Consider the following 143,732-nt stretch of genomic DNA (forward strand, 5'->3'; position numbering starts at 1 on the left):
TTTATTAACGATTTACTTATGCCATTTAAAATCTAATATTATTTTAAAATCTTTTAACAATGCAAGCAATTAAAGTAGTTTTCATTTTAAATAACCTTCGAGAATTGAGAACCAATTACAAAAGAATATTTTTTCAAGCCGTTCATATTTCTAAACAATTTTTTATAGTTATTAAAGAAACACTTTTCATTTAAAGCCTAAAAAAACAACTAAAATTCAAGAGTTTTGAAAGTAACCTATAATGTATTCCTGGATAGGTAAATGTAATTGTCGAAGATGATTTTGTAAACTTCCATCTCTAAAGCGCTACTGTGCTAAAAGTTTAGCATGCGGAAAATTAACATGCGGCGGGGCTCTCAACTCTTTTTCGTTCTGCTCCCTCTCTTTTCACTTCTCCAGTCGGGCTTATCTCTGCGTGTTTCCCGCTGGCCCGAGAGAAATGGAGAAAGGGAGAGAGGAGGCGGTGCGGAGATTTCCCTGGTGAGAAAAGCCAATGGGCAGCGACTTCCGAGGGGCAAATTGAGCGTGTGACCAAAGTCAAGTGCAGTGAAAAGTAATTAACTGGGATTGGTGGTGCGGTGGCTCGGTGGTTCGGTGGTTCGGTGTTTTTGGTGGTTCGGCACTCAGTGGGTGAGCGGCCACCGAGCGAAGCAGACACAGACTTTCGAATTATTGAAATCAAATGGTTTCGATTATTAATTTTAATTCTGGGAAAGCCATCAGCCAGCGACTGATCCACTCTGATCCGACACAATCCAAATCGATTCGATTGGCGACGCAGGCCTATTAAAATATTTGATTGGACCACCGACGGAGTAAGAGACTGGGAGAAGCTGCTCCATTCTGTTGTTCCCCGATTGAAACATAAAATTCGTCACAGCCAGCCTCTAAATGATTTCTCCAACGGCTATTTTTAGTGAGAAAAGGGGGGAAACGTTTCCCAGAACTGTTCCAATCTAATGCAATTTGACATGCAACAAGGCAAAGTCAGTCACCGACTCCGGATTTTCTATATTCCCCAGCAGACTCCCCCACATGGGTGCACTGGAAAGAAATCAGCATGGCATCCTAATAATAATATTATTTATTTTATTTCCCATTTCGCAAATCGTTTATAAAGCCACCTGAAATTAATTGCAAGCATGGTCAATTCACTACTTTATTTCGAAATTAAAGCTTTTGCGTATTCATTTAGTTCAAGGTTTTGCAGTTATCCTGCCCCAACATTTTGTTTGCCTTAATTAAATCATAAATTTAAATTGATCACCAATGAGGATGACATTCTTTCCCAGTGCAAACACTTTTTTCTTAGCTGGACTAGGGACCAACGGATGGGAGGATGACACTTGTCTCCGACTACAGATCCTCCCTCTTCTTCAACGCCCCTCACATATGTTTAGGGCGATATTTTTTTGGAGAATGCATATCAAGCTCATTACATTGCAAATTGCAGACGCAGATTCAGTTTCTTCGAATAGTTTTCCCTGCGAAATTCGCTTCTGAAGTTCAACAGTCTGAGGCTCTTCTGGGATGCCACTTTTCACACATGCCCCTGGGAGTGGATCTCGTCTTTGCGATTTTCCCTGCTTGTGGTTGGTGCGGGTGCATGTCTCATGTAAATATATACATATATATATATATATATATATATATATATATATGTATCGTGTATATATAAAGATCTGCAGACAATCTGTGGAACAATGTGATAAATCTTCTGCTCTGCCAAGTGCAAGCAACTCTGGGTGGGAGTGTTTCCCTGACTCTCGTCTCGTTTGGATTTAAGAGGTAATAATAGGGAAAATGGGTATATTAATTAGGACATGAATTTGCTATGTTTACATTGCTTCCCATTATATAAAATATATGTATTTTCAAAAGCCCAAATAATCAAGTATAAAATTAAGCAATTCTTCAAATTTTATTATGTAGCTAGAAACAGAAACTGATGATCAAGGCTGGCTGTTATTAAATTACCACTATACTCATGAAATGTTTTTCATATACCAAAAAAATATAAATTATTGATTACTAAAAGTGTAGGGTAACTTGGGGCTTAAAAACCTCCTTATTCAGCGATCGTGGTTTTTTCGCTCCATTGCTCCACTGAAAGTGCAATGTTCAGACGGGGCAGACAACTGCTCCTCTGTCCTGTGGCCACTCCTCAACCCCCTACTCCCTTAGCCCATGTCTCCATTGACTTTTTCAGGCCTCTTTTGCCACACCAACGCAGCCAACAACTTGTACATCATTTTCAATGCTAAGGCAACATGAAGAGCAGCAACAACATCGGGCAACTTTGTTCATGTGGCCTGCAGATTTTGTCTGCGTTCGTTTTCGTTCACCAAATAGTTGAGCGCAAATTACAAATTCAAATTTAATTAATTAAAAAATTAAACAAACATGCAGACGCGTCTGCGTTGTAGTTTGTCAATCTTCGGGGCGGAGGTAGACCAGAGGTGGAGTGTCTGTCAATGTGACAAGCGACAAGCGGAGGAACATGGAGAATTCTCTCGGATTTACCAGATAACTCCCCGCACTTCCCTTTCGATGCAAATCAATGGCATCGACATCGGCACTTCAATCGATTGTCTCTCCTTGTCGCACTTGGCCTCGTCTCTGTCCCACCTCTAAATACCCGCGGAGCTATAAATGTTTCAATTAAAATAAAATAATATGCCCACTCGACTCGGGTCTCGCCTTTTATGGCGGCACTGTCGAAGGTGTTTGCTCCGCTCTCTCCTTCATTTCGATATATATTTTTACCTCTTTTATTTTCCTCTATAATTGCATGGAGCGTTAGCCACCCAACCACCCAACTCTGCAAGCCACCCAACCACATATGAATTATGAACCGCCATTTCTCGGCCCGCGTAGAGTGTCCATTAACGTCCGGCAGGTATCAATTTGCAATGGTCATTGAAAATAGGGCTACCGCGCAGCAAAGGCAAGCATTCAATTAGTGAAATCACAGTGATGGGGAAATTATGGAATCAAAAGAAGCCTTTTATTCTTGAAGTTGTGGCGGAAAATTAATTGAAATTCTTAGAAAAGGGGTAGAAAATGCCTCTCAAAAATGTTTGTTTGAAGTTTAATCACATGTGTCCTATAAAATTAAATACCAATTTAGTAGCAAAACATTTTTTTTACTCTTAAAAGTACTACTGCTGGAAATTTATAAAAAAAAAAAATTATAGCAAAGTAAAGATATCAGTTTAATAAAAATAGTCTTAAGTCATATTGAATTAAAGCATTTAGGAATTAAGCCTTTTCATAAAATCTTTAAATGTATAATAATATTCAATAAAATAACTTAAGATATTGAAAGTTATATAAAAGTCATTTATACTCATACGTAGTTAGTCTTAAATTGAAGTCCAGAATAATTGGACAATAGGACAATAATTAAACAATTCAACCAATCAATAAAAGGAAATCTAATTTTGTATTTAGCTTAACTAAATAAAAGAATTACTTTTTTTTGGTAATTTGGAAACATTTTAACATTGGAAAAAGTAAAACTTATGATGAGCAAAATTGATTTGAAAATATAAATTAAGAGAATGTAACCACGAGTTTAAGAAGTTACTATGAAATTTAAGAACTGATCTCAGACAATCCAAAGGCATTACCATATTGTAGACTGTCATAACCGATCGCAGTTTGGTCACAGAATTTGCTAGCTTTGCGAACAGGCAAATCGGCATGACTAATCGCAGTTCAGTGACTCGGAGGCCCAGCCCAATGCAGTTCCCCAGACTTCCCACCGCCATATAGCACATATAGCACCTCCCCCTTGCCACACAGACCCCTTCCAAAGCCCCCGACTAACCCATCCAAATTCAAACTTCAGATGCGTTGCCGTCCATTTGCCATCCATCAGATGTGAGAGGAAAAGTACGGAGACTCGGTGCCGAAATGCATTTGCATTTTGCATAAAGTTGGCAACGTTTTGGCCTGCAGGGCGCATTCGGAATCGCGCTTTGTCAACGGTACTTTGTGCCATAAAGCGTTTAGCCAATCGTCCGAGTTAATAAATGACTAACTGGCCAACAGACCAACAGACCAACAAACCAACAAACCAACCGTGTGGCCAACGGACTATGGTGGATGGGGATGTAGATGTGTCAACCTGCCCGAACAACCTGTTGCCGCGCCGCCAACTAATTATGGAATCGAATGAGCGGGGCGACGACATTTAAAATGGAATATTTAGCATTGAGTTTATTGGCGGCACCTACATGAAATCATCATTAAATGTTGCAAACTCGTTTGCCACAATTTGCGGCACAGACTGGATGAGGATGTGGCTGCCTAAGGCGGAACGTGACTGTTCCTCCGCCGGCAAAAAAAAAAAAAAACAAATAGAATGAGAATCCCGAAGCCGGCAATTGATTTGACTTCCGCTCTGTGTGTTCGACCTCAGGAAGTGGCCCGACAAAGTCTGAACCCTTTTCAATATAAATCAATTTCGATATTTGCCCACTGACTGCTGTCTTAGACGAAAACTAAAGCATACTCTTAATGCTCTTTAGACAGGATTAATACAAATATGCAATTAGTAAAGTCATACTTGATTTACTAAATTTAATAAAGAAGCCCAATAGTAAGCAAATAAAAAAAAATACATTTAAAATATTTAACTACAATACTCAAAACAATTAAACATATTCGTATTACAATATTTAATAGAGTAGAGTAATTAAAGTAAAACAGGAAAAAATAATACAAATAAATGAAAAAGTTATATTTAAGAATAAACCTTCTTAGTTAAATTATCTCTACAAACTATACAATACTATTTTCTAAATTAAAATATATTCTTTTATTGTTTTTGGGAATCAAGAAATCAAAATTTAAAGGTTTATAAAACTTTAATTTTGAAATATTTTCAGAGGACTTTATGAGTAACACTACATTTTTATTAATTGAGTAAACAATATTTTCAATGTTCTGTTAATCCTCCCTTGGTAAGAGTAAAACCCGTATAAAAACGGAACTGAACTCGCAACATACGTCAATATGGCAAAAAGGACAAGCCAACTTGGCAACAAGGGCAGCGAGAAAAAACTAGAGAAAGAGAAAAGCCAAGTAAGAAAAGAAATCTCAAGACATTTCAAATTTAAAATGCGATTTTCCAAGGGGATAGAAGGAGAAGACTGAGCCACCACACACATATGCCAAGTCAAATTGAAAGGATAATTCGCCCGCAAACACCCTCCTGGGTTTTCGCATGTGTGTGTGTGTGGGAATCCTTGGGCGAGTTTATCCAAGATCCCAGCCCCCCCTTTTTTTTCTCACCAGAATTCGCTGGCAACTGAAGTCTACTGCTGATGGCATGCTAACACGCCTTTGAATTTGCCAATTGCTGTTGGCGCACGTACAAAACACTTAAATTCTCACAGCCCGAGAACTGGAATATCCTTATTCCCATCCGAACATATATATGTGTATATACATGGACGGCGGCTGCTGACTGTCTGCCTGCCCCAAAGGAAGCACCCGAGGAGCCTTGGCCTGACGAAGGATTGCGGGGCACGTTTAAGAAATAGAATTTTTAAGCAAGTGCCGAGCTCGAAAAGGTTTCTCAGTGGATTACGATTTCGGTACCACGTAGTGTGGGAATAATGGGGATATTACGTATGTATAAGGCTTGAAAAAAAGATGAATAGTTATATTTTTACATATGTTTTTTATGAATTTCTCAAAAGTTTTGTAAGTGAGTCTTATTTTACACAGAAAAAATGCAACATTTTATAAATGCTTTATAGTGATGGCACAATTATTCCCTGTGGATTGGAAAATTATTCCTTTGTCACAAATTTTTATTTATAATGATTTTATTGATATTTGTTGTTAGACAAAAAGGAATTACAATTTGATATAACCTTTTTAAACTGAGTGTGTATTTTTAAAAGTTAATAAATATTATACAATTTTAAAGAAATATTACAAAGCGTAATTATAAAAAATAGAAAACAGAAGATTAAAAAGCAATTTATTAATTTGAAGAATAATTATTAATTTTAATTTGTATCTTAAAAGAACAAAAAAGTTATAATTAATATTAATCTCCTATAAAAATGCTTAAATTACAATGGTATTTGATAGTCCACACATACTCTCCCGTCTTCTTAGTTTCACTTACTATCTGCAAGACTTTTTCTTCACATTGTCTAGATTATGGAACTTCCATCCTGCATCGAGTTCATCTGTTAGCACCCTCTCTAATGAATGGCCCGTGGTTCAATATGATTTCATGCACGATTTGTTTGTTAAAAGGCAATTAGTTGATAAAGCCTGTCCTGCCACACTATGCTCCCGCTGTTCCTGAAACTTTTCGAGAAGCACAAGAACACACGAGGCGGTGGCGACTGCTGCATAATAAATTCGCTAACCACGTAATGCTGCAGCTGCAGTGCAGGGATTTCGCATACATTTTTTATGCGAAACACCCGCCCGGAGACAGCGAAGGAGAAAGACGGAGAATGGCGGAGAAAGGCAGACAGGAGACAAGGAAAGGACTCGAAACTTGGGTCAGAAAGTTTAAGGCAAGTCAAGAGTTAACAATGCGGCTTCAACGTGTCGCAGGACCTGAAACTTGCTGTTTAGTCCTTCTCCTTCTGGTAAACCCCCAAAAAACCCGAAAGATACTTTAAGTTCGCCTGCTAATTGGATTTGCGGAACTAAATAAAAACGGAATTAAATCCACTTGCTTGGTGGTGTGACCACCGCCAACCCATTTGCCTTGACCATTGGGAACAAAGTTTTTGGCAGCCATTATGCATAGACAACAACGGATTTTCGGAGGAGTTCGCCTCTCACAGGAGTTGAGTTTTAGTGACTCGCCGAAAACTTTTGCATATTAAAATGGCATAAAAAGCAATGGCCACAATTTCCGTTGCCAATTGCATAAAAAAGAAATCTCTGGCAGGTTTTATGTTGCATAACCAACGCTGCGTATGCGCGATTTCTTGTCCCCTTTTTTTTGTAATTTTTTTTTGGCAACAGCAGCCGTAGCACCAGATAAAATGTCATTAAGCTAAAGTGCAACAAGAGGAAGGAAGGGGCACGAAATTGGGAAGGAGGAGCAGCTGCCCACACAGTGGTCAAGAAAAGTACTCGCACATTGCGTGACGACGCCTTCGCATGCCGAAAAACAGCAAAGGCAAAGGGGAAGGCAACAGCAACAGCAGGACATGGATATGGGATATGGGATATGGATATGGATATGGGGTATGGATATAGAGTCCATCGCAGGTAGAAAAGGAGTCGGAGACGGTGCCTCCTGTTGGCCAGATTACGCGCACGATATGCTAATTTACATGAGGCCACGCTCGCAGCGAAGGAATTGCAGATGGAGATGGCGATGGCGCTGCCTTGTTGTGGGCGATGACACGATGGCCACGCAACGGTCTTGGGCAGCACTGCGCGTAAAGTTTATATATTAACAAAGCTCTCAAAAAAAAAATCCTTTGTTTAGAGATATTTATTGTACACTGTAAAATAGAAAAAGGCAATTACTTAATGATTCTTTCTGTTTAAAACTTCTCCTGACCTAGACCAAATTAAAGATATAAGAAAATATAAGATAATCAAGCTTTTTATCTAACATTTTAAACAAATATATTTATAATAAATTTTTAAATTGAAACATGTCATGACCTATAGATATTTTAAAAAAAACTTTACTTTTTAATTAAAGATAATGGAGTTGATGGAAAAACAAGGAATACGTATTTGTGAATATGTTAGATTACTTAGCTTGTCTTGATTTTAAGTTAAGTAAAATTATTTGAGTCCTTATAGTCAAATCGCTTTTGGTTCCCCTTAAAAATATTTAAGCTTAGATTGGTAGTTTTTAACCCTTTAACCCTTTTTTTTATTCGATAAGTACCCTACTTATTTATAAGTTAATCTTCAATCTATTTTTAGCATTTTGAAGGAACCTTCCTTTATTACAGCACATTTTTGTAAGTGCACCGGGCTGATCAATATCGGACGCAGAAAAATGTGGTAAATACAAGCAATCGAGCTGTAATAAATTTCAAGTGTAGCGCACCCGCGCCCCAAAAACCCGGGAGGAGTACGGAGCAGCCGAGGGAGGAGTTTCAGTGGACAGTGGAAGAGTGGGAACTTGTTGCACGCATGTTGACACACGCATGTGGAATGTGGGGATAGGTAAAAGGTGTTAGAAAGGCCGCAGCCGAAAGCCGTTGATATCTGGCAAACATTTCACCTGCTTTTGTGGCGCCCGAACAGGCCCTCCTTTCCCAATTTTCTCTCCCCTTTCACCCATTACGCCCCCCCTTCTCTTGACCAACTAACTTTGCGGCTTAAAGCACTTAAATATCGACTGCCTGATGTTAGTGGCTTTGCTGCTGCAACCGTTGCATGCAACAAGCGTCAATCACCCGCACAAAACTGAATATAAAAACCGTTGCCTGTTTTGCTATGGAAAATTGTTGATTTGCCGCTTGATTGCGTGCGTGTTGGAGTACAAAAAAAAAAAAACACTGAGGGCGACTTGGTTAAGAGGAGTTGCGGGAAAGGGGGGTATGAGTTGCAACCTGAGGCACCTGCACCTGACCATCGGGTGATTATAGAATCGCACTTAGAGCAACGGGAAAGGAAATGCGAAAGAAAGTTTTATGCCTTGCGTTTGGATGGACTATTAAATGCTCTAAAGCGCCACCTATTGTCAGCGGGTGAGCACCTTAAGCGCAGCGCAAAGCAAAATAAATATAAATATAAATAAATATAAATATATCGCCATTGCGTATGTCAGGCATCGAGGGTTAGACAGGCGTACTTAAGTGTTAGGAAAGAGCTTATGTCGAACCCATAACGATCTGGCGTTATTAAAAGTCTCGAGAATGTTACGATGCTGGATCCGAACTCAAATATTACCCATTAGTTATTAATGTTCATAATATCATAGACGCTTATTGCTTACCCACTTTTTTAAATAGCAAATTCTACAGAACCTTAAATATATTGAATGAATGTGACATATTTATAACAGACCGTTAAATCAATTAATTTCATGATGCAAATTCTGGGTAAGTCAAATGTACGAATGACAAAAAAAATAATATCAATGATGTACAGCGTGTACAAGCCATGCTTAAAATTAATTTACTCGTGTAATGGGTAACAAGAAACCCACTTTATCCTGTGCTAGCTACGTTCTCTAGGTGCCGACACCCCGCAAATATCCCTGAAGACCCGTCTCAACTCGTCAGCCCCTGAACTTTTATGACACACATTTTTATGCCGGAAGTCTGCCCCGCGGCGTTGGATAAAACAGTAGAGTACATCCGCGGGGACAGGAGACCTGGGTATCCAGGGCCCCCAACTGGGTGAGCAGAGCCTGGGAACGGAAGCTGCTCCACACTAGACAACGAAGACTGGCCAAACGGCAGGCCAAGCTCAAGACAGGCCAGCGGCAGTCATTAACAGCTCCCAAGCCAGGTAATTAAGCGTCCTTCGCCAAACGAAGGTGAGACTGTCAGCCAGAAGCCCACCTGAATCCCCTGAAAAACCGCCACCATCCCATCGTCCGGCAGTCAGGTGTTAATGGAAAATTTGCATTTTCGTTTCAATTTCGCTGGGCTGCTTTGTTAATGCCTTGCGACGCATCGATTCGTCATGAGCTGGTTAATTGAATGTTTAAATGTTAGACAGGCGCAGAGTGAACAGTGCCACAAAAGCCAAAAACTCGTTGAGGGGCGAGCTCAATTGCTTTGGCAACGGTTGTAAAAGCAGACGGAAACCGGCCAGAAAAGCACAGAACTCGGCAGAAAGATGGCTCAAATGGTTACCAAGATCGCTTAATGTCATAAATTCTATGGGATTCAAAATCCATTACCATACCGATAGTAAGCAGACCAAAATTATAATAGAATTATTTATATAACAAAAAATTAAGTTTCTTTAATAGAACAAACCTTTTTATAAGCCAACAAATATAAATTAAAGGGAATTTATTTTTTATTTCATAATAGATTTAAAATACATTTACTTTATTAACTAAATTAAAGAGGGAAAGCTGAAGATCAAATGGTGACTAATGAAGATATTGGCAGCAAGATATTCCAATTACAATCTAATTAAAAAATATTTTACAGAAAGAAAAGGAACATTAAAAGTTAAGTTTTTATGGCCAATTCGCTGGAAAAGTCAGTTTAAGCTTGCATGAAGAGAATTAAACGGCTGTCTATTATGCATCGTTCATCATAAACATGGTGAACTTTTTATAGGTTCCATGCTAAGATTTTCCCTGGAAATCTTGACGCACAATTATGAGAAGACTTAGGCGGATGAGGCAGGAATGTCATCGCAGACCATTTTTCAAAACATTGTCCTCCCAGCTCCTGGTCCTGCTCCTTGGGCAATGGAACAGGGAACTGGGAACTGGGAGCTGAGAAGTGGGCACTGTGGGCAGTGATTATGCCGCCACGATAAGCATATTGGTCGAACGATCCATCCAACGATTGGCGCACCAAAGTGGCAAGAGCAATTTGTAGCCGGGTGAACGTGCAGCGACCAAAACGGCAGCAAAACCAAGCCAGGCCAAGCATTTCATTTTTTGTGGCTGCTGCGGCCGCTTAATTAATAGACAGCCTCAGTCGCAGATTGTACTGACCACTTACCACTTGCATATGATCAGTATGTGTTGATTGCTATGGAACATGCACAGCGAAAAAAAAAACTTTAGGCTTCATTTATGCCTTATTTAAGAAGGAAAAAACAATTTAATTACGTTTAATGTTTTACGAAATTATCTTATTTCTTGTATACTAATAAACAAGCGTCAGCAGTTTCCACAAACTCTTTGTAACTTATTAGTAACTTATCTTTTTCTAATTTTGAAATAGTCAAAAATAATTTAATAAGAATATAATTTTATTAAACACTAGAATGCGTGAATAAATTGGTAGTTCCCTTAATCAAACATTTGTTCTAAATAAAACACATTTTCTTCTTATTTAAAAATATCAAAAAAAAAAAAGGGAATTACAGTTTTATATTTTTTGAACTTTTTAAAGCTTCAAAAGATTACGAAATAATATATTTTAAATAGCCTATTTTTTACCAAAGTAACTTTTGCTCTTGGAATAACAAATGTACCAATGTCTTTTAAATATCTTGCAGTAGAACTGGAACTATGATTAGGATCAAAAAAAAGCCCTGATTTGAAGCATCATCTGTTATTTTGCCCCACATTTTCCAAAAGCATATTTTAGCCTGTGGCTAGCCATTAGCCATTTTCCCCAGTGCCCTCCCAGTTGCGAATCCGTATCTGTCCGGTGGCCGCGTATCGTGTTCGTATCTCTCGTCGCCGCTGCTTTTATGGGCCGCTGTGTGTTGACAATTTTTGCCATATGTGCAACGGCCTTCGCGGCCGTTCTTGTCGCATAAATCAAGCTGCAGTCGCAGTCGCAGTTGCAGTTGCAGCTGCAAGTCATCGGCGCGGGAGAAAAACAAAGCCCGGCTTTGCAGTAAAAAATAAAAAATCGCAATCGAAATGAATCGGAATTGCGGGTGTTGTTCGTTTCCCAGCCTGCCACAACGGGTTTTCCGCTCAGGCGACCTTAGGAAATATGCAACAGCAACGGCGACGGCGACAGCAATTTATTGGCCAGCCATCAATGGAAGTCAATGAGCTGCCACTCCCCCAAAACCCCCCTCTGGTTTTCCTAAGGTCGTATGTGGGTGTACCTGGTCGGTAGGGGAGGGGTGATAAAGCAACTCCAAGACTCCAGGCAACTGCACCTGCTGTTGTTGCTGCTGCAGCTGCAACATGCAAATTTGTGATTAAGGTCAGCCGGCAGCATCATCAGTCGCTCAACTCCACAAGTCTGGGGGTTAAATCTCGCGAATGTTTGTCTACCTCAAATCGTGGGTGTCGCGGATAAAGATGAGTTGTCCGGGGGCCAAAAGGCAGCGGAGCCAGGGGCCAATAGTTTGTCAGCCACAACTCATGGCCACAAACAAATAGGAAGAGTTACTTTAGTTGATTATTCATAGTAATGGTTGACGACTGGATGCGTGGGGGAAAAAATCTTGTTCTTGATGGCTGCTTACTTATATTAAATATTAGTTTGTGTATTGTAAATAAAACATGAAAATAAGTAAATAAAAACATGGTTCATAAAGCGTAAATGATAAGCATTAAAATAAGTAAAGGGAAATCTTTCAGAATAATTATAACAAATTATAATTTCCACTTTCGTACTGCGTCCCTTTGGTTTTAGGACTCAATATATGTAGTGTAAAAGCTTGTAAACACCTTTAAAAGTGGTTTTAAATGGCACCTCCATTAAGTTTAAGGCACAAATTTCTTGGTACATGCTATGTAAATATAATACACTACATATAATAAGAAATCACAGTGGTGGCAACATTTTATTTTAGTGTCATATTTTCTGTATTAGTTCGTCAGCGTATTTTTATTTTTGCTCCTAAGTATTATTTACCAAATTGTATATACTTACTTATACTAGTCATATTAATAAGCACTGTTCTTCTGCCTGCGTATGGCGGACAGGTAAGAAAGTTCGTTATTTAATACCAAAAGACTGAATTTCTTTTTCACAGTGCTTACGATCCGTACCAGAATCGCAATGTGGAGAAACCAATCTCGTAAGACCCCATTTGATCCAAAGCTTGTCTTAATTTTAATTTAATTTCAGAAACTTTGGAGCCTTCATATCCCTGATAAAATGTGTCATCGGAACTGGTGTTCTGGCACTGCCCCTGGCATTTAGGTATTCGGGAACGATCCTTGGCATTGTTCTTCTGACACTTACGGCCTTTCTGCTTATCCATGGAATACAGCTGATAGTAATAACTGGTCGTCCTTTGTGTAGATCTCTAACCAGAGTTGCGTTGTAGGTGCGTTGCATGGTAGAGTGCTCCCGTCGAATGCAGATCGGATATGCCACCTACCCGGAGGCGATGGTCTACTCCTTTGCCAACGGCCCCAAATGCTTTAGGTATATTTCCAAGGCCGCGGGCTACCTGGCGGACATAGTGCTGTGTTCCTCGCACTACGGCATCTGTGTGGTCTACCTTGTCTTTGTCTCCAGCAACATAAAGTCCGTGGTCGATCAGACTGTGGACTTGGAGGCTGTGGTGGACATACGGATCTATATTGCCGTTATTGGACTACTGAGCATACCCTTTTTTTGCATCATTTACCTGAAGTATCTGGTACCCCTCAACTTTGTGGCCAATCTTTTGCTCTACATTGGATTCGCAATGATTTTCCACTACATCTTTCAGGACTTGCCTCCGTTTTCGGATCGCTCATTCGTGGGCGACCCCTTGAAGCTTTCCATTTTTTTCGGAATTGTGCTCTTCTCCATTTCGTCGGTGGGCGTGGTAAGTTCCCAAGTGCATTTACACAATGGATTGATTCTTAATCATCCTCCAAGATGCTGGCCGTCGAGTCCAAAATGGCAAGGCCGCAAAAGTTCATCGGTTGGTTTGGCGTACTCAATTTAGCCTCCTTTGTGGTCGTCATCTCTTACATCACGTTTGGAATATTTGGTTACTGGCACTACGGAGAGGAAGTGCAAGCATCCTTAACCCTCGACCTGCCGACAGAACCGTGAGTTTCAATGAGTGTAAACGGTGAAGCGGCACAACATAAATGCTTTCACTAACAAATGTGCCGCTGCACCGTTTACAACCAGCTTTAGCGTACTGCATAAGTTGTACCAGAAGGATATTTAATTTTGTGAAATCAAAGAAACATAAATAAACTATTATTATTTTTCAGCATTTTAATAAGTTAACTTTTACTTATGCAATAATCTTGTAACACTTGGCAATCATAAAAATGGAAATACTAATGCAGGACTCTTTGAATTTAATCCCCGAACTTTAGGATGGCCCATGCAGTCCGAATACTAATATCAATTGATGTGTTCTTGACGATTCCGCTGTCCGGATACGTTGTGATCGATATCATCATGACCCACTTCTGGAACAAAAGCGGTAACCTGAAGCGGGCCCTGCTGAAAGAGATCATACTGAGGATTAGTTTTGTGTTAGTCGCTACGCTCAATGCCATTGCCTTCCCGGATTTGGGTCCACTACTGGCGATGGTTGGGGCCATCACAATTTCACTGCTGAATCTCGTCTTTCCGGCTATTCTCGAGATCTGTTTGTACTATCCGGAGGAATTTAACTACGGAAGGTTTAAGTGGAAGCTCGTCAAGGACATAATTATGATTATTATAGGATTCCTCATTTTAATCCAAGGCACCGTCTTTTCTATCATAGACATGGTAGAGTTCTATGGTTCATGAAATAAATCCTCCGAGAGCAACAATGTACTCAAAACCTGAAATGGAATCACTACCTTAAAATGCTTTAACCCATAAATTCTTTGTTGAATTAAAGTACATTTTACTTATTTCATAGCGGTTACCATTTCACAGTAAATTCAAAAGACCTTTGACTTAAAATTTTAAATGCGTCAAAAAATGGTTGAAACATGTAGCCACAACTAAATACAGGTAAAACATGATACAAAAAAGTAACTAAAAATATTAAAACATATAACTAATTTAATTTAAATCTTTTGATTGTCCCTAAAAGCAGAATCTGTAAGCATTACTACACGTAAACTATTGCAGTATCCGGCTCGAAATTCGTTTAGTCCAATCTGCAGTTCCATCAGAGAAAATGCACAATCGCTTAGCAATTTTGTGGCTGCAATTCTTTTGATTTGTTCCTCGGGTTGGACCCTCAACATCCCCACCATTTGCAGACAATTTTGCGGCTGTTAACGACAAATGACATTCGGAAAGCTATGAATTTTATGGGCAGAACAGCGCAGCTTGAGTGGATTGAAGTGGATTTGCTGCGGTGGTGCAGTGGTGAAGTGGGGCTGTGGTGAGCGGGTTATGCGGGTGCTGCGACCAACAAACCCAAGAACGAACGAACCCCCTCCGAAAGGCCTTCCACATCTAGCAGGTTTCACCTGCCCGTCCAACCACCACCACCCTCCCCCGCCCCTTCCACCAATTCCTTCCTCTCTACGAGGCTGCAACGTGGTGTAATTAATGCAGCAGCAGCTGCGCTTTGCCTTCTGCACCACCGCCCCTTAACCCTCCACTGCCCCTGACCGACGGCCGCTTATCTCGGACTGGCATATCGAACAAGAAAAGAAATCTTTTATAGTCTTTTGCGGTTTGTCTTTGAGTCATTTTGGCATGCATTTGGCATCGATTTAGAAACGCTCGCCTGCCCCGCGATCCGAGTGCGTGAGTGTGGGAAACGTGGCCCCAGTGCCCCACCGGGTGCACCACCAATGCCCCCACCAGGGTCCCAATGATCCACACAGAAAAGAAAACTAATAAAAATATTAAATGCCAAGCAAAAAACAATTTTCAAGTACTTAAATAGTGTATATTTTAAAAAACATTTATATATTTTAGCCATAGATTTTTTTTGACTGCAAAAGGTCTACAAACAGTCAAACAATTACCTTAAAAATTGCTTTAAAAATATTCTTAAGTAAATAAAAACATTTTTAAATACAAGACAATCTAAATCTAATTTTTAAACATTTTCTAAATGGCAATGTAATCTGCAAAGCAAATAAAAAATATACAAAATTGTTAAGCTATCTTTAAAATTTGTTTAACAGATAGTTATGATGATGGAACATAAATACATTTTTTAAGTTAATCTCTCTTTTGAAGTAAATATTAAAATAAAATAAATAAATGTAAATTAGTTGAAAATTTTTTGCCAGTGCAGGCGGGTGAAATGAGCGATTCCAATCGCGTTTCTTGGCTCTTTTGGCGCTGCCAAACGGAGCGCGGCACCCGCCGCAGACCGATTGGAATCGGCAGTCAAAGCAACCACAGCAGCAGGAAAAGCATCAGCGGTGCAATTGCAGCACCACCGCCTCCTACAAGTTTTCAATTTCTCGTCTGGCGCTTTGACAAGCGAATTTTTGCGTTATTTAATTTCTGCCGCCGCAGCCGCCAAACAGATGAAACACGAGCGATAAGCGCTTCCCAAAAATTGCATTTCAGTTGCACTTGCAGTCGGGAGAGTCGAGCAAAAAGCACATCAAATTGATGTGGGGCCCCCAATCCGCCCAGAAGACATATCATCTAGAAGGAGGCGATTCACGCAAATGCCGGGTCAAGAATGCCATGTTCCCTGAACTGCTCAGCTCAGCTCAGTTCAGCTCAGCTCCGTTCTATTCCGTTCCGGCCTTTGTCATCAACATCAACATGATGCGGGTCATAAAACGGAGAAGGGCAGGGTCACCGAAGTACCAGATACCCTTGAAATATGCACGACATTTTTCCTAAATGAAATAATAAACAAAGGTGTACAAAGAGTTAAAAAATATGTTTTAAGCAACGATGGAAGTAAAAGATTTCACAAAAATATAAATTAATTGTTATATAAAATTTTTTTTATCGCTTTTTTAATGTTTTTAAAATAAACAATATATACATCACAAAAACAGAAAGGCATACCTTAAAAACTAATATTATAGACAGGACAAATTAAAATGGGATTAAAAGTTTGTTTAATTTTTAAAGTGGTTGGCGTTTTGATTAGGGGGGTTTAAATTGTTTAAAAAAATTAAAGGCGTTCTACCAACCAATACATTATACAAAGTTATCCATGCTAATAATTTATGTCTAAATAAAAAACATATGAATGTTATATATACCATGTTTCGAAATTTTTTTAAAATTTTTTTAGTATGCCTCACCAGTTTTCAATCTAAAATTTCTACTTACTATAAAATAACCCGAATAAGCCGCCTCACCTAGCTGTCACACCCTCTCCGCCAGAGTAGCAAAAAGCCAAGAGTCCTGGTCCAAAAAAGAGCTTCCAATTTGTGCGGCTTGTCGTAAAGTGTTTGTGTTGTTTCTGTTTCGCATTTTTTCGCCACTTGCCTCGGCTTCTGGCAGAGCAGCCATTCATTTGGTTTTTATGAGCCGAGGCGGCAAGCGGCGATGAATGTGCCAGGAGCTCCAGGTCGTCCTGTTTCCGAGTTGATTAGAAGGCCAGGTGCCTTTTGGAGCCTGCTTAACCATGTCTTGCTGCGGCATGTCCTGGTCCTCTTGTCCTAGTCCTGTTTTAGTTTCCCATTCCTGTTCCCTCTTCCCTCTTTCCTATTCCCTTCCTGTTGATTTACGCCTTGGCTTATTGCTTTTTGGCCTGGCCCAGACACCTACAGCGAAAACAAAAAGTGAGACAAGAGTTTGGGTAGCGAATGGATAGACAAATGGCTTGGCATTTTTTAGAATTGTCCAAATGTTTGGAACTATATTAATTGTGCGATAAATTCGGTATTAGATACTGCCAGCTAAAATCGCTAAATCAGCAATTTGATATGCTACATCGATCTAAAAGCCACTGCACTGTTATAAATTTGAACTCGAAATCAAATCAACATTTTGATTAATAAAATATGATGATTAATAAGGTGATTAAAATGTTTTTTTTTAAAAGTATAAGTTTTTTTATTTATTTCTTAATATTAATTTCCTATCCCCATTATTTAAACTTTATAAAGTTTTTCATACCAAACAAAATGTACAAACCTTTTCGGAATTTAAAAAAAAAAACAGTTTAGAAATAAACAAGTTATAACATAACATAATTTAGATAAACATTATTATAAAAGTGGTATTGACCTTATTTTGTAAAACTTTTAAAAACATAGATTCCACTTTAAAAAATTTAACTTTTAGCCAAACAATATTTTTTTTGCATATACCCTCCCCTTCTGTTTAATGTGTAATGACAAGGCTGAGCCACAAATTCACCTTGGATTGTGCCGCCTCTTCTTTCTCCATGATTGAGTGATGAGAGATCGCAATCGGGAGCTGCTGATTGCAGATGGTCAGATGGTCGGATCGTGAGTACACAACTTGTATATAGCGTATATATCAGTATCAAACTGTGCCGGTCAGGCTACTCGAATTGCGTTGGCACCTGCAGCTAGCAGCCTCCAACTGGGACGCAGCCTTTATTTTACGGCTCAATAAAGTGAGTGAAAGGGGAAAAGCAGCCCGAAATTGGAGCAGTCTAATGGGAGGAAATAACCGAAATGGCTGTCCGTTGCAGGTTTCATATGCATGCCTCATTCCCGAGGAAGGGAATTCGCCAGCTGCTGATTTTGTTTTCGGATAATTGATTACCTGCGAACAGGGATTGGACCCCATTTCAGGCAAGATTCGCAACCAAAAGCGAGGATGAAGTGATGGAATGAATGGCCGCAGCCTTGACAGCCTCGCAACTGAGGTTACGCACTGATTGCGCATACGCAGCGTGTAACGCGCCAATTTTCTCACACTGCTTAATGTGCACTAAAACAAAAATAAGCAAATGTCAGTAAATATTTTTAAATTAAAAATTGTTAAGAAAGTCCTTTTACGAATATTACAAACAAAAATTCGTTGTTTATAAGTTTTATGTTTGTAAATAAAACATTAATCAAATCAAAATGTTCCTAAGGTTTATTTAAGTAACTCTTAGTCAAAGCAATTAATTGTTTTTTCGATTTATTGTTCTTGAATAAATTAAAGTAAATGAATGCCATGGACAAACTTTATGGGACGATCTTGAATTTGAATTTTAAATATAAACTTGTAGTTAGTCATTTTCTATTGTTTGTTGTGCATTGAAAAATTTAAAATAAGGAGGAGGTATAAACAAAAAATAAAAAATTATTAATATAATGAGTTAATAAGTAGGAAAAAAAGAGTTAGGACTTTGCTTCTCTTTTTTTTAATTAAGGAGATTAGCGTGGATCGATTATAATTTCCATAAGCCAAATTTGTAAGATTTTATAAAACGCAATTTTCAAGCTGTTAAACTTAGAGTAAAGAAAAGTTACTCTAAGTTCTTAAGCTTTCTAAAACATAACAACCTGACCAGAGGCCTTACTTTCTCTCAGTGTTTTAGCGTTTTTAATAATTGACAATTAAACTAGCAATAATTGACAATAAATATTAAAGGCTTTGCCGTAGCGCCATGGGCCGCATATGCGGCTACCGCTTGGCTCGGCAATTAATGGCGCGTTTTAGCCATATAAAGTCAGGCCAGAGCCTAAGTTCCAGCCCCTGTTTAAGCCCCAATCTCGACGTCAAACGTCAAACGGAGGCCGACGACGTCGACGATGATGAGGATGACGACAGTGTGAGAGCTTTTGCCGGTCCAATCGACCGGGGTTAATATAACTCAATTAGCTGGGAGTTGAGGCCGATAAATCAATCGGGCCAATAACCAGAGTGGGTCATCCGGGGAGCGAGGGGTCTGAAATTGCAGAGCGGATTCCCTGCGGCTTGGCACCTGGCTGCGACTCGTCCGCTGATGATTTGCGTGCCGCGCTGCCATTTCTCAGGATCGCATTTAACATCCGGTCCTGCCAAAACTCCCACTCCCGATCCCCACTTAATTGAAACATTTTTGCGTAAGCGGTCAGACAACTTAAAACGGAGGGTGCAATGGGGTGGTGGGGGGGAAGGGGGCTGAAAGGGGGACATGGCACCTCGCCCACGCACCATTTTGTAGAGGAGACTCCTGTCCTGCAACTCTGCCACGGCTTGTCACAAATTGAAAGCTACAAGCGGCAAGTACACGATTTATGTGGGCCGATTGGGTTGAGGGCAAGTGGGGTGGGGCCGGAAGGGGGTGGATAGCTGGTACAAGTACACTGAGGAAAAACCCCTAAGCTAAAGAAATCGTACATTTTAGTTGGCAAGAGAATCATGGTGAAATATATATATAAGATATAATAAGAATGGCATTTTAGAAAATATATTATAACCCGATGTCCATTACACATTATTTGCATCCTATTTCGTTAATTAGGAATATTTTTTCCCTATGCAGAGGATCCAATCTGTGGCTGAGAGTTTTGGAGTTTGGAGCTTGCAGTTCGGCGCTCGTAGCTCCGAACTGAAGTTAATCCAGCGACATGGCCATGAACGCCGCCAGTTTATGGCATTTTAATGGTCACTTAATTTTGTTTATGTTTAATGGGCGCGCCTCTGGCAGCTGTCCCCCCTGCGGTCCTGCTCCCCCCTTGGCCTTCCCCACCCCTGAGATATATTGATTGCCGATTAACCGAAACGATCCAATGGAGACGCCATTGTTTGCCAAATTGCGCATAATTTCAGCTATAGCTGCGAAAGCGGCTGCAGGAGCACTTCTCTTCTCACTGAAATATTTGGCCAAAGCTCTGTGCAATTTTAATCAGCTTCGCATGGCATCGCATCCCAGGGAAGAGGAGGAGTCTCTTTCCCACAGCCTCCAATCCCCATGGTCGCCGATCTAAGGCTGAATGGCTGAATTAACAAAATCATAAAGCAAATAGTCGGACCATATCGAGGCAATGGATAGGACGAGGGCGAGGGTGAGGGTTAGGGTGAGGGTGAGTATGAGGATGAGGACAAACGGCGGTCGGAACACTCTAATGATGATGAGCGCATCGCTTTTTCAAGCAAATTGCAGCCACATTTCCTTTGTCGGCTCTCGCACCTCGAGATCTAAGTTCCTGGTCTTGCATCGGGCTCTTAACCCTCTGCATACCCAAGTGACACATGTGTAACATACCAGAGGATTATAGGTAATAGTTTGATATCACTTGCAGATTCCACTCAATGCAATTGACTCGGTTTAGGCCTCTTAATGAGTGTGAATGAACTTGACACCGATTAATGTCATTCTTATCTTGGATTGTCTTAAGAAAATATAAAAATTATGCCTAAGAAGTGCGTGAATACTAAAATTTGTACCTTTATTGCAATTTGTGTATCATGACTAGGGTTTAATAATCATTAAATATACCTAGACTAAACAAGATTCTTAAACATACATTTTATCTCTGTGACTTGAGAAGTTTAAATCAAAGCTATTAAAAAACATTCATGTAGCAAAATTTTTGTATTTATTAATCTGTTATTGGTCTTTTACTTTTAAAAGTTTAAATTAAAACTTCCAAACATAATTATCTGTCTTTGATTCAAGTAGTTTATTTCAATCTCTTTGAACAAAAATGCATTTTGCTATATATATAATTAAAATTAATTTTTTTTGCTAAGACCGAAAAATAAATCACTTTCAAAATTAAAATTTATTAGAGGGTTAACCTGGCCATTGTCCGTGGCAACTACTGCCCGCTACCCCCTTGCCCCCTCGCCCACCCACCGGATCATAATGATTTATTGGCCGCAATTTCAGCGACATTTTATTGCATTTTAATTAGTGTAATTTCAATTTTTGCCGCCGCCGCCTTTGCCAAGCCAAACTTTTGATAGAACTTTACGAAGAGGGGGCAAAAATTAGTGAGGAGATTAAGGGGCAATTCAGATTAAGGGGCAAAGGGAAAGGGAGTTCCCTGGCCACACTCAAGTGCTCATTAAATTTGATTTAACCGCCTGTCACTCGCCGCACCCACGCCCTAAAGTTTCCCAGCTCGCGTGTCGTCGCTCACCGCCCACAAACAGTTCATAAATCCGCAAGATTTAATAACTCATAAATGCATGTAAATGCAACAAACAACAGGCCACAACAAAGCTCGTATAATGTGCCACATATTTTGAATGTCGCATAAAGAGCTCTACGCCAACAAAAATCAGGAGGAGTCAGCATCTGCACACATGAGGGAGGTCCGAAAGTCAATTTACGAAGATATATATACCCTTTTTGAAAGAATACAAAAAAATATATAAAAAATATTTATATAAGACCTTGTTTACTACAACGATACGTAGCACATTATATTTATTAAATTTTTCATAGCAACAAATATTTTTTATTAAATACAGACAGTAAATTAAATTAAATTTTTTATCAAACTTATCTTCAAAATATTTATGCTCTTTTCCTTTATTTAAAATATTTTCATATTTTCATAGTTTAGATAAAAAAGTTAAAACCTCTAATTTAAAGGTGCTTTCTCAACTTTCTCATCAAGATGTATTCACTTCCCATAAAGGGTATAAGATATTAAGTGGAAAATTGGTAAAGAAAATAGTCCAAATTGAAGCTTGAGCAAGACACCAGCAAGGAAATCATTTACCACTGCAAAATGACTTCCCACCAGAAGTAAGACATGACCAACCTGAAAGATAATTCATAACTTGGCAACTAAATAAATAAAACGCCCGTGGTCCATCCAACCAAGTGAATGATTCGGCCAGCGGAGTCATCTCTCTTCGCAACGCTGGCAAAACGATGACAAATTGCTTGAAATAATATAAATTTTGCAGCCAAGACAGTAAAAACTGTCTGCACGGCTGTCTGTCTGTCTGGGCTTTTGGGTCCCAAAGAGCAGCTCAGACTGTAGTGGAAATAGTGGAGCTGGGGTTAGACTTTGGAGCTGGTGTTTGGAATGGGAGTCTGGCAGGCGAGTAAACTGTTGTTTTTCACGACGACGCGTGTCACATTGTCCACCCACAAGAGCAGACGACAGACCAGACTGGAAATCCGGATCTGGTAGGAGCGGGAGGCGGGGGGCGGGCAGCCGGAAAATTTGCATAATTCGTTCGGAATTGCGTCTGGGGAATAGCACACCCACGCCTCCTCCGCGGGCAGACTCCAAAATAACGCCCCCATTTTCTCCAATTTCCTATAAAGCTAAACTTTTATATCTCGACTTTGGCTTAATCGATTTTTGTGTAACTTGATCCCGTTTTAAACCGTTGTTGACTAGTCAAATTAAAAGAGATTTACTATTATTTATTTTTTATTGAATGCAAACAACTTAATTGCATTAGAATATATGTTATAAACGATAACTAATTTTCTGATTTGATTTTAAAAATATTTGCTGGTTTATTTTGAAAACTTTGAAATAGCCAATTAGAAAGTTTTGTTTTAAATAGTTTAAGAAAAAAATAAAACAAATTTAATCAGAAAAAGTCAGATTTTTAGCATTTGGTGTACAATGAACAAATTTAATTATTTGTAGAAATCTATAAGTAAAAAAGTCAAGTTCTCACGAATTACCAATCATTTTGAATACCCACTCAATATAAAATCTTAATAAAAAAATAAATTTTTCCTTATAGCTTGTAAATCAAAATAAAACACATTTATTTCAATAAAACTCATATTACATGTTATACTGCCAAAAAAAAAAGGGTAGGAAAATTAGAAAATGAAAACACATTTTCTAAAGGTTTCTGATGTTTAACCCCTTGCTGCACCCGCATGTCTTTTTGTTGCACCAACAATGACAACAAATTGTTATCAATTCGATCTGAACTCATTAAGTGGAACAAGCTCATTACTCGCACAGCCAGCCGAAGTGATCAATAATTGTTGGGATTTTCATTTAATTTGTTTGAATTAGCAAGACGGAGGCGGCAATTCCCAGGCTGCACTTCATAAATCTTGGTTAATTTATCGTTATCTCCCAATAAAATGTCACCGGCGATATATGTAGCACCTCCGAACCTCCCGTATGAGTGATAAATCGAGTGCGTCCAGCATTTGAAAATCGCAGGCAATTAAGGAGCAGGAACAGCACACGCAGCTGTCCGGGCAACGCAAACACCTTCAACTGGACTTGGATGTGGATGTGGATATGGATGTGGCCACTGTGCACTGTGGGCCATATCAGCTGGCATCTCTCACTTCGGCGGCGGCGTTCTCTGATTGCAGCGACATGCTCGAAATTACTTTTCTGTGTACAAACTGGCACACTCAGCCGAACCAACCTGCGAACCAACAATTCCACATCTCAGCTTTGAATGTGGGAGATTTTCGACCAATGTTGAAGACTAAATGCCCTGAAAAATGAAATCTTTAAGACTGGAAATATTGACCAAAGTCAACGTAAGTAATGTCATTCTAAGGGCCCTTAAAACTTAATTAAAAACTTTTTTCTTGTTTTCAAACCATTATTTTACAAAATATACATATTATTAGTGATCTTAAATAGTATTGAATTACTTATAATGAGACTCAATTATATTTTCAAATTAAGAAATGATACTTTTAAATTTTCATTGAACAAATATTTGCATTTTTTTCAATGAAAATTTAAAAATACCATTTTAAACCCCAAATTCTGGAAACGACATCTCAACAAAATGGAATTAAACGTTGAATATGTTTTTAGAATATGGAGTATTTTTATTAAGAATTAATATCGATAAATCTGTTATTTTAGTGAGGTAACACGGTATCGGGCGTGTAGTAGTGTAGTATTAATAAGACAATTTAAAATATACATGGTAAATAACATTTTTATTAAGTTTGAGAAAAAGGTAAACACTTTTTTACAGCATTCATCTGTATTTGCCTTAACTCCACCGAAATACCCTATCCAGATGCAGCACTCATCCCAAACCGCTGGCAAATATCAAAGCTATGCCCATGCCAAATGCCAGTTCAGATATCATTGTCTTACCAACTGCTACACATTTTCACACACTCCCCGAGAAAGTGAGGAGGAGGAGGGGTTGGCGGCGGGGCGGAGCAGAGCGTCGTCGGCAGCTGCGATAAGCGGGAATTAAATAATTTTACACTCCTCGCGATTATCGGCAGCGATTGGGATTGCCGATTGCCATACGGATACGATTTGGTATATGCTAACGAGCTGGCTGCCTATAATTGGCCCAAAGGAGCGGACTTTTTGCCAAGAAGAAGGGGCGGAAAACGTGGCCACGCGCTTTCGATTCGACTCCTTTGGGCTTTTGGCTTTTGGTTGTTGGCTGCGTCTCGGGAGTCGAGTAATTGACAAACAATTACCTTTAACGCAGCATTGTTCCCCGGGACTCTTTGATCCATCGGCATTCGTTCGGCATTCTGGCTTTCAAGTTGCGAAAGGAGGCAAACACCTCAATTTTGGTAGCACATAGCCCCCTTGCGAAACTGCTTTGCCTATGTGTGGGGGGGTTTTGGAGCTCAAGGAATCGGTATTGGGCATTGGGCATTGGGCATTGGGCCTTGGGCATCGGAAATCGGTAACCAGGCACCCGCACCCACCAACACCTGCCTTTGAAAAGGGGACTGTAACTGGGCACTGAAACGATCTCAGCCAGAGCGCGGGACCATAATAATAAATATTTCATGAAGCTGTCAGCAACAAATAATCTAAAAACTGCACCGCACTGACCAAAAGCCACAAAAGAAGCCGCCAGCGATGGACCACGGCCCAAAGTCAAGCTCAAAGCCAAAACCCAACCCAAACATAGTACAAACAGCACTCGAAAAAAATATTTATTTTAGATTTTAATCATTTGATTAGCCATCATATAAATCTGATTTATTAAACTACTTCAAAAGTCATTAACTAAGTAAGGTAGTAATAGCAAATTGTTATAAAAAGAATGTGGTTTTTTTTTATATTTATAAACTTTTGTTATTGTAAAGTGTGTCTATAAGGAAAAATTTTGTTGTTAAAATTTGTTCAAAAAAGGGTTTTTAAGTGGCAAGTTTACATTTTAATATATTCTTTTTACTTACAAAAAATTGTTCTTACCTTAATGGAAGATTTAATAGTTAAACAGTAATAATTCTCCAGTTTTAGCAGTTGCATACCATTTTTCTCTCAGTGAACCCATCAAAATCAAACTTGAGTTGAGAAGACCAGGCGGCCATTTGCGGCCCCACAATGAACACTCGTCGGCTCTTGTGGGTGTTATATTCCCCTTCCCAAAGAAGTTTTGTGGGGGGAGGTAGGTGATGAAGGCTACCGATTGGAATGCGGAATACACACAAACATAAACATAAGCATTAACTTAAAGATTGCGAGCGGAGTGCATTTATTAAACATAAATTCATGACTGTATTGACATGGTTTCTGCTCTCATCTTTTGCGCATTAGCAATCGAGTCAAATTTAAAAAATTCCCAAGAGTTGGCAGAGGACATCACAAGTACGGAATTGCTTTGATTTTGTATATTGTAACGAGTCAGGGGACATGGAGTTGAAAATTTAAAATGTAAGTTTTAAATACATTATAGTTAATGAGCTAAGTAAATAAATGTCATTTCCACTGCTAGAAGGGTACTCAATATAAATAAACATCAAAGAAATATTATAGATGGCATGTTTTCCACGAATTGAAAAAGTGTTCTAAAATGAATTTTAAGGATGTCCTCTTATCAAATAATTTAAAATTAATTACTTTAATTATAAATCATTATTAAAAAGTCAAAAAGACAAACAGGTAAATGGTTAAATAGGCAACAAATAACAATTTTTAGCTGTGAATGCCGATTTTACGAAAATTTTATGACGATTTCAACGAGGTACGAAATGATACTAAAACATTTTATTATTATTATAGTTTTCTAAGTTTTTAAAACTTGACAAAATTATCTTTTTAAAGGTTTTTTCTTTAAATCAGTTTTTTATAAAATTTAATATTTAAAAAAATTGTAACGAAAAAATATGTACATTTTGGGACACGAAATAAAAATAATTGCTTTGTTTATGAAATAAAATAAGAATGACTTAATATGAACTAAAAATGTGGCCATTTCAAAATTGAAAAAAACAACATTTCATAAGGATCCCTTCAACCCAAAAATTCCCAAGCCTCCGACCACAGTGAGGCCTCGCCGACAGTGATGGATGCACTGACTGCCGCCAGCCAGTGCCCCCGCATCGGCTTGCAGTCACCTTGATTCCATCACAGATCTAAACCGAACCGATTTGAGCCTGTTCCAGTGATCTGGAGCAGCCGTCGCCCGGCTCCATGCACCTGTCAATACATTTGACATAAACCGGTCGCCTCTGAGCTTACGCACTGTTGGGAGTTTTGAGTTGGGAGTTGGGATATGGGAGTTGGGAGTTGGGGGCTTAACTGGGCAGCTGGAATGGGATTCGATCAGGAATGGGAATGGGGAATGCCTGGCGGACCTGTTGCCATCGTCATCTTCATCATCATCATCATCATCATCGCAGTAGTTGTGGTCGTCATCATTTGATGCGTCAAACATGCGCTCAAACGCCTCGATAGCGACAGCGACAGCGACTGCAACTGCAGCAGCTACTGCAGCAGCCACTGCATCAGAAACTGCAACTGCAACTGCGACGCGTTGGCGACTGCAGAAAATTTTTATTATTATTATGACCATTTTAGCTACCAAGCAATGCGTGAAGGAGCCGGCCAAGTGGGCCGATTCGTCCACTGAAAAAAATGTATATAAAATTCTCTGTGACTAGCTCACTAATTTTTAAGTTATAAGCGTAAGGATGAAAAATTTTTTAATTAATAAATAAATACTGTTAATGTTAATGTTACTTACATTATGACAACATACAAGTATTTAAAAATGTATATATTTTATTTACTTAAATTAAATTATAACAACATTTTGTTTTGAAATATATATAGCAAATACACTTTCACTGAATTCCTGTTTATAAACCCAAAATTATTATAAAGTTTGTAAAACATAAATTTATAAAATGTTATTTTTCAAGTATTTATTTTTAATTAGATAAATTTGGTTTCGATAACCTTTATTTTGTAATTTTACATTACTCTTTGTTTTACATTGGCATTTGAAAAAGCACTACATTGGCACGTTATATACGTTATTATAGTTATAGTTATAGAAATATTATTATTTAATTATTTTTCCTGTCCTTTTTTTCGCTCAGTGCAGCAGCAATGTCTGAGATGCGTCTGCGCCGGCGCAGCAGTCGGCCAATAAATTGTGACGCTAATGTAAAGTGTGGCAAGCCATTAGTAGAGCGAACGGCAGCTCAGTCAGGATCGGGTTGTTGAACCCCCGGGACAGCTGACGGGTTGGGATTCTGGAAGCTGTCTGTGTGGGAAGAGGAGAGATCTGGCAACTGGCAGCCACGCCACTGCCACGCCCTGCTCTGCCCTGTCTCTACCTGCCCACTAAGCTGGCATTTTTATGGCATCCGCCGCGAATAGATTTCACTTCCAGCGGAAAACGGAAGCGGCCAGTTGGGCTGCACTGGACGGATCGCGTTGGGGCCAATTCAAATCAACTCCCCAGCGGAGACAACTTCCTCAATGTTGGATATATAGTTATCATACCCTCGCAGGGTGAGGTCCATCTAAATCCATTCGCCATTCATAAAACTCGAAAAGATTTAACGGATTTTTGTTATATTTTTTGAAATACTGCAGCTTTATTTATGAAATTACAATTAAGCAACAAAATTTCGTTTTTATTATATGACTTGTTTTACATATATTTAAATTACGTTTAGAATTTTGTATTTTTTGGAAAATATTTAATTTAATAATATAATTTTATAAACTTGTATAATAAACGAATTCATACCTTTCAATGGTTTAAAAACCCCTAATAATTTCCAAAAAATATTTGTTATCTACTGTATAAATAAATCAAACTAAAAAAAAAAATTAATGCAATTTTTTGAACAATAAATTCAAAAGAGTATTTAAAAATACGTGGAACCAGGAGAGCCTTCCTTTCTGGTTTTTTTCTTTGTAGGCGCGTTGGACTCTCGTTTGTGGTTTCGATTTAATAGATTAATTAGAGGCCACACCGGACCAGCGGCCGCCCAGTGATCAAGCAAAAGTAGTTGTCGCCGTCGGACTTCCGTCAAAAAAAAAAAAGAAAAACCAAGCAATTGTCACAGCAACAACAGCAATTTCAGCACGTTAAAGTTTATAAAGTGCAGAAATCGCAGAGGTCTTCGCCTTCTGCGGTGGCTGTCCAAATTTTTTTGCTCCCGACCTCAACTTTAACCTCATCCTCAGATGCAGAAAACCACAAGGCACTTGATGCCAAGCGATGGCGGCGCTGGTGGCGATGCCGCATTTCACTTGGAGGAGGAAAAGCTGCAGGAAAAGCGGGTGGGAAAACCGGAGGGGCAAGTGGGGGAGGGAGGACACAACGAGGACAGAACGTGGTTAGCAAATTTATTATGTAAACGGAAATACGGCATATCCTTGCCCAGGCGATGTCGGCGCCGCAGCAATAGAAATAGTTTCCAGCCCGCTGGCAAAAAAGCAGGACAAAGGACTCCCAACTCGCAAGTGATGCCATTGGGTTTAAAAAAAAAAACAGGTCTACAAAAATTTGATCACAAAGTATAAAAGAAAAAGAACTGGCACCTGTATATTTCGAGTGTTTATCAATATATAAAATTAAAATTTATAAAGATTTTATTTTAGTTCACCAAATTGAAATAAACCGAAAGTAGTATTTTATTACGTTTTTGAAATAATATATATATTAAAATGTCTTTAGTTTGTTTTAAAAACCGAATAGTGTTTTTTCTATAATTTTTGTAGTTTTCTTATAATAAAGTTTAAAGAAGTACAAACTGACTTTTTTTAATACACATTTTTGTTTTAATATATATTTTTTAAAAGAAAAAATTAATATAATGGCTTGCACGTGATAAATAAATAACTTTTTGTACCCTATTTAATTTTTCTTCACTAATTTATTGCAAAAATATATAGCCTTTTGATTTTCAAGCAAGATTTTAATTCTCTTTAAATATTTATGAAGAAGTGAATTGTTTATAAGGCTAATGCAGCATCACTGAATGCAAGAAGCCAAAGGAGCCTGCTCGTAAATCGCATAAATTGTATAATTCTGGGCACTCCATTGCTGTTGTTCTTGTTGCAGGTTTGTTGCCTTGTTTTGTTGTCTGTTTGGTGCATTTTGTTGCCAAATTGCGTTTGTAGGTGACTCCATGTCCTTTATCTCCGCCCATCTCCTGCGGAGTTCAAATGAAACAATATGCTGCCAAGGAAAAGGGGGCGGCCAAAGTTGTACTGCTCGATGACAGGGGCGTGGCATTAGTGGGATTAGTGAATTAACGACAGATTGCGACACCTGCGCCAGGAGTCAGCAAGTTTGGAAAGTCCCTTCGGATTGAATCCCATTTGCCGGCTCAATTAACAGTAACTTAAGGGAATCGGGTTCATTTAAATTCATGAAGTTTCCTTGCCACGTGTTCAGGAGTTTTCCCTGGAAAACGGGGTAAAAAGGGGAGAAGAAATAAGGGCGAAACGACAATGACAGTAGACAGGACGAACGAGCGTTGACCACAACAGCCGCAGGACAACGTACAGCTAAAAAAAATGGAGAATCAGGAAAAGGAAAACAATTTTATGGAGGAGAAGCACGAAAAAATAGTGAAATTGCAAAATGGCAAAACAAAAAATAAATGAAGGCAGGATGAAAATAAGTGCAATTTGATTTGGTCTATGGATTTTGGAGCTAGTTTTAGAAGAAGCTTTATTTGGACAGTAAGTGCCGGTTTGTTTCAAGGTTCCCTTATAATCAAAATGTAAATTAACTTCTTGTTTGGAAATATATTTCGAAAAAGAGAATGTCTTTTTAGTCTATAACAGCTTAACATTAATTAGTTTCTTGTTTACTTCAAAATATAAAACATAACTCTTTAAACATTATTTAATGCCTATGCTTTTTTAAGGTAGCTATCTTTTTGCAAGTCCCTTAAAAATCAATCAGTATTGCCAGTACCTACTTTTATAAAACGATTTTTATACTTTAAGACTATACATTTGAAATACTAACATTATTGTTTAAACTTGCAAACGTTAAAAATAACTCATATATTAAAAACTGTAATTATTTTTCGATGCTTTTAAATGTGAATAAGGATTCATACAACTAAGGATTTTGAAAATGTAATGATATTGTTTTTAAAGTATAATAGAAATCCCTTGATTGTATTCAGCATTATTTTTGGTGTGAAATTCTCTGAGGAAACTTGTTTATTTTTATAGGAACAGAAATGTTACCATATTGTGCCAGCTGGATCATTAAATTAATGAATTCTTTGACTAAGCTTAACTTTATTCCTTAATACCTCAGTGCAAACCCAAATATAAAACGTATACGTAATGTCTCCTCGTGGAATTTCTCTTTTTAAAACATTAAGTTTTAGTCCCAGCTCAATTTGGGGTTCCCTGCTTCATTACCATCTCCTCCTGACCACATTTGATTTCATTGCTCTCTATCTGGTTGAGGTCACACGAACGCATCAAATAGGCAAAGTTTTTTGCTAGCCAAAGCGTCGCCTCTGGCCAAATTTATGACATTGAATTTATGTGCAGCAAGGCGTGCCGCCACTCCATGGGAAAAGTGGGCGGGTAAGGACAGGACGAAGAAAAGCACGCCGATCGATTTGGCAGAATTAACATCTAAACAAGTGTCGCACTGTTCAGAGAGGGAAAAAGTGCAAGAAGCCCATGAAAAAAGCGCGTTAAACTGCTTAACACTTCTGCATGGTCACCCAAAAGAAAATGGAAATGAAAATGGAAACGTTGGCCATAACTCATACGTCGAGCGGCCGGGGAAAATTGTCTAAGAAAAGCCAAAAAAGGAAATGGCAAATGCATTAAGAAATAAGCAATTTGCTTCTGCAGAAGGCAGCAAAAAGAGCCAGGAGATCGCCAAAGAAGCCAATCGGGGGAGGAGTTTTCCCCGAAAATGGTTAAGGCGAGCCAAGGACACCAAGGACTGCCCTCCCCCCAAATCCTGCACACTAAGTAGTTGCATTAAAAGCTTACAACAAAACCTGCGACAGCAACAGACAACAGGACAAGAAACAAATTTTGGGTAACTCGCTGTGCATGGGTCATAAAGTCAGCCCTCCTCGTACTCCTTCTCCGTTTCGGAGTATCCTGCGATGCCTTTTGCTGGCAGCGACTCAAAAATGTGCGACTTTTGGGGCGGCGTTGGGGTTTCCAGCTTGTAAATCATACGGATTTGTATTCAGCATTAAAGGGCTTAAAGAGTCCCTGAGGTAAACTTAGCTTTAAAGTTAAGCTGCCTCTTTTAAATATAAAGTTACTATACTCACAAAATATAGTTTTTATTGCGATAGGGGTAAAAAAAAATCATCACAATAATTATACAAACAATTGAAAAACAATACCAAGCATAGAAAATTAATTAAAAATATTATAATTGGATCCTAATTTCATATTATATGGGCTTTATAATTAAAAATGAAGCTAAACATCGGACTTAGGAGTACCCAAATTTTGTGAAAAAATACATGTGGTTCGTGGAAATTTAAAAAACTTAAATTTAAGAATTACATATCCAATTGAACTAATTTAAAAAACTTGGAAGACTTTGAAGTGTAACGTATTTTAAGGCGCCACCCTGCGTCTCTTATAAGAACTCAACATAAAGGTTTAAAAAGCTTTTGTAGAGGTCTAAAAGCTTTAGGTGCGTAATTACGGTCACACAGACAGTCGGACAGAGGTGGAAAATACCAAAATCGGCGGTATTTTCTTAATTTAATGTTAGTTGTCAGCTAATTTTCAAAAAAAGCAGCCAGAACAACCAGAACGAAAATCGAAAAAATTATGAAAATTTAATAAACTTATCAAATGAACAAAAGTCAAACTTGATCGAAGAAGCTGCCAAGGGAATAAAAAAGATATATTTATGGTATGTTTTTTAAATGAAAGTGATTTGAACACTGAAAAGCGTGAAAATAAATACTTACTTTCTGCTTAAAAAAAATAGGGTGTATTTTAACTTTGGCTATTTCCCAATCCAAGTTCTCAACCAGTCGCGTCGCGAAGGGTCGAGTCTCGACTCCGGAGATTTTTCAGCGATTCGCGTACGGTTAGCGTGAAATTAAAGCAAATTTAATTCGACGGGTAAATAATTATAAAAGCGGTCCACCAACCACCCACCAAAAAGGCGGCGCGGCTTCGTTCGCAACGTATCGGTGAAAAGCACGCGTTTTCCGCTTTTCCAACAGCCGTGCGCCACTTCGTACATTTCTAGCAGCCGGAAAAACAGACGCGCATATTGTGGGAGGCAATGGAAAGCGAAAACAAAACCGCATGTGTGTCGCTGGGATAACGGCGAAAAAGGCGAAAGAGGAGCTGTGAAACAGCGAAAAACTTGAGCTCAGGTCTAAAATCGGATCTGCAGTTTGAGGACAAAGAGAGCGACGAGGAAAAAGCTACTCTCACACACACACACCCATACGCGCCACACACTCTCCCGTGTAAAACCAATACAACAACAACATGCAATCTTTGCAAAGTAGTTAAATAATTCTGCCCTGTCTGCGCTTTATTTCCTTCTTCATTTCGGTTCTGCTCGTTTTTTTTAATTTCAACAAGTTTCTTTTTCTCGATTTTCCCTTACACACACTTACCTCCACCCACACAATCGCACAGTTCTTTTTTCGTTACTACTTCAAAACAACAAAAACACACGGCACACGAACATTAAACACCTATACCAACACAACGTCTCGTGTGACGTGCGAGCGCAGAAATTGTCGTCTTTAGATTTTGTTTGTGCACTTTTCGCCATTTCCCTTTGTGTTCCGTTGTGTGCCGAAAAGAGGGGGCAGGAAGAAAGGAGAGAAAGAGCGGCCGAGAAGCACCTGCGAAAAAGCGGCACGAGATCAGAAAAGCAGAAAATCGTAAGAGGCAAAAGCGACCGGCTCCCCAATTACACACACACACACAATCAACACTTGTTGCAGCGGAAGAGGAGAAGGGGCGGGAGAGAGAGCGATAAGAAGGGGAGGCAAAGGAGAAATTGGAGGAGAACAAGTGCCTAAGAAGACAACAACACAACGCGCATCTGCTATCAGCGAATACCACTGCAAACGTAAGCATACAGATAAAGAAAGGGGTGTAATATACCTAGATAGTATTCTATAACAATTAGAATTCCTTAGAGCAGACAACAGGTAAAATATAAGATCGATATGAAAGACTTATTATTAAGTAGCAAAAAACCCAACAGAGTAATAAAAAAAATAAACAAAGCCTCTTCATTTGAGAAATAGGAACAAGATAACCTTTTTACTTGTCAGTCTGCATAAACTTTAATATCAATAACCAGAAGCTAAAAGAAATATTGGTTACTTTTAATTTTGTTAGATTGATTAATTGATGCTGGGTCCCATGTAAAATCTTGTCAGTAATTGAAACTAGCATTAGAAACCTCTTCCTATAAGATGTGTTTTTAGGCTAAGAGACTTAATTATTTGTTGGTAATTGTGGCAATGTATAATTGGCTTTATCACCCAGAATATATTTCACTATTTTCTGTAGAAAGAAAAATAACATTATTTTCTGTAGGACAATACCTTTCTTACAATTATCTTTAGATATTGCAATTAAACCATCTTCAGGTTTTAAGGTTTTTAATGGGAGTAAATGGCTTGCACTTATTGGTTTTGTAGCAAAGTATACTTTTCTCTGTATCTTTCGTATTATATTATTATCTATTTTCTTTCTTCTTTCCTTTGAAACAGAAACTTTGAAAGATTATTTTTTAAATACAATTTATTTAATTTAATCGAATTTTACTTCAATATAACTATCAGTTGCAAACAATTAAGGTAGATTTTTAGACAATTGACAATGCTTACCTACAAAAACAAGCGTACGAATTCTTTATGGACATTCTGTAAACACCTGCCCTTATACTAATTCAAAATAGGTTTTTTAATCTGTCTGACTTTATTTTTTATTGATCGTCTATTATGCCAATCGACGGCTGATACCCTTGCTCCTCACCCACATCAATTGTAAATGCCATAAAATAGTCCATATACCATTCATGAGGAACACTATCGGCAAACGAGTACGGCACGCTATCCGCTGATAAGTGATATGCCGGACGGACAGGCGGTGCAATTTGCCGATGGCCCGACAATCTCGCATCTGATAAGGCCGGAATCACGATTTTCATGTGCCGCAAATTCAAATTAAAGGCGTCAAGCTATAAAATGATATATTGAGAGCTTTAGCATTTATCAGCGATTGTTATTTTTAAACGTGACCATGAAGGTGTAAAATATAGAGAGGATCAGGCAGCTTTAACTTAGACCAGATAGTACAATGTTTTTGATTTGGTTTCTCCCCCTGCTTTGCAGATGGTCAAGGAAAAGCCCAACTCGACTCGAATCTACGACAAGGATGGATTCAGGCGACGAGCTGCCTGCATTTGCGTGAAGTCGGAAAATGAGGCGGAGGTGAGTGCAAAGCTATAATCATACCTAGTTAATCATTAAAGAAATTTAAAAAAAAAAAAAACCTTTTATAGTTTTTATGATTTCGCAATTTTATGAAACTAAAATTAATGTTAAACTAATAAACAATTGTTAAATTTCTTAAGGTACTCTTGGTGACCTCCTCTCGTCGTCCGGAGCTGTGGATCGTTCCAGGAGGTGGTGTAGAGCCCGAAGAGGAGCCCTCGGTGACGGCTGTACGCGAAGTACTTGAGGAAGCCGGCGTTGTGGGAGATCTGGGTCGTTGCCTTGGTGTTTTCGAGGTTGGTTTAAGAAGAAAACTTAACTTAATTACCTAAAATGAACAGTATGATAAGATCACACCTATATTCCAGAACAACGACCATATGCATCGCACCGAGGTGTTCGTGATGAACGTGACCCAGGAGCTGGACGAGTGGGAGGATTCGCGGAGCATCGGCCGCAAGCGTCAGTGGTTCACCATAGACGATGCTCTATCGCAGCTGGCGCTGCACAAGCCAACACAGCAGCACTATCTGATGCAGCTGCAGCACTCGAAGACGCTGGACAACACGAATCGCGTGGTGAACGCCACGCATCCACCCAAGTTGACCAATGCCGCCACCCCAGCCGCATCGCCCACCACAGCATAAGGACAGGAGGATGCTGGATCTGGACTGCAGGAAGCAGAAGCCACACATGCACACCACACTTAACCCCGAGACTAATCCAACACTAACTATAACCCCATACACAAAGCCAAACACATTTTGACATTTTGGAAATTTACAAATAGACAGGCAGTCTTCTAGATTATGTTGATTAAGCGATACTTATGTTACCCCGCATACTTATGTTACCCCCCATCCCCCACATAGCCCCATTTGCGTTTAAGTTTAAGTCAAAGCGTTCATTTATGTCTTTAGTAAGTGTATGAGAACTAAATTTATGTGTCTACTCCAAAGCGAGCGAAGAGGAGGTGAAGAAAACAAAAAACGCTACACGATCAATGCTAAGCGATAACCTTAATAATTCGAGATCTATAACACCACACAAGAAAACGTAAAAAAAAACATGTAATAATTTTTGAGCGAATAGCACTTTTTGCAAACACGAAACAGAAATTTAAACTAAATCTAAATCTAGATGAACTAAACAACAAAATCCAGAAGTAACGATATCTATTAGATTTTTCTACTCTTTTTTTATAATTTACTCAAAAGGCATCTTAATTGATTATAGTAACAAGCAAACCAATTGAATTCGGCTTTAACAAGCGCAAAAGGAGATCTTGATTAACTATGCTAAGCGGCCTAAACAATAAAAAGAAACCTATTTAAGCGATGACTAACGAAACGATTTCGTTTTGAATCTGTCACAGTCGAGGATCATTTTTCAAAAGAACTCCGGACTTTTGACGGACGGACAACAACAGACGGATAAGGAATTATTAGAAATCCTTAAAATAATTAACAACAGTTGCCTATGCAAAAAGATAGATCCCACTGCAGTGGGAATATAAAGATAAACGTTAACTTATTGTAAAAACAAAATGCGAGAAATTAGAGAAGCCAGCAAACAACATATTATGAACTAATTCAACTACTAAGATATGTGCACGTTGTACTTTTCAGAAACAAAACAAAACAAAAAAAAATAACAACTACGATTATAATATTAACACAGCTAGGGGAGAAAGCATGTTTTCAATGTGATTTAAGAGATACAAGATACACACGATTTAATGAACAATTTTATGTGACATTTTTTCGATGATTTTTTGGCACTTCAAAAGCGCGCAACAAACGAAATTTTAATTAAAGCTCAATGGAAGCAAAGTCTGGTAGTTGAATCTATGATTTTCCAACCTATCAAATGTACTTTAGTTGCAAACTAAAGCCGACAAACGAACTTTTATCGGAACGCTAAATTATATCACAAATTGTTGCAATTAAACGATGATTTACAACCAATAAAGAAGAAAACAAACACAAAGCAAGTGTTTTACTGGGTGTTTTTTTGTTCAAAGAATTCTGTCTTTTTTTAACTTTTGTATAACTATTAAAAATGGAAATCCCTCATTCTAAGGTGTCTCAGAAAGCCTTACAGTAAAATCCAACCGAAAAATCTGTGGTGTCAGAGAATCTTTTGACTTTTTGGTTTGCTTTGCAGTAAGCTTTTGTCAAAATTAAATTACACAGAAATTTGGAGTGATGTAAGGTTGGAACTTAGTTTTTTTTGTTTTGTGCTAGCCGCACATCTCTCTAATTCCTTTTTTCACTAGCTACCTAAAGTTAAACACCCGAAATTAAATTGTTTACTTAATGGTAGTTTATTTTGTATAAAAAATTTTGCTATACTAAATCTAAATCTTATGAATATACATAGGCTACTTCTTCAGCTGGATTCGCTTGAAGGGATGGGCCTCGATGTAGGCCAGAGCCTTGAGGATGTAATCCGGAATGGGTGGTGGCGTGGGCAGATGGGCGCCGGTGGGCCGATATCCGTTCTCGTCGGCGGTATACTCCAGCTGGATGGGTGTTCCGTCGGGAGCACTGTATTTCACCGATCCAGTCGCCTGAACTCCACCCACTCCACTCTCCCTGGCGTCGATTCCATTGGAGGTCCCGAACTCCCAGTTGTAGGTGCCATCCGGCTTGATCTCATTCCGATACTGGGTGATCTCGGCCTGTGATTCATCTGCAGCTCGGGCGGCGGCGATGGCAACCAGGAACAGGGAAATGATTAGCGCCTTGGGTGCGGAAGAAAAACCCTGATTAGCCGTTCTATTATCGCTATTATCGCATCGGTACTTACGCTCTTGAACATTTTGGTGCTGTTTTTGCTGCAGTTGCTGGTGATTACTGATCTCTAAGTTCGGCGACAGATCGTTTTATACTCGCACCGATCACTGACCTACACCTACAACTTCGCAGAGCAGGTGACGCTTCGCCGGTCCGAATTATTAATTTAATTCGCATATCTGAAAATATGAATTTGACCGCGTTTTTACGAGCGTTCCTCGCTTAATAGCTCCTTTTGTCATCGTCTGTTGTTTGTTTTTAATACTAGCTAACGACACGGGTGCTCTATAACCCCTCTACTTATCTGCGCCTTAGAAATCACAGATCAATGATCGCGATTTACAGATGCTGCCACACAATGCCCCTTTTCTTATCTAATCTTGACTTCAATTCATAATAAATATATAAATTGTAAGCCAAACTTGGAGATGAGACAAATTTTTCATCGAATATTGCACACACTTATATTGTAACGTTATTTAATAAATCACAATAATTTAGTTAGCTCTTTTATAATTAAAGAAATGGTTTAATTACATTTTTTTGTGTTCCAAAAAAATAAAATATGTATCTATCCAATTTGTTCATAAACTTATACACATTTAAACCAATTATTTATGAACAATAAATGGTACTTAAAAATATATGAAATTATTAAAAAAATAATATAAGGCAAATTTCCATATAAAAGAACCAGTAAAAATTCTTTAAAGTCATAAAATATATTTATTAAAATTCAAAGTACCAGCTAATTTCATATAGCACGAAAGTATCCTAGGGACTAACAAACCTAGTCCCCGATCTAACCTATCCCATCTTTCACTAAATATAGGGTATGTGGAGGCGCCAATACGCGATTCGGACTGTCACTCGATTAGCGGCTTTTGTTGTTAATGATATGCAAATGCGAATATGAATGCGGGCAAATGCCGGCAGCGCAGTCAGCGCTTGAATCTAAGTCGAACTTGAAAATTCAACAAAACGTCTAGTGTCATCGTAAATTTATAACAGCTTCTGCTGTTTTTAAATTATTTGCATTGTTTTTTAAATTTCATGTTGTGTTTATTTTAAAGCCATCCGAAAAGTATACTTTTAAATAGTGCTTTAACTAAATTCTTTTGCACATTTTTCGTTGTCTATAAAAGGCAATTTTTTTTTTCTAAGGTTAAATTAAGTATATTCGAAGATATGGTTTTAAATTTTATTGTTAAAAATATACACTTCTAAGACTGTAATTTTATTATGCTTCGACCTCTTCTTTAATATTCTTATATACAGTTTTATTTTGGTTTTTAGGGAGGTTACAAACAATCGGAAGGCATATTTCAATGCAGATAAATAATGAGTTAAGCCTAAACTCTTTAGGGAAGCTATACTGTATTAAACTCGAAGCTTAAAAGGCAGATTTGAATCGTACCTGCAATGCTTAAAATATAAAATATAAATACAGCTTAGCACATTAAAAAACGTTAAAAACGTTTTTTTTTAATTTTTTTAAAAAAGTTCAAACAATTGGTAAGCGATACCGGAAATCGTCGAAATAGTAGATATGTAAACCATATATATTTGTGCAATTGTGGGTCACCTTTTTTAACGGCATAGACAAATAAATAAATAACATAACGAAAAAATATAAAAGTAAAAACAAAGATGTAGCATGTGGAATTTTTTTAAGAAGCCTCACAGGCGCAGGTTTGCAAAGACATTTTTTGAAAAAGGACCAAAAAGTTAAAAAAAAAAATCAAACCGGCCAGATAAAGTTCTTGTGAGCCTGACTTTAGAATATATAATATTTATATACAATTTTCTTTAAATCATCATCGTTTATTTCAACTCAACATTTTTACACATCGTAATAAAGCTTTTAAAGGGTTATCACATCAGACTCCTAATCGGCTTAACCGTGGATGGACTTCCGGCTGAAAGGCGATGACCTGCGCTGCTGGGTCTCCTCGTACTGGGGATGGGTGCGGATGTACTCCAGGCTCTTCAGGATGGCAGCTGGGATCGGGGGAGGAGTGGGCAGGAGGGCTCCCTGGGGCTGGTAGCCGTTCTCGTCGGCCACGTACTGGATCTGGACCAGCTCTCCCTCGGGCGAGTACCACGAGAAGCCTCCGTTGGCCTGGTGTCCTCCCAGTCCGGACTCCTGGGCGGCGATTCCGTTGCTGGTCTCGTAGGCGTAGCTGTAGTGGCCCTCGGGTGCGATGTCGGCACCACTCTTGGTGATGTAGGCACCAGCATCCTGGTTGTAGTTGGCAGCGGCGTAGGCGCAGGCCAGGAAGGCGGAGGCGACAAGCATCTATTCAAATGTATAAGAATACTAAATTAGTTCAATGTCATATACTATTTTCTAAAAACTTAAAAACTTTTAAAAAATTGTTTATAATTGATAAGAAAAAAAAACATTACAGAAATATTTTCAAAAGTATGAAATGTTTTTAAGTATTTTGTATTTTTAAGTGACTTGAGGTCTTAGCAGTCTTCTTTTAAAGGGAAGTTGGTAGCTAATGTTTTCCACTTGGTTTCACTTAATATCCTTTTGACTTACGTAGCGGAACATCTTCGATGGGTTGGGAAGCGTGTGTCTAAAACTGAGAGACGACTTGGAATGGTGACTCTGTTGCAGATTGCCAATGATTTTATACGAATTCTCGATGCGAAACCAGATCCACCCAAACAACTTTTACGCCCCGCTGCAGGAAACTCATCTGTATAACAATAAAACTAGCCGAAATTGGCCAAACTAGAGCACTAAGAGCGGCCAAAGAGATAAACAGCCACGCACCAGATCAAAATTCAGCTCTTTGAATTTCCAATTATCTCAAGCTGTGAGGCACACGCAAGGAAAATTATATATATAAGCTAAAAATAATATAATAATTTAAAAATATTAGATAGCTAAATTGTTTTCTTGTAGTTAAGTTTAATTTAAAGTATGTTGTTTTAACACAATAAGTTTAATTTAAAGTATGTTGTTTTAACACAATATTTTAAAAAGCTAAACTTTTTGGAAAAATAAACAACAAATTGTGTCTAGAATAATATAAATTAAAAAAATATATGCCTGAAATTAAATATGATAACAAATAAATCAATATGAAAGCTTGCTATCCCCTGATCTTAAAAAAAATGTTTGGTCCTTTTAAAAGTTAAAATTTAGATTAATCCTTGTTAGGTCAGAGAACTTACTTAAAACGATCTTTTATTTTCAAATATTATAGTTTGGTAAACAATTGAAAATTGAACAAATATTGAATTAAAAAGGTAAATATTTGTATAGTTCTTAAATGATTTGATACTTTTAATTTTTTTTCAATCTTCGAATATAAACCTTTTGAATTCCTGCCCTGTTTACTTGACCGCAGCTGTGAATTTGTTCACTGCAAAGAGCAAAAGTTAATACCAATCGCATGCGCCCCATGCGGCAATGTCAATGTCGTAGTTTAGCCTAGGTCTGGTCCTAAGTCTGCTTCCAAATTCAGTTTCACGCGGCACACCCAAAAAGGTGGTCTTAATTAAATGCATTTGAGACAGACACAGACGAGTCTCAATACGATTTTAGCATAATTTATGGTTCCACTCCGGTCTACTCAATGGTTAGTGTTAGTCCAATGGTTTTCCAGTTCGATCCGTCCATCCCTCCCCTTACTTTATCCATTTGTAATCTCCGCCTGCGAGGCGCTGAAATGTGTGCGTTTAACAAATTGGGCCATAAAAGTGAGTTAAAGCCTAATTGATACGCAGAGTGAGATATCAAACTGGATTAACCCGTTGTCCGCCGCGCCCAATCCGTCTAATCCGCCTCATCCAAACACTACAAAACGTCTCGTGTCACCAGCGGCACCTTTAATGCGATTTTTCAAATTTCATATTCTAGCACGGTGGTATGCAACTGGTTCTCAAGCTTCCTATTAGCTCTCAAAAATAATAGTATCAAATATCATTTATTAATTGCCGACTTTATGGCCATTTTTTAAGATCTGATTAGAATAATCTGTTTGCCATTTGATAAAACGTTATATACTCTATGTTAAAATAGATATTATTGATGGGGTATTATAAACTTTATTGCGGACCAGTTTAGTTGTTTTGTTTTTTTTTTCTGTTTGCTAAAAAAATAATAAGTTATATTTTAAAGCTGTCTTATAAACTAATATTTCTAAGATAAACGATTTTACTTGATAATTACTTTTATCATCAAATGCCTTTAATGGGACATTTATTTATTTAATCAAGATTGATTGCATAGCATTGCTTTTGACTGCTCTTCAATAAGTTAAAAAATAATAATAAAGTTTACAAGTCCTTCAGCGTCCTTTTATGTCCGATATAAGCCCACTGTGTTGATAGTTTAAGCGATGTGCCAATTAAATAAATCAACTTGGGGGGCAAGACCTTGAAAATTCGATGAGAACACGGCGATCGTAAAACTAAATTTTATGACAACCACAGAAAGTGAAATCATCAGTCTGCATGATAGGAAATGCTGATGGTGCGTTAAATTCGGAGTCAGAGTTGTGGGTTTCAATAACATGGCAATATGTGTAAGACGTTTAAAAGATTTATTGGTTAGTCGCCTTTACGCAAAAAATCGTGTTAATTTCTGAGAACAGACAGCAAACACATATTTAGCACCCTTGAATTTGCTGTCGTCACTAACACGAGGATCCCCTAAACATATTCCCATAATTATGCATAATGGTTATTAATTTAATACCACCAAATTATGCCATTTTGTTAGAGGGCTACCTTATAAAGTGTGGCTTAAAAGTGATTGGGTTTTATGAAACAAAGTCCCAAATGGCACTCAAATACAACCTTCAATCTTTGACGAAACTGTGAATAAATTTAAATACTTAAATCGTTTACATTAACTAAAAGTAACAAATCGTAATACGTCATTCAGCCAAACTTAGACTAGATTCCAAAAACAGAAATAAGTCCACTAAAACATTACCAAATTTTCAAAAAGGGTAAAGCCCAATTCGAGGTTCTCAAATTATGACATTTGATATATTTGAGTGACTACTTAATAGAGATTATCTTTTGTATGCGCATCAGTATTCAAAAAGATGCGTCTTTCGATCGCCCAGCAACATTTTAAACACAATATAGTTCCAAGTTTGATATTATTTTTAGCCGATTTATTCGGTTTTCTTGTTTCCTCTTTTCATTAATAAACAAATTGGTTTTGCTTGCGATGCGCGTCAATGGCTTTGGCGGCTTCAATAATTCACTCCGATTCTGGGGTTTAGTTATGCATATAATCGTATATAATCTCTTTGGCTTCGATTTACTTTTATGCAGATGAGGCGTCAATATTGGTTCAAGTTTTGTCAACCAAATCGAGACGAATTTATAATTTATTTTTCCCATGCCAATCTTCACATAAAGTGTATCGTATTGCTAATGAGAATTGGATACACATTAAGTCAAACATGAATTAAATATACTCTCTTAAAATAAATAATCTTAATTTTCTTAGATATGTGCACTTAAAAACAAAAATATTTATTTATATATGTATATTTATTAAAGTTAAGTTTGATTAAGAAATTTATGCAATGCTATGTTTGTACATTTTTTATTTCAAGACTGGGTCAAAGTATTTGCAATACACTAAATTCGAAAAATAAGCAAACAACTTTTTAATCGAAGTGCTTTAAAAGGTAGACATGAAAACTTCGGCTAGTAGTGTATTAAATTAAATGCAAATTAATTGGAGCGAGCTCGTGTGCATATTAATTTTACTGAAACTGATACATATATTGCCAAATATGTCATATTGACTTTTAGCATTTTCCCGTGCAAAGCCATAACCTGTTGGCCTTCCGGGATGTGTGTTATAAAATACAATAGGTAAATATTTGTATGGCTTCAACAGCAAATTGCCGGATTATTAATAAAGTTTTCCAAAAATTAACTGGCGTTTAATTTATAGGATACCTTATATATAAACGACTTTTAACACTTTCTAGAATGGCATATAAAAGTGTTATTGATAAGTTCATATAAGATGTTTAATAAAGCGTAATTGACTCAACATAGTTTTTGTTTGCCTATAACAATATAAACTCGTTAAGAAATATAAAGAAGCATTGTTCAATTGCTTGCATTATTTATTACATAAAATTAGCTTTTAATATAAGTAGATATTGGTAGAAGTTTGCCAAGATAAACTACTTTTTATATTTTTAATGAACTGGTATCAATGGACGTTACACATTTAATTTTGTAATGTAACTCCTTTGTCCCCTTTGAAATTTGGTATTATTTTAGTAGAATTGGGTTTCCTTGCAAACATTTTTAGTATGTTTTGGATTTTGGTATCTGGCAACACTAAAAGAACAATTACACGCTGCGCACATTTTATTTGGCTTATTCGAACTTTTCGATTTTTTATAACGTAAATAATAATTATATTGTGAAAGATGAATCCATCTGACGCCAAGCTGCTGTCCAATTTAAATAATCTTGAGCTGAAACGCAAAAGAATAATAGTATATCAGAAAATCCTGCTAGATCGCATAACTAGAACGAAGAATGAGATATATCAAAGGAATAATATGATATCTCCGAAAAATAATGTGGAAAAGGAGAACAGGAAGCCACTATTGGTTTTGGGTCAGAAACCAAATTCCAGAGATGTAACCAAAACTCGCGCAGCAGCAAAAGGCAAGAAGACGATTCCAGCAAACTTGCCTCTTAATAGATTTCAGCAAGCTCAACTGATTGCTCAAAGGATAAAGGATAACGATTGGATGATGCCGCCGATCCGAACAGATCAGTGCCAGATATGCCGAGCCACTTTAAGGGATCCTCATGTCTGCAACATTGAGAACTGTTTCTTTGGCTGCGCATGTGGATTTTTAGCCAAAAGTATGAACGCTATTAACGGGCACAGCATTGCATGCAGAAAAAGAAATAAAGATTTGGCCAAATACGAGGCTCAGTTGAACAATCCTGGTTGTTTGGGACACCTAGTCAAAAGTGAAGAAAAAAACGTCTCTTAAAATGGAGTATGATTTAATGTTGGTATCGTGTACAACCATTTCTAGCTTTATTCTCATCTAATATTTTTTCTTTACTTAGATTTCAACAATGAAGTGCTGAAAGTCCTCTAAGTATAAAATAATATTCTCTGCTAAATTGAAATTGTGCTAATTTCTGAGTTCTTGTTGAAAATAATTTAATATGAAGTAATTTGTTAATTTTACTCACAATTACATGTGGCAAGTAAGTACTGCTTGAAAATATTTTCGAATGCAAGTAAACAAAAAAATATTTTCCTTTTCTAGATTTCAACAATGAAGGCCTTCCGTAATGTCCTTGATCGGCTATGGAGTTGTGTTTGGATTATGATCAAATGAAGTATATTTTTAAAATGTTTTTTTTTTAATTGGTTTATATAAGCATTATATTCCTGTGCCAGAATTAATTTTAACAATTTTTTTATTTTGTATACCTTTAACATAATTTTTAGACATAACGAAGTAGTCTTTTTATTTGTTGTCTTTCATTGCATATAATAAATTTCAAGTCGACACGCAATTTAAGCAAAAGCTAAATTAAGTAAAACCCTTTTATGTGCACATATCGTAAACGAAATAGATTCACCTGCCAAGTGGACTAGTAAGCGACTTAATTAATAAATACAATACTTATTATCAATACATTTCGTTATCAATAACTTTGGTTTTTAACATTTTTCATTTAGTTATAATATTAGCACCATTTAATTATTATGAACGAGATCAAAAGTATATAACATTGGGAGGGTTTGGTCAATTTCCAGCATTTAAATCAAAAAGAAAGAGATGTTTAAAATTATATTTGTTTAGTGTTTAAAAATAAATGGATGTATGCTTTTGAAATTTGAGAACTTGATACGTAAAATTGTAAATTCAAATTTAAGCGGCTATCGACAGTCCCACGAAATTCCGACAGAGGGCGCTGTGCCCAAACAGCTGTTATTCATCTTCTTCCTTGCTATTCACCCGCCCGCGTGACTGTAGCCTTCCCGTTCGCACTCGCACAGACCAATAGCACAGCCAAAACGAGGCGAAATAAAATTAACGATTTAAATTTGACCAAATAGCGCAGGATGCTGGCCCACAGGATGCAGCTTTGGAGGACGACGAATGCGGCGGTGGCCCTGAGTTCCGCAGCCAGCCGTTTCCCGCCACAGGTAAGTGAATCTCGCTGAAAAACAGCCGGCGACCTGTGACATAACCTGCAAGCTGCCAGTGTTTGTGGTCTCAAATTGAGCTAAAATTCAATGAAAACTTTGTGTTTCAGGGTGCCATGGAAGGCAAAAGAGATCTCCACCTGCAGATGATGTCCAGGGGAGGCAGTCTGCCTCTAGTAAGCACCGGAAAGTGGTCAAATCCCCGCCAACTGCGATTCGCCAGCACTGGAGCAACTGCAGCAGGAGTTTCGGCGGCCAATAGTACGTCTTCCGGCGGAGATTTCATGCAGGCGGTGTCCACAACGGAACTGGTGGATCTGCCCGACCTGCCAGCTGCACCAACGCCCCCACCCGCCGATGGCTTGGACATAGTGGATGTGGTCAATCTGGCGGGAGAACCCTCCTTCGCATCCATTGGATTAGGCGGCTGGTCGCCGGTGGGCATGGTCCAGAACTGCATGGAGTTCCTGCACTGCACCTGGGACATCCCGTGGTGGGGAGCCATCGCCATGGGCACCCTCGCAGTGCGCACCATCATCTTTCCCCTGGTGATCTTGGCCCAAAGGAACTCCGCCAAGATGAACAACAACATGCCGCAGATGCAGATGCTCCAGTTGAAGATGACCGAGGCCAGGCAGTCGGGCAATGCCATCGAATCCGCCCGCTATGCCCAGGAAATGATGCTGTTCATGCGCGAGAAGGGCGTCAATCCGCTGAAGAACATGCTGGTTCCGTTGGCTCAAGCCCCGCTCTTCATTAGCTTCTTCATGGGACTGCGGCAGATGGCCAACACTCCGGTGGAATCGATGCGGGATGGCGGGCTCTTCTGGTTCACAGATCTCACGATGGCGGATCCATTTTACCTGCTGCCCATGATCACCAGCGCCACATTGTACCTAACCATTGAAATCGGCACGGACTCGGCCCGTTTGTCGGCCGCCAACATGAACACCATGAAGTATGTGCTGCGTGCCCTGCCCATTGTGATCTTCCCCTTCACCATGAACTTCCCCGCCGCTATTCTAACCTACTGGGCCTGCAGCAACTTCATTTCACTGGGACAGGTTGCCGTGCTGCGTATTCCCTCCGTGAGGGACTACTTCAAGATCGACAAGATGCTGACCCATGCGCCAAGTTCACTGCCACCCAAGAAGGGATTCGTTGGAGGAATGAAGGAGTGTAAGTATCAGGGGATATCCCTCTATATATATTTATGTTTACATCCCTTCCAATCCCCTTTTCAGCCTGGGACAACATGAAGATCACGAAAGAAATCGAGGAGCGACAGCGCCTGGACGAGATCCGATTCGCCAAGGCCGGCAAGGGGCCGCTGGTCAAGACGTTCAAGTTCGACCCAACGAAAGCGGCGAAGCCCGTTGCCGTGGAGCCGCACATGCGGTTAAAGGAGCCGCCCAACAAGCAGCGATAGTCCTGCCATCCTGTGGCCGCCGCCGAGCGCCGTGTCTTGTTACGTTAACTTAACCCCTTTAGTCGATAGTTTATCATCCACAAACTCCGAACGTTTTGCTGCTTAAATATAATTTGTAAATGTACAGAAGTTTTTAATGATAACACCTTTTTGTTTGGTTTTGTGAGTGGCGTAGAAAACAATCAAGTGAAAGTTTATCTTTTTGGAGATAACAAATTGATTACCAATGAAGCTATTAGTGTTTTCATTTGAGATCAGAACATTACCACTAAAAAAATGAACTTTTGTTCATTTAATAGACTGTCAAAGTTTGTTAATCATCTTAGTTGTCATTAAAAATAAAAAATAGATAAGCTAATGTGCTTTGCAACTCTGTAGCCAGTAAACAAGTCCATAAAATTAAATACCAATTAATCAATCGCAACCTGGCTGAAGATTCTCTAGTAGCTGACCTCGATTACAAGCTACGTGTTAGCATAGGCTTAAATAATGATTAAGAGGGCTCGTAAAAGCTTCGTTACTAACTATTATAATGATAGGTACTAAGAGGAACCGGCTTTGAACCCCTTTCCTGTCAACCAAGATACAATGCGAGGAGTTTTTAAATGGCAAAATCATTAATCATTTCTGATAACCATATAAAATTTATACTATTAAAAAATTAAACAGAACTAACAACCAAAATGAGGGAAAAGAATGATATTAATCAAGTAAAGATGACGGAGATGAGGTGGTCACCTAGTTTATTATTTTAGATCCAAAAGTGTCATGTCATGTTCCTGTTGTCACTATTCAACACAATAGATAGTAACCGTATTTAAATTAAGGTAACTGTTGAACCACATTAAGAAAATTCAACCATCATTGATAAGCGAATAGATCACATAAACCATAGAAATATCTTGTTTCAGAGAAAGGGGATTCTTGTTAGCAGAAAAATGTATTAAATCAGTTTTTCTATATCTAAATCAACAGCAGGTGTACGTATCCAAGTTAAGGGACACAAAATATCAACAAAAGTATAACCTAACCCCTGGCGGAGATGCACTGGTTAATCACCTCGGCGAGATGTTTGTTCTCCAAAGCGGCTGCCACTCGTTCCTTGTCCGCCAGTTGCTTGTTTACGGCCTGTTCGGAGGCGTGTGTTCCGGGCGTAATCTCCACGGTGACCTTGAAACGTGGCGGCAGCGAGCGGAGCAACTTCACCCGGATGGAAAGACCAATTAAGGTGGCCATCGAACAATGAGGAATCGTCGGGGTGAAACTGATGTGCACAGAGTTCTGGCCATCGCTGATGCGGATTAGGTCCTCCTGCACCACGTGCAACTCCTCCAGGGTCAAAGGATGCTCCGGGTCATTGATATTCCTAATGAGATCTGGAGAAAATTATTATTTTCGATATTTTCCTTACTATATTCTTTGATCTTACCAAAAATCTCTCGCTTGTCAAAGGGATCGGGCACATTTTCGTCTTCTTCATTGGCCGTAAGCACTCTTTCCTTGATCTTGTCGTAAACATTGGGGTTTATATTCTCGATTTCAGTTGGCATTTTGTTTGGTTTACTTTTTTATTTCGTTTATTTACACGTTTTTTTTTTGGAAATTAAGCAGGAAGAAAACCAAAACACAGTGTCAGTGTATACCTACTGTTACTCATGAAAAAGTACCAAATTATACCACTTTTCTTTTTAAGATGGGTATACACTTTTTAAGCGCGTAATTTATTTGAATTTGAAATTAATTCGGTATTGTTATTTATGTGACTATTAAGCAAATCGCCGGGAATTAGTCGTAGGTTTATACAAAATTTTCATTTTAATTGACTCACATGAATTAGTCAACCCTTTTTTTAATCAATTGAAGTTCATCCAGCCAATATAAATGCCATAAAAACTAACTGATTGATTTATTTGAATTTAAATTCCATATTAATTCCGATCAATTACCAGATCAATCAAATCAACGCGATTCTCGTACAGTACAGTTTCAGGAAAGCACCGACCAATTGATATGTTTACCTGTCGTCTTACGTAAAGGGCGTAATTACAGACGCCTCGCGATCCATATTTATGTGCTCTTCAAATTAGCTGCGGAAATACTTAACTTTAGTCAACCAAGCTTAGCTTTTTTGCAAGCCAGTGCTAAATGGCCGACAGTTGTGGATCCGTGACTAAGCCTTGATCCCATTTCGCCGACTAAACTCGCTTTTATTTTCCTTTTCTACATTTTATATTCCATTTGAGCGTTTTTTTGAGAAGCCGGCGCACTTGACGTCGATTTCCTCGGGTTATAATTAGCCAGACTTATCAATATCAACGTGGAAAAGCAGTCTGAGTCGCCGTCGTAAAGATTTACATAGCGAACGGGTTCCGTGCACTTGGCGTGCATCTATTGGCAATTAGCACCGAATTACAAACTGGTTAACAGCCAGAGCCAACAAAGTGGAGAAGTCTCCGATCCGTGGGGCTCATAAAATGGGTTCGGCGCGATGATGGGAACAGCAGTTTGGGAGAAGTTTTCGAGCGGTCAACATGAAGTCGGTTGTAAGTCGAGAACCCATCTTTCTAGGTGCTTTCCTGCACCTAAATAAATCGGGAATTAAAAGCAATGATTAAGGAAATTAGTTAACTTCATATCCTGCTCAAAACATTACAGTGTTTGATTACATTAAATTTGTTTAGGGTGTTTTTTTTTTAATTAATTGAATTTACTTTTTTCAATCATTTTGTAAAACATATTCAGTATCTCCACATAAAAATCTTATGTATATTGCTGTGTTAACTGAAAAGTAATATAAAGTGTCCAAAAACAAAGTTCTTTTTGTAACAATTGCGTTTTAACGAATGCATTTAATTGTTCCTCATTTCCTCATTTATTTTTAGATTATTCTTTTGGCGTTAGTGGCCTTTTGCCAAGCGGCACCTTTGGATGTCAAGGAGTCATCCTCTGAAGCTCTCTCCAGACCCAGTCCCATTAGTCCCGATGTGATCAGTGATCCCAAGCCCCCGGCAAAGGTCGTCCTGCTGAAGGATGCACCCGTCCTCAACCGTGAGAAGCGCAATGAGCCCAAAAAACCCGACAATGCGAAGGCCCATGAAGCCCCTCAGCACAACAATGATGATGAGAAGCCCATTCCACTAATCTCTAAGCCCCAGGAGAGCCACCACGAGGATCACCACAGCAAGCACAGGCGGGAGGCTCATCACGAGGAGGGTCACAAGGAGGATAAGGAGGAGGACCTGCCCGCGTCTCTTGTTCTTCCCACGGATGCCCACACCGCCGAGCTGCCCAAAAAGCAGGAGAAACGCGAGACTGTGGAGAAACCCGCCAGCGTGAAGGCCCGTGAGTCCATCCAGCACAATCCCCAGCACTCCGAGGATCTACAAAAGGCCATTGAGTCTCTGACCGCAGGAAAGGCCACCGAGCAGCGTCATCAGCGCGATATTCCCGTGCCCACCCAAACCAAGGCCACCGCCGAACCTGCCGCCGCACCAGCAAAATCTGAAGCCGAAAGCACCACGCCCTCATCGGTCCACCATCTGAATATCCCACATCCCATTCCGGTGGCCGAACTCTTCGAGAAGAATAGGCACTCGGAGAAGACATCCTCCAGTTCCGAGGAAAGCAAGGAGAGCAAGGAGAAAGTCAAGGCCTAAACTTAAGATCCCGAACTTGCTAATTGAACCATCACGATATTTGTAGTCAACGAAAATGAACTAAAATAAACAAAAATATTTACATGCTTATATAAAAAGACTGTATGCTATTCAAACAAAAAATATATAGGGAAAAGGAAAACTTTTAAACTTATAATTAGACCAAGAAGTTTAAAAGATTAATATATTTATTAATGATTAACAAAGAACAAAATATTGCAGCAGGGTATAAAGTGACTATTTCGGATAAACTCTCAGAATCTTTAAAACATTTATTAATAATAATAACAAAAAAGAGAAATTTCTATTTAAATACATGCAGCTATTTGTTGTATTTTTGCACCTAATACGAGGTTTAGTTTTTATTTGTTTACATAGTTAAACAATCGCATCTCTGAAAATCATATCACCATAATATTGACTTTTTAATTGCAGGCATAAAAAAGTAACATTTACTTGTGTAAAGTCAACGAAAAACATTACGACTTAATAACAAATCCAAGTTTTAGTTTTTTTAAAAAGTGTGTTGTTTTTGAATGCTTACATAAGAGCTGTTGCGTTAATTACTCTTTGAATATTTATGTGATACACTAACTACTATTATATAATTATAACATTATAATTTTTTCCTCCTAAGTTTTGGTTTTGACTAAAAAGAAAATAATTTGGTTTACTGAATTTGTGTAAAGGGCTTCCCCGTATAAATTAGAGTCTCGTTACTGCGTACTACTTGTTAAAAAATAAATTGAACGTTTGCGTAAGCATCTTAACTCAATTGTTCACTTGAGGCTTTCATATTGCTAATGAGTATGGTATAAATTATTAGAAAAATTACAAAAATTAGTCAAGCCCTTATTAAGCATTAATTTTATAAGTAAAATCTTACAGTTTTAAAAAATATATATTTTAAATACAGATTTTTAAATATTCCTCCAATTTAAATATCTTATTTAGGGCTTAAAATTGTAAAAGGGATAAATAACAATAGTAAGAAATAAATTGCAATTATTTAATATTATGTAGATGAAATTAAAATTATAAGAAATCTACTTGATAAATCTTTTGACAAATGATGTTTTTATTGCATTTATAAATGTTTTAAAACCAGACAATATTAAACGTTTGAAAAATAAGATTTTCCTGCCTCAGCTATGTACAGTAACAAAAATTAAATTGTTTTTAAATAAGTTTCTACAAAATATTTTAAAATAAAACCCGAGAGATTTGGAACGATTTCCAGATTGTATTCTACATGGCAAATTTATGAGTTTAAAAGCTTACACAAACAACTTTTTGCTAATTACTGACTAAACATTTATGAGTTCCCATTATCTAACTAGTTAGTTTTCCCTTTTTTATATCACTTCCTCGGCAGCTTTTTCCTGTGATTTCCCGAAGTAATCGTCTGAATTGTATATCTCCACAGGTTGATATTCCTCCTCGATGAGATTGGATCGTGGCAGAGAGTTGGATGTTGTGGGTTCGCTGGCACTCAGCTTGGCCTTTAGGGGTTTCAGGAGAAGTCCTTTGATGCTGTAGTCCGTAACATGGAGCTCCTCCTCGGCAATATCCACTGATCGCTCAACTTCCGACAAATTCGCCGTAACAGCAGCCACAAATTGTTCCAGACTGTCGATCCTAGTTCGTAACTCCTCGAAACTCTCTCCGAATCCCAGGATACTGCACACATTGTTGGCCATCATGCCAGTGGACTCGGCACGCACCTAAAAGTTAATAAACAATCTATTTATCAAATTTAATTTAAACAAAAACAACAAACCGAAGCCAGCAAAGTTTCGAACTCATCCAATCGGGCCAGCATATCGTCTATATTCGTGCAGAGTGGGTTTATCTCCTTTTCCAGATCGGCACTCTGTAGGATTTTGGCATAATCACGGGAAACATTGTTAATATCCGCCTGCATTTTGTCAGTTTTTATTCAAATATTTGTAAATAAAAGCAACAATGTTTTCTTCTTTAGCCCAAAACAGTGTGTGCATATAAATGGCGGGAAAAAATAGTTAAGGCGTTAGGTGATTATGGAAATACTTAGGTGAAAGCGATTATTGACTTGGCGCGAAAAATATATTTATTTTTAAAAAAGTCCACAAGAGCGCTTAAAATTAAATTAAAATTTAAATTATAAATCAATTTAAGAGCTGTTGTTTTTCAGCAAAGCTAATTAGAAAAATTTGATGCCTTACGCCTAAAAACAAAATAAATATATTTAAATGGTTGTAGCTAGTTTTGCGTTTAAATAATTTACATTTCAGACGAATAGAAAACAAATAAATAACTATTTAATTGCTTTCAGCTAGAAAAAGTGTTACCCCTTTGAATTTCCTAATAAAAACTGGTCTGCGATTGTAGTGATGGACAAATCTTATACCCTGAGCACTATCGTGAACACCGCTCAAGCCTAAATGTTCGATATATCGATACTATCGTCAGTGGTCAAACCTGCTTTATTTTATTGATTTTGTGTGGGAAATTGTTAGATTGCACCGGAATCGGAGGATTATGAGCGGCTACCGAGGCATCGGGGGCGGGGGATTCCCCTACCGCAAGTCAGCGAGTTCCGGCAACAACATGAACGCCGTGCCCCCACCGCCGGTGCTGAATGCCCGTGGTTATGTGGGTTCCCGAGGCGGAGGAGCATCGCTTTCCAGTGGAGCCAGCCGTGGCGGGATTACCGGAACCACTTCATCGATTTCCAAGCACGGCTATTCCACTCTGGACTCGATTAGTCAGTATACGAATGCCACAAATCTGGTGGGCAAAAGGAAACAGCACACGGATGACGAATACTTCGACGACGATGATGAGCCCAAGGAAAGGGAGCTGGAACAGGCCTACATACCGGCACCGGGATCCCCGGGGGCACCGGGTCCGCCAGCGAAAAAGCAAGAGGATTCGGACTCGGATGAGGATCCCCTGGAGCAGTTCATGGCCGGGATCAATCAGCAGGTGGAGAAGGAGAAGCGCCAGCAGACGCCCAAGCCGCCAACTCAAGCTGTGCGGGGCGACATCGATGACGAGGACGACGAGGAGAGCTACTATCGTTACATGAAGGAGAACCCCAATGCCGGGCTCCGCGACGAGGGATCCGACCAAGAAATCGAGTACGACGAGGATGGCAATCCCATTGCCCCGCCCAAAAAGAAGGACATCGATCCCCTGCCGCCCATTTATCACTCGGAGATCGAGTACGAACCCTTCGAGAAGAACTTCTACACGCAGCACGACGACATAGCCGCCCTGGACGAGGATCAGGTGCGGGAACTGAGGCGCACGTTGGGCGTCAAGGTCACCGGACCGTCGCCACCCAAGCCGGTCACCTCTTTCGGTCACTTCGGCTTCGACGATCAGCTCATCAAGGCGGTGAGGAAGGCGGAGTACACCCAACCCACGCCCATCCAAGCCCAAGCTGTGCCCACCGCCCTGTCCGGCAGAGATATCATCGGCATAGCCAAAACGGGATCGGGCAAAACAGCAGCCTTCATCTGGCCCATGCTAATGCACCTGATGGATCAGCGGCAGCTAAAACCCGGCGATGGACCCATAGGTTTAATTCTAGCACCCACACGCGAGCTGTCGCTACAAATCTACAACGAGGCCAAAAAGTTTGGCAAGGTGTACAACCTGAATGTGGTGTGCTGCTATGGCGGCGGCTCCAAGTGGGAGCAGAGTAAGGCTCTGGAGCAGGGAGCTGAGATTATAGTGGCCACGCCCGGCCGAATGATAGACATGGTCAAGATGAAGGCCACCAATCTGCGGAGGGTCACCTTCTTGGTGCTCGACGAGGCCGATCGCATGTTTCACATGGGCTTCGAGCCGCAAGTGCGCTCCATTTGCAACCACGTGCGTCCGGATCGCCAAACCCTTATGTTTTCGGCCACCTTCAAGAAGAGAATCGAACGTCTGGCCCGGGATGTGCTCAGCGATCCGGTGAGAATAGTGCAGGGAGATCTGAACGAGGCCAACCAGGACATCACACAGTCCGTGTACGTCTTCCCCAATCCCCTGCAGAAATGGAACTGGCTGCTGTGCCACCTGGTGAAGTTCCTATCCGAAGGCAGCGTCCTGATCTTCGTGACCAAGAAAGCGGATGCCGAAACAGTTTCCAACAACCTGTTGGTGAAGGAATACAACTGCCTATTACTGCACGGCGATATGGACCAAGCGGACAGGAATAAAGTCATCACACAGTTTAAGAGAAAGGAATGCGATATCTTGGTGGCCACCGATGTGGCCGCCCGCGGATTGGACATACCCCATATCAGGAACGTGGTTAACTATGACATTGCCAGGGACATTGATACGCACACCCACAGAATCGGAAGAACGGGCAGGGCAGGCGAAAAGGGTAACGCTTTCACGCTGGTCACCGATAAGGACAAGGAGTTCGCGGGACATCTGGTGCGGAACTTGGAGGGCGCCGACCAGCAGGTGCCCGACGATCTTATGGAGCTGGCCATGAAGAGCTCCTGGTTCCGCAGTTCGCGTTTCAAGCAGGGCAAGGGCAAAAGGCCGACAAATACACACACTGGTCTGGGCTATCGGGAGAAGGGAAATGGAGCAGGATTTGGCTCGGGTGGTGGAGCGGATTCTGGAAACAGTGCGTCTGCCCATAGTCCAACCGAAGGACCCTCAAGCAAATCCTCTGCCAGTGCAGGACCCGCCACCGATCGCTATGCAGCCATGAGGGAGGCTTTTCGATCGCAGTATAACAACCAATTTCGAGCCTCCAGCGATCGCACTTGGGAGAAAACGCTGCCCGATTCGGGAGTTTTTGCTGCGCCAATGGCACCTCCTCCGCCAACATCGTCATCATCCCAGGGAGCTTCCTCCTCGTCCAGCAGCAGCAACCAGGACTCCAAAAGGGCCAAGAAGAGCCGCTGGAATTGAAACTCAGGCTGCTACTTGGTTTATTTCTCTTCATATTATTTAATGTGTATTTGCTTTTGTTCCATCGTTTAAAATTACAGCTTATGGACTAAATTTAAACATATATTTAATCAGATATATACCATGTTCATTCATAAAGATTACGTTAGTTAAATACTCGTATGTACAACTCTCTTCCTTCGCAGCCAGATCCAGCGAACGATCCCAACAGATCCAAATAAAAATCTTCATTAATTGTAATCATGGTTATGTGTATTTTATTTTGAATAAAATCACATTTGCGCATCCCAACTGCCTATCGATATTGTTAATCGTTAATCGTGTCGTTTTTCATTAAGCGAGAGAAGAAATCGAACTGGAATATCGAGATCTTGAAGCTAAATTGTTCGTTAATCATTATGAAATATTGTTTTACAATGAAACCACTACGAATTTTGTTTTGTTTTTCTTTTTGTTTTCGCTTTTGGATATACGTGTTTATATAATAATTTAATTACGTGTGTTCTTGATAACATTGAGAAGAGATTGAGATTCATTTAACTACCACATCGAGGCGATTTTGCGTAAATTGTCGAGTTTTTCATTCGTTTTGTTAAGCGCTGAACTTGGGAATTAGCCTGGGCAAAGCTTAAAAATTTCGCTATATTTGAATATCATATCAGATACGTACATGAATATATATATTTTCCGTTATATATAGTTCGCATATACTCTATTCAAAGACTCGTCGGTGTGTGGGTGTTATACATATATATTAGTATATAAAAATTGGTCCATGTTAACCACATCGTACGAAACATATAGAGGAACTCAGGAGAAAACCAAAGTAAAGTCCAAAGAAAAAGGGAAATTGTGTGGGGGGAAATTAAACGCAAACAAAATCATAACACTGTAGTTTTAGTTTTGAAATACTTTTTGTTTTTTTCATTTATTATTATCATTATTTAAATGTATTAATTAGCTTTGTGTGTGTGTGTGTGTTTTGGGGGGAGGGGTGTGTTCTTGTTGTTGCCGCATATATAACATACATATCCATATATACAATATATTTAAGATCTATCATTAAATTTGATTTACACTTTTAATAGTTTGTTTCTCTCTTCCGCTAATTATGCAGTTTTGTTTTGTCACTTAATTATACACATCTATTTTCTGTTCGTTATAGTTAATAATTCTTAATATTTTTTCCGCTGGTCTGTTAAATTTCGTTTATCATTTACCGAGCTAAATCAATTAATTTTTATATGTAGATAGGCTTTAAAAAATAATTAAAATTATGCAACAATTAAAATGTAAATGTTTTCATTTTATAAATGTAATAAAATTGTTGGGATTTTACTTGTATGTATTTTGTATTTCTCATTTTTTCTCTTTTGTTTTTCTTTGCTCATGCTTAATTTGTTTTTACTGAATTAACTCTTTCTCTCTCTCTCTCTCTTTATCGTTTTTTTTAATAGTTTTAATACTTTGTAAATGAACAAGAAACATTTTGCAACAAAAGTCTGGGATAAGGCAAACGAAAAATGTAATTTTCAAATAAACGAACAAAGGACTTTCTGCTGCATTTTAAATTCGTAAATTTCATTGAAGGAATTTTCATGCTCTCAACTGAATTGATTGTTTTTTTCTTTTGTTTTATATGGTATAATGACTGTTTGTTATTTTTTTTACGCTTTTGTGTGTATGTGTGTACTTTTTTTTGTTTTTTTATGTTGTTTTTTCTTGTCAGTTAGCTTTAAATTAAATGCCAATTAATTTAATTAATTAATTTTTAAATCACATTTCATTGTTTTTCAACACGGGCAAATTTAAATTTCCGCTTCGATTTCTCATCCAGTGTGTTGTTTGTAATAGTTTATCCATTTTTGTGGTTTTACTTGTTGCTGCTGTTGGTTTGTGTGAGGAAACGAAAATGTTTGTTGAAGTACGAGACTGGCTTCTAGTGCACATTTCTTTAAAATTAATAATACTATATACAATTTATGGTATTTCTGCCATTTCAATTCTCCAACTCTCTCTCAGCTATTAGGCCTTGATTTTAGCTTGTTTTGTTTGTTTGTTTGTTTGTTTGTTGCTTTAAAGGTCTAGTCAAACAACGTGGCCAGCAAATCGTCGCTGGCGTTGTTGTTGCTGCTGCCACTCGAGGGCGGAGTGTTAAGATCGGGCTGTGGATCCAAATAGGACAGGATTTCCATGGGATCCACGTCCTGCAGCAGCTAAAAATGGGTACAACAAAATATTTAAATTAATATTTTATACTCCACAAAGGGCTTTTTAATCCTTAGTACTTACATTCAGATCGTGGGCTGTATCGTTTATGGCCGCTGCCGCCGCATCGAAACTTTGCAGCTCGGCACTCAGATCGCTTTCGCTGAACTTCAGCTGCGTTTGGCTGCTCATCAGCGAGTTGAGCAGCTGCTCCTGTTGCTGCTGCTGGCTGTCCGCTCCACCGCCTCCCATACCGCCGCCGCCGCCCATCCGACTGGGCGTGCCCGGCGTCTGGGGCGAATTGTGGCCCGTGCTGCTGTTGTTGTTACCGCTGCCGTTGGCGTTGGGCGTACCGCCGCTGATGGGCTCGTTGTGGGAACTGCTCACGCTGGGCGGACCGCCGGGGGTCATCGGATGACTGGCCGCTCCAGGAGTGTGCGGGGTGTGGGGCATCTGAAATATAGATAGGGAAATCATAAGGTTGAGTACGGGTATTTTTAATAATGTTATACAGTATAAAAATAAGTTTTATTAAATAAATTTAATATTTCTTTAATGTTTGCATAACATTTAGTGAAATTGACTTTTGTTAACTTTATATTATATCATCAAATTAATTGAAAAATGTTTTTTTTTTTGTGTTGATAAAAAAAACTTAAGTTGATACGTTTAAAAAATTTGAAAAAAATTATTATTAACAACTCTAAATATTTTCAATATTTTGAAGCAGAATTTTGGTTTACCAACTAATATTTAAATAAACGTTGTATTTATTTTAGATGCCTACCTGATCGCTGAGCGACTTTTCCATGGCATTGAGCTGGTCGAGGGAGTTGACACCACCATCGCTGCCGGCCAATCCTCCACTGCCGTCGCTGTGGTTGCCACTGAAGCCGTCGTAGCTGCTGCGATTGCCACTAAAAATGATGAGAATAAGGTAAATTAATCAAAGGTTTAATTAAATATTAGAAATCGAGGAGAGAACACTTACTGCTGGTTGGTGTTGCCGCCGTTGCCCATCATGTTGCCGCTGGCAATGGAGTTCATGTCGTGCATGTTGTAGGGACTCATCGCCTGCGCACTGTCCCAGGTGGGCAGTTGGGTGGAGCCCGGCGACATGACCTTGGCGATGTCGTCGCACAGTTCCTGTTTGATGGCCGGCAGCGTGGGGTTGCCACTGCTGCCACTTCCGGTTACGTTTCCATTGCCGTTGACATTACCATTTCCGTTTCCGGTGTTGCCGCTGGCATTGGTAGGAACATTCGAGGGCGGCGGTGCATTCGGCATGCCACCATTGTGCTGCAATGCCCGCCAATTGGCCGACGAATCGATGATCACCTCGTCCACATCCGAGTTGCCCAGCGTGTTGAGTATGGCCCAGATGTACTGATCGATCTCCAGCGTATCGGTGATGGCCGACTTGCTGCACTCCGGGCAGCGCCACGAGCCCCGCTCGCTGTTGATCATCAGATACGCCTCCAAATCGAAGCACTGCACGTGCTTGCACTCGTGCCCCCTGGCCGGCAGTCGTATCCGCGACTTGGTGATGGGGCACTTCAATGAGATCTTGGCGCACTGCTGGCCACCGCCCTGCTGGGGCGTGGCCTCCGATCCGGCATTCGCCTCCGGTTGGCTCAAGTTGCGCTTGATCTTCTGCACACTGTGCTCCAGCGGCAGCAGGTTGCGCTTGTGCAGCGTCTGCAGCACCTGACGCACCGACGGTCGATGGACTAGCTGCAGCACAAACAGATGCGACTGCAACAAATAGAGGCAAGGGATTTATATTAATAAAAACTATAGATATTGCAAGAAATATATGATTTTCATGTTTTTTTTTTTTTTGATAAAGCTACCTATTTTATATTAATAAAATCTATAGGTATATAGGAACTGCTTAAAAAGGAAACAAAAAATTAAGTTTCTTTTTTATAAAACTACAGAACCTTTTTGTACATTTAATCTTGTCTAAGATACCATTATGTTTCGAAAAATCTGAACCTGAATTTTTATAGCTTATGATATAATAAATTTGGTGAAAATATAATGTTAAGGACATAGTTTATAATTACAAAATAAGCTCAACTAATTGTAAATCAATATATATGAATACTTTTATAGCTTATAGTTTAGTCAATATTGTGAAATTAAAATTTTAAGAAAATAGTCTGAAACTTTCTCTAAAAATCTTATTTATAAAGATTAAATAATGGTATAAGATTCATATTTATACTTACACAACAGCAGGAACTGGCGGTCAGCTGGAGCGTATTCCGTCCTGGCTGGCAAACGGCCTTTAAATACAACGGACGCAGGGCGGTGCTGTTCTTCTCGGACCGCTCGATATTCAGGGGCGTGGCATTGGCGGAGACGGTGACGGTGTGCGGCCAATTGGTGTTCATCTGCCGATCATCCTGGTGGAAGCACTTCAGCTGCAGCTCCAAGTCGGTTCTGCAAGTTATTGAAAATGATTAGTACAAAAATTATTATTCCAGGTTTATTATTAAGACCTACCTGCACATCAGCGTGTTGTAGACATTCTGCTTGAGATGGAACACGTGGTTGCTGACCGACAGATTGTGCAGCAGGCGGAAAGGAGCCAGGATGATGCCGTCGCGCACCGGGAATGTCAGTCTCATTTCTTCGCCTAAAAAATATGGTAAAGGTAAAAGGTAAGTAAATATATTAAAAACAAGGCCAAGTTAGTCGTAACTTACTGTTGTCCATGGGTGGCTTGATGTCCGGATTGGGGCTGACATAGGGCACACTGCAGGCGGGCGTCAGCGGTGGCGTGGGATTGCCAGGAACTGGACTGTGCTGATAGTTTTGCTGGAAACTAACAATGGAAACATATGTTATTTACTGATTTTTAGGGAGAGCACTCCACAACTCACCCTTGATTCTGGTAGGGATTGCCGGTGGTGGCCACGCCGCCCGGACCCGCCGGGCACATGCCACCTGCCTGCTGCATTCCGGCACTGGGACCGCTGCCCGGATAGAACTGACCCTGATGGGAGCCGGCTCCTCCGCCGACTCCGGCATAGGGCATTCCGCCGCCGGCTCCCTGGGGCATGAAGCGTTGCTGGCTCATGCAGCCGGGTCCGGGACCCATTCCTCCGGCGGTCATGGCTCCCGGACCCATGGGTCCCATCACGGGTCCGCCCGCGGGACCCATTCCATTCGCGGCCGACATGCGGCCATAGCCCCCACTGCCGGCGCCCATGGGTCCACTGCGTCCGTAACCGTTTCCCACCCCACCTGCCTGCATGGGCAGGGGAACTCCGCCGCCGGATCCGGGATGCATCTGCTGGCCGCCGTACATCTGAGCCTGTTGCTGCTGCTGCATGGGATTGCCCGGATACATTCCGCCCACTCCGCCGGCCCCGCCCACGCCGGCCGCCGCCCGCTTTTGGGCCATGTGCATCTGGGGGTGGGGATACGGAGCCATGCGGCGCTGCTGCTGCTGCTGTTGTTGTTGCTGCTGCTGCTGTTGCTGCTGCTGGGAGAGGGAGGGGGGTGCCTGCTGGGGGTAGCCCCCGTTGGCCATGCCCTGCATCTTGGCCATCGGATTCATGCCGCCCATCTGCTGCTGCGCCGCCTGTTGCTGCAGCGGATTCATGCCGCCGCCCATGCCGCCACCACTTCCTCCGACTCCCGGGCCCATCGTCATATTCTGCATCTGGTTCATGGGCGTCATCTGAAAAGGGGATGCAAATCATTATGAAAAAGGGATTCCCAGATAAACAATTAGTATCGCTACCCTATGCTTAAACTATTAAATACTGCACTTTTCATAGTTAAACGAAATTATATACATAAAATGTCTATATCGTTTAAAAATATTAATTTTTTTAATTTTATTATTAAATAAAACCATTTAAAGTTAAGGCAAAAGGTTTGAAAAAAATATAAATTGATCAGCCTAGGTTTTATGAATTAGAAAACATTATAAACACATTTTTAAACAGATTATTTTAAATATGATATGTTTTAAATCAAAGGAAGACATATTCCCTCTAGAAGGTAAGTTAAGTTGCTATGGCTTAATTGAGGCTCTCTGCCTCTCAATCCTAATTAAGCGAAAAACTTTTGAACATTTATAGCCTCGGGAATTGGGGGACTGGGGCAGATAATGCCACTGAGCTTGAGCGGATTACTGACGCTCTGGCAGTCACAAATTTGTCATTTCCCAAGCCGCACACTTCTGTTTTGGGTGCGATTCGAAATGATTCGCTAATGGGCGAACGTTTTAAAAGCGAAATCTGTTTACTGCCGCAAATGAATTGTCAACAGCTGGTCATATAAAAGTTGTGTTGATGGGGGAAACAGTGAAGTCATTCCAGCAAACTCCCAAAATATATGTATACCCGAACTGGTACCCACCTGATGATGCCTCTGGGGTCCGATGTTGCCCCCTCCGCCGTAGCCCATTCCCATGCCTTGGGTGCCATTATAGCCGCCCTGGCTGGAACCTCCGTTCATGTACTGGGCATTCATGTTGCCCATCATGCCGCTATTGGGTCCAGGGTGCATGCCGCCACCCATCTGCAAGGAGACAAATAAATAGTATTTATTGGTTTAACACAAAATTATTTTGATTTCTTTTAAGTTTTTTTTTAAAGCATTTGCAAAATGATTTTAATCGGATAAATTTCTTTTATAACTCTGAGTTTGTATAAAGTTTAGCTCTTGATTTTTTCATAAAAATCCTGATGCTTTCAAATTAATTGATTTTATATTCTTACTATGAAATTTGTATAATATTTAGATATTATTTCTTTTTTTGTTTGATGCCTATGCTTTTAATTTGTTTTGTTCAATTTAAAAAATTTAGCAAACAAAGTTACAAGTTTATTTAGGCTTTTATCCATATTATTTTAATTTTTTAACAATTTTTTAATGAGTATTAAATGTTTTTTTACTAAATATTTACTAAATACTGCAATCCTCACCTGACTGTAACCGCCCATGGCGTCCATGCTGCTCATGTGTTGCTGTTGCTGTTGGTGGTGCTGTTGCTGGTGGTGTTGCTGCTGCTGTTGGTGTTGCTGGCTGGCAGCAACCATGCCCGTGTATCCCTGACCGCTGGAGCTGTTCAGACCGCTCAGCGTCGAGGTCGAGGAGCTGGTGGCGCCTCCGAGGGCCGTGAACTCGGAGTTGGGACCGAAGGTGTTGTTCAGACTGCGCAGGCTGTCGCCGCCGACAAGGTCATTGCCCAGCATAAAGTTGCCACCGCCGCCCACTCCGCCGCCAGCCGATCGCTGTTGTTGCTGCTGCTGCTGCTGCTGCTGTTGCTGGTAGGCCAGGAAATTGTCGCGTTGATGTTGCTGCTGATACTGTTGCTGTTGCTGCTGCTGGTTGTAGTACTGCTGCTGCTGCTGCTGCTGCAACTGTTGCTGCTGGTCCACGCCGACGGTTGTGGCACCTGGCGGTGAGATTTGGCCCCCGGTGGCTGGCGCCCTTGAGGAGCCCGCCTGCTGGTTCATTTCATCATTTTTCCTGAAAGGTACGTAATAAAGACAAAGCCACGAATTAGTTGGGATCCATAAGGTTAAACTACAGCTGTGCGTCATTATATAACAAATGGGCCAAGTCCATTCTGATGCGCTATAAGACATATTTCTCGTTTAACACCCGAATTGAGCAGAAAAAGTTCAAAATCAGTTAACTAGACAATTTTGGCTTAATTTGAATGCCCCAAGAAATCAAAAAGGGCATTAAATTCCATACCTACTTTTCTGATTTCATTTTATTTTAGGAAAATAAGCTTTAAAGAAGAGTTAAATTAATTGGTGTTAAAATATGTTTTTATTTAAATTTGTTTTACATTTTCACGCAATTAAATTCTAATTTATTGCAATATTTTGTGTTCTTTGGATTGCTTAAAACATTGTATTTCATCTTTCTTTGTAATACAAAACACATTCCTTAAAAATTCTCTTATCGCTTTGCATTACTTAGTCACATTTATGAAATGTCTTAAAATTGTTCTTTATTGTTTTCGGGTACTAAAAGAATTTTTACCAAGAATCAAGATGAATTAAAATTCGTTTTCGATTTTCTTATCTCCCAAAATGGTTAGTCACATCGATGAACTAAGAAGGGTTTCTGATTTAAGTTGTTCTCTGCTGCTGGAATCATTATTCGACCTCCATGGATGATGTCAGCCTAAGGCAGCTTATGTTCGTGATTTTACCCCAGTATCCGCAGCGCCCATCCATCCGTCCACCCAATGCCTGCTGTTCTAACACCCCGTTGAACCCCCTTTTCCCACCCGCCAGCCATATCTCCATAATCGTCATTGTCAACGTCATTCATTGTACTGCACTGTAGTGTAGTGTAGCGTACTGTACGTACTGTTGCTGTGTGACAATTGCAATTGCATTTTCCATCTTCTCTGTTGCTTATATTTCCCATTGCACTTGTTTCCCCTCGATTTGCTGTGACATTTAAGCCCGAAAATGTCAAATGGGCTCAGGGCTTAGGTTTGTTTTGCCCTCGACATCGCTCCCTTCAATTGTTTCATTTCATTCCATTCATTGAAATTGTTTTCGCATTCGCTTTGATGGCTCGACTTTTAAGGTAAAAATAATTAAGCATATTTGCCAGGCAGACAATAACAATATGAAGCATATGAACGCAGTGCGAATGCGAAGCAGAAAACACATAAAATGGAAAACAAGTGGATAGTCGAAGACGGTAATACTCTAGATAACAAAAAACCACTCTTTGTATTTGGTGAAATACTTAGGTTCATAAAAATATTATTTTCTTTATAATATTTAAATATATATATATATATTTTTTAAAGTTATTTATCAGTTTAGAGGTAGAGCGAATGAAATATTTGTGTTGGCCATTCCCCAATTGGCGTATGGGTAATTTACAAATTTTCAAGGTTTTTAGAACATGAAGAGACATTAGGAACTTTAAGTTATTTAAAATATTTATAATAAAAGATTATATAGATTTTTTTTAATATTCTGTATATTTTCCATTGCGCGTGTGGGTTTTTCATGTAGGAGATTATTTTATTAGAACGTAATCATAAACAATTTTATAAGCTACCTAAGACCCCAAATTTAATGTCTTATTTTTTAAAAAAAAGTCTGTTTTGAAGAGTAGAATCCTAAGCGTAACCATACAAAAGTCGCACATTTAAAATATAAAGTAACACGCTCAGAATAATTGCGCATCTACAAAAGCAGCTTAACGTAAACACCGCCAGCAACAACAATACAGCACAAAAGCAAATAAAGTTGGAAATAAAATAAAAATAAATAAAAGTCCAACAAAAAAACGTAACAAAACGTAACATAAAGGCAACAACAAATGCAGCAGCAGCGAGCGAAATGCAAATAAATGGCACACTAAGCGATTGGCTGATAATCGCATGACGAAAAGCCCGAGCCGGCAAAGTCTACAAAGATCGCTGGAGAATGGGACGGGGGAAGAACCGAGGGGGCGGTAGAATTGAGTGGGGGTGTGGGGAGGATTTGGTGGTGGAACTGAACCTGTGATTGCCGCGAGACTGTGACGATAAATTAGCATCGAGCAGCTAGCAATTTCCAAGTGCAAAAACAGAGTGGAGAGGTAAACAGAGCAAAGCGGGTCATTAGGTCGAATGGAATACACAGAGAGAAAAATAAAGTAAGAACAGTGTTTCAAGGCAGTAACACTAAATATAATTAAATATAATAAGAAATATGAAATTTAAAAACTTGCTGTTAAAAAGTGTGCTTTTAAATATAATTTTTTAAAATTGCTTATATCTGCCAAACTAAGACGAATATATAAAGAAAAAATCACAAATAACAATATTAGTCATGGTGTCGTATCAAAAATATGCACATAGAAACCAAGTGATCTTTGCTGAGTGCCGAGATAAAGTACCAAAAACTCTGGAAAAAAGAAGCGGAGATAAATAAACGAAAGACAGAACTCAAAGTTCTAGTAAAATGTCACAGATATTGGGGAATGGAGTATTCAAATGAGCAAACAAGTAAGTTGTGCACTTGCGATCATATAATCGTCTCATTATGTGACTTGCACTGGAAAAAAACTGGGCGTTTTGGGGGCCTTGAGAGGTGAGGAGTGGGCGATCTCTAATGACGCTTTGCTTTGTTTCAGTTTTCAGTTCTAGTCGCGTCCACGTTGTTGCTGCCTTTTGTACTTTGATTAGATATAAATTTCTTCATTGATTAGATAAAAATAAAGCAAAACAGGTAACTCACAGCCGACAGAGATAGATAGATAGGCAGAAAAGAGAGACAGGGAGATATGATCAAAGTTTAGAACCACTAAAATTCAGTTCAGTGGCCATCAAAAACACGTGCTCAAAGATATAGCTTCATATCGAAATCGGTGCACGATCTCTGGCCTTCTCCCTCCGATCTTCTCTCCGATTCTCTTGCCTTTAGTTTGCTTGTGTAATTGTAAATTGTGCGCACTTTGATTTGCTGTGGTAATAAAAATTATTTCTCATTTGGCACACGAAATGATTTCCGTATGTCAACAGACAGGGGCGTCGTTAAGGGTTTTTACCCGGGGCAGCATGTTTTTCCATTTTTTATATATCTATATATTGTTGTGCAATTTATTTGACTATATTTTCCAAATTTATAGTCATTGTTCCTGGCGATATGAATTATGTCCCAGACGGCAATGCGACATTCGGGATGGGTTGGACATCCTTTTGGAGGACATGTCTGGTAAACTTTATTACGCTGCTGAAGCAGAACAATTCCTCAAAAAAAAATCAAACTTTTTCTTCTATTTTTATTGTTATTGTTGTTTGCGTGTTTTTTTGTTCGATTTGCCTTTGCGTTTTATTTTTCATTTTTTTTTATTTCATAGACGACAGTTGGCGTCATGTAACAAAACAAGTAATATATACAAACTGTATGTGTGCGCTTTAGAGGCCATGAAAAATTGTGAGACACGTGCGTGGAGCCAATGACAGAACGAAATGTTTGGAATAAGTTTTCTCACCGAAGTGGGAGGTTTCTATCATATATTGTTGGCAGAAATGCTTTATTATGACACAGAAAAAAATGAAAAGGCTAGGTTTTTCAAACTGATTTATACTTGACAAAAGTAAAGCGATCTTACAAAATTATTACAACATACAAGATCAGTCTCTTAAAATAATTGGAGATATTTTTAAACCAATTTTAAAATATTTGTCTTTCAAAATAAATATTGTTTTGATATTTCTTCAAAATCAGCACAAAAATCATTAAATGGATTTTGAATTTTTTTTAAAAATGATCCTGTTTGTTTCGCAAAACCAATAAAACGTCAAAAATGTTTGATTTGCTCTCTTTGCCGTTTCTGCCCCTTCGGACTCATCAGTCACTCAAACTTCTCCATTTTCGCCTTATTGTTTCGCTGCAGTTGCCCACCTCCCACCGCTGAAATGCGTTTGACAGTTGTTTTTCAAGGGTGTTTGAAACTGAACCGCCGCACCGCCAAAACCACCCGCCACTGGCTGCACTTTTCGCATACGAAACGCAAAAAAAAATAAGTGAAAACAAAGAATATTTTTTTTCGATATTTTCTTCCACTCTTCCCAGTCCAATTTTGAGTTGGCAGTTGTCGTCTGTCGTTTTTTGCCCCTGACTCTGTTGTGGATTCATTTTTTCCATATTGCCCTGTCAAGGGAGGTTGTGTATGGGTTTTTCGTCCTGCTTTTTTTTCAAGTGGCAAAGAATGGTAATAATTTTTTGTACGCCGCTTAGTTTCAGGACTTTGTATGCCATTCGAATTTGGATGGCGCCGGTTGGTATGCAACACTTTTTGTCGCCTCAAGCTCACTGGGAAAATTCTTTGAGCCACCCATCGCCCCCCTCCCCTTCTCGATTGAATTTCCCGCAGAGTTTTCCTTGCTCGCTTCGATCGCTTTCATAATTCATCTGCCTCGCATAAATTGCAATCAGAATGGAAATAAAAATAAATCAGCATAATAGACTCGAGCCCAAAAAACAAAGCAAGGAGAAAAAGCAACCACCAGGAACAGGCAGGAGCAACCCTCCGCTCGAGTGGCTTTTTGGACCTGGGGGTGGTGGAGTGAACATAATAAAAATCGAACTGTAAACAGAAAAAAAAAAAAATAAAGGCGAAGAAAAAGCTGCGGCAAAAAAGCGAAGAGAAATCGCACAATTTTTGATTAAAAATCCAATGCAAATAATACAGATGGTCAGCAGGCGATGGTGGTGTTTCCGAGGGATGAGCACTGGTGGTTGGCAGATTTTTGAATATGTGCAAAAACATATTCAGCACTCACTCAGCCCCCTTTTTTCGCCGACAAAATGTTTGCCTCCAACTTTGTGCTCGGTTTGCATTTTGCGGATTTGCAAATTCATTTTTATAAATGTTTTGCCGCTTGCGGTGGACAAAAGGGAATATCGGTAGATGGGTGGATGGGTTGATGTTTGTCCCACATGTGGTATGAGTAATATTTAAAATATTCTACCCCCTCCTTCTGTTGCTGTGTGCATGTTTTCAGCACCTGTAACTGGCTTTTATTTATTGGGTTGCCTGGATTGTTATCTGCTGCCTTTTCGAAATTGCGTATACGCAGTGTGCGCCGGCCCTAAAACATTCGTTATACTTTTTTGGCGTGTGTCTATGGCTGTTTGTAATACAACTTTGTATTTGCTAATTTGCATACTACAATTGCCTAGGATTACAGTTCAGGGTACATTCACTACTGCTGCAATCATGATTTATGGAACACTAAAAAAACTAAGTATGAGCTGTTGGTAAATAAATAGGGGTTAGGGTTTAAAAATAATTGGCAAATTAATTTAAGCTAAACTATTTTTTTTCAAAACGCTTAACGACTTGTTAATATCACAGTTACTATCAATTTTTATGACCACAAATACAAGAGATAAGACAAAAGGTCAAAACACCATGATATGGTTGTTTGTATCATGTTTTGGCTTTGTCGTCATATTTTTAGCAGTGTCACTAGGCACTGTGTAATAGTATTAAACGTTATGGAAAAGTTGTAACCACTGTGATTGGCACTTGGAATACATATTTACAGGTGTCTATGCATTATTCAATTCGGAAATTGCATTTCACTGTTTGGTTGTTCTGCGTTGTTACCCATCGTATTTGTTGTCGTCTGCTAGTTTGTCCTTGTGGTGTTGTAACCAAAATCGTTTTGATGGCTGATGGTGTCGCCATTGAAGTCTGCTCGTGTTGGCGATAAAAAAAAAAACTAAAAACGAAAACCTAAACCTAAACAAAAAGCACTGTGGTTGTTGTAACACACGCGCTAATCAGGTCGCTAATGGACGAACCACCAGAAAACCCCTTGCACCACCAACCACCCACAACCACTGCGACTATCAATCAGCGATGTGGTTTTTGCACACCTTACCCAGCCACTTTTTCGGTTTGGGCAACTGATGTTTTGGGTTCGATTTGCTGGCGGGTCTGGTTTTGCTTTGCTTATCTTATCTATTGCGTTTTGCTCAAACTAAATTTATGCCAGTCAACGGAGGCAAAAAAAAAAAACTAAAAAATCAGAGAGGGGTTTTCAGCAAAGGATGGCGGGGATTTAGTACTCAGTGCGATCTATTCCATTGTCATCGGCTTCGTTGCGTTTTTGGCATTTATCTAATCGCCAATTAAGTAAGAAAAAAACCCAACAAAAATCATAAACAATCGGATAGACATAAACATTAAAAATAAATCGAAGGCTGCGACTGTCAACGCTCGCAACAAAAACACAAAGTCCACAAAAATAAATGAACGAAAAAAAAAGAAGCTGCAATAATTTTTTCAAGTATTTTTGCACACTCACACATTGAGGAACATGCATAAATCACATTAAAAATAAACAAAACAAAACAAAACGAAAATTGCAACAGCAAGCAAATCTTGAAGCGACTCCAAACCCAACGCATAAATCGCCAACCGAGACGTCGGCAGCGACGCAAGCGTCGTACTTGAAAACCAGTTTCGAACAAAAATGTCTACTGAAGTACAGCTAAATAACAGCCGCAAAAACAACAACCAAAATAAACTCAACTAAATGTGTACAAGAAAATGTTAGCTAAAAATACTTGCCATCGGTAAAGGCTAGACAAGAAGATATCGGAAATATGGGACAGGAAGCGAGGCGGTTGATAAGCAAAGTCGAACTAAGCTGATATGTTGAGAAGCGCGGAGAAGGGCGCCGTGCCCACAAGACTTAACCAGCAGGTGGCGCCACCTGATCTAAATCAGTGAGGGGGTCAATAAGGAGTATCTTAAAATACTAAATATTTATTTAATCACCGATTGTAATTGTAATTCTAATAGTGATTAGATTGGCGTTTACTTTGATTAGGCTATCGAAACAAACGAAAGAGCTTAAGTAAATAATAACGATTGTTCCAGAAAATTAATCAGTTGGTTAAGTGAACATATGTTTTAAATATGTATATATTTTACTCATTTGCACCCAATAACTTCCTGAGTTTAATCAACTCTTCCCCAACTACTCTTTTCCCACCTTGATTGCGTTCCATTCACAAAAACCCAGCGACCATTTTGCGAAGAACGCTAAATGGCGAGAGACTGACGTACTATACGAAAGTACTACCTGGTCGTAAACAGCGATAAGCAATTATCGATAACTGAAATATTTCTGCATACCTAAACGCGATTTAATGTCGGCCCAAAACAAGAGCAAAAACCTGCAGGTAGAGCCATTCAGCGAGTGAAAATTTCCATTGTTCAAGTCGTTTTTTTGCACCCAAAAAAAAAGAGAGACAGCGATGGTAGTTTTGGGTCTGTTTCTGTTTTTCGATATAGATATAGTACGATCTGCGGGTATAATTAGCTTGTCAGCCCCCCCACCAAAGGCTGATAAAAATTGGTTACCTCTGATTTCGGCCTCAGTACGCTATGTGCCCATCGATTGTGATAGTATTTTTATTTTCGGTGGTTGGTGGTGTTGTGGTGGCAGTTATCTGTGAGGTTAAGCATATATTTTACTATATCTATGCGAATGTGGTGGTTGGGTACGGTCTAGTTTGATATCAGGTTCGTTCAGGGGCTTTTAATTGGGTCGTTAAATGTTTTCGTTCGGTATTCGTTGCGTTTTGGGAACTTTTATCATGTGACTAAACGAACTCTGAATGAAGTGGAGTGGTGTGGTGTGGTGTGGAGTATGCGACTCTTCAAGGTGCCTCGAAGAGCCCGAGGCGAGTCAAGAGTCAACTGCTTAACCCATTAATGCCCAATCAAATTCAAATTTTGTGATTAGATATGCACCGGAGCTCTGGCTCTCTTTCGCTTTTCTGAGTGTGCCGTGTGTGACCTTCAATCTGGATTGATGAGGGGTTAACGTCGGCTCGATTTAGGGGTGGCTTCGGCTTACACATGTAACTATTGTTGCGCCCTCGAGTGTGGATTTCGTTACGGGGGTTGCTCAGTTTCCAGCCCCCTGTCTGATGGGTTTATTAATATCGGACGCTCCTCCACTCGCTAAATGTGCCGTGTATGTTTCTGTTTGTTTCTTTCGGTGTTTAATCATCGAGAATGCCGAACGCCGAACGCCGAACGCCGAATGCTATTCCCTCTCACCGAGGGTTGTTGGTTGTTGTTGCCTTCTGCGATTTGCAAATGGTTTTCCGCGTTTAGGCTTTGTTTTTCTGTCATTTACTCGTTTGTATCACATTTTTATTTCCCGTGTGAAAATTGCAAACAGTTGAGGGAAACAGGGAAACAGGAAGTGGCCAGGAGCAAAAGATGAGGAAAGGGCTTCCCCCTAGGTAGCAATCTTTCTCAAGTCCTTTCGGTGGTTGCTTGATGGGTTGTGATTTGGTTGCCTCGGTGGTTGATTGATGATTGTCTCGCGCTTACGCAGTTCTCTGTTTTAGGATTTCGAGGTGTGGGGCGGTGGTGGGTTGATGACATTAGAGGGTGTTTACGGTAAGCCCAGGGCGTTAATTAACCGTTGGATTGATCTGCTAAACCGGAATTTAAAACAGTTTCAATGCTGCGAAAATTCCTCAAATTTTGATCTGAAATGTAACCCTTGCAAGGAAACTTTTGTGATTTATCAGTTTCATTTCGCTTTCAAAGAATTTTTTTAAATTCTATAATGACTTATACATTTCCTTTTATTTTTTAAAAAATGTCTTGCTGAATCATTTTAAAAATATTTTTGCTTCTAACAAAAACATTTTAATTTTTTAATTTTTATTTAATTTAGCAGATGTTTAATAAAAATTGTTGAGAACAACATTTTTTTAAGGATGTTGACAGAAAAGACAAAATTAATTTTTAAACAATACATTTTTAAATGCATCCAAAGTGCCGAATTTTCCTTCAACGGAAGTGGAACAAAAGCACTGTTTGAATATTTTTGCTGAATGGTTCTGTCAGAAGACAGGATTTCTGAGAAGGTAAGTTCCCATCGCGTTCGCATATTCGAGATGAATTTCCACCAATCTAATAGAATGGATTCTCGATGCTTCGAGGCAAAAATGTTCCCTGTTCTTGGGAACTCCCTGGCGACCTGAACCGAGTGCAACTACCTGTTTTTTTGGGTTAAGAGCTGCGACTATTGCAAATGGGTTAAGGTTTACCTGTGGTCGGCATTTTTCTTTTTCTTGCGCTACGTACGCTTAAGCCCCCGTACCTTTTTCTTTGCTTTCATCTTCTTTGCAGCGATGATGAATTACAAGCGAACCGAAAAAATGTCTGCCGAGAGTTTTCCATTGTCTGGGAAATAAAGAGGGGGAGTTGGGCTGGGGAAAAATGCGTGGCATGTGAGAAAAACGGCAAACGAGATACGGGAGGGAAAATGGTAGGGAAAATGGTAGGGAAAATGGTAGGGAAAAACTGGAGTGGGGAGAGGTCGCCTCGCTTGAAGTGACCTTTTTTATTTTTTTTTTGGGTTCCCCCTTCGTCTTCAGCCACAAAAGAAACAGAAACAGAAGAGGCAACAAACACGAGTACACACGAGAAATGGGCGAAAACATTGTCGAACTGAGAAATAAGTGACAGACTTGAGCGGTTGTTTTCGGTTGTTCGGGCAAACGAAGCGGATCGTTGGGAAAATTTCTTTCTCGGTATCGATATTCCCACTTCCACATCGCATCCACTTCTTTTCTCGAGAACGATTCAATGGAAAACTCCGGCCACGAATACCTACTATACTACATACCAAACAAACAAAGCAACAGCAGTAGGTCGAAATGTTTTTGGACTCAAACTGAAACTGAATGTCTTCTTGGCTTCTCTTCAGATACTTTCCGACTGTATCTGTGTGTGAGCGTCTATGGCTGTCTGTGTGCGTGTCATTTATGGGTCAGCTGTGCGTGAGAGCGAGAGAGAATGAGTCGAGGGGGCGGCGATGGGAGGCGGGCTAAATAACAGCTGATGTGGGAATTCGGTCAGAATTAATCTATTGGCTGGCTCTTTAAAGTGTCTGGATGGGCTTTTCATCAGCGAGGGTGTTTTTTGTTTGTTTTACTCGAGAATTTAATTTGAGTGGAAAACATGAATTTTCAAAAAATGCTGGCGTACGATATATACGTAAATATGTAGCAAAACAGATTCAATTCAAATAACAGATTGGTATAGATTAGAAATATTTAATTAGCTGGTGAGTTTTTCAGCAGCGAGGGTGTTGTTTGTGTGTTTTGCTAGAGTATTTAATTTGAGTGGATAACATGAATTTACAACAAATGCGGTAGCATCCAAATTAGCATAGTTTATTAATATTTAAAACGGATAAAATATATTACACTTTTAATGATTATACGCAACTTAATTTTTGGTTCATACTAAGAAGGTTAAAAAATGGTTGTGTATAAAATACTTTTACATAATATACACTTATTACGATTTTGTTTCTTTTTTTTTTATTTCCTCATCTTTTCTCAAAATATGCTGGTAACTTGTTGATGAAATATAAAATGAAATACCAATTAATATATTAAATAAAATTGCCCTGGGTTGCCCGATAAATATTTTAAACTTTTTCTTGCTCAAATCTTATAAGCTAATTTATCTACATAACTATAATTATGATTAATATATATATATGGTTCAAACAACAAACAAAGCATAAGGAAAATACACAAAAAAATTTACATAAAATATCTAAAAACAAAAGCACATTCCATTTAATTATTTTGATTGTTTGTAATTTTGATACAAGCACAACAATTAAAAGTTTCTAGTGGAGAAGAAATAAAATTGTTGATGGCCATAAAGAATTTTTGTACTTTGTGTTTATAAATTGTTTTATTTTTAGCCAGTTGGATGCTTATTTTTAGCCACTAAATTTTATTGACTGTCAAAATGAGAGGTATACAGACGAAAAGTTGAAGTTTAAAAATTCTTTTGGCTCGTTTGCTGTGATTATTTCTTTGGTTTTTTTTTTGGTTTTTGGTTTTCTGTTTGGTTTAAGTGGAATTTATTTTTAGATATTTTACCTAAGTTTTCTTTTTCTTTTTGGTTTTATGGCAACAGCGCGTGGTGTGTTAATTGTTGTTGTTCGTTGTTGTTGTTAAAGTTGTTGCTGTTTATGTTGTAGTATTTTTTTTTTTTGGGTGGGACAGGTGCACCACGTTGCGGAAAAGGAGGAAGAAGCGACAGCAGCAGCTGTGGAACGCTATCTCTTTTCCTCGAGCTTGTTGCTGTCTCTGTCGCCGCTGTTATCAGTTTATCAGTTCACTAGAAGGGTTTCTCCTTCTTGCTTGTTTGTTTGTTTGTTTGCTTTGGTTTGGACACTTTTCACTGTTTGGTTGTTGTGCAGTTTATTTTTTTTTGTGTTTTTTAAGAGGTTCATTGAAACTTACTTTTTGGAATTGCGCTTCGTTGTTTGTTTGGAATACATGGGAATTTTGTCAACAATCAATTGCATGGCATCAACAAAAACATGGGACAACAACACTTGTCTCTCTGTGTTGTCGCTACTGCTGTTGTAGATTTATAATTTGTTAGCTGGTGTTTTTTTGCGGATTTTTTTTTCAAAGGGTTCACTGCAGCATTTTTGAACACTCACTCTATACTTTTCACTTTTTTGTTCACTTTTTGCTCATTTGTTTTTCGTATTTTTTGTTTGTTTGTCACGCTTTCACATTTGTTTTGGGATGTTGCACAAGTTTGTTGTTTCTTTTTTGGTTGCCTAGCAAATTGTTGTAGTTGAAAAATGATTTATTTTTGTTAATGAAATTTCATTCAATTTTTGTGCTAGTTTTATGTGATAATACTGTTGTTTGTAGTAATCCAAGTGGTTGGTGTGTTGCTGCTGCTAACAGGAACTTTTGCGGCACTTAATCCAAGAAATGTGCTGTGCTGTATGTTTGTTTTGTTTACTTTTCTTAGCCACTTGGTTGGAAATTTTGAAAATTTGTTGTTTTTTTCGAAAATAAATTTCACGCGATTTTTTCGAATTTTCAGATAACTGTTTCACTGAGCCCTGGCTTTGAGGTTTTGGCCTGGCTTTTTGGCGAGCTGCGCTTGGCGATTCGATTCAACCGAACGACGACAACGTTCGACGGCAGCCAGAAAGGAACTGAATGAAGTTGGCAGCTGAGCTGACGTCCGGCGACCGACTGAGCCGTACGCCATCGCCGTGCAGCTGCCGTCGGCGGCGACTTCGGCTCGCTCACCCACACAGATGCAGGCGAACGACGAGCCGAGCGTTCCCGAACCCGACCCGAAGCGGTACAGTACGCTCTCGCGGGTTGATTTATTTCAGGTTGGTATTTCGTATTTCGTATTCATTTTGGTCTGTTAAGGGGCGACGACGCGCGAGCACTTAAGTAAAATAATAATTATGTATACGTATGTCAATTTGTTTGACTTCTTCGCCTCGCGGGCCCCTTACTTTGGCTCGGGAAAAAAAAAAGAAACGTAGTATTTCTACTGCCTTTTCTACTGCCTTTTGTGCTACCCTTTCGAGTTGCTCTCCGCATTGGTAGCATGCTCTCTCCACAAAAGCATACTTTTCTGCTACCTTTTTCGGGCAGCTGACATTTATTGAGTTTGTTTTGAAAGCGTTTAATGGCTGGCATGCGTGTGTTTGTGAGTGTTTGCGTTAAGTAGATTTTTCAGCACATTTGTCTTAATTGTTGTGATTTGTGGTTGATTTTTGAATGATTTACGGCGTGTGCAGCGCCAGCGGGATTAATTGTTTTTTAAATGTCAGCAGGGCCAAAGACATATTTTATTTAAAGTAAGATGCATACTAAAATAAATATTTATTATACCATATCAGAATAATATCCAATTTTAGTTATTTTAATTTGTTAGATATTGTATCTATATTGTCCACGCTAAATACCTTTAAAAACACTCAATCGGATTAATTGCCAACCCTTTACCACATGGGTCGCAAAATTGAAATACTTTAATTACCCGAATAAAAAACATTTAACAATTTAATCTGAGCGTATCAATTGCCCACTCACACGAACACACACTCACGCTCTTTCTCTCTCTCGGCCAAATCCACTCCCAATTTATCACTCAATTAGCACAGAAAAATGTAGTAGTATTTACTACGCTTCTGGGCTCTCTCTCACGCTCCTGCCATCTCTTTTCTTTCGCATACACCCATCTCTTTCGCCGTCGACGTCGCTGCCTTGGCACAGCGTGAGAAACTCTCGTCGGCTTTCTGGTATCGGGTGTTCATCTCAATGAAATTGTAGCATATTTGTTGCCATATCGAGATTAAATTTTCAAAACACAAACGAGCACAGCACGAGAGAGCCAGACAGAGAGGGCAATAGGCGGTGAGAAAGAGATGGCACGATCCAAGGGGGGAGAGAGAGAGTGAGAGAGAAGAGAGAGAGAGAGAGAACGGAGTTTCGCTTGTATGCGTGGCTTGTAAGCTTTTGTATAATATTTGAGGTGGGCATGAGTTGTGGGCGGTGGGGAGTGCGGAGGTGGTTCCAGTGGGTGGTTGGGTGGCTGGGTGTTTTGTGGGTGGTTCGTTGGGGTCGCGATTTATTGATGACGTCGACGGCGCCGCCGACTGCGCTGCGACGACCGTGTTAATGTGTTTGTTGCTCTCTGGCATAAAATTATGTTTTATTTTATTTAACATGTTCTGCCTCGATTTTTGGCAGTCCTTGTCATAATTCCCGTGAAACGTTCGAGGAGTGAGCGAGAGGGCCTGAGGGGTCCTGGGCGAAAGGAAGTCCTTTTTTCTGGCTCGAGTGCTAAGCAACAACAATCGCCGACAGTTGTGCGCTGACGATGATGATGATGTTGGTATGTTGGCAGAGGCTGCTTCATTGGGTTATGCTTATGGGTTTGTATTTGGGTTTGAGTTTGCGTCTGGGCATGGGTTTGGGTTTGGGTTTCGGTTCAGGCCTCACACTCACACACGAGTGGCTTAAATCCCTGTGTGATTGTACAGTGGCCACTGGCAAATTAGCAGGCCTCAATTTTCACTATACTGAAAGTACTTTATCGAACTTTTAACTTGTCCTTAATTTGAGTTTTTGGTTGTTGCTTTGTAAAAACAAAGTTATTCGACTATTTAAATCTTTAAAAATGATAGTCATTTTTAATTTCACGAACTGACAAATAAATAATATACGACTAATAAATAAAAAAATTACAGGTTGATTATATGTTTTATTTTCTTTCACTAAGATTATTAAATATATTCGAATTTAAAAAGGTTTATGTTTTTTTAAATTTTTTTTTGTGTAATCTATAAAACGCCCAACCGTCAATCTAAAGAATTTAAGTGGTGCATAAATATTTAAAAGATTTTTCAATTTTTCGTAACGAACATTTGAGGGTTTACTGTGTTCACGAGTGTTCGTTGGCACTGTGTGTAAAAGGAAGTGTACAGCGTTGTAGGCCGTCGTCGTCGTCATCGTCATCGCTTGCTGTTGCTGCTGTGCTGATGATGTTGCTGCTGTTGCTGCTGATGTTGCTGATGTGCTGATGTTGCTGCCGTTGTTCGCAGTGTGGTTGTTGGCGAGGGAGGGACAATGGGTCTGTTTGTCGCTCGGTACCCGGTTGCCGGTCCTCTGCCTTTTCCCCCGCCCCTGCCTTTTTTCTCGTCCTGCTCTCCCTTTTCCCTGCAATTTCCCTCATCCTGCCGATATCTGTATCTGTATCTGTATCCGCATCTGTATCTGTGTAAATGCGTTGGTTGTTGGCTTGTTTCGTCGTTCCTCCCCCTCACAATGCCTACCCCCTCACACCCCCTTTCGTGTGTGTGCGTATGTTGTATGTTGGTTCCTGTGCCTGTTCCTATTCCTGTTACTTTTGCTGTGACGGCGACGGAGACCAGAGCACAGCGCATACAGGGTCTCCCAGGATGTGTGGGGGTGGGCAGGACTATAGCTAATGACAACTCAAAAGGAATAAGCCAACCGTAAGTTATATTGTCTCAAATATTTATTTCAAAAAATATTTTGTCTGGCAACTAAGCTAATATGAATGGACTTAAAAAATATTCCATATTAAAGTCCCTCAAATGATTATAAAACCTTTTATAACAGAAAGGATGCACAAAGGCTTACATAACTACCGCCACTTCAAATAAAAAGTTATTAAAATATGTGTTCCATTATATCATAGTTCCAAAATTATTATTTTAGTTCAAAAAAGACAATAGTAACTATGTCTTATTTTAATTACGCGATTTCTGCCTTATAGTTTCTCTTATTAATGCAGCATTGAAATTAAGTTAATTTGAGAATATTTAAAATTGTTTTATATTATTAATTATACAAATTTTCTATTATTACTTAGTTTGATTATGCGATTACATGGTATTGTATCATTGTAGTTATAATTACTATAAGCTTTTTTTCTAGCTATAAATATTTAAAAAATGTTAAATTGCTTTAAATAACAATTATAATTGTCTAAATGCTATGAAATCACCATTTTAATAAGCTGTTACCCACCTTGTCAGTCTATATCGCTACGAATCACCCTGTTCTGGCTGCCAAAAGCGGCTGTAAAAACAATTTAATGCATAAAACGACAAAAATCTGGTTTTCACAAAAACCAAAAACCCAAACCAGCAGCAACAACAAAAGCAAGCGACGAAAGCGCTGCCACCAGTTGTTGGATTCAGGAGGGGGTGGGGGGATTGTCCCGGGGGGAGTTAGGAAGTTGATGTTGCTGCTGGAAGAAGAACTCACAGCAACAGCAACATCAGCAGCAGCAGCAGCAGCAGCAACAGCATTAGCAACAGCAACACCAAAGACAGCTGCAACAGCAACAATACAAGCACCAGCAGCTCCAGCAACAGCAGCAACAACAACCAAAGCCAGCAGCAACAGCAACAACAACGACGTACGTTGCAGCAACAGCAACTACATGAGCAGTAGCAACATCAGCAGCAAATGTTGAGATTACACTAAAAGTAACTGCCAACGGCAGCAGCGACGCCAGCAGAGGCAGCAGCAGCAGCAGCAGCAGAATGCAACGCATTTGGAGAGTGCAGCACTAAAATCAATTATGTAGCCAGCGCAGCAGCAACATCGCAGCAGCAGCAGCAGCAACAACAACAAGAGCGTGAAAATAGTAGTGGAAAAAAAAAGAGAAATAGCAAAGCAGCAGACGATAGCAAAAAAAGGGGGGGATAGGGGGTGAAAAAGTTGGAAAGAGTAGGCAAAAAAGGGGAAAGGTGGGGCGGTTGGAAAGTGGGCGGGCAGGGGGCGGCACAAGTGTCTGTTTGTCGCTGCGTCGGTCAGTCGGCAAATATGTTGCGCATTTGTGAGCGGGTGAAAGAGAGGGCCATATGCAGAGCGACAGAGACGGCGATCGGTCGTCAACTGTTGTAACTGTTGTTTTGCTACTGCTTGTTGTTGTTATTATTGTTGTTGTTGTTTTTGTTGTTGCTGGAAGGTGGCTGGGCGAAAGGCCGAATGCTAGTAAAATGCGTGCAAAAGCAAAGCCAAGAGGAAAATACAAAAAAAAAAGAAAAGCTGTAGGGCGAAGCTTGAAATACACTTATAGAGCGATAAAAAATAGTACCCAAATCAGAATAGAAGACTCAAGGGAAATGCCATTGTTTAGCTAAATTGAATATATATATACATATATTTGAAAAGTACTTACACTTTGATCATTAAGTTTTCACTTTAAATATACAACTATTAAAAATCGCAATACATTTTATATATTTTATACATTGAGCAGGATAGTTTATTTAAATTTGCTTTGTTTTAAATTAAATTATTTAAATAAATTTAACATTATTAATAACAATATAATAATAAAATGAAAAATTTAAATTATTGCTTCGATCTCAGAGCTACTTTTTTGGTAGAGTACAAAAAAGCACATAAACTGAGAAAAAACATAAAGCCAAAAGCAGCAGCAGTAAACGATGAACTTTGCTGGCTGCTTTTTGTTGTCGATGGTTTGGGTCTAAAGCAGACACCTTTCCACGTGCAGGTCGGTACCCCGCACCCCCGCCAAGACCCACCCCCCTCCCCTCCCGCCACCATACCCCCTCGACCCCCTTTGGGGTCTGTAGAAAATAATCAGCGAAAAACGTAGGAGAAAAAGAGCGTGCAAAATTATGCTGAGTGCTTGGCTGCCTGCCACACAAAGTGAAAGAAAGGCAACGACAACGACGACGTCTTCGCCGCCCCCTCGGGCCTCTCAGACCCCTCAGAGCCCTCCTCCCTCCCCAAGAGCCCCCTTTCTTACAGCCGCCCCTGGACTGTCCTCCACCCTCTAGGCTCTCCTTTTCACGAGAGCAGCATAAATACGAGGAAAACGGCTGAGAAAGAGGAAAAATCAAGGAGAAACTTGGGGTGGTGCAGGGGCGTCGGCGAGGGGGGTTTGCTTTGCCGGCAGATACTTCGAGATTTCGCCCCCAACCCCTTTCCCTCCACTGGTTTTCATGCATTTTATCAGTCGACGCTGACGATTTTCTTGGCGTTTTTATTTTTATTTTTATTATTTCGTTTTTTTTTTCTCTCGCTCTTTGCTCGGTTTCGTTTATGATTTTTTTTGCCTTTGCTCTGCTCTGGTGTTGGGTTTTTGTTTTTATTTGGGTTTCGTTTTGGGATCGGGCAAATGTATCTGTATCTGTATTTGTATCTTTATATGTGGGGCTGCTGCTGTTGTTGTTATGCTTATTGTTGTTGTTGTTGTTGTATCGCTTTTGTATCTTTTAGCGCTGTTTTGAGTTAAGCAATTGATGGATATGGTTTATTTATAACGCTTGGCGACCGAAACCGAACCGAACTGAACTGAACCGAACCTCATCATCCTCTCCATCGTCATCGTCATCGCCATCCTCATCATCGTCATCGGAATTCGAATTCCGGCGATGTCGAGCAGCTCGCACAATGAGTGCGGACGTGTATCTGAGTATCTGCAAGATACTCGTACTCGTACTCGTACTCACTTATACGCTCGCTCGCTCGCTGGCTGCGTTCGATAAACGTAAGCGTAATAATATTTTATTGAAATTTGTTTTCTTGCCTGTACTTGCCTCGCTCTCTCCTTTCCTCTTCCTCTCTCTGGGTATTTTCTTTTCGTTGCGGCTGCACGGGAAATAATTGATCTAACAAATTTTCTAAACTTTCAGTCTCGAACGTTTTTTCAAAAATTATTTAAGTATATAAAGTACTAAATTTAAGTAGTAAGTCAATTAATTTAATATTATGTACAGCTCTTATTTATACACTAATTTTATACATGTTGTGTTGTTTACTTATGTCAAGTTCTAGTTCAAAAGAATGGAAACAAATCTATTTACTAAAAAATTACATCAGTTTTCAATCAGAATTAAAACGTTTTAAGCTTTATTTTTTAAATATTTTAGCTAACATTAATTGGATTATTAAATATACAAATTTAATTTGTAAATAGTGAGAAATTTAAAATCTTAAGTCGCTTGCAAAATGTGCAATATAAAGTAACACCCAAGTGAAAAACTAAAACTTTGTTACGAAGTGAACTGTGTATAAATTAAGTATAAATATTTTATTGCTAATATTGTAGGAAATTTACTTTAACAAATAATAATCTCTTTTAATTAACACCTTAATTTAAATTTAATAATAAAATAATAACAAATATTTCTACTAATAAATCATATAATTAATGTATCCAGTTTAAATCGATTGATAATAAATTTGTATTAAATAAAGCAAACATATTAATATAGGTCAAATAAAAGTGGATAAATGATAAATGTATGCAAAATGAAGTATAAGAAGTGTTTTCAGTGTTGAGGGACTATGGGACATAGGGGCCTGCATTTCTTTTGTCGCTGCTTGCTTTTTTGCGCTCCGCTATAAGTATCTGATGGATAAATATGAGGTTAAAGCGCTGCCTGCTGCCGTCTGTCTGCCTGTAGTTTTTTTTCACTTCACTACAGTTCAGTTCACTTGCATCTGTAGCTGTAGCTGTATCTGCCTCTGCCTCTGCATCTGTATCTGTGTCTGTACTATCTGCAACCGTATCTGTATCTGTACCTGCAGCTGTAGTAATATCCATACTGATACCCGCGAACTCGAACCCAAACCCGCACCCGTATCCGTATCTGCATCTGCATCAGTGTGTTTTCTTGGGTCTCTTCTGGTCTGGAGTCGAGTGCAGCGCATTTTGATTGTTCGCCTGCTCTTTTGATGAAAACATAAATATCACAACGCCGCCGAGAGAAAAGAGCCCGAAAAAGAAGCCTCAAGACATCCAAGAAGTGGATGAGGATGAGCCACACAGTGCGATGATGATGGTTTCCACCATCGGAATTTCTAGCCAGTTCTCTCGATTCCTGTTCTCGCATTTGGAATGAATGAAAATGTTTTTCCTCTTTCCCGCTCTATTTTCTTTCTTCATTTTTGGTTTTGTGAGAGTTACAACTTCTGGGGTTCTTGGTGTTTTGTTTTTCGTGTTTTCCGAGTGCGGTAAATTGATACGGCAATGGTGGCTTAACACTGGGCGTATGACTTCTCTATTAATAAGCCTAATTAGAGCCACGAAAAATACTATTAGGCCCTGTTAAATTTGATTTTAATTAGAGATTAATTTATAATGTTAAGTTTTGAATAAAAATATCCAATATCAGCAAAGAAGGGATGTAATTAAATTCAATTTTAAAGGTTTTCAATCAGTTTATAAATTAGGAGATGAGAGATCTTGTAAGTAATTGAAGTTTTTATTATTAAATTTGTTTTTAATTTAATAATAAATACCAGGTTTTTTCCTCATTAATGTGCTATAAAAATTAAAGCTGTCATTAAATAGCATAAATAGTAAATCTTTTCATATAACTTGGAAGTGCATATATAATGTTAAATTATAAACTGAAATTATAATTAATTGCACTAGTTTCAATTTTATTACTATGTTTAAATTCTAATTAAAATAAAGCATGTAGATTTATAAACAGTTTTCCTTTTATGAAAGTATTTATTCATTGCTTAAATTTATTTTCAGTTTTTTTTATTAAATGACGAATTTCTTGACTGACTAATAATAAATATAACAGCAAATATGTGTCATTTAATTAAAAGGAAATTAACTCATGAATTGGAATTCTTTTCCAATAAAAAAAAGTCCAATAAATTTTTGAATTTTTGAATAACTTTACTTTGTTTAATAGTGAAATTTTAAAGAATTGAACAAGGGCACTCTTTTGTTTGCCTATTAACTATTTCGCCTCCAAGAAATGATTAAGCTAGACTAAAAATAAATCGAATATCGGGGAGAAATCTCATAAATTTTGGTAGAGTGAGAGGCCAGTACTTCCTCTTCACTGAGCTCCCCCTGTTTTATGACCTCTCCTCGAATAACTTAATAATTATTCATGCAGTTTACCCGACGCAATTACAACAAAAGTGGATGCCACATGCCCACGCTTTAAAAGAGCAACAACAAGAGCGATAAATAAAAACAACGATCGACAACAAACAAACAAACGAACAACAATGCCAACAACCACGAGAAAAGTGCGTTGTACATAAACGAAATCGAAACGAAACGAATAATAAATGAGAGGAAGAAGGAACGACAATACTTTATTTAGTTGAATGACTGAACGAACCCGTCAACCACACTAACAACGAAAAAATTAACACAAAAAATACTTATGCGCAATAACAACAACAACAACAACTGGCCCTCTTCGCCAACAAAAATTACCTTAAAAACACCAAACAAGCTGAAAATGAAACAACAAAAAAAAAAATGAAAAACACAAGCGAACAAAAAATCTGAAAATAAAAATACATTAAACGAAATAAGATGAATACCAAACAAATAAAAAATTTATGCGTTGCACTTGGTTGGTGGGAGGGGGATGGGGCTAAAGGGGTGCGACAGAGACAGAGCTAGGGATTGTATAAATGGAGGCGAGCGAGAAATTATGCCACAATCAAGTACAACACGACAGAAACAACAACAAACAGAGAAGAAAATTCCCCCAGAAAAGTGCGTGGCAATGGGAAACCAAACTTAGAGATGGTTACGTGATTACATTATTGAGGATTAACTAAAGTTAAGTTAGGGAAGTTCGTCTACAGTCTTAAAATAATTACATTTATGTTTTGAATTGTATTAAACCTTGTTTTTCGTTATTGGATTACATATAGTTTATCAGATTACATATAGTTTGTTTTGAATAAATGAGATGAATCAGTGATAAAAGTTTTCACCATTGGTTCACTTAAAAACTTTAATAAATTAAATTTAGTTTTAAAAGATTTTGTGAATGTAGCTACAGAGTAAAAATAAAATAATTTGAATAAAACTTTTAAATCTAATGTTTTTTATTTAAAATTTATATTTAATTTATCCTGATAAATAACTCGCTTACCCTGGAAACCATGATTATTTCATGATTTTTTATTTCGGTGAAATGAAAAAGTATTCCAGTATTTAATATTCTGTTCTGGCAAATATATAAAATGTTTAGAAAGAGTTATATAAGAACTTATTCCTTAATAATATTTTACCGATTAAGATATAAATTTGAAGAACCTTTTTTCTAGAATGACTGCGCTTAGAAGTACAAAGTGTTCTTTGTTATCTAATGGAGGTAATCTAAACAAACCCCTAACTTTCCACCTTCAAAAATCACTGGCGTCACAGAATAATCCAATCACGCAGTCATCGCCCAAATAGATCAGAAAATTTGAGATCATGTCAGAGCAGAGCAGAGAGTATAGTAGAGCAGATCACCTCCAAAAAGCACGCAAACAGAGGGCAGATGAATAAGAATCATCTCCCAACGCGATGATCATGATCAGCGGTCAATGATAATTCCATTTTGTTTTGTTTTTGCGTTTGCATGCGACGACGCTGAATCGGAATCTGAATCTGAATCTGAATCTGACTGACTACCCAACTGTTTGCCTACGAGCTGAAGCTGATGTATCTGTATCTGGGTATTTTTCTGGGTATCTGTGTATCTTTGTGTCTCTGTATCGGCTGCCACTGCAGTGGAATATGCTCGAATGCAATCCGCTGTCTGCTTACATTCCATAGATACACAAAAATAAAATGCGGCTACAATAAATAATAAGAACCGAGAAGACCAGCGAGAGAGTGTGTCTTTTTGAATGCGATAAATGCGGTAAACGGGACCAATGCAGCTGGGTATTAGGTAAAAATCAGTCCATGTCCACCCCTTTCCCAATTTTCCACTTCGCTTCGTGATGTTTCTCCCCCCCGAAGCCCACAAAACATTATCTTTCATCATAACCATTTCAAGGGAGATAGCACTTGGGTTGGGCAATTACCAATAGGCGGCAACACCTCGACGCGACTTCACTTTGGCGTCTAATTGCTTAACAAAAGCTTCAATTAAACACTTCAAAGAGCTTATTACAAACCAATAAACCGCACCACTCACCAAAGAATCCGCAGCTCCTCAGGCGGAACGACTGTGAATGTCAAGGATATGCCACAGCTACAGCAACAGCAGCAGCAACAGCCACAGATACAAATACAGATACTGATATAGACACAAATACAGAGCCATTTCACAGATACAGTCGCGGAACAAAGAGAGCACGCTCCACTCCATTCAAGTCCACTCCATCGACGTTCTGGATGGCCCGGAATATCGCTTTACACACATGATATAAGTGTCATGACTGCGTGGCCCGATAATTGTCTGTTTTGTCTCGTCTGCCGTTTGTTGACTGCTCCTCAGTTCCTCATTCTCTCAGTCCCTCAATCCCTCAGTCCCTCAGTCCCTCTGTCCCTCCATGCTGTGTCCTTCGCCCCTGCTGCTCCTGCTTATCCTGCGCATGATGGTGACGCAGTTGTGCCTTCTCGAGGCTACTGTTGTTCCCCGGCTCACAAAAGGCCTCGGAGCCTCTTTAGATGCCTACTACGAGCCCTATGCCTCTGTGCGGTTCGGTTTTAGTGGTGACTGATCCTATCTGCACTTAGAGAAACATTCCTTTACAGTTGAGTTCGAAGGAATATATAAAATAAAATCGTTTCTTTGTAGCTCCCTAAGCGTTCAGTCTATATTTCTTTCTATAGCTGTATTAAAATAAAAAAATTTAAGAACCGCGCAATGCATTTTAATTAACTGAATTATGGGCTACTTTAATTATTATTTATAAATAGTGTATGTTAAACATTTGTTTTCTATATTCTATTTTTTATTGTTTCTTTATTCTTTTATTAAAAAAATTTTGTATTTCCTCAAAATGTATTTGTTAATATAAATAAAGCAATAAAGCAGTATTCTTAAAATAAATTTGTAATATTATTTTAAGTTAAAAAAATTCTTTTGCTTTTGTACTATAAGTTTTTAGAGGTATATATTCGGTTCCAGGGATTTTGTTCTTTATCTCTAGTGCTGGCTGCTACTTTCTTTCCGTCTTTCACTTCTTTCATTCCTTTGCCTTCCCTTTTTGATCACTCCTGGGTAGCGTTTTATTGGACTCTTAGCGGTTCCTAATGTGCATCCTGTTGCGCTTTACCCAGCGATAAAGAAAAAAAACAGGGTGTCTTATCGGAGGAACATCCTTGTTTGGCTACCTGAACAACTTCCGGCTTACGAGCATTCGCATTCATATTTTGTACCTCTCTCTCAGCGACTCATTTGCATGATGATGAGAAGTTGAGGGGTAGATCATGACAGCGAAACGGAATCTCTTTCAAGTCAAAGCTCAAACTCGAAATTATTTGAACAACAATCATCATAATCACAATAATAACTTCCCTGCGTCGCACATGTTTGCCCGAGTGTAAGGGTTAAATGTCCTCGTTGAGGTGTGGGTTGTGCACACCCCTGTTGCCCCCATCCACGACCATACCCTTTTAAGCATCTTTTGCACAGCAGCCCCTGGTCTGGTTATGCTTCTGGTGTTGGGGTTACTTCGGGATTCATAATGCCTGCCTTCTTTGAACTCTTTTTGCGTCATCGTTTGTGATTAAATGTACCAAAAAAAGCAAGAGGATATATGTCTTTACATATACGCATGGCTATATACTTATGTGTATACCTAGAAATTCATGTATTTTTATTTCAGCTTTTACTTTTCATCAGTTTTGCTTGTTTTGTTGTCGAAGAAATCCTTTTCTCTTTTATTTCGCTTCCTTTTTTATGGTGCGTATACAAAATACGAACCTTTTTTTTGCTAGCGGGTAGGTGTGGGGTGTCCCCGAACACACGCCAAATGTAACCTCAAAGGGTTAAACACGCAAAACGCAAAAGCTAAAAAAAAATTGAAAACACACAAAAAAAAATAAAAAAGGGGAGCCAAAAAATATGAAAAGCAATAAGCAACCTTACTGGAAGAGGCAGGGAAATTAGTATTCATCGGGTTGAGGAGTTACCCAATTTCAACTTAGAGCATATGCAGGGAGTGAGCCTTGAAAAAATACCCTGTATTCAGGAAATTAAATTAATGGAGTAATTGGAATCATTAATTGGTTGTGATTTTTATTATTTTAAAAAGGTTTTTGATTGAATATCTGTATTTTCTTTTACTAAGAAAAAAATAAAAACAAACATAATTTAACAACAAGTTTTTAGTTAGTACTGTATAATTTGGTGGATAATTTTCCAAACAAATTTAACAATTAACGCTTTATCCTTCTATTTCAAGGTAATAAATAATTAATCTATCAAACATTTTGTGCAATTACCGATCCTAGAGTCCTCTCACTTAAGCCAATTTAAAGCAACTTCATGCCTTGCTCAAAGCTCAATTCATAACCAATTCTGTCTAAACAAACATTTAGATTGGAATCTTTCGAGGAATTCCCTAACCGAAAAGGGGTGTTTGTGTTTGCCTTTCCCATTGTTCCGCTTCTCTCTACATTGCTGCGCGGTGAGATCGCTTCATTATCATTGAAATCGCTGGCATTATCAGATAATTAGATGGAACAATTGTCTCATTTATCTACACCAAATAACGTGTTGTATGTCAGGGTCTTACCTAACCGAGAGACCCGAGAAAACCCACCGCCCTCCCTCCCAGCAACCCTCTTTCTGGGTTCTTGTGTTGGGTTTTCAGTAAATTTGTTTGCTAATAGAATTTGAAAAGAACATTTGCCACGGAGGATATGTCGCGGGGCGGAGAAGTTGCCCGAGTATTACGCAATACCTTTTGTCAGGGTCTCGTTTTCGGTATCCGTCTTCCTCTCGGTCCCAGTCTCATGTAGATTTCTCCGTATTGACTTGAGATTATCGCACGCCGGGGTTAAAAACTTCCAATTTAAATTCAATTTCCGTGCAAAATGGTCAAAAGTCTGAGCGACAAGAGGTAGAGAGCCAAGTAAATACCATGCACAAATAAAAAACCCACCACTTAAGGGTTTGCCGACTGAATCCGGAATGCCGGGTCCTGAATCCTGAAAGCTGAATGCCAGCCGGATATCAAAGCGCAGACGGAGAGAGATAAACAAGGAAGCCAAACAGGATGCATGACCATGCAGGCGAAGTCACTTCATTATCGAGATTATCGGCGCAACTTCCAACCCTACCAAGGCATCAATCCCTCAGACTCTTCATCTACATCATGGCACAGAAAAAAATATAAGTCCTAATATTGCCCTTAGTTTAGAGCTTGCTTAAAGAAGAAAGCATTTAACTTTAAATAGGCAAAAATTTTAATTTTAAAAAATGTTTTACTAGCTAGTTTTAAATCAAAACTTATTATAAAATAAGTAAGATGAGTAACAAAAATTGGAGAAGTGTAGGAAGTCATATAATGTTGACTCTTTTGCACAGCTGGGCACACAAAAATTAAAGTGTGACCCTGCAATTGAAAGTCAGTCAGCAATTAGGTTATTTCGCACATTTTAAATATTAGACGTCTTCTATTAGGTAATTTACATTTACGACAAGATGAAATATATGGAAATGAAGGCAACAATTTGAAGTTAATTAATCATTTTGTTCTGTGCACATCCTCATCACTCTTCCCAAGCCCATCCACTTTATCGTCGTGGTCCACATCCTTGTGTGCATACGTTCGCGCGTCAGCACAAATGTCAAACCACTCACTGAGCCCTGTGGTGGTGATACGCTGGTGGTAGTGGTGGTGGTGCTGGCGACGGTGGTGCGGATGATGCTTGAACGGCGGGGTTGGTTTCCCGCTTCGCCACCCGTTCAGCTCCGTTTCGTTTCGGTTCTGCCCTTTGCTGGGCGCCTGTCCACGAGTATCCTTGAGCCCTGCTCTTTGCGAGTCGTGCCCCCAGGACAGGCTAATAAAATTTGCCAGCCAAATCCGCAACAAACCCCGAGAAATCGCTGCTTAGAAAAGGGAGCTCGAGGCGATCTGCTGAACGATGCGATTTGTGCCGACTGCCGGCAGCCTAAGCAAATTAAAAGTGTTGAAAGTCAGTGAGGAAAAATTGGAAGGCATAATGGAAGGAAATTGTTTCAAATTGTCGGGCGTCCTTGAGGAAATACTATAGGGTGGAAGATACTCGAGTCCTTATGTTGTGCCAGTTGGAATCGGATTCAAATTGAAATTAGTTTTAATTGGCAAAAGGTTAGGGCAACAGTTTGTTAAATTTATGTTTGATAATGTTTGATAAGCACTGAGGCTTAAATTGCCTAAGTTGTTTATTATCTATTTAAAATTAGTTAAATTGAAATCGTATGTAATAATACTTTATATTTTTTGATCAGGAATTTTTTTTATTTCGAAGTATAATATTTGAAATAGTTCTCTGGCAAAAAAACAGAGGTAATTCAAATATATTGTACACATTTTATAACTTAGATTTTCATTAATATTCGAAATTTTGTTATATCCTAATTTGTAGTTTAAATTTAAAACATATTTATCTTTAATAAATTATGCCTAATTGGAACTATTTTTAACCTAATATTTTCTACATTAGATAAAATATTTTAACATTAAATCATGGAATTTAACACGCTTTGTATTTAACAGTATGATGTAATATATAATTTAAATATTGAATACAAAATGTATAATTCGATAGTCAGATATTTATTTTTACTATTTAATATTGTTTGAAACCCCTTAACTTTTTAAGAGAAGGGTCCTATATTACTCGGTAAATCGACCTCCCTACAATTATCAATTTTTGGTGTAATGTTCAACCACTGACTTATCAAATCGATTGGGCATTCCCACTCGAATGTATCTCACATCTCAGGTAACTCAATGTTCTGTTCCCATTCAGAAATGGGAAATGCTCATAAAAGTTAATTAAATGCAAGGCAAAGCAAACAACAATCGGGGGTAAGAGTGCCAGGGAGGAAGTGGAAGTGAAAATGGAAAAGAGAACAGCATAGCAAAAACGACAACAACGACGTCAAATCAATGGGCTAAGTGAAGGCAACGTAGCTAATCGATTCATTTGGAATTCAATACACAAACACGTTGGACAAAGACGGCAAACACCAGGGACAGAGATGGGGCGAGTTGGAAAATCAATATGAAAAGCATAAATGGCAACACGCTGGCCAAGTGTCAAATAGAGGTATGAGCTAGCACCCACCCCGCCCAGTACCACCCACATCCCCGCCCCCCTCCCCCTCCCCCTCCCCCTCGACTATGTGTGTGCTGAAAATGCAATTGCAATGGAAACCGAAAATGCCGTCAACCACCAGCACCACACTCACGGGCGCTGCAAAATGTTGACAGACAGTCAGGCAATACGCTCGGATCGAATAGATATATACACCGGAGGTCAAAACAATAGTTGTGAAACATTTTAAATTGCAGTTACTTGTGATATATATGGAAATTTGGAAATACCGCTTACCAAATTGCTAAATATTATTTTCATACTTTAAATATTGGTTGAATTGAAATATCAATTCCGATTATGCATTTATTGGTGATATCATTTTCTTTTATAGTTATGTAGTTAAATTGTTACCTACAAATTGAATATATATGATACCAAATAAATCCTAACTTAATATATTTTATTCTTTACTTAAAACGCGATGCTTTGTCAGTTTTAATTTTTTTTTAACGAATTATATTATTTTGAATATCAGTTATACAACATTTCAAATTTATTGAGATAACATTTTATTTTGCAAATAAAATAAGTTTTATTATCTGTATAGTGTTTAGAAAATATTTAAAATGGGGAATGAATTATCGCAAAAAGCACTCGGTTAATTTTCAACGTACACACAAAGTTCGTGAAATTTTATTGACACCAATATAATTTGGAATATATATTTTAATTTTGTAAATCATGATAACAAACTACTATAATTTTCCCCCTATCTGTTTCATCCACTCGTAAAACGGTACAATACCTTCTGGTTGTAAGTCCGCTTCCCGTTCTGCCCTCTGGCACCCACTCGCTCTGTCGGTCTGCCATTTTCAATTTATTGTTATTATTAATTTTGATGCCGAAAAAGGGATGCCATGCCATGCCAGACCAAAGGAAGAAAAAATCGAGCGATGGTCGTGGGTCGGGAGGTGGGGGTTTGAGGTAGAATCGACTGGCAGTCGACGAGTTTATTTGTGTGAAATTCAAATGTAAATACTTGAGGGTGCTTAAGGGTGTCTTTAGGGGTTTAATGCTCGACTGCTACGCAATTCTTCTCTTTTCGCTCTCCGCTGGTGTGTTTTTCGGTTTTGGTTTCGGTTTTTGGGATTTGCCTTCCGCTTGCGAAATGATTCGGTGGTTGGGCTTCCATTGTGACATGGACATGCTGCACTCCCAGTCAATGTGAATTCAATCGATGCCCAAGTGCATGTGGAGAAAGTCTAGTATTTGTATCTACATGAGTTGCAAAGGGTTGGGAAAGGTTCCGGGAATTTGTCTCTAAAGGCAAATGCAGCTGGGAAGAAGCTTTCCTTTAAGGGAATTGATAGGGATGGAATTTAAGTGTTGTCGGTTTTAAGAATTTGCGTAAAATGTCAATATGCTCTATAACATGGTACTTTTAAAGTGAAATCTTTTGGCAAAACGTAAGAAATACAATACAATTTGTAAAATTCAATTTACAAATACATTTAAATTAATATTTACCAACTCTGTTTTGATTATAAAATTATAAAGACCGGATACTGCCCCATTAACAATATATGTAGCAAAATTTGCACTGAATGATGAATCAGAAATTGTAAAAGTAAACAAACATTTTTGAGCAAATGCTTATCTGATAAAAAGTTTTCTTGCCAGTTCTTATCTTTGAGCTGAACAATTGTTATCTCTAACACTTCTTTGTTTAAAATTAGTAATCTAATTTATTTAAAAAGCCCTTATGTTTTTTTAAGCAAGAAAAGCATTACTCAATATTTTGTGGGATAAGATATAAATATGTAAAATATTGGAATTTGCTAAGTGTTGTTGCAACGGCAGAGCTGTTTATAAATTCCGGGTGTATTTGTTAAATTAGGACCTTACAGTGAATCTCTAGAGGGTACTTCCCAGCCTAATACGTAAGTTGAGAACCCACCTCCATCCCCACCAACTTCCTTTTGTTTCTTGACAATTTCGTTTGCAAAGACGATGACGACAACAAAAGCCACCGTCAAAGATTAGTCATACGCAGTCGTTCGAATGGAGTGGGTGACTTTCAGGGAGGGATTTCGGAGCACGGGAGCGGGGGGAGTCGAGATGACGAGGACAACGACTGCGGGACGCCTGGCGACATTCATTTCAATTGACACGTGCACAATCTGCCCGTTCCCGTCACCCAAAGACAGCGGAAAAATGTTCAAGAATCGGGCGAGGCAAAAATGCGAGAAGCTGGGATTACGGGCGGAGAAAAGAGCCGGAGATAGAGATGCAGATGGAGATGGAAATGGGGCCTCATGAATATGAAAATGTCTGACAGGAGCTAAGTAGATGTCTACTCGCACCTTGACAGGAGCTGAGGATCCGGGAGGCTGTGGGGAAGACAACTTTTGCTGACATCAGCATTAGCTCAAACTCATTTATCCAATTTCTTTTGTTTATAAACAAAAGTCAGAAATATTTTTTTAAGTACTTTCGAAATAACTATTTTAAGGGGTGCCATTGAAGTCTCATTCGTCCCAAATATAAACGAATTATATAATTGTTTGTTAAGCCACGACAGCTGAAAATAATTTTGTAATGTTTTTTGTAATTCAAAAGGATGAGAATTTCTGAACCGCCCAATGTTTTCAAATATTTGAATATTAATCCAATTATTTTTACAGGGTTACAAAAAAAAATTATAAAGCATTTTCAATATTGAAGAGGTTTTGAATTTGAGATGGCCGTATGCCGCTATTATTGTTATGATTTTTTTTCATTGTGTACACCCATTTGACATTTTTTGTCACCCAAACAAAACAGCGGGTGGTCGCACAAAACGAAGCGATCTCCTGGCAGTATTAAAAAATTATATGCCAAATCGAAATTGCATGTTTAACATAAACAGCGACAAAACTAAACGAGGCGAAGAACAACAGCTGGAGTTTAGGGGGTATTTCTAATGCCTTTTTCACCGATCACCCGCTGTGGCGGTGGGCAATCTGCTCTTTTGATTTGAACTTCATTCTAGTTCTCTTGAAGTTTGAGCTCGAGTTTTTAACCCTTAAGTGCTATGACATTTATTGCCGTTTATGAGGCTCGCTTTGGGGGTTACGCATCTGAGCCGGCGGCATTGTTATTCCGGCATCGTTATTTATGGATATATGTATTTAATAAACTCCATACAACGACAGAGAACTGAAAATTTGTTCATTTGCCATGGTAAATTATATGGTTGAAGAGCAGCGTGATAGCTGAGGGAAGATGTAAGGGGAGTATGGGAGATGATTGAAACATATTACAGGGTAGGTATTAAATTAAACAATACTTGGATTAATAAATAGCAGATTAGGAGTTATGAAACATTATACCGGTTTCAATTTTCTGTACCCATATACATATGTTCAAAATCAACTCAAAAAGGGGGTCAGAAATGACCTAATCTTCAGATTGTACAAATAATTAAGTTTTAGGTGCCACAGATGAATTAAAACAAATATTTGGACAAAATTACTTAGAAACATTATTATTTCTTTAATTTAATACAAATTACCTGTTGTCTTAGGTATATAAAATATTTAAAAGTGTTAAATACTTTTTGTTTTGCTTTCTGTTTTCCTTTTAACTACTTTATCGAAATAAAAATTATGTCATTGCTCCAAATAGTCGGCTGTCCAATGTATCGGTATTTAATCAAGGCAATTAATTAACATAATCACATTAAGTGCCACCAACAGTGGGCAAGCTCAGTGTGTCGCCATTCTGTCGCCCCTCTCCTTGAAATGAATACCTCTTTTACCTTGGGCGTGTTGGGTATTATACTTTGTATCCATTATTAAAACGATTTTTTAATTAAATACCTTATTTCATTTGTATTCTTAAGGGTGTCTTTGAGTCGCTATTTCTTTTTTCTGTTTTTTTTTTTTAACCACTTGTTTTTCAATGGCCACTGTCTGTGGCACTTGGAAACCCCTCACTTTCCTCCTCTTCAACTGTTTTGTTTATGATTTTGTGCCGTCATTGGATTTTTAATTTGCCTTCCACGCAAGTAAAGTCCCCGACTGCTAAGTGCAGTTAATTCCGCAACTGCAGTTGTGGGTGACTTGTTGTCGTCATCGTTGTGGGCTGTTTGTCCCCAGATTCTCCACCCCCTACCCCAACCCTTTTTGGCTTCTTTATGTGTTTTCCTCGCTGGCGATTTGCATAATTTGTTCTATAATTTATGGCATGCGAAAGCCTTTTCTCCGCATTACTATTATTATTGTTCTTTCGCCGTCACTCAGCCAACGTCTCAGAGTCTGGGTTTGAGTCTCCCTGATTCAGATGGCTTAATTAACTAAACGATGCGCCTGGAATTTAATTGGGAGCGCTCAGCGAAGGCGGAAGCATTTTTCCAGAGTTTAGTTTGGGCATTGCGATGGAACTTTCCATTCATGGATCACATTCCGCAGAAGAAGCTTCGCCCACAAACGATCTGCTAATGCCAGATGGCTTTAATTTATTTTGTAAATTATTTCCAATATCAAAAGCAATGAAAATACATTTTCCCCCCGCTTTCCGTGAAAATACTTTTTGTTCATAAACAATTTGTTTTTTTTTGGCACCACGAGAAGAAAATACACAACTTGTTGTGTAGATCGAGGAAACAATTCTTGAATTGTGATGGAAATCGAAGTGAAAATCGACAAAGATGAGCATAGAACTAGGAGAAGAGGTCTTTAGTGAACCAAAAACAATAAATAAAGTTTTTTGCCTTGGTTTATAATTATAATCATCTTAGGTAGGGGAAACATTTGTGGAAAATACTTTCAAAACATGTAGCAATTTGCTAAAGTACGAAGCAATGCCATTAAAACAATGAATATATGGCCGAAGACATTGGAATGTTCAGAGCATTGGTGGCAAATCACAAATGTATTTATTAACTTTAATCCGAAAGAATTTTTTTTTTTAAACTGTAGCATAATATTCTAAGAAAATGTTAGCATCAAGATTATGATTTTATTTTCCTAAATCCGAGAGGATTTTATTTTGAAAAACTGAAGCATATTTGGATTAGAAAATATAACTTATGGAAGGAAAATTGTAAAAGACCGAAGAGAAAATAAGAAAAACTTTTAATTGCTGAACTTAATTATTAATAAATAACAAATACATTAATAAAATTTACGAAACCGTTCCAGAGAAAACAAAAATTTTAATCATTATTTTTTTTGCATAGGTCTCAATCCATTTAAAACCCCGAAATTAGTCGCAATTATGGTTAAGAAATCTCTCTCCTGCCGTGTAAAAATAAAAGACGAAAGTTTCAAAAGTTTTCCTGCCCCTAATGGGGATGTTTTGACCCCTCTCCATTTCCTGCTGCCACCTCATTATCTTTAACTTTGAACTTTTCCATTTCTCCCAATAAGGAAAATTCCGCTTTCCTCGGCGCCCGCTCTCTATTTTTCTTCGTTTTTAATTGCGCTGGTCGAGCTAGCGCCAAACGATTCTCAGAATAATTTTCCATTATGCTGCTGCTGCTTTGGTCTTTTGCTTTTTAATTGAGTACACACAACCGAAAGATGCAGACAGGAAAAAAAACAACTAAAATTAAATTATGCGCAAAGAGGACAAAAATCTTTTTGGTTGCCGTTTTCATTTGAATTTTTAGATGGAAGTCAGCGCAACCATTATGAAATTATTTATTAAGTATTGTAAAATCACCCAGTGCACATGGGCCCCTTTTGGAACCTTGAAGTGTCGCTGTGTGTGAAGCTTAATAGGAAATTATAGATGTTGCTGTGCTTTGTCTGTATATCTCTGTTTTTTACACAACAAGAAATTAATATATTTTAAAATTTTTGATAATAATTAAATGTGTATAACACCGGTAAGCCGTCTCTTTGATCGGATACTTAAGTCTGTACTATTATAACTTGTTCTCTCTTAAATTAATTAAAATCGAATTGTTTTTTATAAATCAAATCTATTTATTTCTGTGCATTTCTGTGTGTTTATGGGCAACAGGGCAATGCTTGGATTCTAATTGTCGAAGTCGTCATTTGTCGTCGCTTTTTCATTGGCGTCATCCATTGCTGTCGTCGGGGTGTGAGATTTAAGTCAGTTTATCGACAGCATCGTCGCCGATTTTGGTTGCGTATTGTCGCCTATATGGCTCACATATATCTCCCCGCTAAACCTCCCCCCCAATCGATCATCATCTTCTGCCTTTGTTTGTGCGGCTCGCGTATTTCTTCAATAAATTTTCAGTTTATTCGGTTTATTTATTTACTTATATTTGCTATTGCTCTTTAGCTCGGATCCACCGCCCCACTTCAGTTCACAATTCCCTTTCCATTTTGGCTTTTTCGCTTCTGCCGCCGATTTGCTTTGTTTTCTCGCAGCCTTATGATTATTTTTCTCAGTTTCCACCTCCGAAGCCCCAAGTCCCAAGTCCCATTCCCTCACAATCTTCGCCTTCATCGTCTCCACTCGTCGTTCGCGTAATTGAATTTCAACTTGTTTGCATTGTCGACGATGATGATAATTCGTCGGGGTATTTTGCGTATTGAGATCAGGGCCTCATCAATTAGTAAATTAATTTTATGCTCGGCGCTTTATGGAAATAAAGTTTTGCAGCTCGCTTGAGGAAAGTGGAAAATCTGGAGGATGAGAACAGGATGGCAGCTTAAGATTGGAAATTTTGTTTGTTTACTCAGCTAGAAAAACGTCGAGAATGCTCGACATCATTATCGGTAAGGCCAAGAATATTTAATAAGAATTTCAACGATTTAAGTATTAATCAAAAGACTCTTTTTCAATATGGAAATTTATGATTCTTTAAAATATATTTTCTCATTTATTCAAATTATTAATTGATTATTGGTTTTGTAATTTTGAATTTTAACATCGGACAAATTAAACATTTTATTTTCAAATTATTGATTCAGCCTCTATAGCTTATAGAATTACCATAACATTTTATTTATTTTAACTGCCACATTTCATACATTTTTGAAATGTCCGTTACAATTTTAGTAATTATTTGATTCATTTATTGCACTTTTTGACGTGGCAAAACTTCAATTATAATCAGCTTTGGTCCTGCTTAAATGTGCCATATATACATTTACCTCCACACACTCACCACTCACTATTTATTTTCTCTTTTTCTATGTCATCCAATCGTTGCAATTATCATATTTGACTTTTCCGCATAACATTTGCAAATTATCTCACCGCAACTATTTTTATTTATTTTAATTATTATTATAGTAGTTTTAGCAATTGTATCTAGTTGCCATATTTTTTGTGTTCCATAAAATATTACAGAACGCGAACGGAATGTATGTGTTATTGATTCGTATTTGCGGTTGGCAAATCGAAACGAAATGTGCAACAAATTATTTCTGATATTATTATTTATTTATAGAGAAAAAGCTGAATATGGGGAAAAAAGTCATGGGCAAAACATGAAATGTGACAACTCAATCACAATTTGAGATACGGGCTCTGCTCTCCCACATTTATTTCTTTCTCTTTTTGCCTGGGTGTTTGCGCATTAAAGCGCAATCTTCATTATTTAATTTGTTTGAATTTTCGTTGGCAATAAATATTAATTTCTACCCGTAGCGGGTGGACACTACGGATATGGTGAAATTGAATGCAAATACGATTAAATGTTTTCGTGCGAATTTTGTGGTGGCTTCGATTTGATTGCTGCCTAGGAATATGTCATGAAAAAAGTGTTATACGTGTCGTATACTTGATGCGAGATATAATTTAAATGTACAAAGTTGATTTAATATGCCAAACAATTGAGCTTCCACTATATGCAAAAGATTAATCAACAACTCTCGAGAATATGATATATAACGAGTACATTTTAAGGCTTTCCGCTTGGGCCTCTTGAATATTTAAACACATTACAATTCCTCTGGTGATTTCTGGCTATTTTAATCTGCTGCTAAGTCCTTCTTTTGTCCGGTCAATGTGTAAATCAATAATGAATTCAAGACTTATTAGAACAAACAAGGATTCATTAGGCACAATCTGTCCGTCCGCCTTACTTTTGTTATTTATATCGATATAACAAGGTAATAACTGCACACTTAAGTATGCAAATAGCCTAGCCCACACCTCCGCATTGGTCTACGTCTACGTCTGTGTTTGCACATGCAAATGTTATCATTTGTGATTAGTTACAGTCCTGAAATGCTAATGCCCCTTGACAGGCCGCAGCAGCAACAACCGCAAGACAACTCACTTTCGGGTTGACTGGAATGTGTGTGTGTTGGAGTGCCTTTGATCCTTATGAATAGTCAGCCAGCCGGAGGACAAGTTGAATTTCCCCGGGCTGGCATTATGTTATGCCCTGAATTATTTACACAAATCCAACTGCAATCGTTTGTCAATTTGCCAATTGACAGTGAACATAATTGATGGTGATTAAGGTTGCAACAAAACAGGTAAAGAAGGTGGGTTTGCTTTGTTTATGAAGTCGTTTGCTTGGATTTGGTTTTGTACTAAATACTAAAACTATGTAAATTGCACGGTACATTTGTTCCAATAAATTATTATTAAGTTATATGATAATAATTTATAGCCATCTTTGTAAAATAAGTAAACAAAAATTAATATTTTTTTAAAATGCTATTGGTATATGAAAAAATATCCAAAAAATATCCATTTTATCCAATAGCACTAAATATAAGGTATAAACTTACTTTTCTCCTTTGAGGGCATCCTGCAGCTGTTTTAAGCACCGATCAATTTTCCTTTCCCTCACTTGAGAGCCATATTTCGATGACGAATAGGGATCGTATAGAAATGGAAAATAAGGATGTGTTTCAAATGTAATCAGACAAGAGCCTGAGGTCAAATCTGCCTCCTTGACTTTCTCCTCTCTAGATTCCTCCGCTGTCTCCACTTTTTCACTCATTTTTGAAGTGCCGATCAGCGTTACGCATACGCCACGTTGCCCAAACACGTTTATTCCGACCAGGAAAATTTTACGGCACTTCCAAACGCATCGAACTGTCTTTAGCAACTGACGTCGACTTCTTTGTCCGACTTCCTCTGCGATTCATTTTTTGTAGTTGTGCCTCCGGTGCCTGGCAGCAGTTATTACAGTTGGCCAGCACATCTTAGCTATAGGTGGAATAATCACCGCCGCCATCAGCTGCAGACTTGCAGCTTGCCTGGCACTCGATTGCCTTCGCTACCTATTTTTGAAGGCCACGCGAGGCTCTTAGCATATTGCGTATACGTCATGTGTGGCCGGGATCGTGTTTCACTTCACCGTAATATATGAAAAATTCCTGGTAATGCAACGCGATCCACAAACTGATTGCTTTAATTGTTTGTTTATTCAGTTAGCCGGATAATAACATCTATGACTATCGTGTTTTTTAGGTTTTCGATGTTTAGTATAATATGGAGTCTCTGCTTTTGATCATTTGTTGAGATCCGTGTAATTTTTTTAGCTTATGTGTGTATTTATTTGTTAGATTTCATTTTATAACGTTCATATAGTAGGATTTTATGTTTCATTTAATTTAAATGATTGACAACTTTTAAATATCATAATGGTTAAATTTAATGATTTTACTTCTCCACAATTATTGTATTCTCTGCCCCTATTCTACCCACATTTTTGGCTTTCCCCGCAAATGGCATTGAGGTAATGCCTCAAATATTTTCATTGTTCGCAGCTCAAACTAGAAAAAAACAAAATTGGGAAGTGAGAGGTGGAAAAAGTGACCTCATTTGGCAGAGAACCTCATTTCCTAGCCCCAACCTCTCGCTACTTTTTTTTGTCTACCGCATTTAAGTGTCCTTTCGCATTTCGTTTGCTTAGTGTTCGTCCTGTTTTGTGGGCGGTTGATTTGCTCCTTGGCTCCTCCCACATCCTGTCGTTTTTGTCCTGCCTTTGTTTTGCTTCGGTTTTGTGTTTTGCGTTTGCTGCCCATGTAACTTGCTGGAAAATTAATAATAATAAAAAAACACCTACTACGGGGAGGGAGTACACGCGTGACCCTATTAAATGTGTGCTAATAAAAGCTTGGCAGCTCCGAGAAAATACCAAAAAAGTAAGGCGAACATGCAGGAGCAAGAGGGCAGATAGCTGACCAAGTGCGTAATGTTTGTAGTCGAAATATTTCGATGGATAAACGGGAGAGGTCTTGCTTACAAATTTCTCAAGTGGACAAAGGAGCGAGAAATTACTTAAAAATTCAAAAGGAACTGCGGAAGATAACGATGATGATGAGGAAAACGAAATCAACGCTCACAAAAGCGGAAACATTTAACGGTGGTGTGGGCATTATTTCTATTTACGCTAAAGGTCAACTTTTTCCATTTGCAGCTTGGTCATTTATAAAATCTTTGGGTATTATTAAGCAGAAGCGTGGAAAACCAACTAAGAGGATGAAGTGGTGGAAATGACGGTGGTAGACGGGGGCCAGGTCTAAGAAAGTACATAAAGAAAACCCAAAGAGCACCGAAGCCGAATTCTGTTGTGCCCACGATTTATCAAATTAATGAGTATCATTTTATTTTCATTTCATTTTCCATGCGCCAGCACAAAAAGCGAAGGACGAAATCTCCGAAATTCCTGCAAGAAATGGTCAAGTAGGAGGGCTTCGAAAATTAAGGTAACTTTTGGTTAGCCGAAGAAAAAGTGAGTTGAAAAAAATGTATGAAAAAGAAATCAAAATAAATGAGAAAGGAAAGGACAAGGACAGGTCAAAGTGGAAACACGGGAAGATTCTTTCCATCTTAGACAACAAGGAATAGAGTTCGAAGCTAAAACACTCTATATAAGATTTAATATAATCATTAGTTATGTTTTATTAAGTTGGAATAATAGCTGGCTAATTTATAGATTGAAAAAACTTAAAGAATTTACATTTGGAATTGAATAATTTTTTTTTAAATAATTGACAAAAAAAAAAAAACATTTTACTTCAGTTATATATCGATCTAAAGTTTACTAGGATTTTCGATGTAGTGCGTGTTGCATTTTATTTATTGTCCAATAAACTCATATTACCTCTAGGAAGTGCATAAAATAAGAAGAGCCAAACACATGGTCCTGCAGTCAGGAACTAATGTCGGCGATTACATAAACAGGACACATGAAAGGACGAGCCCAGACGAAGGATGTGGGGGACAAACACACCCACCGGCCAAATAGAAACACCCAGAAAACCAACATGAGCATAAATCCTCGCACCCGAATGCCAAACCCAGTAACCCCCCGCATACCCCACAAAATTCCGGGCCAAAAAGGATACAAAACACTTTGCATTGGCAAGGTACAAACAAATAAAGTGACCAAACCCGAACGAACTAGGAAGTACACCCACACCCACATCCACCCACCCACTCACCCATCCATCCACACACATATAATAATAAATAAAATGCTTATGCGAAAAAAAAGCAAAGAGACCCGAAAAAGGCCAGAAGAAAACCCAAAGGAAACGGGAGCGACAAGAAGAAAGGAAACGAAACGAACAGAACAGCACAGAAAGAAAAGAAAGGAAGCCAAGGCGAATTGTTTTATATCCCTCATTTGTCCATTTAATGGCTGAAACGAGCCACATCCAAAGAGCCAAGGAAGCAAAGAACCAAAGAGCCGAGGAGGACGGAACCCAACCCAAACAGGAATCCAGGACATGGGCAAACAAAGCTGGGATAGAACAGGAAGCGGATGGGGAAAGGATGGCTGGGAAAAACGCAACCAAGCAAAGTGAAAAAGAATATTGAAACACTAATAAAAATGAGGATAAGCAGGGAATGCATTAAGTAAAATATAGAATAAGTGCCCGTACATGGGGGTGATCAGGGGTAGGGATTTTTGGGACGGAGATTTGGGGGTGGGCCATATGTAAAGGTTACGGCAAGGGTTATGGCTGGGTCGCCCACCCATGATGGGTTATTCTCTAAGGGTTGCTCTTCCGCCCCCAAGCAAATACGAACAGATATAGCAATAATTTAACCCTTTACCAGAATGTGCAAAACAATACCTGGTACACCCCGAGCAACAGATTTTCGAATATAGTCTCAAGGGTTCTGTTCAAACTTTATGGTTTTCCATGTGTAATATAAAACGAGTCATCAGTGCGGATTGCTAAAATTACAAACCGTCTCGAAAAGGGACATTTGAAATTATAGATCTTTCGCTAAGTAGACTTCTTCCATAAGCTGACATATTTCATAAATCGACAGCAATCGTAGTTCAAGAGATTATCTTTCGGACCATTTGTTTCCTCTAAAGATTAAGTTGAGTAAAGACTTTGCGGGTCGTTTTCTCTTGGGAAAAAAGCTTGACAAAATCCGGATCAAAGAATGCTTTGCTATTCCTTTGTTCTGGGAAACAATGTTTAAAATATTTATAAATATTTGTCCATAAGCAAAGATTCCATTAAGCTTAACATCTTAGTTTAATCGAAATTGTTCAATGTGATGTAAACATGAGGTAAATACATTATTTTTAGGCATACGAATTTGTAATTGTCATAGTTGTAGTAATTAAAATGATGCTAAGAACATTAATAATGTCTAAAGAATTTTAAAACATTAATTTCTTATACGATACTTAGATTTGCACAGAACTTATAAAATACTTAAAATAAATGTACAATAAATTAATTATTTATTAAAGAGAAATGAGAACTCAGATAATTCTAGTTTTGCGGACGACTCCCCTTAATCAGACACCTTTTTTTGATTTTATATCATACATTTATAAATATAAATAATTTTAATAAAATTATTATTTAAAAGCACTGTCTGTTTATTACACAGACACGCGGCTTAATCCCTTAGTGCGCGTAACTCAGCCTTTTGGCGGACAACTCCCTTGAGCGGACGCTTCTTTTTGGCTTAATATCATTTGCTTGTGCTTGCAGTCGCTCCTCGTTGCGCTGAATGTTTTTCCAACTCAAATGTCAACTTTGTCACACTCCCACAGTGAACTCTGCCGAGGGCGGACAGGTGGAAGTTCGGGGGCTTTTGGGTGGCAGTTGTACAGTTTGTCAGACCCCTGACCCCTGACCCCGTGCAACCGAACGAGTCAACATTTTTGCAGTTTTGGCCAGGGGAAAGAGAAATGTAAAACAAAGTTGAAGCCAAACAGAAAAGGGAACAAACAAGTGGTGGGTGGGGGTTAAAAATAAATTTTAAACGAATCAGAAAATTGCAAATGGAACTGGGAAAATGTGGGGAAATAGTGTGTGGCGAACATATTTTAGCTGCTGCGGCTAGGGGCAAACAACAAAAAATAAGACCAAAAAATATGAATGCAAAATGCAGAGCAGAGAATAGGGTTGCCAGGGCTGCTGTGCAGATGCACATGGAAGTGTGGCAACAACGCGAAAGTTTTTATTTCCTTGCGAATAACAAGAGAAGGGGTGCCCATGGGGTTGTATCCTGGGTGGCATGCAACATTCAATGCATACAAATGGCATTTAAGCTTCCCAAAAGCGGACCAAAAACGAGCTAAGCGCAACTCTGACACACACACATATATGGAGCTCGAAAGAGGAAGAAGCGCAACGCAATTTATATGCGTGGCTGTGAAAGAGACGGGGAGAATAGGTTAGAAAGAGACACCCACAAAGTTGGAGGGACACGGCGAACTTAAACCGAGTCAAACAGCCGGCAAAAGCTACTAACTTACCCACACAGCTGCACACTAAGCACACACTTATTCGGCAAAAACGTACACAGAAAACAATAATGCTTTTAATTCAGTAGCTAACAGTGTACATAGTCCTTAATATCGGCATAAAAAAACAATGTTAAGATCTTATAAATAAATATCTTGTAAAAAAAAATTGGTTTTAGATACGATATAAATCTATAACAACCTGAATATATTTTTTGGAGGTGTTTTACTAGTTACATTTTAATAATAATATGTTGTATATGTCCATTGCACATATTTATTATACAGGTTTAACGCCCTTAAAAGTTTAATTGTTAATACAAAAATTATTGTTTGATGTGTATTTTTCTCATTTTAAGACGATACCGAAAAGGGTGTTTTAGAAGTACTGTGATTAAAATAATATTTGTTTTCCGTTGATATGTTTTTGAATAAAGTAGTATACAACTTTTGCAAGTGCCGAGCTCTACTCTGTACTCGTACTAGCATATAGTACTATTTCGACATGGCCTGCAGCTCGACTACTCCTCCATTGTGCATAGGCATGGCTCTGTATAATAGTTGAGGCAACTGACAGAGGGGAACTGAGGGCTTTTCGGGGTGTTCGGGCGATATAGAGTGTTTCGAGGAGGGGGCAAATGGGGTGCGGTGGGTGAAAAGCAGAGTGTCGGTCGGGCTGTTGGTTATGGTCATAAAATAAACCAAACAAACAAGCCGGAACCATGTCAGAAGGCAGCATGTGTGATATGTGAGCGTGTATTGGTGTGTGCTAGTGTGTGTCTATGTGGGTGGGGGTGTGGAAAGTTTGGGGGGTGGGTGGCAAACAGCAAGGACGAACCTCCGGTTAGGGACAGTGGGCGTTTGCACACATTGAGTGGGGAAAATTGTAAAAGTTTAGTACTCAAGGTAAAGATTTCAATTAATTTGCATAGTTGCCGAAATGCGTGAACTAAAAATGGGGTTAAGTTAATTTAGTTTAAATAGTTTCTAATATTTAAATTGGCAAGTATTAACTGAAACTAGAAAATTAAAAACAAAAATCAAATTTAGAATGTTTCTAAAAAGGCGTACAGCAAACTACAGACTAAACAAGGCTTAAACCGTAGTATATAATATAAAACGAAATAGGATTTATTTATTTACATAAGATTGTATTAAATACATTTGTGATATTTTTTTAAATGATACAAATAAGTTGAATAGTTTTGCGATTTCGCAAAACATATTTTGTTTCATAAACCAAGTCCCCTAATTGAAAATGAGCTTAAGCAACAAATTATACCCATCTTATTTGTTATTTAATTACAATTACATGTGTCTTCTTGTTTTTTTTTGTATACTATATTTTGGTTTTCTTATTCTTAGGTTAAAAGTCATGTTTCCCAACATTTTAATTAGTTTAACCCACTGTTAAGCGGACTGTTGATGATGGGTCAAGTAGGGTGTTTTGGGTGGATGGCTCGTTGTTTTGTGGGTGGGTCGTCGTGGGTTGTGCTGGGTGGCTCGCGACCACGACTAACGGTGCGAGCTGTTTCATAATTTTTTATACACTTTCGTTGTGCTGCGCTGCGTTTTGCGGTTCGGCATAGACACGACCCACCAACACACACTATGTCTCACTAACACACGCACATGGAGAAAAGAAGGGACGCACACACTTTCAGATAGATAAGCGAACAGAGGGACACACACACATATACACACATGTGCTGGATAATCCCACCCCCACCCCTCAACTTTCACCTCCCATTTCTCCACGCCTCCCTTGCTCTTTCGCACTTGTTCGTATGTCTGCGCATTTATCAATAAAAATTCCCTTGTTGTTGTTTTTGCTGTTGCCTTTGTTGTTGACTTTGCGGTTTTTTGTTTTTAATATTTTCACCGCTTTAAGTGTTAAAAGGATATCTGGCATTTAATGTGTGTGTCCTGTGTGTGTATCCTGTGTACATCCTCCTGTATGTGTGGGTTTTGGTTGCTTATCGCCATAAATATCATATTTATGTCTCTCTCTCACTCGACGAGTGTGTGTAAGTGTGCGTTTGTTTGAGTGTTTTGGCCGAACCCGTATATTAAGTATACGCAGTGTGGCACCGGAGTGAACAACAAACGGGGCAAAATGAGTGCACAGAACGAAAATGGTTTCAATTTTATGTTTTTCGGTAGGCAGCTAAGTTGTTAATTTAATTTAAATTAAAACCTATAGCTATTTAGTGTTATTGAATTAATATGCTTAATAAGAACATTTAATTTTGTGGTATATAGCCAGACAGTTCTTTAATTAATTTAATGTAATTGTTCCTCCTCAGTGTATGGGCGCGCAAAAACTGCGCTTTTCATTAGTTAAGCTAAAAACCAAAGGGAAAAGTTATATCCCTCGTATTCCCCCATGCTGTCCCATTTTTCCTTTACTATTTTTTACGTTTTACGACTCACTCTTTGCTGTTAGTCCGTTTTGGTACATTTTATTTTATAATCTGACTTTATTTCTCGAGTGGATGTTTGTCATAAAACTCTCTAGTTCCCTTGCCAGCTCAACCTTACCATTTTCTCCGTACTTTTCTATCCCGTTTCCCTTTCTGCGCCAGAGATTCTCAATTGAATGTGGGCCGCGATGCAATTTTAAAATTATGGGAACTTTGTTGAAGAGTTTGCTCATTCCCTTTTCACACTGAAATAGAGCTGAATATCGTGCAGATTATACATTTATGAATAAGTGTGCAAGAGGAAGCGAGTGAAAATAAAATATATAATAAAAACGGGATTTAATTTGAATTAAATGTAAACTGGTTTTATTATATACTTTACTTTATATGTAAATAATTTCTGTATATTTATTTTGTTACAAACCAATTTATTGCGTTTGGGGTATCCGTTACTAATATCGATAATTGTCTGCTGGCCAATATCTCATTTGTTCCGTTTTTCAATAAAGGCCTTGTCGAAACCCTTTTTTTTTAAAGCAAGTAAAGGATCCCGACATCTTAATCTCGTTTTTATCGCCTCATTATTCTTCTCTCCTTTCAACGTTCGCCCGCCTTCCCTGCCAATTTTCCTGCTGTTTTTCAGCAAATTCCCCTGCCATGCGAATACACTCATACCCATTCCCATCTCGGCCAGGATCCCTGGCAATCATCGTCAACGCATTGCTCAAGGTGTCATTTCCGGCTGCCCGGGCATTTCCCCCAAGTGCCCATCCTCCGCCCACAGCCAGATTTCATTCCCATTCCAATTGCGAGCAGTGTCAGGAGCAGTTGGTAAGTAACAAAATTAATTTTCGTACAATCCGGCATCAAGGAGGAACAACAGGAACAACAATGGGAAGCCATAGCAGAGCGTTAAAAAAGGTGCAACCAAGCAGAGAGCTTTATCAGAGGAGCGTGCCTTCCTTTTAGACCCCGCACCAACCTCCCACTCCGCAACACCCATTCCTGTCCCATTTCACCACCCCCACCCACGTTGTGCTGGCCTTTTGTCCAGTGGAGCATGGCAAAGCGGCTCCTTGACAGGACAACGCAGGAACAATCGCAGCATTTTCAACATGTACTAATTTTCCACTCCACACCAAGGAACAATCACCCACACGCATACCCACACATACAGACACACAAACACCCACATACACACACACATACACACACATACACATTCGGAGGACAAAAGCCATTGCAGGGTCTTGGACTTGACGCGTTTGGTCCCTGGCACTACAAGGGATTAACCTCAAAAAATCTCATCAAAGTCAAAGCCAAGAGGAAGACAACGAACAAAAAAATGAAGATGGTGTCCAGGGAAATGGGTGGAGGTACACTGATCGAAAATATGGGGGCTACAAATTTTAAATCTAATATTCTTAAAATTCTTGTATTGAATGTTTTCTTCGCTTTTCTATTCTCAATTTAAAAAAGTGTTGAATAAAATCATTTTTATTTCAAATAAACAAAAAATATATATTTTGTATACCTAAGTAATAAAGAAATTGTTCTTTCATTTGTTAACTACTTACCCTTTAGAAATATTGCTCGCTCTTATGCATTATGTTTTTTTATATTAATAATCCCAGAACACAATTATATATTATAAAAAAAAAATTAGATAATAAAAATATGTTTTAAACAATTCAATAGAATCTTAATTTTTGAAAACATACACTTGTTTTTTAAAAATAAAAGCATTAGCAGGAACTCAAAAGCTAAGTGACTCGATTAAATAATGGGAACCTTCATATACAAAACATTTGTGTTCGATAAATACATATTTTCACAAGTCAAATTTATTTAGCGGAATAAGGATGATATAAAATCAAAAAAAGATCAAAGTCTCAAAACTTTGAAGTTGAAGTGTCCTTCTTGGTTCCAGATCAACGATTACACGTATGTATTTTTAAAAGGTTCAGAGCTCTTTTAAAAAGTTCTTGACTTTGGGTCAGCTTTCTTTCTCCTTGTGGAGCTTTTGGGTGTGAGCCTGCAAATAGCATAAGAATCCAGCACACACACACAAACCCACACATTTAAAGCCGGAAAAGGTGGGGGTCAAAAGGGAGCAGGGTGAACTTCAGGGATGGAGCCATAAAAATAAACCACCCAAAAGTGGGCTAAAATGAAGTTGTGTGTGCCAAGAACAATAAAAATGGCAAAGGAAGCTGCGAGCATCAAAAGAGCAGGGGATGGTGCAGCGCAGAGGAAAAAAAGGAAAAAGGGAAAGAGCCTGCTGCCAACATGATGATGATGGCCAAAAGTTACAGCCTCAAACCAGAGCGGTGAAAAAAAAAACTGCCAGCGAGAAAAGAAAACTCACAAGGAAAATTCGCAGCGAAGAAATGAAGGAAAGAACAAATGAAAAAAAGACGTGCCACAGACAGCAAGGGAGTGGGCAAAAAAGGGGGTGGTGGTGCTCTGGGGTTGGCGAGGCGACAGAAAAAATTATACAAACACAAAAGGAAGAAATCAAATGGGCAAAAAAGGACAATGACAAAAGAAAATAATACAAGCGATTGGGTTGAAAGTGTGTGTGTGTGTGTGAGTGCTTGGATGGGTGGGTGGGCGTGTGGGTGGTTAAAATACTAGGGGTTGCAATGACGAACGTCCGATGACAATGACAAAATTGTTTTTTATTTAGCTGTATATTCTTGAATGAAACCTGTGCATATGCAGCTCAAATTTATATCCGATATTTCCAGGAACGGAAGTGGAGTGTGAGCTGAGCGAAAAATATCCTGGCAGCTTGTCAAGGGTCTGAATCGAGACATCGAGGGTATGGGGATGTGGATTTTGGGGATGAGGATGAGGATGGCTGGGACCCAGACGACAGTGGCAACCTTCTTATGGAATAATATCCCGAATATGCGTAAATTCATTTTTTCTCCGCCTGATTCATTGTCCTATGCAAATGAGGCGGAATCGCAATCACGGGCAAATGAGATGGGGAGGTAAGCGAAAAGAAAATGGATAGATTGGAAAGTGGGAAGTGGGAAATGGGAAATGGAAAATGAAAAATGTTCGAGCGAAAACCGCAGGAACTTTGCCTCGTTTTATGCATCCTTTTGCCCGTCAAACCAAACATTCCTGCCACTTAGCGGCAGCTTCGTCATCTTCTTGGTAATTCGAAACTTTCCCGAGGGATTGAGTGTGGGGTGATGCCAGGGGGATTGGTGCCTGGTGGCCTTGTGGGCTGGCTACTTGCTGCGGCATGTAAGTTGACTATTATTTTGACATGACTACACAATCAAAACCTGCAAATATCCAAAGCACCCGGACCCTTAAAGCTGCGTCGCTTATGGCCATCTCTTTCCCTTGCCTGTTCGTTTATTCCCTTTCTTTCTCCACCCACCACCCAATGCCCTTGCCCACAGACCGCCAACCACCCACATCAATGGCAAACGACCTTCGCTGACAAAATGCACAGTGGCGTGGAAATTACGCTGATGCTGGGTAGGAATTTTATGGTGAGGGTAATTGATGTGGTCGGATTATATGCATATTTCATATTAATTTAAAGAAAAAGCTGAGGGAATACTTAAGTTGTGAAGAGCTTAGCCTTTTAATTAAAATCAAAGTCAGTTTGCCAAGTTTGTTTTTTTTTTGTGTAAGCCAATTAATTAAACAAATATAAGCAATTGGAATATATGCCAAAATGGAAAAATTTTTAAATAAATTAGTAAAAAACCAAAAAAAAAAATGTTTTAATGCCACAATCATAATAATTATATTATGAAAATTAACTTAGTTTAATTGTGGAAGGCTGAGCCTTTCAATAAAATAAAAGCTATAATATATGTATTGATTTCTTTTTTATGTAAATTTTTTACATTATAATATTAATTAGAAAATATTATAGTTGCATTCAAAATTATAGCTAAACGTTATCCTATAAATACTTATTTATATTTTTTTGCTAGAAATAAGAACAATGTAATAAAATGATATGCATTTTATTAAACAAGTTTATGATTGATTATTTATTTAAAAAGTAAATATTGGACAATATCAAATCAAATTAAATTTAATTTTAAGAATTATCATTTATTTTTGAGTTAAGCAATCGCTTTTGAATTATTTAAGCTCTTCAAATTGTGTTCACACCTTTTGGAAAGTGCGTTTTGAGTGAAGACAAAAGGATCTAATTGTTATGTCTGTTAAGCCAGCTCTTATGAGTTAATCCCCTCATTTTCGACCACTGTGCCATGTCTGTTAAACATCGCTGTCGCGCTGCCTCGTCTCTAAGCCAAACATTGTGTTGACGGCTTTTAGGCATGTGCGTGGTGCTGTATGGGTTGATAAAAGGGGGTGCAGTGGGTGTGGTGGCGTGTGGGCCGGGTGTGTGTTTCCATTCCGGCTCGGTGTTTTATTCCGAATGGGCTTGGGTGTGCCATAGGGCTGTAATAACAATGAGGAGGACGACGATGACGACGACAACGACAACGACGTCGCCCAGGCAGAGTTGACAATATGCGCAGAACCATCGAAATACCCTCTGTCCTACATCTCCGCCATCCTCCACCTTTCCGCCCATCTGTCTCCAACGAGTCGCGTCAGTCTGTCCCCGTTCTAGCCCTCCCCTCAATTCTGCGCAAAGTCTTCGGCCGCTCCTCCAGATACCCAACATCACCATACCCCCTTAGCCCATGCTCATATTGCTGGCAATTTTCTATAATCCTTTTTGCCTTTTGCAAACATTTCTACAAGTTGTTCGTGTTGCTTTTGTTGCTTTTTGAGTTTTCATTGTTGTTGCTGGTGAAAGTTTATGAAAAGTGACTGCGTTGGCAGAAAATATTATGCTGCCAGCGGCCATGACTCCACACAAAAAGCAGAAGCCCAGCCCTAAAAGTGAGCCACCCACCGCAAAACACCGAGTGGGTCTCCGCCACATTTAGACATAAACTCTTTTTTATTTCCCTTTTATATATAGATATATATATATATATATATATATATATATATATATATATATATATATATATAATTTTTTTGTTTGTGATGGCAAAGTTTCAACTTTTGGTACCAAAGTTGGCAAAATGTTTAAATTTAACTGAAGAGCACACGCAGCTACAATGTTGTGTTGGCCTATCATGGCCACAGTGCGTATGCGTGATATACTCGACTCCTTCCGCAAAATTTTCCAACCCAAAAACTTGCAGAGCTTAAATCAAACTTTTCAGCCAAGTCGGGACAAATGGGTGGAGGGGGTTATGGGAGGACAATGGGGTTTTGGAAAGTCCTTTTAGATCTGCACTTCAACTTTTGGGTCAACGTCTGTTTGTCTATTTGTTTGTCTGTTGCTATCTGCGTCTGACTGTCCCTGTTGGTGCTGGGGTTTCTCTTACCAAAATCCTGCTTCAGCACTCTGACCATCCTTTCTGGCCCCCTTTTTTCCTGAGCACACTCAATGTCTGCTCGATTTGTTTGTACATTTCCCTCGCAGACCACTAGCACCACCCCACATCACACCCGAAAATGTCCAAAACTTTACAGCTGACCATTGGACATTGTCCTTCTCTATCTTTTTGGGCTCGAGAGTCTGTGTGTGTGTGTGTGTGTGTGTGAGCGACCTTTTTGTGAATTTTTGCCTTGACTGACTTGCCCGTCCTGCGGTCCTTGGACTCCTCTCCTTTGCCAAGTCGCCTTGGCCCCACATTCTGCCACTGCTGCCTTTCTCTATTAACTTTTCGTTTTAGCTACTTTTTCTTTGTCCCTTCCGACCGACAGTCCAACAGTCCGTCTATCTGTGACCTGCAGAGACTGATGACCAAAGGATCGAGGCCGTCCAGGGGATTTCGGGGGTTCGGGTTGGTTAGGTTTTCCATTTGGCATGGGTTTGTCGCTCGAGTGTCGCCAGCCGAGGGGCGAAAAATGATTTGTGGATGGTTAACAAGAGGTTGAAACTATTTAGGGGATGAAACTCCAGCTGAAGAGCCACTGATGAATAATTGGATGGAGTTAATGTCGGATTCGGGGGGATGTTCATTTCCATTTATGTGTATTAATTATAATAAGTATTATTATACTTGGTTGCTATTCTCACAATTCTTTAATCATATACTACACATTTTTGGTTTTTAATAAACATACTTTATAACGCAGTCAATTCGATTTCATCATTATATTAGACACCTTTTTATTAAAAAATAGTTTATATATTTTCTATACCATTTTTTTTAATACTTTGAAAACATATTCTACTATTTTTATGCATTTTCAAAATGATTTCTATATAAGTAGGCAATTATTATAACGTATTTGTTAAGTAACATACATATATTCCCTTCATATTTATCTGTTTATCAAATAACATTATACATGCATAAAAATACCCTAAGGATTTCTCTTGACGAGCGTCTACCGAGAGAACTACACTCAAACTTCTAACGAGGTATATATTTTATTTGTATTCAAATTGCCTTTTCATCCTCAGGCAATCATAATCTATCATGTATTCCTCAAAGCAGCGTATTATCATCACCATCTTATGAGGCATATCCCCCGTTCATTTCCTATCGTCCTCATTTCATCCCCCAACTACGACTCGATTATATTCCAGTTGGCAGATGACAAAACATCGCACCAAAGTCGACAGTCGCCGTCACCATTCTGGCTGCCTCTTTTTTCCTTCCCCACAATCCCGTCCCAAGCCATCCGAAAGTCCGAGCCAAATAAATACAGCCATCTGCCCCTGCCCTTCCCCCTTCCCCTTCCCCTCCCCCTTCCCCTGCCCCCTTTTTCCACCACCTGACGCCCGCTCCTTGCGAAAAACCATAGCAATGCCATAGTCCACGCTCCGAACGGTCCGATGTCCTTAGTCCAAAAAGGACATGCTATAATTTCCAGCAACAACAGGGAGAAGGGGGCTATATAAAACCGACTGAGAATGAGTGAGAGGGATAGAGAAATAAAGAAAACCGACTAAAGTAACCAAAGCAGGGAAAAAAAGCAACAATCCCAACAGCGGCAACAACAGCAACAAACAACTTAGGCCAAGCCATGTCCCTGTGCGACCAGAAAGCTCGCCCATAGTTGTCCTTTGCCAGGCTGCTTCATTCCACCACATCTTTTATATACAGAGAACAAAAAATGTAGAATTTGGGGATTAAATAAACTAAAATTAAATAATCAAGTTTCAATCAAATGTCATCATATCAAAATTAATTTTTTAGCTGGTTTAACTAAAGAACTAGAATGTATGCTTACAAACATTTTTAATCACCCCTCGGAAAGTTATTTAAAATGTTTGCTTAATTAAACATTAAAGACTTAATATTGTAAGTTGTTTCACAGTATATATCAGGTGATTCGCAGAAATTTCTACAGATGAAAATTATCCCGAGGAGCGATGCAAAGAAATGGCATAAATCTAAGATATTCTTATTGTTTAATATTCGATACGAAAGTTTATATATCAATAATGAATTTTGTTATTACTTTTGGCTGAGTGCATTTATCCCTGTATTGGTATGCATGCCTTGGTATGCCATCACGCAAAATGTTCCACTGCCCACCCGCTCAACCCCCTTTTCGCAGGCGACAACCCCAGTCAGCACCCACCTCTTAATGGGTGGCTTGACAGGGTTTAAGCTCTTTTACGGGGCAGATTGTGTTTCCACAACAACAACCCGAGCAACAGCTAGAGTATCAGGGCAAAGGACAAGGGTTCGGGGAGGGAGAAGGTAGAAGGAGCAGCAAAGTAAACTCGAAAAAGGTTGCATTTGATGGAGCAGAAGTGGGGGCAAGGAGCTATGAAAGCCAAGTGAGCTAGCGATGGCCGAATCCACAATTATGATTTAGGGATAACCCAGTGTTTAATCCTTTTAGGGCTTCCCTCTAAGCACATTATTTTGATACTCTTATAATCTATAAAATGTGGTTGATTGGAAACGGGTTTCAATGGAAAACCCGTTACATATTTTGTACATAAACATTGACTCGACTTTTTATACACTTTATAAAACTTTAAAACGCAATGATATTCAAAACATTCCTAATAAATGGAGCGGTCTTGAATATAATATTAAAATTGGTTGGCAACCTCTTTAATCAGCTTAAATTGGTGACTATTTGGAAACAAATTAGTATCGAAGTATAGATAATCTTTAAGAGCTTTAACCTTTAACCTTTCCAGTGCGTGTCACGTCTTTTTACCATCGCTAAATTCGCCAAAGGAAAAGACGTTGGCGGAAAATAAGCTGGCAAAAAACTTGATTCTACTCTGGCGCAAAACTTTCTTAGCTTCGACTTTTGTTAGTTGTTGCCCCGACTTTCCTTACCCACTCGCCACCCCCTGTTGGTCTTCATCCTGCCAGGATTCTCTTCTTCCTTTGCCAGCTTTCTCTTTACTATTTTGCTGCTGTGTTGCTTTTGTAAATTGGTAAAAGTTTGAGTTTAATTCAATTCGGAACGGTAGCTGTGAGTGGTAGCTTCCTAAAGGATAACGAAAACGTTGCCACGAAGAAGGGGAGGGGTATCTGATGTCTGTGTGTGTGCATAGGAGTGTGGGTGTAAAGGATATCACGCGCAAATTGCGGTGCCTGACTGCAAAAAGGGAGAAAAGGAGGCGAAACATTGGATGGCCCCACGTTGGGCGCCACAAAAAGTTCTAGTTGTCCTGCTCGTTGTTCTTGCACCATGTAGGGTCGAGAAAATTGGGGGAAAGAAAAGGGGAAAGCCGGGGCCAATGTTTGGCTTGTTGCTCCGCACATGCAACTCTTGGCACGTAGTCGCTCCTAAATGTGACATGTTTATAGGGGCAGGGGCGGGGACTCAAGAGAAGTGGAAAGGATAACAGTACGAAAAACAAATGGTCGCAGCAACAGCAATACAAAACACTTTTGGGACAAAAGTTGCCGTCCCACGAAGTCGACTACCTACCCCACTGTTTTGTTGTTGCATTTTATAGATTTTAGTTGCACTACCTCTTGGTTTTCAAACCCCCCGCCCCACAACATTTTATTAGCAGTTCCACACCATCCGAAATGAAAATCCTCCCACCTCGCACTCAACAGTTGTTGGTTTTGTTGTCGCTGTGCATTAAGTGTTGCCAACTTTATTTAATGGCATAACAGTTGACTGCCAGTCATTGGCCCCGTACTCCACTCTAGTGCACTGTTAAATTATCGAATTAACTAGAGAATCCTCTAAGCTGCTTTTTATTCAAGAGATTACTCTGGGGGAATAAATCTGTAGATGATGTTTGATATATAAACAGGTAAGAATAAATATTGTTAAACCACTTATATTATATATAATATTATTTTAGATTTAAATTAAAATTAACTTATTTTGGTGATTGCCTAAACATAAGCTTATCAGCTTAAAATATATTACTTTCCTATTGTTATATATTATATATACCAACAGTTTTTTCCGATTGTCTTAATTAGTCAGTTAACTGAATTATCAAAGCATGTTTATGTAATAGTTTAGAGTAGTTGTTTGTCGGAAATTGAACATTCTGTATTTATTGGCATCTCCAAATTATACTTATAACAGTATTTTTACGCTTTGAAAAATTTAAAATGCTTATAATGGAAGAATAAAAAGTGGAAACAGGGAAATGCGGAGAAAATTGTTTGTGTATCTGCCTCACAAATTCACTAATTTGAAAATGTTTCGTGGCTTGGTGACTTTTTTGCCGTCGTCATTCTTGGCCTGTGTGGTTGCGAACAGGGCGTAAATTGTCTATTAGTCAGTGGAGAAAACGAGAGAGAAATTGCTGCACATTTTTATTATGTTTTCTTTTGCTTTTCGTTTTTGTTTTTTGGCTAAGGGATGAAATTTAATTAAGATACTTTGACGTCTCGCAGATACACAAACAGAAGACGGCCACCCACAGCAGCCCACATCCGAGGACAGAAACATTTGGTCCTTGGGATAATTCAATTTGTGTGTGTATTGCGATGTGTGGGTGTGGAAAATCATCAATATACAAAGACAGCCAAGACGTTGACAATGTCATGGCTCCACCACCCAGGGGGCGTGGATTGGGGTCGGTGTTTCACTCACTTTCGTTTTGTCATTTCGATAATTTTCGCCTTGTTGGATGTCTTTAGGTTTTGCTTTATTCTTTGGGGATGACTGAAGGACAGTAGGTTTCGGTTAATGTATATACCATTTTATTAGGGGGGGATTTGTGTTCGGCATAGGCCACTTGTGTGTTTCCTTCGATAATTAAATTACTTATCTATGTTATCTATGGTGATTTGGGTGTACAAACATTTTAAAGTTAATAAAGAGCCTTTGAAGGATATCTATAAAAACGATTAACTCAATATGTCTTATTTAAAATTTTCATTTTAAAATTTATAATCCTAAAACACATTTAAAAATTTTTATTTCGAGAACAAAATGTAGGCATCACTTTTGGGAAAAACTTTAAGAACTGTGTCTTTTTTTTATTTTAAATAAGTATTTTAAATTAGATTTTTAAAAATGTTTTTCTATATTTGTCCTTGTTTATATATAAACAAACGTATATTAATCGAACTTTATTATTAGATTGTTAGATATCATTATTATGTAACAGTAAGAATACAAATATTAATAATAGTAAATGCTACTTTTTTATATTGATAAACCTTCCAAAATCTTTTTTCTTAAGTTTTCAAATAGAAAAACAAGTACATTTTTCTATTAGCCCCTGACAGCTTCCGAAATAAGTTTCTAAAGAGGAGTTCTTTGATCTGTCTTGGTCAATTTGCCCCCCAGGTCAGAAAGTCGCATGTAGAACGGTTGGTACCGCCCAAGCCCCAAATCCCCCCTGGCCATCGAATTAAAGTTGATAGCTTTCCAAACTGCGGAGGATATGGGGTAATGGGGAAAGGAAAGTCACTCGCATGACGCAATCTGGCAATTATCTGGTTGCCGTCCTCAAAGTTTCTTCAGACTTGCTCATCGCCAAACCCACACCCATACCCAGAACGGAAAACTCCATCGAATCTGTTCGAGGGGCGTCGTTTGTTCTATTGGAAATTTAATTAGGTTTACATCATTTTCGTGCAGATTCTGCCAGATGGGCTGCGCCCCAAAAGAACAAGCCCAAGATGGCCCGAAACAACAACGGCAGTTGGCCAAAAACAACTTTCACTTTGGGCATTAACTTCTTGAGGGGGCACTCAATTAGAGGCGCATCTACAAGTCAAATATTTTGACTGGGCACTGGAACAATACGAGCATCGGTCGTCGATTAATTAAACTTACCCTCGGCGGTGGTGGGGGCAATGATGCCTTGCCTTGGCACAACAATGCATTAACGTTCCGCTGGCTGACAGACACCAACCACCACCCAATAAAATATTAATGGTTACAATTATGTGCTACGTGGCAAGGATAACAAAGTTCGCATCCTAACGCAATTACAAGACAATCAAAAAAGGCAGCAGCTGAGGAAGTTCAACCAGTAACACATACAATAATTTATGCACCATAAAAAAATATGAATACAACACGTGTCATTTTATTGTTTTATAAAATGGTCAACATTTTGCTATAACAAAATTGAATTTTAATAATTTGGACAAATGTTTAGTTGTTTTAAATTAAATAAAACGGTTCTTAATAAAAAAAAAAACATTTTTTAATGTCTTAAAATAAATTTAGACAATTGTGGTTAATGTGACTGAAAAGTAGTTTAATTTAGTTATGCCTTGACCTCTTACGACCAATATATATAGTAAAAAAGACTTTTCCGAAACAAAATACAATTTTGTTACCAAATTTTTGTATGTCCAAATGCTGTATTAAGTTTTGTGGTCTCAGGTTACTTATAACACTAAGTCTTTATTGTTAAGAAATAAATAGTACTTTAATGTTAAAATAAGAGATATTTTCTAGAAATAAATGCAAAATGAAATCGTAAGCCCATCATACCTTTTAGAAGGCCACAATAAATAAATCATATATAATTTTTAATGAGATTAAACCTCTTTTTGCCATTATACACACATAGAATTCAAAATATATATACCCGCTTCAGTATGTACCTTTAATGCCTCCAAATTTAAGAGTACATTAATTATTTTTTGTAAATAAGTTGCAATTATTATATTAATTGTGCGACCCTTCCGCCCCAGTTTTGGTTTCAGTGCTTATAAATGCTCGGCATGCTTGAAATAATTCAATGAGCACACACCGAGCGGCAAACCACGCACGAACATTCGCCTGCAGCCCAAACAAGTGGGCTTGGATCGGCCGAGTGGAAATGGAGATCCAATCCCGGGAAGGGGGTCTTCGGGTGGGTGGTCGTACCGCCCGCTGTGCGCTGAATAATTCGTAATGTATCTAACCTCGAAAACCTAATCAAGTCCAGTTAAGCAAATGTGTGCACAACAAGGCTGGGGTCCTGCAATTACCAGCACACGGGACTGACAGGACTCACTTAGAGTGTCGGGTGATATGCTGCCGGGTCCCGAGTCCCGAGTCCCAAAGCCCCTGTTTTCAGACCCCCGCTGGACGGAATCGGTCCGAGGTCCGCACAGAACGTCACACACGAACGCAACACGCTGCCGATGGACCAGGCGCTCAGAATAATCAAATCGACGTTTTGGATTCCGGGCAAAAAGTGCAAGACAAGCCCAAAACCCCCCTTTGGCATTTTCACATGCGCATTGGCACGTGAAACGCTGGAAATATATACATTCAGTGGCATTGTGTCCGTGCGAACCAAGTCGAACAATCGAACCGAGCCACCAAGCGGAGCAAAAGCCGAGCCGAACCGAACTAAGACGAACCCTGACGAACGCCACCCATTTCGATGGTGTTAAGTTATGGGTGCGAATTGGGGTACTTGGAGGTATGCTGGAAGTTTGTCTCATGAAAATTAGAAAATGTGAGTTAGTCAAACTTTCTTATAGTTATATTAGGTATATAATTAAAATTGTAACTAATCCAATCTAGAGTAACTTTAAGTTTAAAATTATATATACTTAAATATATTTAATGTGTTAACGATCTATTTATAATTGATCGAATATTAATAAGGTAAAGCAAGGACATATTTAGTTAACTCAAAATCGAGTCAATTAGTCAAAAGATGTAAAAAGGTTGATTGCATATCAAACTTTGAGTATAAAGGCCATTAGACCAAAATTGTTACAAATATCACACCTGTTAAAAACTGTTTTTTTAATTTGATTACCACTTTACAAAATGTACACTTGTTTGTATTAAATAATTGATTTTCCATAAATCGAATTACGTTTAAATAAAGAAATGGTTTTGTTAAGTGATGCTTAAAAAATGACATTTATGCTTTTTAACAATTTTAAAAATCAAAATCTATATATTTTTCTTTAAGTTTTGTATGGTAAAGACACAATTTGTATTATTTTACAATTATAATTAAACAAAAAAAAAATATTAAACAACTTTGATTCAAACTAAAAAAAGTCAGATATTGTAATGGAAATGCAGAGTATATGATATTCGAAAAACCCTTGCTCTTTGCTTTGTTAGCCTTGCGTGTTCTCCCGAAAAACACTTCTCCCGGCTGCAGTCGGCTCTGGAAATTACTTCAGCTGGCAATTTTCCGGCTCGCCCCGCGTCCCCTACCCACCGAACGGCAGCCAAGCGCTGAGCGGAAAATTCACTTTTCGCCATCGCTGCGCACTTGTGCCGAAAGTCAGTCGGGCACGTCCGCCCTCCGTCAGGTCCACGGGTCAGTTGTCGGCGGTAGTTGTGTGGGTGGATGGAACACACCTCCCTCCCCCACCCCCTGGCAGTGGGTGACCTCGTGGGGTGGTGGTCGCGAGGCGGCAGAGAAAGCCACTCTCTCATTTGCTCGCTCAGTCGATTTAATCGTTTAGTGCGCCCTTTTGCGCCTTATCAACGTTTCATTTAATTTAGCCCGAAACCTTTTTCGGTTTCGATTTGGTGGGCGGTGTGGACGGTGGGGGGGCGCCTCCCGGATTCGGTTACGGATTTCGATTGGAATTCCGGATTCCGTCCGGATTACGAATTCGGAATCGCTGGATGGCCAACCGAGTTGCGGTTGATTAGGTGTTATCGTTATGATTAGTGGTCGCTCGAGTGGCAACTCCGTCCGGAAGGCTGCGGTTTTCCAAAGGGTCGTGGGTTGTGGGCTTAAGAGGTGGTGTGGCGGGGTGGGCGTCGCGGTGTGTGGGCGGGGTGTGAATGGGCGGACAAGCGGATGATTAGTTGAGAGCAATTGGGGGATAAGCATCTCAATAAATTGATTGTAAACTATAGAGACTAGGGAGTAAACAAAATGTATCATAAATTAGGGATAATAAATGTTCCGGAAATTTAATGGGTTGTCAAAAATTAAATTATGTGAATGGAGTAATTACCAGAAAATTGTGTTTATTAAGAAAACAAAATCTGGCAAAGAAAATATCACTTAATAAGGTAAAGCAAGGACATATTTAGTTAACTCAAAATAGAGATAGATAGAGTCAATTAGACAATCTGAAAAAAATGAACAAAATTAAATATGAATTTAAGGTTTTAAAAATCAAAAGCTTTCTTGGCTAATTCATTTAAAAGCTGACTCAAATAGCATCAGTCTCCAATGTAAATACTGAAGTGACTACTGACTATGTTTTAGCTGCAGATGATATTATGGGGAACCTGATTCAACCATGCTTAAATATGAAATGTTTAAAAAAATACAAGTTTGCACTGTTTTTCCGCCGTATTGTTTTTTGAACTCGGTGCTGGCAGTGCTGATTCTCACCATATATTGCTCATACGACGCATGGTGCACTGGTAAAAAGGAAATGGACGAAGAGGGAGGAGGTAAGGAAAATGTATTCGTGTCTCGCAGTAGCGGGGATTTATTAATATTTTCCAGCGGTGCTGCACCTCCCTAACCCCATATTCCCCCCTCTTTTATCCGTCTTTTCCACCGTTTTTTTATTTTTTTGTTGCATACATTTTGTAATTTCTTTGTGGAACTCTGTTCTCTTGCCTCCCATTTCCCCCCATTGAGTCCTTTTTGCCTGTACGGTATCCTCGCTATCCTTGGCGCTTTTATTCATTCATTTATTTGCGCTTTTCTACATTTCTTTTTCGCCCTTTTTCCTCGAAATGCTCTCTCTCCAGTTCAATTTCTTTGGGAACTTTTCTTCACGACTTTACTTACGTTTTTTGTAATAATACCAACGCTTGGTATGGGAATTTCGATCGGCAGAATAATAAGTGACATTAAATGGCGTTTTGAATACTCTTAACTATAATAGCTTTTATGTTTTAATTTTTATTGAATTGATTTTTAAAAATATTATAAAGTATAATTAAAGCAACAAAACGGTTTAATATATATGACAAAATTTGTGTTGGAAAAAATTAAAATATTTTTTTAATTTAAAGTGGGTTGTATTTAGTTACGTTTACTTTAAGCGCTGAGAAATGTCAATCGTTTAATTCGAGAATTAAATTAATTATTTTTTTTGTTATATAGTTTCTGATGTTAGTTTCTTGATTGGTAAAGGCATCAAAATTAAAATAAAAGCTTGCCAACTTGATCGCTAATTCGCAAATAAAATTTACATTTTATATGTTATTTACTTTTAACAAATTTAAAATTTAAGTAAAAGCTATTTCTTGATCTATGGCTTATTTGTCAAAATAAGATTTCTTACCATTTAATACGATTTTTAAAATATGGTACAAAATTGCGAGTAAAAAGGGTAAGTTCGCTGTCGTTGTTTCCAAGCTCTTACACTTCTCCCTGTTCCGTTTCCAGCTTTCTTCTACGTTTTTTCTGTGTTCATTTTGCTTTCTTTTGCATTTTTTCTTGGTACAAAGTTGCCGCTTTATTGTTTCGATTTAAGTTACTTTGTATGCTGTCAACGTTGGGTAAGATGGTTATATAGCGAGTGTTGGCGCAGGGAGGGGAGTTGAAATGGGGCGCAGGAGGTGCCGAGGATGGGGATTCAGGGAAGGTCCTCCCGGGGTTCGGGTTTGGGTGTGTGGGTCTGTGGGTGGCCAATTCCTTGGACCGACCGACGAATGCCCGCATCGAAATCGCTTGGGAGCCGCTTTGGGTTTCATTGTTGCCTGGTTTTATTTCATGGCAGGGAAATTGGGGAAAGGGGATGGACCTGAGGCTCTGAGGCTTGTACTTTGATTTGTCGGCTCCACAATTTTGTTTCGGCCCGGCATCGAGTTTTATGCTCGTTTAATGGCTGCGAATTTACTCGCTTTATGCGTCTTCGATAAGCATTTATTAGCGCCATGAAAATACGGGGAGGACATCCATTCGTTGGGTTGGGGTAGTGTGATTTTGCAGCGTGGGTAATGGTTACAGTATTGGCTCACTTTTTACTGGGTGGCCGATGGGGCGTATGATTTATTTTTATGTCATTCATTTATTTTTTATGCCTTGTCTCTCGCCAATTCACTGTTTTCGTTTGAGGGCTTTTTGGATTCATCTTTGGGGTATTCCGCAAATCCTAAGGAACATATGCTGACAGTTTTTTCCCCTGAGAAATGTCTGAAAATATTATAGCGCATTAGGCAAGACATTTTGTTGGGAAAAATTAGGGTGTTACTTCTTAGCAAAGTTTAATTTATTATACTTCTATCAAACCTTTTTTTCTTTTACGTGAAAGCTTTACAAATATTATAGCAAAATTATAAACAAATTAATTAATACACCGAAATAGGTTATAAGAAAGTATTTATTTACACATAAACCTTTTTCTCAGTATTTTACATTTAGGCAAAACCTCTTGAATTATATTACCCTACCTTTCCTTCTTTTATTTAACTATTTCCCAAATGGATTTTCATATGTCTTACAGAGCAGTTTCTTCCTTAAATTGGTTTCCCATCCATTTTTTCCCTTTTTAGTTCTTCATCTCTGCTCCTTTCTCATTCCATCTCTGACATTTTATCCTTGTCACTGCCGCATCCTCTTTTCCACAGCCATCAAGAGCACAGCCCCCACCTTTCTCCTTGGCTATATTGCAATTTTGCTGCTGTTGGCCATAAAACTTTTCCACAATTTTTCCTCCTCTGGTTTTCTTTTTTCCCCTGCCACGCCCCCGTGAAGGCGGGGGAAGTGGGTGGTGTAGGGACAACAACAAGGACAACATTTACTTGTCTGCTTAACTGCAAAGACAAACCTTACCCAGTCCGCCCGTGTTTTCCCCATCCAGCAAGCTGCTTTGCCTGTCATCTAAAATTCATTTTTATACTTGTATTTTCTCTCTTGCTTTTTTATTTTTTTTCTATTTTTTTTTGCGTTGCTGCTTTTTTATTTCAGTTCGTTTTTGCCATTTTCTTTTCTTGAGCCATTTTTATTATTTTTGTCATAAGCTCGCTTTCGGTGTGTGTGTGTGTGTGTGTGTGCTTGTGTGTGCAGGCGGATGTGCTTGTGTGAGAGGCGGCTTCTTTATATATTTTTCATTGTGCCACCCTTAACCCCCCTGCCCCCTCCTAGCGCTCCATTGCTACATCCAAAACTCACAGAAGTCAAATACGTTTTAATATCTTTTCTCTCTTGACATTTTCACTACAGTTATGTTGCCATTTTTCCTCTCCGTCTTTGTAAGTGTGTGTGTGTATGTATGTGAGTTTGTGTTGGGGATATATGTGCTTTATGCACGTATGGGTGTGAGTTTTTCTTCGCTTTTGGAGCTCACAGCTTCACGTAGTCGAAAGTCGCGCCAAGTTCTTCTTCTTCTGTGCGAAAGTATGTCGTCCTATTTGTAAGTGTGTGTGTGTGTGTGTGAGTATTTCATGGAAAACGCATCCGTCGCCTTCTGACTATAATGTCCCTCGCTGTTGGTGTGTGTGGGCGCAGCTTAATGCCTTTGCCATCATTTCGCCCACTTTTCCCACCCCCACCCCAACGTCCTTCGCCGGCTGTTGCAGGCTGCTGTCATTGTAGGAGCCAACATGTTCGCTTTCCCTCGGTTCCTCATTCACCCCTGTTCCCCCCTTTGCGAAAAACCCAATCCTCAGTTTCCTCCCCCCCCTTTCCACATTTTTCCACCGTTTCGATGCAAGCGTAACATTTTGCGCCACAATTTTCCTTTTTTGCTGGGTGGTCTTTTGCGTTAGCTAGGGGAGTTCTTTTTACGCTACAAACAGGATCTTGCTAAATACCTACAAACATTTTGTGACCTATTAAAAAATATAAAGCTACAAAACTAAACAAAAGAATTCATTTGTTAAACTTTTAAATTGTAACTAATTTGTTCATTTAATTATCTTAAGTTATTAAAAATGGTGCTTTAATATATTTACATACGATTCTCAAAATTTAATTTTATTTTTTGATTTACGATTAAAATTTTCTTCTTTTCCGTCTTTTTCTTAAGCAGATTAAATTCCTTTTCGTTTTTGTTGAATAATTATAATTATAACTGAACCTTTAAGAATTTTTTTAGTGTAAGTTTTATAAATAAATTTATAAATCTCAATTAAAACCGAAAAATAAAATACTATATATATTTTTAAATGTGTAGATAAAATGGGAATCTCTAAATATTTGTTTTTTATTACCTTTTTTTATTTATTTACAGAATTGTTTGGTCAATAAAATATGGTTAAAATATTCTATAAGTTATAGTTTTATATGAACAGAGTGTCAAAAATTCTTGAGTTGTTCACTTAACTTTATTTCCCCTTTCCCCTTGCACCGCCCCAGTTCCACCTGCCCCTCCTTTACCGCCTTGCCATCTCACTTTGCCCCTGTCCCTCGGCGACATGCAATTTTTTCCTCTGTCTGTATTTGCCTGCTCTGACTTGAGCTTTTAAAAATATTTTTGCTGAATTCTCCACTCGCCAAACACACTGAAAGTTAACCAAAATGTGGGATTTACTTATGTACCAGTGGGTGTACATAAGAGGTATGTATATTCAGGGGCTACTCTATGAAATGGTCAACAGAGAGTATCACCCGCCCACTCGCAGAACGTGTAAACATTATGCAAACATTCCCGCCCACTCTCGGCGAACAGGGAACATTCCGAATTACAATCCCCAATTACCATCACCTGACTGCATAATTAAATACAAAACGATTTTCCTTTTAATCTGCGGATGCAGAACAGAGCGGCGGACACAAAAACGATGACACGCCCCCCAAAAGGCCCCCCAGCCCTAAGCCGAACAACCGCACATAAATAATTAAAAAGGAAAATTCCACAATTGCAAAAAGGTCAGCGTATAAAAATTACGAAAATCGAATATTAAATTACCAACAGCAGGGAAAGCAGAAAATGTCGTTCTGCCGCAGTCGACGTTTGCTCGACTTAACCCAACTTAACTGCTTGACAGCAAATTTTGTAAAATGTAATTAACCAACGCCGGTCCTACGGTCGAGGAAAATGGGGGAAAAGCCGAGCTGGCAAACAACAAAAAGGATGAAAAATGGGGAAGGACGAGAGAGGGTGGCCAGAAATAAAAGCCAAACGAAATGGGGGAAAATCAACAGAACTCGTTGACATAATTTTCAAGCATCCAAAAGTGTGAGAGGGAGATAGCCGGTCGGAAAAGGGGGGTGAAAATGGAAAAGCAATGAGTGTGTACGTTTTCGTCTTATGGTTTCTACTCGCTGCTCTTTGCTGATATCCCAGCCGAAAGAGCTGGACTAGAAGATACCCGATACCCGTTAAAGTCCACAAACCACCATGAAATTACAGAAGCCAGGGAAAAATTATGCTAACAGAGCCCTAACAGATGGGAAAATGTTTAAATTGAGTGGAGATTGGAAGACAAATGCAACATCGGGTTTGGTTTGAAATAAATAATGAGTCTTAAGTAAAATTTATAGAAATTAACCTTGAATTTCAAGTTGGGAATTATAAGAACATATGAGTAAATCATATTTAGTAACTAAGATGGTTAATTTGAAAATATATGTTTATTAATATTTCACTAAGCAAGTACCTTAAAGAAATAGAAAAACTCCTCTTAATATACCACATAACACTAACCACTACGCTACCCCTCTGCTGCCCTCATATCATTACTAAATAGTGTGAGGGGTGGGTCTGTTATATTTTGGGGGTTTCGGCTTATGTTGGCAACCATTTGTTGAACCTTTTTCTTTTATTCCTGTTCTGTTTGCTCGGCCACAAAATTTGCGCCTCATTTTCACAGTACCCCAACAGTAGCGAGCGAGACAGAGAAGGACCTTTCTCGTTAGCTATCCCACTCGCTATATGTACCTGTCTCTGTCTATATCCCTCTCTTTTCTTTCCTTTTGCCGCACGTGGCCTGTCAGGAAACATGCTAAGCAGCGGCTTCCACATGCTGAAAGTCATTTTGATGGCCCAACAAATTCATTCCCGCCACCTCTCGCCAGTTACAAACCACCCGAAGGGACCCCAGGGGCCTTCAACCCTATGCGCTACCCTCTACCCTCCAGGCCACACTTGGCCCACCTCAATTCAATTTAACTTTCAACTTTAGCTCTCGCTTTCTCTCTGCTTTCTCCACCCCCCTGAGTTGGTTCTCTTATTCTCTCTCTGTCTCTCGGGTGGGTTTCCGATAATGGAATTTTTCCGTAAGGTCCGCTTCCTGTGAATTCTGAGCGCCCAGTCAACTCCCGCGTTAGTCGAACGCAACCAACGAGCGGGCGAACCGAACGGCGAACGGAACAACGAACGAACAGCTGGCGAGCGAGTGTGACAGAACAACAGCGAGTGGGTCGAAGCGCCAGACGCTCCTGGATTTCAGATTGCGAGTCTGAGTTGCTGGTTGGACTAAGTGGGGTAATACACTCGCAAAATTATGGACTACACTTACTTTAAAGCAACAAATTATTTTGCATGAATAAATGTTTTAATATAATAAGCTAGCAAGGGGCTTACAATTAATAGCATTTATAAATAACTGTAAGTTACTGACTACGTAGATACAGAAAATTGTCATTAAATGATCGTCACATTGCACAAAGCATTTAAAATATTTGAAGTATTGTGATTAGTTACTAAAGAGTTAATTGAAACTATCAATATTTGTTTATATAAACATGGGCCAATTGATTCAATAAAATACGGTTTTTAAATCGGGTTTCTCATTTTTTTGGCTATATCAATACTTTTAAGTGTAAGGAGTCTACTTTACATATGTGGGATGAGGGGGTGGCATCCTCTCGCTACTGATTGTTACTGTTGTTGGCAAACGACTGTGCTTTTATCGTTTACTTGTGTGTGAGCTTGGGAGTTGGGGACGGGTTCTGTAAAAGGGGTTTTGAGTAGGTTTGTGGGTGGTCTTGCAGAATAGTGGATGTGGGATGTGCTTGAGAGCAAGTGCCCAAGCCGAGCACCTCGACACAAAGAGGATCCCAAGAAAATCGTTTAGCGGATAAAGTCTTAGGGGTAGAGCTGCCCCGAGGGCAAGAAACTCAAGTTACGAGAGCAAGAAGGCAAAAGATGAGCTTTTAGCCCTGCAAAGTACCAGGCAATCAGATTCAGTTACTTGTTCTAAAGTCCAGAGGATGTTAAATTGAGTGAATTTCAGCTAACCATTTAATTTAAATGTTCCTTTAACATAAAGACCTTAATTTTTAAACCAATTAATTATATTATTTTATTACTGCTAAGAGCACATGAAATGCTAATGTACATCATTTAATTAAAATTAAATCCAGTGCCAATGCTTTAAATAAATAATAACAGTGGCAATTAATTATTCTAGCTTTTGTGAGGCAAAAATGTTCTGCAATGTCTATTACAATGACAAAAGAGATCAAAGTGAATGTGGAAAAAAAAACTTTATAACCCTACATACTAAATTGGTTGACTCATTTTTTGTGCCTATCCCCCAGATGAGCCTTTTCAGATTCCATTACAAAGTCCATTAATCTGCCGGCAATCACAAATCGAACTTGCTCAGTGGTTCATTTAGCTGTCAGGCCCAGTCTGGACACAAAAAAAGGACCTCCCTTAAGCGACAAACAAATATTGTCTGGGGTTTTATTTAACGGACAGTTGCCAGAATGGCAGTACCAAAATTCAATTGCCACATCCGCCAGCGACTTGTCACGGGTGGTTGAAGAAAGTCGCTACTGCTGCTCCCAAACCACTTTGATGGGTGTTTTCTGTTTTATTTTACTGGGTGCCCGGGATCCTTGAGGGTTGCTCTCGCTGTTGTCATGGTCACTCGATTGCTGCAATTAATATTAAAAATGATTTCATTCTCCAACCCTCGGAGTTAAGGCAAATGCCGGTGTGATCTGTTCGTGGCATGGGTTCTCGCCATAGAGAGTGTGGGTGATGGGATGCTGATTCTGATTCTGATTCCACATCTGATTGCGATGGTGATGGTGGTGTGTTAATGCATATTTCAGACACGTGCTGGCTACGCTTCTTTGATTTAATGCACAAGGAGCTGGGCGTCGAGTGGCAGATTGGGTTGGGGCAAATGGAAATGGTTTAAAAAAAGGTTGCCATCGAGAGGAGCGACAGAAGGCAATGATGAGCGGCTTAAAATATTTGTAAAGACCTTTTTATTAAAAACAAAAATCGGTTTTAAAGATTATTTGTTTGACTGGCGGCAAGAAAGTCCCACTCCCTTGCCAAATCCCACCTAACCGAAACCCTTTGTTTGCCTGGGCGTGATATTTTAATTACGACCTGACGATGTCTGATGTAGATATGTAAATTCGAGTGTACGTGTGATTATTGAGTGCTTTGAATGCTGACTTATGTTCTTTATAGGGGCGGTGGGCAAAAGGGGGCAGACGATGGGGTTGTCTTGAGGCAGACGCACACAAAGGGGTTAAATATTCGAACTATTAATGTGCCGGTGGAAATGGTAATTCATTGCCCAAAAAGTTTTACCAAAAAATGTACCCAAAAACACTGGTTTGGGTGCTCTTGTCCTTATAAAGTGGCAAACAAAGAAAGGAAGCGCAAACTTTATCAGACAATTTGAAAGGAAATGACTTAATTAATATTGAAAAATGTTGGGAACTTCATTGGATGGAAATGATAATGAAATAATGGAGATGGACCACCCCTGAATAATTATAATGAGTAAACTATAATAAGTATAAATAATAAAGGGTTACTTTTTGGGTTTTTACATAGAACGTTATATATCTAAAAGCTTTTTTCACTTCGATTTTTCGATTTATGGTTAACTTTTATTTTTATAATTTTATTTTAAAGTTGAAATAATTTTTTTTAAAAGAACTTCAGATAAAAGTTAAGGACCCTTTGTAGGTAAGCATTTTTCCTTTGGTAAGGTTTTAAATAACTTTAATGGATTTTTTAATTGCCAAAAGCTGAAAAACTTTAAACAAACGAATTCTCGATACAGCTATAAATTGTATTAAAAAGCATAAAAAGGTAACTTAAGTATTCCGGTCAACCTCAGTCTCAAGGGCTTAAAAATTAGATTTAAGTTTAATTACTTAAACGATTTATGGATCCCCAAGGTGTTCTTCAGTTCAATTAAAATTCCTTAAACGTGCTTTTATTTCTTTTCTTATCCTTCACTATTCCTGGTTAAGTTGATTTACTTTTTTGTGGGACATATGCTATCGTTTGTTATTGCCATGTTTTCGTGGCTACTCCCCAGACATATGCTCTCTAGCTGGGACCATAGATGGTGTTTGCTGACCCTCCTGACACTTCTTCAACCCACTGCCTCCCCTTTTTGACCCCCTCCACTGTGTTGGCACTTGCGAGTGCGTTTTTTATGCCATGTTAAGGCCACTTTATGCGCTTTTTATGAGTCCGCAGCATCATAAAAAAATTCTTTCCCACTCATAGTTATGCTTTTGTATGAGCTGGCAAGCGCACACACACATCCATTTATGATTTTTTTCAACTCGCTCATATATTTTTATATTTATTGATTTTGTATTAAAAATGTTAGTGCGGGCTTTTAGTTTGCTTGTTTTTTCCTCCCAGGATGGTGTAAAGTTTTTTATGATATTGAAATAAAGCGATATACATTCAATAAATATAAATAAATAAAGTTAAACACAACGAAAGGTTTTCGGTTTTCATAGCTGCATTCTTAATGGAAGAATGGTGAGTGGGGAGTGCGAGGGTTAAATCAAATAATTTTAGTGCAAATAAAATGAGGATGGAATTTTTACGTTGACCTTTTGGGGTAAGAAATGATCAGAAAATCGAAACTTAACTGCCTACTAAATGGGAGCTACGACTTTTACACTTTTCGAACTAGACAAAAAAAATCTTAAAAAATATAAATTGTTTTAAATATTAATTAATATAATCAATTAAAGTATTTGGATGTTTATATAACAGGAAGATTTAGTTTAATTTCACTGAAATATATTATTTATTTTAATGTTGAGTAACTAATTTTTAAGCTTCTCATTTAGTGATTTTAAAGGTAAATTTGTACATTTGTTTTAAAAGAGTATATCCTGGCTGTTATGATCGCCTAAAATATGTCCCCTTGCTTTTCTTTCTAAGTGGAACACCGCCAAAGGGTAAAAGCAAAAATATATGCTCATATATATATTTACAAACAGGCGACGATTGCGACTCGATTATTTACAATTTGATTTTATTTTTACAGCCATTGACAAACAGGAGTGAAAAACTCGGTGATACCCTAGTATGTGTGTGTGTGTAAGATTGGATGTGTGTGTGTGTGTGCCCGAAAGGCATTTCCCGGCAGTGAGAAAAATCAATCAAAATCGATTTAAAAGCAAAACTTCCGTTGCGGATTTACCAATGTCCGTGTGTGTGTGAGTGTGTTTGCCATTGGGCTTGTGGGTGTGGGTGTTGTGAAAATGTTACCAATTTATTTGTTTTTATGCCCTCGTGTGTGTTTTATTGCCTCAGCTCTTGTTGCTGTCATTGTCGCTTTGTTGCCTTCATCCGACTCCATTTCCCATTTTCCCTTTTTCCTGCCCCCCTCCCCCATCCCAAAAAAAAAAGGGGAAACACTTTGCATGCCATCCGTCTTCTGCTTTCACACACATATTTGGTCAATTTTCAATAACGGAATTGAGGCACCCACACGTAAGCTGGCACTGAACGCATTTACAATTGGATTTTTTTTTTTTCGAAGGGTAAAGGATTTTGCTTGGGGACTGGAAGGCCGAACAATAAAAGAGTGGAAATGGCATAAATACGTAATTCAGGACATTTGAATATTTCATAAGGACATGACCCACATACAAAATAAAACACACAAAAATTATTACAATTCTCTGGTGCTCACACACACTGCGTGTGCGTGTGCGTGTGGTTGTGTGTGACCGAAAATCCTGCTCGAGGGTAAAGGAAATTTGCTTTTATTGCTGATAGTTTGCATTGTAATTGAGTGTGAGTAGCATAGAGATATGTTGGGAAAGAGACACATAATCTCCTTGGGTTCTGTGAGTTATTACGACATGAATGTAGGAATTTTCGGTAGTCAAATTACTTGTTGCCCCTGATGAAAGTGTGACTTGAGAAAATCACTTGGGGATAATAACTTCTGAATCGAGTGGTGAATCGAATATGCTAACTCAGTTTGGCAGGAATTGGGTCAAACGACGAATTTCAGTAGGATTGTAAGTAATTTAGAATGCAAATATTAAGGAAGAAACTAAAAATCTTACAGAAAAAGGAGTTCAATAATTTGTATTTGTTTAGTAAAATCAAGATTGTGAGCAAATTGGGCTACGAAATACAAATAAATAAAACATCTGGCTTAAGGTTTTTCAAACACTTAATAATCAAGGCAAAAATATTTTAAATATATATTTATGAGGTTTTAAATTTTATTTAAATTTCAGGTTAAGTTACAATAAAGCAATATAGATTAAACACATATTTCTTTTTATCAATTTTCCTTTCAATCCCATCTAAACTCGACCTAAAAACACCATTTGGCTCAAAAATTATATATTTAATGTGTATGTGTCGCATTGCAAAAACTTTAAAAGGAAATCGTAAAACGATAAACATCGATGATTACACACTGAAATAAGTGACAGCTTTCACTTTTCCAATATATCACATTGCAAACATAACCAATAAATCACAGGATGTCCATAAGTCACACACCTTCCCACATTTATTTCCCCTTGACTTCGATTCATTTGACACCGAACCCGATATGCTCCGACCTTCGGGTCGAGATATGTAATAGATAGGAATCTCAGTTGGCCAATTACTGCCCATCCCCACCTCTCACGCAATCCTGCACCACCATCACCAGCGCACCACCCGAATTTCTGGCTGACACTTGGCATCACTTGAGTGCGCGACCACCTGACAAATACCTCGGATATCATTCACGCCGGGACTCGGAATCATTCACTCACATTGCCAGCCACTGATTGGCATTGACAGACGTCGACGCAGACGCGTCGCCGGGCAACTGCAATTTGGTATCTTGATAAATTACTTATGACTGGCCCAGACATCGATGAGTACTCAGTACTCGGTACTCGGTACTCAGTACTCATTGGGGGCGGGAGATGGGGAGAGGTATCGGGCACGCAGCACAAATCACTAAGTGCGCACTGCGCACCTGAAAGCATTTAACGATAGCCAAACAACGCGCGAAATGGTTTAAGAGAGTTGGGACCAAAGGATACCCTTTAAAAAGTATACTTTAAAATATACAAAATAATTAATCAAAATATAATTGGGATTAAAGGCAAGGTCAGTAATTTTTCCAGACTTGAATTCTTTAAGATAATACTTATAAACAATACGAGTAAGTATATAAGTAAAATACGTCCCATCCGGAGTCCTACTTTTTGGGCTTACTTATTTCAAAATAAATTACAAGTAAAGTTTTAAAACACAGGAAGGTTTTCTTTGTAGATAATAATAATAATTTTATTTTATTTTGGTTGTAAGCAACTAATAAGAAATAAATATACCCAGTAATCATATAAATTCTTGTACACGGCCATGGAATTTCTGTTATAAATAGCTAAAGAAATTACTAGCTAATTTGGAAGAGTGGGAAATAAAAACATGGTTTGGAAAACTAAGTCGATATGAGTTGAATGTGGGTGTTGACAAAAAAAGGGTGCAACGGTGAGTATACCAAAATGAATTAGTAATAATATTTGCTTGTTTGCCTTTGTATTGCTTATTCCGCCCGCCCCCCTTTTGCTTGCACATTTCGCGTTCTTTATATTTTTCGCAAAAACTTTTTCTCATTTTTTTTTTTGCGCTATACTTATAACGATTTCGTAGCTGTTTCTGTGTTTTGGCAGCCAACAAAGGCGACATCGAAATGGGTTTGCTGAGCACCGCGAAGGGGGCAGGATAGTGGGGAAATCGATGAGACGACAACTTGTGATGGCGGTAATGGCGGTGATGGCGACTTGGAGGTACAAGGGTATGGATGTACAGAGCTATGGACGTGGTGGAGGCGTCGCCGACGGCGTCGGTGGGACAGTTAATGGCGACAACGGCGGCGCACGTCTGGAAGCCCCGACTTTGGCGACGGCGATGCGACCCGTTGACGGTGTCGTCGACCAGACGAAATCCCGCCAGCAGGCAGTATTGGAGCAAAATAGTGGCTGCTGGCACTGGCACTGGCACTGGCACTCACACACAAGCAGACAGACTCCTTCGGAGTGACAGAGGACCGAAAAAATAAACCAGGACGAGAGGTCCTTGGCAGAGGACGATATGCCCCGCCTCGCAATCACTTGAGTAAATCAAACCAATTTCAAAACTCCACTAACCAAGTAGACAATAACAAATCACGTCCATCGAAAAGAGGATGTGATGGATGAACCATTGGCTAAATGTTATTAGTACTCTAAAAGAGGGGGATTTACCAATACATATGCACTTGTAGAAGGTCAGCTTTTAAAAAATTAGTGCTTGATATTTATTTTCAATTCATAATTTAATATTATAATGGTTCAATGTCTCAAATATGTATCAAAATGATTAAAAATTATCTAAATATAAATAATTTAAATTAATTAAACATTGCATGTTAATTTTTTAATTCAAAACTACACTCATTTATATATATTTAATATTGAATGCAGTAAATTTCACTTGAAAATTTATAAATTAATTCAACAACGTTACACTAATTGTTTTATTTCGTTAAATATCTTAAATATGCAGTTCATTTCAATTGAAAACTTCAGTTGTTTAGCACGATTTTTATTTAAGCTTGGAAGTGGATTTTAATTCGATTTAAGTAGTCATATCCTGTCATCAAGCTTCAAAGTTCAGTAATAATTTAAGTAGTTTCAACGAAACTGCAAGAGTATTTATTACCTTCAAATCAAAATAGAATTAGAAACAAAAACTTCTTATTCGTCTGTCAACCTTCTTCAAAAAAGAATTGTTTTATAAATTCAATCAATGGAAACGCGACGGGCTCGTCATCCCTTTATTGCAAACATATATCAGCCAGACAAATCGAAATTACGTTTGGTTAGAGGTTTGGGCTTTCAGCCAGAATCCGGCCAAATCGAGCGGGTAAGATTCTTAATAACGACTTCCGAGGGGCGCTTAAACTGTTTGCTTTTGCTTCGTTGATTGTGTTTTCTGCATTTGTTTGTTGATGTTTCTGATTCAGAATCCGCTGCCGTCGATGCACACGCGCCCACAGTAAACACACTTGAAAAGCGATTCAGTCAACAGTTCAAATCGGCGGCAGACAGTTGACTCGGCGAAGACGGCCCCCAAAAAGACAGGCAACCATTCAAGCAGCCAACCAGCCAACCACCCACTGTTGTCCTTGGGTAAACACGCAATTTTCCAGTTTTTGGACCGCTGCACGTGCTGAAGAGCCAGAGGAACAATGGCAACAATCAGTCAATAAGTAAAATTAAAATAATAACAAATTTCTGAAAGAAGCACCAGTCAAATATAATCAACGCAATAGGGAAAAAATAAATCTTAAACGACAGGGGCGGGAATTCAATGGAAAACATTTTTCCATTTAACTCATAAAAATTATTTCGTATACCAAACTGTTTAGATTCGATTTTCGGATATTAAGTTAATGTAATGTATGTGGTGTGTATTTTTGGGTAGGAATGTTCCTCAAAATGTTTGTTTGTTTACAATGCCGGCAACAAGTTGATGGCTATTGAGTGGGAGAGAATAAATATGTTTAATGATTGTTTTTATAATTCTTCCCGAGCCGAAATATTGCGCAATTCCCGCAATGGAAAATGCCTAAAAGAAAACAACTGGGAGTGGAAATATTCACTTCCGTTTGATAAATCAATACAGAAAATCAAACCTATCATATCGGCTTATGCCCTCCAAGCAACAAATTGCTCACTTCTGCTGGGTGTGTATATAAAGTTCTATCTTTGTATTCATTGTGTAAATGTTCAAGGAAACCGAAAAGGACCCAGTCTGTCTTTTATCCTTTTCTTCGGCACTCCATTTCCCCCTGCTCTATGCCCTCCACCCCCACCCCCCCAAAAAAAAAAAAAAAAAAAACAAGAATGAAAAGAAAAGAAAAGAAAAGCTGAAAATGTTTTGCCCACTCTTTGGTGGCCCTAATCAAGTAACCCGAACACGTTCTTTGTTAGATTTATATGGAAAATATATTTTTATACATGCAACCGAATGAATCCCGACCCAACCCGCGACCCACCCACTTGCCACCACCACCCGTTGTGAGGAAACTGGCTCCTTGGGGGTGGCTAGACTTTCCCGGCTAGTCAAAAGTGATATTTTACATATTTTCCGACAGTTTTTCCTTTATTTTCCCACTTCCCTGTCCCTTCTTGACTGCTCCTTTTTTGTTTTTTTTTTTTTTTGTCCAGCTTTGCTTGCATTTTATTACTTAACGCTTAAGTGTGCTTCTTAGAGAGAAAAAGGGAGTTTGGAATGGTGGGTTTTCCAACGCAGAGTTTTCTGTTTTAAATTGAAAAGTTGTAAAAGGATTTCTTGGGTTGCTCCTTTTTTTTCCTTCTCCGCCAGAGGTTGGCAAATTAAACACTCCTTTTTTTTGGGAAATGATCAAACAGAAAACTTTTATTTAACAAATATGGTAGAATGGGCAATAACAGAAAATGGGAATGGAAAGAAGACAATGGGTGGCGTAATGAAAACAATGAAATCACGGGTTATCACAATTACCAGCTGCCACCGCCCTGGGGAGCCCAACCGCCGCTGGAGGAACCACCCGCGGACCAGCCACCACTGGAAGCTCCGCCCGAAGACCAGCCACCACTGGAAGCTCCGCCGTATCCACCGCCGTATCCACCACCATATCCACCGGAATCTCCCGCACCGGCGTCCGATTCCGAGATGATTTTGATGATCTTGATGGCAGCAGGGGACTCAGCACCACCTCCGCCGGAAGACCAGCCACCGCTGGTAGGTCCTCCGGATGACCAACCGCCGCTGGAAGATCCTCCCGATGACCAACCGCCGCTGGAAACTCCTCCATATCCTCCACCACCCGAAGATCCGCCATAGCCGCCAGCATGACCTCCAGACGAACCATGCTGCGAAATGATCTTAATGATCTTGATTTCCTGGCCACCACCGCCGCCATGTCCATTAGCAGAGGACCAGCCGCCACCGCCGCCATGTCCACCACCGCCTCCTCCAGATTGCCAGCCTCCTGAGCCACCGGAGGGAGCAGATTCGTGGATCACTTTGATGACTTTGACGGGCGGGGAACCGCCACCACCACCGCCATGATGATCCGAGCCGTGATCAGAGCCACCGCCGCCATAGCTGTAGCCACCATTTCCGCCGCCATGTGGGGAACCGCCTCCGCCACCGCCTCCTCCAATGAATCCTGCTTGAGCCACAGCGGCCACAGTCAGCAAACAGACGATGATTTTCATGTTGACCTGATGGAGATGAGCCAAAGCGTCGAACTGATGTCTCTGCCAGGTCGTGGTTTCACTTTTATAGAGCTTAAGCCAAAGCCAAAGCAAGGCGGCCTTGTCCGGAAGCCAACGCAAGTGGTGCAGTGCACTACGGACACCCCCGGGCCAGTTAACAGTGTTAACACAGGCTCCAAATCTCGAGTGGCTCCGGCGAAAGCGTCGGTGGGTCGATGTCGAAAGACTCTCCCCTAACCGCAATTGAAGGCTACATTTGCTGATCGAATCGGTTCGGAAATGGCTTTAATAACTGACTGATATACGCTTTCTTTGAGGCCAGCATGTAATCAAAAGATATCTTACATATCAATTAATTAAAGCCACTGTATTTTGAGTGCACTGGATTTGTAAGGGTAAAACGTTACGATTTTGGTTTGTTACTGTATTTAATAATAAATTTATGTTTACAATATTTTTTGAAACGTCTGAGAACAGTAATAATTTAAGACTTAATATATGTAATAATATAATTGCGATAAATGCTTGTGAGGACCAAAATCAATAGAATGGAAATTGTCTAGCATTTCCAGATCTTCTAAAAGAACAAATAAAATATTTTAAAATTTGTCCCACCTTTTAAAACTTATTTTTGTAAGATTCCTAAACTTATACATAAGACAATATATAAGACAATAAATTATAAGTAAATAAGATACCTTAAAAAATAATCATTTGATATATAATAAGAATTCTTTGATATTTCGGCCAAAAATTCTAATTCACTTAATAATAATAAGTTTCTCACTTGCAGGCATCCCGCAATTATTAGAGTATCTCATCAGCGACTTCCATCAAAATTTGTTATACTTTCTCGTGATTTGTTTGGATTATGTAATCAAATACACAGTTAACAAACAAATCAGTGAGCAGGCAGCCAACATTATTTTTGGCGCTTCGAGCGCACTTGAATGAAGTTTTTCCCCGGATCGCACAACATCTGCCTCAGCCTTTGGCACTCTCTCCCCTTTCCGTCGATCGAAGCTGTGATTAATGAGTCCGGAGTTCAAAACGCAGGTGATCGAGCCCAGGTGAGAGGATAAATCGACGGGCAGGCGAAGTTCGTGCGCTTTCAACTGTCCCTGACATCGATTTCTGGGCTACCGCTTCGAGTTGTTACGCATGCGCCGCAGCTGGGGTCACTTACCAATTACACGGAGAAAAAAAAACTGCATAATTTGACATTAGATAGCTACAAACTTACATATAAGTCTCCTCCATTTGTTGTAAGACATACACAAGTAATACCCACAAGCAAATATTATTTTAACATTTTCTATGTGTTAAAATTTTATTTAATAGAAAGACGTAACGGAAGACTTAAAAATTCCATCTAAATTTACAAAGAACACACCTTCCTGAAATTGACTTCAAAGAGATCTGTGCTTGTGCCTATGAATTTAATATAATATATATATCAATGTACAAAATTAAAAAAAAAAAAAATTTTGCCAATGGTTGAGAATTTTAGATTCTAAAGTGAGTATGGCGATTATTAACATTTGAACAGTTCTACGAAAGCAAAATAACATAGGTCTGGGATATTAATTTCAGATCCTTTGTTTTTTTCCCGGTGCATTGTCTCCTGTTTTTTGGCCCCCATCCCAATATCTACCCGTTCATTCATGCGTTCCAGCACCTTTGCATCCATTCATCGATCATTTTGCTGGGGGCAACAGTTCTCAATGAGACGTCAAGTTCTCATTAAGACGAGAGCCGCATGCAAATGCCAGATCAATTAATCAATTTGTTTTGCCAATAAATACGACTAAATATGGCCAACGATCTCTGCCAATAATGATAAATGGTTTCACCAGCTTGGCTTTTCTGCTTTTGCAGTCCATTTGGCATTATGTTGTTTTATCTCTTTACGTTTTCACTCGGCCAAATGAATTCAATTAAGCAAAAAAAAAATCCCAAAAAATTAACGTGGGAATATTTTTTGGCCTGCGCTTGGCCACGCATGACAAATATGTCAAACAACTTCAAGCCCCGTAAATTGTTCCCCTGCTCTGAAAACTAAATAGACTATGCATGCAACATATTGCCATTTTTATACTCTTTTTCGAGGCCCGAGGCGGAGATAAATTAATAGTCATTTATTTTTAAACAGTTATAACTCTATTGGGGGCCAAAAAGTTTCATAAAACAGGTGTATAAAGTTAAGAGGGTGAGTTTATTGAGATTCTCTGCTAGTTAGTTACAAACATTTAAATTATTTATTAAACTAATTAAAGGTTCAAAGAAAGAAGAATGAAGATATATTAATTGATACTTATTAAGCTCGTAATAATAGTTCTTAACATTTTTAGCTGCTTAAAATTTAAACAAAATGATTATACTCGATGATCTTTGTTTTAATGAATTAGAATATCTTTACAATATCGTCTTGTAATTTATAATTTTGGCGGGTATCTGGTTAATCCGGTACTTTCATTTAAAAGATTCCAGTTTTTTAAGAATATTCGATTTTCCTTAAGTCTTTTAAAGTACATTATTTTAGATTCCTGAAGCTGAACCCCTGCGAAAGTTGCTTAGGGTTAAAATGGTGAGCTTTTCCCCTCGCCCTTCTCTTATGTCACATTTAGCCAATCTGACATTTGGTGGAAATATTGTTGGAAATATTTGCTGGTCGAAAAGTGAAATAAAGTTGCAATTCCTGCAAGAGCTGTCAAAATGTTGCTGCTGTCGCTGCCTTTTGCTGCAGTTGCTGCTGTTGCAGTTGCAGTTGCTGCGGTTGATATTGCAGTTGCTGCTGGGCTCGGCAACCTGCTGACTGTTGACTGCTGCCCGTCGTTTTCCCATGTGAATGCTTAACCGATTGCAAGTGCTTACCCTCTCGCCCCCACTAACCCCTTTTCAAGTTGCCTGATATTTTTACCAAAAAAAAAAAAAATTAAAAAAAAAAAACAATTTCGACAGTCGCGCATTTTTCACGCTGCCTCATTTGCAGCGATTTTCAATGCGATATTTGTTGCTGCCGCTGCCACCGATTGTCTTTGCTAGTTGCAGTTGTTGCATTGCTTGTTGTTGCTTGTTCACATAACCATAACTCCGCATGGCACCTCTACAGATTGTGCTGAGTTTTTCAATACCCTTGAAGGGGGTATTTCTACTTAACTTAACACTTAATTTTGTAATACAATAATAATAGTAATACATTTTTTTTAAGTAAATGTCAAATTAATTCCTTTAAGCTTGGAAACCTTTTTGAAGAAATTGTGAGGAAGCGAAAGGCATTTCAATTTAGGTAAATTTATTTTCAACAAATTAATTGAGCAATAACAATACAAATTCTTCTATAAAACTTAAAAAAAATTCTTCCTTAAAACTTAGAGGAAAATCATAACAAGTATTGTGTATATTGTTACTAGATATTTTGCTAAGCCTTTTCCAATCCAAAGTACTAACAATGCTGTTTATCATAAGACAGATCAATAATGTACAAACATAGAAAACTATAAAATCGTTTAGCACAAACATCTTTAACATGTAATAGCTTACCATAAATTATATTTTACAAATTGGTTTTCAAGTCATTAGCTTTGGTGATTGTGCAGGATAATAATAAAAAATATGTTTATTAATATTACACCCTATAATCCAATTAAAATTCGAATTATTTTTTAGAGAGTGTTTAAGCTACTGCAAACATTTTCTTTTCAGAGTTTCCCTCACATATGCTGGGCCTCAGTCGACTTTTATTTCGTTTGATTTCCTCGCCTTCAGGATCGTGACACACCGCAATGGATGTTGCAACGTTTGACTGGCGACCGGCGACCGGCAACCAGAAATACTTGCGATTAGCTTGGTCTGGCCCTAAATGAAATCAGCGGCCATTGAAGCTCATAAATGGCTGGCAAAAACCTTTGCTAATATGTCATGAGCCCATCGAATAGCGACAAGCGAATAGCGAAAAGCGACGAGCGGGTCAGCGCGAAACATTGGGCAATTGGCATTTGTCGGATTGTGTGAGTTGGTCGGGCATTCGAGTGCCATGGAGTACGAGTACTATACTGGGGTGTTATGCGCTATGTCATCGAAACCAGTTTACCGTTAGCACACACATGTGTCACAACCAGTACAGTGGTGACCCATTAAAGCAATCAGCGGCAAACACATGTAAGTCAAGTGGCAAACAGCGGGGCACTGAATCCCAACTTCGATTCCCGCCTCGTTTTTGGCTACGGTTGCGGCTCATTACGCAGCTCGCTTTGATTTGCATAGCGATTGAATGCCTTTTGGCCGGAATGGAGTTGGCCGAAATGGAGTTGGCCCCTTGGGAGTTGGCCAGCCAGTTGGCCCGCAAAATCCCTCGGTTTTCCCCCCTTTGGCTGGGCCTTTGATTTGTGTGACATGTGCACAGAGAATTATTTGCTTATTGTTAAACATTTGCGTTTGAATAACTTGTAAACTGTCAGAGCAACACTGGTACTATTAACCCATTGGTTAAAGTTGTTGGTCTGTGTAAAGGAAGTTGATTTTAATGCGATTAACGGAAAACTGTATAACTCTTTTGAGATTTTAGAGGCTATTAAAATTAATGGGACGTTTTATTAAATTTTAATGGAATTAACCAAGAGTAAGTTAGGATTTAAAAGTAGCAGGTTGATGCAGAAGATTAAGAATCGATTTGCGAGATATAAATCATACATAACAATTAAATCAACTACGAATACCATTTTTTTGTTAAGTTTTGACTTGTATTTTTTAAAAGTTTTAAATTTAAAACTGAATTCACTACATTAATAACTTTAACTTTAATTTAAAAATTTTTATTTATTTATATCTCCCTATTCTATGGGTTCCCAATGGGTTAATCACTCAAGTTGGACATGTAGTTAGCGTTATTGGCGATTGTCATATTCGGGCGGCATTCCTGCACCGTCAATAGGCGATTGTCGATTGTTGAGGCCATGCAACCGGCTTATTACCGGCTATATCAGATGGCCAAAGACACCGAGACACACGCTGCGTATGCGCAATGTCGATCCCATTGCATTCTCGGCCGATTTTCGATTGCTTTATTGCATTTTCTATTGCTGCTGTTGCTGACCATGTCACATTCGCTTTTCGTTTCAATTGCAGTTGAAAGACAAATTGCGCACCTTTGGCAGCTTGGAATTTGACTTTTTGATTGACAACTGCAGCGATCTGCGATCTGCGATCGACTACGAAATCCAAATAAAACCGAGAAACCAACGATCGATTTCGCAAAGCACAAAAGTTCAGTTTATTAAACGTTGCCTGCCTTTTGGGTGACCTCGAAAACCAATTCAATTATGCAGAAAAAAAAATTTGTTTGCCCAAATTCGCGAGGCACCTACGCCGACTCCATAGCAATTTGCCAACGAAAAAATAGCTGCAATGAAGACAAAACCGAAAACACGGCGGCCAAAAAAAAAAGCGACAAATATCAGCGTGTGACGGCAGAGCCCCTTAACCCCCCACCTCCCGATTAACCCATCAATGCCAAGCAAAAAGTGAGCGACTGACTGGCAAGGAAAACGGGGCAAGTTTGCCATCACTTCTCTCTTCTCAGGTGATCGCCCAATTGAAAAAGAAATCCAAGTGAAAATCAATTGCAGCTGCCGGAGTGAAAAAATGGTGGAGAGCTGGCCAGCCATTCTTTCAGTTTAGTTTCTTTCAGTTAACTCGTCAACTTCCCCGCTCTAAGCCAGAAAATCACAAACAGAAACTGTGACTGAGCGTCGGACACTGAGCCAGCTGACGTTACAGGTTTTCAAATCTGGCACATTAATTTTAAAGACAAATGAAACGAAAATAATACAAGATGAAA

At 38.8% G+C, this 143,732-nt stretch overlaps 12 protein-coding genes across 16 annotated transcripts; 5 read left to right on the forward strand and 7 right to left on the reverse strand.

Moving 5' to 3' along the window:
• The first annotated feature begins 12,415 nt into the window (after positions 1–12,415).
• LOC128258212 (glutamate transporter polyphemus-like) lies at positions 12,416–14,413 on the forward strand. Of its 2 annotated transcripts, none has more exons than XM_052989719.1 (6): positions 12,416–12,553; positions 12,604–12,648; positions 12,699–12,849; positions 12,901–13,389; positions 13,443–13,618; positions 13,898–14,413. In XM_052989719.1, exons 1-6 carry the CDS (start codon positions 12,543–12,545, stop codon positions 14,319–14,321), a joined length of 1,296 nt encoding a protein of 431 aa, XP_052845679.1. In that variant the 5' UTR covers positions 12,416–12,542; the 3' UTR covers positions 14,322–14,413. The 2 variants fall into 2 exon arrangements, with proteins under 2 accessions (XP_052845679.1, XP_052845681.1); XM_052989721.1 differs by having other exon boundaries at positions 13,790–13,931.
• An 18,131-nt stretch (positions 14,414–32,544) lies between these two features.
• LOC128258525 (diphosphoinositol polyphosphate phosphohydrolase 1) lies at positions 32,545–36,972 on the forward strand. 2 transcript variants are annotated; one of them, XM_052990174.1, is made up of 5 exons: positions 32,545–33,414; positions 33,478–33,605; positions 34,882–34,980; positions 35,124–35,279; positions 35,352–36,972. In XM_052990174.1, exons 3-5 carry the CDS (start codon positions 34,882–34,884, stop codon positions 35,628–35,630), a joined length of 534 nt encoding a protein of 177 aa, XP_052846134.1. In that variant the 5' UTR covers positions 32,545–33,414; positions 33,478–33,605; the 3' UTR covers positions 35,631–36,972. The 2 variants fall into 2 exon arrangements, with proteins under 2 accessions (XP_052846134.1, XP_052846132.1); XM_052990172.1 differs by having other exon boundaries at positions 32,545–33,605.
• Positions 36,973–37,285: 313 nt separating this feature from the next.
• Positions 37,286–38,015, reverse strand: LOC128258531 (endocuticle structural glycoprotein SgAbd-8). Its single transcript, XM_052990181.1, has 2 exons — positions 37,795–38,015; positions 37,286–37,729 (listed from the first exon to the last, which is right to left on the reverse strand). Exons 1-2 carry the CDS (start codon positions 37,804–37,806, stop codon positions 37,367–37,369), a joined length of 375 nt encoding a protein of 124 aa, XP_052846141.1. The 5' UTR covers positions 37,807–38,015; the 3' UTR covers positions 37,286–37,366.
• A 1,569-nt stretch (positions 38,016–39,584) lies between these two features.
• Positions 39,585–40,439, reverse strand: LOC128258528 (pupal cuticle protein Edg-78E-like). The gene is made up of 2 exons (XM_052990178.1): positions 40,330–40,439; positions 39,585–40,080 (listed from the first exon to the last, which is right to left on the reverse strand). Exons 1-2 carry the CDS (start codon positions 40,339–40,341, stop codon positions 39,679–39,681), a joined length of 414 nt encoding a protein of 137 aa, XP_052846138.1. The 5' UTR covers positions 40,342–40,439; the 3' UTR covers positions 39,585–39,678.
• Positions 40,440–45,263: 4,824 nt separating this feature from the next.
• LOC128258518 (mitochondrial inner membrane protein OXA1L) lies at positions 45,264–47,528 on the forward strand. Its single transcript, XM_052990164.1, has 4 exons — positions 45,264–45,413; positions 45,880–45,969; positions 46,080–47,148; positions 47,214–47,528. Exons 2-4 carry the CDS (start codon positions 45,886–45,888, stop codon positions 47,396–47,398), a joined length of 1,338 nt encoding a protein of 445 aa, XP_052846124.1. The 5' UTR covers positions 45,264–45,413; positions 45,880–45,885; the 3' UTR covers positions 47,399–47,528.
• A 770-nt stretch (positions 47,529–48,298) lies between these two features.
• Positions 48,299–49,055, reverse strand: LOC128258527 (MIP18 family protein galla-2). The gene is made up of 2 exons (XM_052990176.1): positions 48,828–49,055; positions 48,299–48,774 (listed from the first exon to the last, which is right to left on the reverse strand). Exons 1-2 carry the CDS (start codon positions 48,946–48,948, stop codon positions 48,425–48,427), a joined length of 471 nt encoding a protein of 156 aa, XP_052846136.1. The 5' UTR covers positions 48,949–49,055; the 3' UTR covers positions 48,299–48,424.
• A 729-nt stretch (positions 49,056–49,784) lies between these two features.
• LOC128258520 (lysine-specific demethylase 9) lies at positions 49,785–51,164 on the forward strand. The gene is made up of 2 exons (XM_052990165.1): positions 49,785–49,941; positions 50,281–51,164. Exons 1-2 carry the CDS (start codon positions 49,930–49,932, stop codon positions 51,052–51,054), a joined length of 786 nt encoding a protein of 261 aa, XP_052846125.1. The 5' UTR covers positions 49,785–49,929; the 3' UTR covers positions 51,055–51,164.
• A 950-nt stretch (positions 51,165–52,114) lies between these two features.
• LOC128258526 (biogenesis of lysosome-related organelles complex 1 subunit 4) lies at positions 52,115–53,062 on the reverse strand. Its single transcript, XM_052990175.1, has 2 exons — positions 52,835–53,062; positions 52,115–52,778 (listed from the first exon to the last, which is right to left on the reverse strand). Exons 1-2 carry the CDS (start codon positions 52,976–52,978, stop codon positions 52,410–52,412), a joined length of 513 nt encoding a protein of 170 aa, XP_052846135.1. The 5' UTR covers positions 52,979–53,062; the 3' UTR covers positions 52,115–52,409.
• Positions 53,063–53,470: 408 nt separating this feature from the next.
• Positions 53,471–56,253, forward strand: LOC128258517 (ATP-dependent RNA helicase DDX42). Its single transcript, XM_052990163.1, has one exon. It carries the CDS (start codon positions 53,575–53,577, stop codon positions 55,960–55,962), a length of 2,388 nt encoding a protein of 795 aa, XP_052846123.1. The 5' UTR covers positions 53,471–53,574; the 3' UTR covers positions 55,963–56,253.
• Positions 56,254–56,857: 604 nt separating this feature from the next.
• Positions 56,858–75,760, reverse strand: LOC128258515 (zinc finger MIZ domain-containing protein 2). 3 transcript variants are annotated; one of them, XM_052990159.1, is made up of 11 exons: positions 74,985–75,760; positions 63,120–63,666; positions 62,551–62,712; positions 61,062–61,864; positions 60,885–61,003; positions 60,682–60,814; positions 60,405–60,618; positions 59,162–59,925; positions 58,958–59,087; positions 58,255–58,623; positions 56,858–58,178 (listed from the first exon to the last, which is right to left on the reverse strand). In XM_052990159.1, the coding sequence occupies exons 1-11, from the start codon at positions 75,047–75,049 to the stop codon at positions 58,047–58,049; spliced, it is 3,438 nt and encodes a 1,145-aa protein (XP_052846119.1). In that variant the 5' UTR covers positions 75,050–75,760; the 3' UTR covers positions 56,858–58,046. The 3 variants fall into 3 exon arrangements, with proteins under 3 accessions (XP_052846119.1, XP_052846120.1, XP_052846118.1); XM_052990160.1 differs by lacking the exon at positions 74,985–75,760 and adding an exon at positions 74,619–74,976; XM_052990158.1 differs by lacking the exon at positions 74,985–75,760 and having other exon boundaries at positions 63,120–63,881.
• Positions 75,761–122,996: 47,236 nt separating this feature from the next.
• LOC128258529 (uncharacterized) lies at positions 122,997–123,607 on the reverse strand. Its single transcript, XM_052990179.1, is given in 4 exon segments — positions 122,997–123,037; positions 123,040–123,244; positions 123,247–123,308; positions 123,311–123,607. Coding segments are annotated over 4 exon segments (384 nt in total). The 5' UTR covers positions 123,387–123,607.
• Positions 123,608–137,023: 13,416 nt separating this feature from the next.
• On the reverse strand, positions 137,024–137,938 carry LOC128258521 (uncharacterized). The gene has a single exon (XM_052990166.1). It carries the CDS (start codon positions 137,891–137,893, stop codon positions 137,171–137,173), a length of 723 nt encoding a protein of 240 aa, XP_052846126.1. The 5' UTR covers positions 137,894–137,938; the 3' UTR covers positions 137,024–137,170.
• Between the last annotated feature and the right edge of the window lie 5,794 nt (positions 137,939–143,732).

The sequence above is a fragment of the Drosophila gunungcola genome, assembly GCF_025200985.1.
Source record: "Drosophila gunungcola strain Sukarami chromosome 3L unlocalized genomic scaffold, Dgunungcola_SK_2 000003F, whole genome shotgun sequence".
Lineage (NCBI taxonomy): Eukaryota > Metazoa > Arthropoda > Insecta > Diptera > Drosophilidae > Drosophila > Drosophila gunungcola.

Coding starts and splice junctions, on each gene's coding strand:
- LOC128258515 (XM_052990158.1), bottom strand. CDS start 63,785: ATGTCTTATAGCGCATCAGAATGGACTTGGCCCATTTGTTATATAATG. Junction 62,713..63,119: donor CCATGGGCGGTTACAGTCAG/GTGAGGATTGCA, acceptor GTCTCCTTGCAG/ATGGGTGGCGGCATGCACCC. Junction 61,004..61,061: donor AATCCCTACCAGAATCAAGG/GTGAGTTGTGGA, acceptor TTCCATTGTTAG/TTTCCAGCAAAACTATCAGC.
- LOC128258517 (XM_052990163.1), top strand. CDS start 53,575: ATGAGCGGCTACCGAGGCATCGGGGGCGGGGGATTCCCCTACCGCAAG.
- LOC128258212 (XM_052989719.1), top strand. Junction 12,649..12,698: donor AATGTGGAGAAACCAATCTC/GTAAGACCCCAT, acceptor ATTTAATTTCAG/AAACTTTGGAGCCTTCATAT. Junction 12,850..12,900: donor TCCATGGAATACAGCTGATA/GTAATAACTGGT, acceptor GTTGCGTTGTAG/GTGCGTTGCATGGTAGAGTG.
- LOC128258521 (XM_052990166.1), bottom strand. CDS start 137,893: ATGAAAATCATCGTCTGTTTGCTGACTGTGGCCGCTGTGGCTCAAGCA.
- LOC128258527 (XM_052990176.1), bottom strand. CDS start 48,948: ATGCCAACTGAAATCGAGAATATAAACCCCAATGTTTACGACAAGATC. Junction 48,775..48,827: donor TGACAAGCGAGAGATTTTTG/GTAAGATCAAAG, acceptor AATTTTCTCCAG/ATCTCATTAGGAATATCAAT.
- LOC128258526 (XM_052990175.1), bottom strand. CDS start 52,978: ATGCAGGCGGATATTAACAATGTTTCCCGTGATTATGCCAAAATCCTA. Junction 52,779..52,834: donor TCGAAACTTTGCTGGCTTCG/GTTTGTTGTTTT, acceptor ATTAACTTTTAG/GTGCGTGCCGAGTCCACTGG.
- LOC128258525 (XM_052990172.1), top strand. CDS start 34,882: ATGGTCAAGGAAAAGCCCAACTCGACTCGAATCTACGACAAGGATGGA. Junction 34,981..35,123: donor AGTCGGAAAATGAGGCGGAG/GTGAGTGCAAAG, acceptor AAATTTCTTAAG/GTACTCTTGGTGACCTCCTC. Junction 35,280..35,351: donor GTTGCCTTGGTGTTTTCGAG/GTTGGTTTAAGA, acceptor CCTATATTCCAG/AACAACGACCATATGCATCG.
- LOC128258518 (XM_052990164.1), top strand. CDS start 45,886: ATGCTGGCCCACAGGATGCAGCTTTGGAGGACGACGAATGCGGCGGTG. Junction 45,970..46,079: donor CCAGCCGTTTCCCGCCACAG/GTAAGTGAATCT, acceptor TTTGTGTTTCAG/GGTGCCATGGAAGGCAAAAG. Junction 47,149..47,213: donor CGTTGGAGGAATGAAGGAGT/GTAAGTATCAGG, acceptor TCCCCTTTTCAG/CCTGGGACAACATGAAGATC.